Consider the following 144,179-nt stretch of genomic DNA (forward strand, 5'->3'; position numbering starts at 1 on the left):
GCACGACGGACAGATATCGAAAACAATGGATTTGTACAGTCTGCAACACATTCACACGAAGTGCTCGTACTATGAATCGGAAGTTGCTTGAACGTTGGCCACTACAGCACAAGAACAACAAATACTGCAACGAGAACAACATGCTGCTAACCTACAGTTTTGGTCTCAATGGCAGCAACAACGTCAATCAGTGTTATTGTTCGATATGTCTCCTTTTAGGCTTATACATTTCGCCCTCTTCAATGAGGCTTCAAAGAGCTGGGAAGTGCATTTTCATTTGTTAGAATTGTAGTAAAATTCCTTAGTCAAAATCGTTGTTACGTGATGTGGTTGCGCACCTAGCCCTCGAAGAGACGTTACAGCTAATGCAATAGCCACATCAGATCCTAGTCTTAATGAAGTTGTTAAGATTGGTAAATCTCACGAGACTACCACTGAAGCTCAGTATACTTTCATTTACGAAACTCAAGTGTCCAAAGTAGTTAGCCGCTGTAGCGAGCAACAGTCAGCTGATGATTCTGATTCAGCATTATCTTCTTATGTCGCAAAGGCTTATCTGGGTTCATGGTGGTCTGCATTTCTGGCATCACGTAAGAAACTTAAGTATGTCGCTCTTAGTGATTCCCCCTCAGTATCGAGTAAATCGCTTTCAGTACCAAATTGGAGGGGGGGGGGGGGGGGGTCAAACACACTTCTCCCATCTCCCCACCCACCCATCCACCCACCCAGTATTCAAACATTCACCACACAAGCTGATAGCACTCCTCTCACCTCTTACCATAGCAACAGACAGCAAAACGTCATTATTCACAATGTTGAGAATGGGTCTGAGTGGGGTATGGTCAAGTGAGGGGGTGCCCCAGGGATCTGAGTTGGGGCTACTCCTGTTCCTTATTCATGCCCTCTAGTATTACGGGCAACTCTAAAATATTTCTGTTTTCTGATGACACTAGCTTGGTAGTAATGGATATTGTGTGCAACACTAAAAAAAAATGACTCTGAGCACTATGGCACTTAACTTCTGAGGTCATCAGCCCCTAGAACTTAGAACTACTTAAACCTAACTAACCTAAGGACATCACACACATCCATGCCCGAGGCAGGATTCGAACCTGCGACCGTAATCGTCGCGCAGTTCCAGACTGTAGCGCCTAGAACCGCTCGGCCACTCCGGCCGGCTGTGCAATACTGGCTCGGTTTCAAATAGTGCAGTTCATGACCTAAGTTCATGGCTTGTAGAAAATAAACTAACGCAAAATTACAGTAAGACTAAGTTTTTAAAGTTTCTAGCACACAATTCAACAAAAGCTGATGTTTTAATTTCACAGAGTTGGCATATGATTAGTGAAACTGAACAGTTCAAATTTCTAAGTGTGCAGATAGATAGTAAGCTGTCGTGGAAAACCCACGTTCAGGATCTTGTTCAAAGGCTTAATACTGCCATTTTTACTATTTGAATGGTATCTGAAGCGAGTGATCGTTCCACACGAAAATTAATCTAATTTGATCATTTTCATTCACTTATGTCGTATGGTATTATATTTTGGGGTAACTATTCCCATTCTAAAAGGATATTTTTGGCTCAGAAATGGGCAGTTCGGGTAGTAAGTGGTGTAAGTTCACGAACCTCTTATCCACCCCTGTTCAAGAGTCTGGGTATTTTGACATTGGCCTCTCAATATATGTATTCCTTACTGTCATTTCTTGTTAACAATATTAGCTTATTCCCAAGAATAAGCACATTTCACTCAGTTAATACCCAGCAGAAATCAAACCTGCATTTGGATCTGACTTCCTTAACTCTTGTGCAGAAAGGCGTGCAGTATACTTCTGCATCTATTTTCTCAATAAGCTACCACTCGAATTCAAAAATCTTAGCAGCAATCCACGCGCTTTCAAATCGAAACTGAAGTGTTTCCTCATGGGTCACTCCTTATACAAGTATTCTGTCGAGGAGTTCCTTGAAAAATTAAGCTGATTCTTGTTGCATTGTTGATTGCGTTTACTTAAAATTATGGACTGACTTTTTCGGGTTCATAAACATTTATTTTTATCTGTTATTACTTTTATGTTGTAATTTCATGTACTGACACGTTCCATGACCTTGGAGATTTGCTCCTCAATTTGGTCCTACGGAACTTGACGTGTAAGTAAATAAATAAATATCTGTAGAATCATCAGCGAACTTCTGTAGAGATCAACCACTACTCTTTCCTGTTATAGATGCTGTTCAGGACAAGCTAATATGGCTTCAGGAAGTAGGCGTTATTTGACTGGTCTCAGTCATTTAATAGGTGACGCCTAGGTTGTCATTAAAAAACCTAAGGAGTGAGACCTGAGTTTCTCCCAGCATATACAATGTTCACGTAATTTACGATATAATGCAACCGACTGAAGTTGTCAAAAACCGTTGGTAGTTCAATAAATGTACACACTGCCATTTTCACCGAAAAACTGCAGCAAGTAAGCGCTGCGCAACGGAATTTAAAGCTTCGGTTTGTAAAGCAACTCCAGAAAGATAAAACACACGCACACAACCAGGAGTGATGGTTTGGGGCCATTTCTTTTCGAAGCGGGATTCCTTAGGTTTTCATCCACTGCACTCTTACAGCACAGTGGTCCATCGACGACATTCTACGCCCCACCCACCCCCCCTTTTTTTTTTTGCCTTGATAGCAAGCCATCCTATTTCAGCAAGATATGCCCGCACGTACACGGCGAGAGTTTCTACTGCTTGTCTTTGTGCTTTCCTCATGGTATCTTGGCCAACAAGGTCACTGAATCTCTCCCCAAGTGAGAACATTTGGAGCAGGGCCCTCCTACCAGGACTCTGGCGATCTAACGTGCCAGTGGGACAGAAGTTGGCATGACATCCTCCAGGAAGCATCCAACAACTATATCGATCTATGCCAGGCCGAATAACTGCTTCCATAAGGCCCGAAAGTGGTCCAACTCATAACTGAGTTGCTGAATTTGTGAAGCTCTCTCTCTTGAATAAATCATTTGTTTGTCTGTACATGTACATGAAATCTGCCAATTCCGTCCTTTTCGGATAATTCCTTCCTAGTGTGTCCATTTATTTGTCTTAGAGTGTATAATTGGGACACTTGAGTGGATGGGTTCACTCTGGAGCTGCAAGCCATAGGGAGAGATCACACCCAGACAGATATGTAAGTACTTTCATTCATCCACAGTTTTATGTATTTATCCATTTTTTTCGTATCTTCTCAAAGTTTGCGTATTTTTCGCCCATTTTCGTATTTTTCCATATATTCCACAATTCTTTTTTATAAGAGGGTCATTTGAGAGGACTGGGTTATATCTGAAGTTGGGCTGTATAGGGAGAGGTTGCAGACTGATCCTATTTGTTAAATTACTGTTGGAAAGGCCAAATTCTCTTAACCTGCTTGTTCTCGTTCATCCACAAAAATTCCTTGTATGAGACTTGAATTGAGTAGACTGTGAAAGTGCCTAACCCCCACTATTCACAGGTTCCTTTCTCTTTGCTTATGGTGCTACCACTTTCATCTTTTATTAGCTGCTTTTAGAGTTGAATGGTTTTCTTATATCTTCTCCTGAGTTTTCTTGCTTCATTTTGATTCAGTAGTAGCCCCATTAGTTCAACATTCATTTTCTCTTATTTGTGTGTGTGTGTTTTTTTTTTTATTCTTCTTCTCTCTTTATAATCTTGCTTTATTCTTCTCCTACAGTTTCCTTTATTCTTCTCAAACAGTTTCCTTGTAACATCCTCTTCTACACTTTCTTTTTGTTGCTGCCTCATCAACACTGAACAAACCATGGGTTCTATTCCCAGTCCTTCATTTGCTGCAGTTTCAAATGCAAGGCTAATCATTTTCCATATTTCTCCAACACTGTTGTGCTTCCCTGCTCCCTCTAATGTCTGTTAATATTTCTTGATACTGCCTTTTGATTTAAGGTGCCTCTAGGCCAGCTATGTTGTATTTTTGAAGGTCTATTCTACTTCCTTTTGAGGAACTACATATACTTTCCACAATTCCTGCCCATGACAGATAGTGATCTAATTCTGTGTTGGTACCCCCCAAGCCTTCTCACATTGCAGAGGTCCAATTTATATGTTGCATTTTTCAGTATGTGGTTTAGCACACTGTCTTTGGAGATTTCCATGTCCACTAGTGGATGTTTTTATGTAGGAGCTGAGACGATGCAACAACTATATTACAAGATGTTGGAAATAAGATTAATATAACTCAGTTATCAGAACTTCTCTCGTGTTCACTATGTGGTCTGACTGTTTTGAACACCTTTCTTTCCACACCTGCATCTTGAGGTCTCAAACAATTATTTTGATATCATGACTTGGATGAACATATATTCTTTTTGGTAGTTCATAGAATACATCTTTTTCTTTGTCCTCTGAGCATGAGCATTAACTATACTGTGATGAAAAGTCTCTGCTTAATCCTCAGTTGTGAGAGCCTTGAACCTTTGGACATAAGCCAAATCATTAGGTGTTTATACTTACTGTGTACAGAGAATTGTAATGTTACAAGTATGTGGGCAAGTTGCTCACCCACCTAGGCCTGGTATTGAGGAGATAGGAATTTGCTGCAGGGCTAAATACTAGCACACCCAGGGCACAGGACACACCACAGCCAGCTTGGTTAGTTGAGTGTTTCCATTCCACATGAGTTCAGTTGCAGAGACAATGACCACTTTGCTGGAAATGGATAAATCCCAGAGCTGGGAATTTGGATGGCTCATGTTACATTGCCATTGTACCGAATACCCTGCAGGAAATGGCGGCGTGTCAGACACTCTTAAAGATGGCCAAGTTACAGCTCTTTGAGAGCTGACAGGACCTCACATCAAATATTAACGGAAACCAGGATAAGTTGGCGACCCTCAGAAAAATGAGGCGTATCCAATGATCCAATAATATTTCAATGCCTTTAAAACTAAAGAAGTTAGTATTTCACAGTGAGCCTCTGAATTAATAACTTTTAATTGCTTCATATGATTTCAACACGATATCTCAGATGATAGCATTGCACTATAGCTATCATTGTTGAAAGCTACATATCAGTATCTATTTTATTTATTGATTTATGATGTGTTTTATATCTTTTCATTATGTAAATGTTTGGCAGACCATCATATTCTCCACATTTACACAGCAAATGAACACGGCCTGAATACCTCACATTTTGTCATACTTCGGTATTTATTGAACAAGCAGTTTAATACTTTGCCAATAATTTTATTTAAATGTTGACTGCAAGTGCTATTAAAACTGCAAAATTAAAAATGGTTAGTCTCATATGTTAGACACTGCAATTCAAAACAGGGCCAAAATTCTGCCAAGAAGGCATAAAGAATAGTTTAAATATTATTTAAGGACACTTGTCATTTAACACAAGTGCACTTGCACAAGAATACTGGCTTATTTATTTACGAACTTACAATTACTTATATTATTTGTAAACGATCTGAAGTTATTGAACTTTTATAACATTTCTTTTATGTAAATATTGTTATAATATATTTCAAGGTGAGTCAGATCATGTATGTGCAGTAGAACCTGACAATGATGTATTTTTGATGGGGACAACCTTCAGCCAATGAGAGTTGGACAGTAGCAGAACACTGCTGGAATAAAGTGGGGACTGGGACTTTCTGAGTGAAGAGCTCAAGGAAGCAATTCTGGACCTGACGTCAAGTTCTGGAAGCAGGCAGAACTGTCTGCACTTATTTGGTGGGATTCAATCATGAAGTGAATGGACACTATCATACTTTTGAGTGGGCTTTATAGTTCGAGATGTCTGAACATGCTCCAGAGTGGGATACCAATTTTTTCCACTTGATTTATGGAACTGAGAATAGTAAAAATATGAGTTACTCTTCTTCCTATCAAGTGTTAATTTGTGAATCATGCTGACCTCTAAACTATTTTGAGCTGGTTAATCTTGTGTATTGTGATCATGAAATTGACTTAAGTTTTCACGAGACCGATTACTATTTATATTGTTACCATCCTCATAACACTCTCAATTTAACTTTACTGCATTTCATACACGTATTTTCTGTCTGTACACTTACTTAATATCATAGGACCACTTTCCACTTATCTGAGGTGTTCTTTCTTGAATAAAGAGTATTCAACACAATTCTCTGTTGCCTACATCAAATACAGACATTACAACAGAAACCTTGTTATTCAGTTACTCATTTAACTTATTTTATATTTCTGTGTATTTTATTACATCACAATTCTAACTAATGCATAGAATATTTGACTGCAGGATCACAGCTAGAGATTATTATTTGCAGCAAGTTAGTTGCAGGGCATGAAAGGAGACGTGCATGACTTGACCCTATGACTACATTGAGCTATTCTGTTTAAACAGAGCCATGCATAGCCCAGGTATCTGAAGTATGAGTAATCACAAGTTAAGATGCAACTGGTTTACTCGTACGGAATGCTGTTTAGAGAACAACTACTAAGCAGTAACCGTCAGGCAATTCTGTGCCTAATTCACATCTTTCCTTGGAGCCACAATACAATCAGTTTGCTTCTTGTTTCTCCAGGATTCCACTTCCAGTTCAGTGTATTTCTTGGAGGGCTATGATACCAGACTAGAGAGAGAGAGAGAGAGAGAGAGAGAGAGAGAGAGAGAGAGAGAGAGAGAGAGAGTGTGTGTGTGTGTGTGTGTGTGTGTGTGTGTGTGTGTGTGTGTGTTCCATCAAATAATATTTTTTTTGGCAAGCAGACAATACAAAGACTGTATGTCATGTTCTTATATAACCAACTATTTTCCTTTGTTGCCTTTTGTTTTCCCATAATCCTGTCCTTCTCTGTGCTGAGTCTACTTTGTTTAATTGGTATGGTTTTTTCCATTGTAGTTTGACGAACTTTTTGTTTTTAGTGATGAGCTGTCAACTTGTCGACCAACTCCCTGTCAATTTGACTGGGATCTGTATTTCAGGTTAACCGCCCTTGGCATTTTGGCTTGATCATGCCAAAAGATGACCTCTTTCCCTATTATGCAGGACACATTTTGCCTGGCTTCTTGATTAAGGACTGTTTGGCACTGGTGGTCCTGCTACTGCCAGCACAGACTTCTGTTTCATTGGAGCATGCAAACCCTCCTGCCTGACAATGAAGGTGTCTTAGTTAATGTAATTTCCTATCAGAGGGCCCTAGTAGCTGTTTCTTCAGGGGTTTTATAACAGATACTGTGTACTGCAGTCAGTCTCTCTAATCATGGAGTGTTCTATTACGTACCTTTCTCTCCAGCGATTGGACAATTCCTCTTTCAAACTTGAGTCACAGTTCCTCTAGATGCTCCTGTCCAAAGCTAAATATTTCAATATCCTCCTCAAAATATGATGCTATGCCCTTTGTACTTTTGTCTGCCCCTGTAGGTCAGTGTTCAGCATGTCTGATGCTATGTGAAGGTCCTGGGTTTGATTCCAGGTTTTTCCTTGGATGGGAGGTCTGGAACAGGCTGCACTCAGATTTGTGATGGCAACTCAGGAGCTACTCAAGCAAGAAGTAGGGCTCCAAAGTCAAGAATGCCAACAATGGCTGGGACAGTGGTGTGCTTACACCACACCCCTCCATATCACATCCCAATGACACCACTGGCAGTTGATGACATGGCAGTCTGACAGTTCTGAATGGCCAGTCTGGTCTGCTTTGTACTTTGATAAACACTGTTGCTACAACTGTCTCATGGTCATTGACTCCAATTTCAATGTGAAAACCACCAAAGAGGTCAGGTCTACTTGTTGACCGAGTGAGCTTCATTGAGCCAAGAGTTTCATTGCACTGTGATACACAATATTCTACTGTCACACTCAAGAGTAGTTGCTGAGAGCAGTAGGGTCCATACATTCACATATCTGTAAGCAAGCATGGAGATCCAATAAGCAACAGTAAGCACAATGATACTCTATGCACTGATGGTAAGGGCTGTGACACACACACACACACACACACACACACACAGAATCCAGTACACTACAGCTGTATGTTTCAGACATGGGACCCATTTCACATGTACCACTAAAATGCACATGTCACAACAGGATACTATGCTGGCATTGGTTTGTGGCATGTGGTCAGTCTTCCCGTATTGTCGCTGGATGTTTCATCACTCCCACAATATTCTATACAACTATGAAATGGTACTACCAGAAACACAACTTTCTATCCACCTCTGCAACACATGGTCAACCTTCCCGTACTGTCACTGCATTTTTAATCACCCTTACGCTATTCTGAACAATTATGAAGGGACACTATTGGTCACACACAACTTCATATCCACCTTGCACTGACTGTGATTGTTTTCCACTCTGACAGTGATTTAGCTATGTTTAATGCCATCCAAACATATTCTGCGCCACCTTGCTTTGCTACAACTACATTATTGTAAACCAAACAAAAAAAATATTCTGTAAGAACCACTATACACAAGACCATTCCCATACATACTATAATAAGTATTCTAAGCCGTCTCTCAGTGTCATCCCATACAGGTCACTTGTTTATATGTTGGCGTCTCACTTTTTAGCCCACAGCGTCATCACAATAATTATTTCTATCCCTGAAATTACGAATGAGTGTGCACAATAAGATACCTATAAGTTCTTGTAAATGATATTTGTTAGAAAGAGGTTTATGAACTACACCAGGGAACCTTAAATTTCAATAAAGCCAAGAAATTAGCAAACCCATTTGCAAATCATCATTATCAAATTAAGACTGTAGCAATACTAAGTGGGTGGTGGAGCATGCAGTAATAAAGTGGTGTCTTGAGAGATTCAGTGAAGATTTTCAACTTACATAGTAGATTACTTAATAACCGAGTTACAAAATGTTGAAAATTAACTTGATATTTTTGTCTGATACTGGCAAGTTTAATGTTCGTAATACCAAGGACTGCTGTGCATGTCAATGAAAAATAAAGGTCCAGAGCAACTGCAGTCATAATTCGGTTCAAAACATGAACTGATTGCTATTGATTGCTATTTGTCAAAAATTGATAAAATATCAAGCATTTGTCCAAGTGTGAAGAAAAACAGATGGTCTATTTTCCAATGTAGAAAGCTAATAGTAGCTTCCTTTCAATATTAATAAGGTAACAATTTATCACTTTCAAAAGAGAGGATACTCATAATATAGTGTGTGCGTCAGACATCTGCAAGCAGCAATCTACTATATGAGGTATGCAGAAAAACTGTTTGGGTTTAAAAGGGTAGGATGACTGTGCTGGCAGATTTAAGTCTTTAACTAGTTTGTGAGGCTTGATTTGGTGATATGGTAGCCATAAAATGCAAAGCTTTTATTTCTGTTTCTGGTATCTCTCAATTTTAATGTTAGTAAGAGTTGGGTAGATATTCTAATTCTGTTTACATTTGAAAGTAATATTTTGATAAGAATCACCAACAGATTTTTTAATTAAAATAATCTGTTACATTATTTTCATCAGCCTATTACTGCTACTAATAAATATCCACAAGAAAACACAAAAACTGTAAAATCCGATAATATATTATCTGCAATTTGTTTACATTCATTATAATTCATGTTCCTCAAACAATACGAAGATTCACCTGACAAGTTCTCAACAAATCAATCTTTGTACTGATAATAGAACAATTCTCTCTCTTTATTGGAATGAAACAGTCTAACCAAAAGTACCTGGATGCCACCTGAAAAACAGTATGCATAGATAAAATCTGCTGCCAGTTACATGAATGTTATACTTTTAATAAGTCAGTGTAGAACATTTGTCACTGTTAAGAAGAAGAAGAAGAAGAAGAAGAAGAAGAAGATGGAGGAGAAGGAGGAGGAGGAGGAAGTAAACATGGACTGACTGAAGTCCAAAACTGAGTGTAACAATTTTTGATCTCCAGAGCCAGATGACAGTACAATGTATTAACCATACACCAACAATTGTCCACTGCTCTACCCCATGTACTCCATCACTGCAGTTTTTCACTATGGAGAGTGTTGTAAAGGTGAAGGAATGTCAAATGTGTTAGATGCCATCAAACCAATCCCCCTCCCACCCCAAAAAAGGTGCATGCGCCACACATGCAACTGATAGCAGTTTCAGGTGGTCGTCTGGGTATTTTTGCTTATATTGTTTCACATGTGTGTTAAATGATGTGCCATTTGTTGTAAATCACAAAAACCTAGCAGCAGCAGTTACATAAGTAAAAAAGGAGAGGGACAGTCATGTTTAATACTAAAGTGTTTGCAATCAGTTACATCCGATGGAACTCCAATAATGTTAATCACACAATTAACAAAAATTTGTAAGTAATTCACATGAATGGCTACAGTACTTAAAATCTGTAGGCAGATCAGAAAACTCAACTTATTTGTCACAACATTTTGCCCTGCACAGAAACTATAAAAAATTTAGAAACTTTTACACAGTTTAAGGAAATAAAACAAATGGTTGCCTCCTGCACACAGTGTGAAAGCAGTTCTTACAGGTTCAAATGGCAACAAACATATAAAATTTTGAAAGACAGCAGTAGAGATCAGTTCTCTCTATTTGAAACAAAAATACCTCTGCATATAAAAACAAAAGTGAAATTTATTTTTGTTATTCAACAGAAGAATTACTTCATTCTCACTACATCATCATACATATAATTTTTATATAGTTTGTAGACACTGGAGACACCCACATACAATGTCTTCTGTTACTCCCTAAGGTTGGCCATTGTCATCCACAGTTTCTTCTCTGCTTTCTTGGTAATTAATCCAAGACTGTTCTACTACAGCAGAAACTCTCTTCTCATATTCCCGTTTGTTCTCTTGATACAGTTGTGCAGCAACAGAATTTGCAGGAGAATTTGGATTGGGCTCATCTAAGAGAGACTAATAAAAAAAAAGTTCAATTTATTCATTTGTTACTTTCACGTCACATATACATGGGAATTTGTGGTAGTATATTGTGTTAAAGAAAGACTCGTGATAATTCAGACCGCTCACAGGTAATGATATACAACTGACTGACTTCACGCACACACACAATCATACTGCAGATCATGTCATGAAATTTTTTCAGTTTTCTTATCATTTCACCACATACAAACATTGTTTCAAGCACATTACAATATTATGGACTTACAAAAAACCAATGGGAATGAATTAGCTTATCCAATCAGATACAGATCTCTAAAGGTATTAGAAACAAGAGATTCTGCATACAACAGTTAAACAAACATGGCGTTTCTTTGTAAAGTTGACATCCGGTTGCACTTACCTGGTTTATTCATCATATTATTGCACAGTAACCCATTCTGCCACTGTCATTTCATTAATCCCAACCATTTGGTATTAGTTTCACATAAAACAGGCAGTCAGTTACACTGATGTGACAAAAGTCATAGGATACCACCTAATATCGTGTTGGACTTCCTTTTGCCATGCATAGTGCAGCAACTCGACATGACATCGACTCAACAGGTTGTTGAAAGTTGTCTGTGGAAATATTGAGCCATGCTGCCTCTACAGCCATCCACAAATTGCAAAAGTGCGCCAGTGCAGGATTTTGTGCATCAAATGATCTCTCTTGTTTCTCATCAATGTTTGATGGGACTCATGTCGGGTGAACTGGATGGCAAAATCATTCCCTCGAACTATTAACAACTGTGGCTCAGTGACGTGGGGCACTGTCATCCACAAAAATTCCACTGAAGTCCATGAATGGCTGCAAACAGTCTCAAAGTAGCCAAACATAGCCCTTTCCAGTCAATGACTGGTTCAGTTGGACCAGAGGACCCAGTCCATTCCATATGAATGCTGCTCACACCATTGTGGAGCCACCACCAGCTTGCACACTGCCTTGTTGACAACTTGGGACCATGGGCTCATAGGGTTGCACCACACTCAAACTCAACCATCAGCTTTTACCAACTGAAATCGGGACTCGCCTGACCAGACCATGGATTTTCATCTAGGGTCCAAACAATGTGGTCATGAGCCCAGGAGAGGTGCTGCAGGCGATGTCATGCTGTTAGAAAAGGCACATCAGTCGTCTGTTGCCATAGCTCATTGACACCAAATTTCACTGCACTGTAGTAGCAGGTATGTTTGTCCTATGTCCCAAATTGATTTCTGTGGTTATTTCACAAAGTGTTCTGTCTGTTAGCACTGACAACTCAACGCAAACACTGCAGCTCTCAGTTAAGTGAAGACCATGTGCCACTGCATTGTCTGTGGTGAGAGATAATGCCTGAAATTTGGTGTTCTTGGCACACACTAGACACTGCAGATATCTGAATACTGAATTCCTTAATGACTTCTGAAATGGAATGTCATATGAATTTATCTTCACCTACCATTCCATGTTCAAAGTCTTAATTCCTGTCATGCAATCATTAGCATGTCGGACACCTTATCACATGAATCATCTGAGTACAAATGACAGCTCCGCCAATGCAATGCCCTTTTATACCTTGTGTATGCGATACTATTGCCATCTGTATGTGTGCATATCACTACCCCATGACTTTTGTCATCTCAGTGTATTACATTTTACTTGCCAAAACCTGTCTGATTAAAAGGGATGCACCTCAAAGATGCAACACAGGACACAACAAATAATGAACACACATACATATTATTCCCTCCTTCTTCCTTCCGATCATTTAACATATATTTTTTGTTTGAGTCATGTTCTAGCATTTCTCTCTTCCCTCCCCCCCTCCTCCCCCACCACCACATGCATGCACATCCCTGAGCGAAGTGGCATAGGCAAGACATTGACTCTATATTTGGGAGGACAGTGGTTCGAATGCCCACACAGCTATCTAGATATGTGTGTTCTGCAATTTCCGTACATCAGTTTAGGTGAATGCCTCGATGGTTCCCTCATAGGACACAACTAATATATTTCCCTTACCTGAGCTTGTGTTCTGTCTCAAAATACCTAGATGATGAGACAAACTCTAGTATCCCCACATCGCCCTCTCTGCAGACGGATCAGATTCTTCCGTGACAACATGCTTTTCTAATACATCATTAACTCCAAAATAATGGTCTGTAACATCATTTACTTGTTTTATCACATTTAGCCTTGCAGCCTCATTCCAGAAATGGTAGTTGATATTGAGTACTTTTCATGATCCCACATGTTTGACATAGAAATGGTACCCAATCCAGCACTGACATTTTCGTATAGCAAATATACAAACACGTCACACAAATTAGAGAACACATCAGATCAAACCAGATTTTCACTTCCATAATGGCCTTCATATTACCAACAGAACCCTGAGAGATTTTATTACAAAAGTATATCAGCAGCAAAGCATTCTAATGAAAGCACTGCAATATTATTACAACACTGCCTTGTTATACAGTTATGTGCAACTAATATTACCTATGTAATGTAACTGGATAGATAAAAAAGTCTACTCACCAAGTGGAAGCAGGAGACCACACATTTAAAAAAATTTTTACTTATGCAAGCTTTCGAAGACAGTGACTACTCCTCCCAGCACAAGGGTTGAAGGGCAAGTAAAAGGGGTGAAGGAAAATGACTGGAGAGGTTTAGAAAATGGGACAGAGTTCAGAAAATTCACCCAGAACCCTTGGTCAGCGGAGACTTACTGGACAGGATGAGAAGGGAAGTCTTTCCTTCTCATCCCATCCACTAAGTCTCCCCTTACCTGGGATTCTGGGTGACTTTTCTGAACTCTAGTGCCTTTCCTGAACCTCTCCAGACCTTTTCCTTCACCCCTCTTCCCTCCCTTTCAACCCTTCTGCTGGAAACTTACATAAGTAAAACCTTTTTTTAATGTGTTTTTTTCGTTGCCACTTTGTGAGTAGATTTTTTATCTATCTAGTTACATTATACTGTCAAAATTGATTATGTTTGCTGTTATAATATTAGCTATGGACAATTACCAGAATGCTGTAAGTTTCAAACAACCAACAGAACCCAAATGTCTAATGAATTACCCTACTTTCAGCTTATAATACACACTCAAATTTGCTTTACAAATACCAAAGTTTCAACAGATGGCTTGGCATAACTGTCCAGGAGCTGTTGATTTAGAAGTACAAACCTAAGTGTCTTAAATTTATTAGCAAAAAGATTATTATTATGGGCTTTCTACAGAATTAATTTATTTTGTTAACCAGTTTTCAACTTGCAAGGCTATCATCGGACTTTTAACATACTATTGTTGTTGGAGATGATGGCCTCATAAGCCAAAAACTGGTTAACAAAATAAATTATTACTGCAGAACATACATAATATTGTGGTTTCCATTTGTAATTATGAAGTTTTTGTACTATGAAGTCACAGAAGAACCAGTCTACAGGTCTTAAATTTCTTTAATTTTTTATTGGAATTCCTGTGTGACAGCTAGCAGTGATAAGTGCATGTAAAAGAGCAGAACTTTACTAGTTTACTTGGTTTATAGTGTCCAACACAAAGACAATGAAATAGTATCACCTCCTAACAGCAGTGAATACACTAAGTTGATAGCACAAGTAATGGGGTGTATTCCATTAGAAGTGTTACTGAAGGAAACTGGAAATTGTTCTAATAGTGTAACACAGCAATGGACTCACAGAAAAGAATTTGTCAAGTTATCCAAGATTTTCTCTTCATCAGATACACTACGTAACGTAATCTGTAACAATTATTTGTCTTCTGCCTTAAACAAACCAAATTTTAACACAATTAATAGATAGAAGAAAGATGAGAAAAAAGGCATGCTTGGGTCTGCTGCAAGTCACTTCTGCACAGCTGTATCTGAAAGTGCCACCAGAGCTATAAACATGTAATCATTAGTTTACAATCTCAAATTGGGAAACTATGCTTTTTAGTGGGGTTAACAGATAATCTCAATATCTTACTGAAGATGGTAAGCACTGTGCAAGCTGGAAAATATGATATATCTGTTCAAATCACAACAACTCTGCCTAACGCATATATGGGTCTCAGTTCACAACCTGCATTTTATTTACAATTGAGGCAGGATTCACAAGAGATGGCATAATAAATTACCACAATCCGCACATGGGGGGAGATGCAAATCCTCAGGCAGCTGTGGAGGTGAGACATTAGGATCAAATATGGACAGGAGTTGTCAGTGACACTCTTAGAGCCATACACATTACCAAACAGATTAAAAGGTACTGTGTATCACAGATTTCAGTTAAATAACCAGTGCAAAATTTAGTACTTTACCCCTGCAGAAAGGCAGTGACTGGATTATGCACAACATGGCACCTCCACATTCTCTACACATCATGCGGCAGTACCTCACCTCAATGTTTCCTGGCCAACGGCTTGGTCCAGGTACTGTAGCATGGCCTTCCCAATCACCAGACGTGAATCCATTGGATTTATGGTTAAGGGAACATTTTAAAGGCATAAAGGACATTTGAAACCCTCAACAACATGCAGATGTTACAGGAGCATGTGACCAATGCATCCTATGCAATCTGTATGGAGCCAGGTGTATCTGAAAGAGTGCACAATTCACTTCAAAGATGGGCTGATGGCTGTGTCAGGTTGCATGGTGACCACATGCAGCACTGCCCATAGCACCTACTTCTACATTACAGACACATGGGAATGAGAGGACAGATTGGCCCATATCTCAACTGGTATTGGTTTACAGACATATCATTACAGGAATTTTATGTCCAATTTTGACAAATACTACCTCCTGCAGGAATATGTGACACGTTTTTTAAACATCCTGTGTGTGTTTGGGGGGGGGGGGGACACAATATAGTTAGTCAGCAATATGTAACATTATTTGTTCTCTATAAATCAAAGCAAGCATTTAGAAAGTAGTTAAGATGGAAATTGTAACACAAGATTAAAAAAATATGTTCACATTATACAATGACGTAATCTACATCATTCAAATAATGTTCACTTCTAAGGTGCACACCAGATGATTAGTTGGCTATATATTATCTACTTACCACCAGAAAGCAAGGGGCCTACATTCAGGCAGTAGAAAGAACATAGCGCGCATCCTCTATTATAGTACCACAGCAGACTCAGTGGTTTATGTTAAAGTTGTACCCAAAATATCAAAACTGTAGCTAACATAAGTGTTGTTACAGATGGCATAACTTCTCAGATTTCAAAAGGCTTATTAATGCAGAAAGTGCCCAATAACTATAACAAGATTTATTTGTTGAACCTACATACTGATCTGCAGCCAAAAATAACACTTATGTTGTCCTAGGTACCCAACCTATATTATACCAACATTTTGTAAGACAACACTAAATTCTATAAAATCTGTGGAATGCATGAAGTTTCCGCACAACAGATATTATTCAAAACACCAAATTAAGATGTTTAACTACACTGCAGGAATCCACAACATGAAATATACTCTCTCAGTGCCTCAATATGTTATCAGGTACACTTAAAAATGAGTCTGACTAAACCACCATGTACAGTCATAAGAACATATAAAATGTCTGACACCTAAAGGCACGTTCGCTATGATTATTCTGGCTTTATAGTTGTTTTTTTTATTTTTTTTTTTTTTAAAGGAAACTATAATGAAGGAAGCAGAAGTACACACTGAGTAGGGCAAGCCTATGTATCAAGTTTAAGAGCGAATTTCAAATCATTTTATCACACACTTTTTTTCTGATAATCGTACACATATCCTTAGCTTAAGCACGTTATCAGACAACAGCAATGTTTGTTTTCGATAGGCAAATACATTACCAAGATAATTTGTCAAGTCGTCATTGAACACAGAAGTTTATTCAACTAACATCCACAGATAAAATAATTCATGTTGAGTAAAAAATACCATTGTAGCTGTATGGTTGCTTTATTTAAAAAGCATGACCAAATTTGTAATGTTAGTTACATCATCAGGTGAGGGCCTCAACAAGAAGACACTGTGAAAAATACAGGAAGTGACAATCCTGGATAAAACGAATGTCAGATCATTGCAAAAGTGGCTGAACACAAGTGATATAAAATGTGACAACGACCAATACATACACTTACAACATAATACTGGAACACAAAGTATGTTAAACTTTTTGCTCTGATTCCTAGAATTTCACTCTATTTATAAAAAACATGTTGCAGCCCATAACAGATTAATGTAGGAGGGGGGCCAATAGCCATAACCTAAAAAGGAATATAAATAAATCATTAAAATACGGTGTGTTTAGGAGAACAGAAGTGAACAGAAAATATTGGAGAATGCTATACCACGTATTTAGTGGATTAGACGAGTGGAGTACAGGGCTGCGCCACTGCTGGCCGCAAACTAACATGGAAACGTATGGCGGACCACTAGACTTGTAGCGCATGCCCAGTGGATGCTGAGTGTGAGCAAAATATTAGAAATTGGTTGTACACGAGATCTCAAAGTCAAATACTTGCAATAGAAAATCTAAAATGAATACTACTGAAAGACATAAATGGTGTGACTATTACTAATGGAAAAAAAACACTAAAAGAGAAGGGCCCATAAAGTATCAAACTATAAAAAGAGCCAAAAATGGGGAGAGGGGGGGGGGGAGGAGTGGGAAGATAGAGAGGGAGGCAATGCACAAACAGGTAAACAGGCTGGATCATTCACCGAGATAGTCAAAATTAGCCAAGATCAATCTATGTTTCAATTCAACTTGGGTGTTGTGAGTATGACTATGAGATAGCTTTTAGGCACCGTTAAATCTATAATTTTTCTAGAACATTAGAAACATTGCTTTTACATTCTCTATGCAACACAGAAAGATTGGATGAATATTGGTAACAGAGTGAGCATCTAAACTGGTACCCAAAGCTGAGTTAAGAGTCCTGCGCAGATGAATATTCCCTAAACCTAACCTCAAATGTTCTACCTGTCTCGCCAATATATTTGTGGAGGCTGTCATTACAGAAATATATTTTTTTATGGTTTGATATTTTATGGGCCCCCTCCTCTTTCCTTTATTAATGTTTCCCACATTATGTCATTTATGTCTTTCAATAGTAGCCAGATAACATTTTTTATTGCTAGTGTTTGACTTTATAATCTCATGTGCACCCAATTCTTAGCAATTTTCTCACACAGTCTGCCTTAGCTCTTCCGGGTATGCACCACCTAGTAGCCCACCATATGTGTCCATGCTAGTTTGTGGTCAGTTGTGGCACAGCCATGTACTCCACACATCTGATCCACTAGTACAGGCAATGGGATTCTCTGATATTTTCTGCTGCCTTCTGTTCCCACAAAAAGCACCATATTTTAGTGTTTTATATATATATATTTTAAACAAAGATGATGTGACTTACCATACGAAAGTGCTGGCAGGTCGATAGAAACACAGACAGACACATACATACACACAAAATTCTAGCTTTCGCAACCAATGGTTGCTTCGTCAGGAAAGAGGGAAGGAGAGGGAAAGACGAAAGGATGTGGGTTTTAAGGGAGAGGGTAAGGAGTCATTCCAATCCCGGGAGTGGAAAGACTTACCTTAGGGGGGAAAAAAGGACAGGTATACACTCGCGCGCGCGCGCGCACACGCACACGCACACGCACACACGCACACGCACACACGCACACACACACACACACACACACACACACACACACACACACACACACACAAGATCATTGCCAAAAGTGGCTTGTGTCTGTGTATGTGCGGATGGACATGTGTGTGTGCGCGCGCGAGCGCGCGCGCGAGTGTATGCCTGTCCTTTTTTCCCCCTAAGGTAAGTCTTTCCGCTCCCGGGATTGGAATGACTCCTTACCCTCTCCCTTAAAACCCACATCCTTTCGTCTTTCCCTCTCCTTCCCTCTTTCCTGACGAAGCAACCATTGGTTGCAAAAGCTAGAATTTTGTGTGTATGTATGTGTCTGTTTGTGTTTCTATCGACCTGCCAGCGCTTTCGTATGGCAAGTCACATCATCTTTGTTTTTAAATATATTTTTCCCGCGTGGAATGTTTCCCTATTATATGGTTCCGGCTATTAACTCCATCGTGGGCTGTGACACGATTTTTAAAATGGAGTGAAATTCTAGGAATCAGGGAAAATGTTTAATATCATTTGTACTTCAGTATCATGTTCTAACTGTAAGTACTTGTCATTGTCACATTTTATATTACTTACATTCCGCAACTTTTGGCAATGATCCAACATTCTTTTTATCCAATGTTCTCACTTCCAAGTATTTTTCATGGTTATTTTCTATTCAGGACATCACCTGATGATGTAGCTAACTTTATGAAACCAGCTGTGCTTTTTAAATAAAGTAACCATACAGCCGCAGCGGTTGTTTTAACTCAACACAAGTCATTATTAAGATGTGCACACTACCTGTCCACTCATCAATTTATCAAGCAAATGTCAAAAACTAAGTCTACACTGGACAGATTGATATTTCCCTAAAAAATAAACAATCATTCCTTGTTGTTACTGAATTCTCCTGTAAGAATAATGGGTCAAATATCTATTCTTCCATTAAATAACAACCACTCATATAAGGTACAGTTATACACACAACACTTTCAAGATATTGCTTAAAACAAGTATTTCCTTGACCATAAAAACACCACGGGATCAAGTTCTTTTCAGTATCTGACGCACTGCATCACATTAACATTGCACAAATACAAAGTATTTTATGCTTCAGTGCCAGATAGCAGCCAGGTACAGTCCTTAATGGACATGAATAATATTTAGTGTGGTCTTAATTGTGGTCCCAGAAACTGCAGTTTTAGAATGTAGGTTACCTTTCACACCCACGTCCGTACCCCCCCCCCCCCCCCCCTCCCTTTCTCTCTCCCTGTAAGTATTAAACTTTCAGCTGTGGGAACAAATTTAAGCTGCTGTAATATTTTCAGTCCAACTTTGTGCAATGTTGAACATATCTCCTGACAAAAACTTGAGTCTACAAGAGCGTAACATGCCAAATATATTGCTACAGGGTCACCTATGTATACACACACAGTAAATTCACCAATCTACATTTTAAAGGTATGTTTAGAAAACCTGTGACTGTCTAGCAGCTCTCATATACAGCAACTTCATTACATTATTATTGTTGTTGTTGAGAGTTTTAACTCTGGATTGTGAATGTACAAGTATCCTCCAGAACACTTCTACTGAGATATAAGGAAAACGATAAGACTGAAGAACTACAACAACATGGCCCTTCAACTGTGTGTCACAATTAACCACAATACAATGTGGCAACTAGTATCTTGTAATTGCTTCAGTTCATGGAATAGCCAATTCTGTGTATGAAAGAAAACTCAGAACTTTGGAAGACGAATATGAATGCACATTGTCACAAAGTTTACTGCTGAATAAGTGATTTAGCACCATGACAACTATAAGAATATATAAAATCAGTGTAAATTTAAATGACAAGTGAAGTATCAGCACTTTATTACCATGTTTTTTAACTTCACATGATTTGGATTTCAGTTGCATCCGAAGAAGGTATTCAGCACTACAACAGAGCCACAGCTGAACTGTATTCTGATCTGGTCGTCAGCACAATCTAGTAATCTAGGTCATTCAGATCAATGAGGGCTCAACAAAGTGACAATTCGCAGCATTTTTTATATCATTAGGTTTATATTAATAAACTTTAGATAAAAAGGTACATCTAATACAGATTATGTGATCAAACAATGAAGTAAATTTTACTTCATTTTCTAATAAACTGCTAATTCATTTGATACTAATAAATCAAAGCAATCTTTGATAAAGCAGTCAAATTGGAAATTGTAACAAAAGATTAAAAACATATGTTCATGTTACAAAATGATGTAATCTACATTTTTCAAATAATGTTCACTTTTCAGGCACACATATGTGAATTTAATGTTAAAATATTACATTAACATTGACACATACACGATCACAAAACCATTAACGAGTTTCACGTAAAAGATCACAAAAATAATTACAGTATTAGTAAATACATGTAAAGTAAAATAAAATAATAAATCAACAATGAATCAAAACCTAACTCAACATTCAGTTAAATTATTTGACTATTTCAATAAAACTGGAGACAATAAATACGTCTGAACGAGTCAGTTATAAAATTCAAGCACTTTGCAGTTTATATAAACGTTTTAAGCCACTATTAATGTCTTAAGTGGTGTCAAAAGGAGAGAGCACTAATCTAAAAAACTCTGTTCCACACTTGCTTTGACCCTCTTCTCATATTCTCTTCTGTTCTCTTTATAAAGTTGGGCTGCCATAGAATTTGCAGGAGAGTTTGGATTTGGATCACTTAATAGTGACTGAAATTAGAAAGAATAAATTAGTCTGTACAAAAACAAACAGCATACTATTATTACCCTGTGTGTGTGTGTGAACCTTGAAACAATGATTTTAGCTACAGCATGTGATCACATGTAGCAGAAGCTCACATTTCACCACCTTAGGAATATACTGACCCGAACACAGCAATATGTCTACCATGCCTAAAATACTTAAATTTATCTGAAATTATGTCACTATCCTGAGGATGTCAATATATATTTGCTGCCTACAAAAAACAAACAATAAACTTCAAAGTAAATGTATACTCCCCAAACAATTTCTTTCTCTGACAAATATGTATCTCAAGCTTCTAATGTTTCCTCTAGTTAACAAAGAGATATACACTTGGCTACATATGATTATGGTAATAGCGTATTAGCAGCAGTTCTTGTCCAGTGGTTATTTGAGGAAATGTACCTTGGGCGGAATCCATACAGCATCCTGAAGACAGAAATCACTGTTTCTGTGGCACACCGACTCCATTTTCATGTTAGTTTGAACTGAGGTAATATTTGAGAGTTACAATTATATTTGCTTATCATCTAATTTTATGGACGACAGTTCTGACAGTTGCGAACCTCTGACTAAAATCACTTTTCATACCTATTTTAGCAACTTAGTTACTCATCAGAAAATACCTTTCAAATGTATTTGTTGTAAAGCGTCCATGTTGATTAAGTATGTCTTGTCAAGATATACTTGAAACAGCTGCTCATGAACCACAACACTGCAATTTGACTATTTGCATTTTTTCCCCCCTCTGTGATTGTATGTGGTATTTAAAATAATGAAATTGTTATACACACTGAATATGCCAAAATGGGTCTACAGGAGGAGGAGATATGTAACCACAGAAAGAAGAAGTACCAAGGATGAGAATTCTCCCTCCCAATCTCCCTTTCCCTTCCCCTCCCTCTCCTCCCCACCACAATGAAGCAATGTTGGCATGACAAAAAGTCAAAGACCTCTGAAAGATCCACAATTCCAAACTAATCTAAACAGAAGAAAGAAAGCTATGGTAGAATAAATGCCATCCTTAAATGAAACTTTAACTTTGACTCTGGCCAAAGCTTGGCAGCTCAAATTTATAATTAACAAAACAATAGTGACTATAATGTGACCATTAACTATAATGTGACCATTAACTATAATGTGACCATTAACTATAATGTGACATTTAACTATTACATCTATGTTGGGTGTTACTGTATTGGAAGATCTTGAGTTTTGGACAGTTTAATGTTAAGAATGCATCTGTAACTGGCATATAGAATAAAAGAGTTAATGTAGTCATCTGAGAATTATCAAGATTCCACTTCATATCTATTCAGGTGCCACAAAAGCATGTACAGACAAACAGACTCCAAGATGCTGAAACAAGAGTTTCAAGAGAGCTTTATTCAGGTAGGGATTGTATGAAATTAAGATCAACTCATCCACAATGCATCAAACTACGTATATAAAAAATCTGATATAGACAATATCAAAGGGTTATCAACTACTGCTCTGTTACCTCTCAGCATTGAGACTTGCTTCCATACACCACTAAGGTTGTAGTCATGGTCCCAGTTATAGTAGCTGTTACACACATTCTGATCTCAACAGCCTCGTTTTATTATAGAATCCTGAGAGTCAGTAAGTGGAACAAGATTGCTGTGATTTTTTTTTTGTCAAACAGTTATTTGTGAGGCTGTGTTCAGTAGATGCCAGTTTAGCCAAATATCAGTATTTAATACCTTGCAGTTTAGTACATTCCAAGAATGTGTATGGACCAAACAATATGGTTGCTACCAAACCTAATAGTAGTGTTACTAATTCCAGGAACCTCAAGGACAAGTCTATCTCTTACAGAGTGTAGCATCTCATCATGGGTGGGAAAAAAACAAGTCTAATACCTCACCTGTGCAGGACCCAACCATTTTACTAGAAGTAACCCCACAGACAGGAAAGAGCTCTATATGTGGGTCATCTATATGTGGGTCATATCTCAACATTTTCATATTTTAAATAGTATTACGTTAATGTCTATTCAGCATACCCATTCCCATTATTTCAAAACATGTACAGTGGAAGTATTCTGAATCCAGGTGGCCTGTTTCAAAAATAGTTGTAGCTTTATGAACCAACATATTTAAAACTGATCATTCTGGGCAAGCTGGTGAAAGTTCTGTGCACCAAGTCAGCATGTGTTTACTTGTAGTACACAAAACATTTAACTGACTGTCAACTTTCTTTCTCAAACCATCTATTACTATGTTCAGTCAGTTTTTACAGTGAGGTCCACAGTTTCTAACTATGGGTACCAATAACAGGGTTAGACATTTGGCTTGTGTGTAGGTGGGAGAACCAAGAACACTAACTATAGGTTTCAACAAAACATTTTCATGAAATACAGATCTCATCTATGTCAGGATAATTTTAAAAGAGAATGAAACTGATTTTGTGTGTCAATTTGTCACTTTTGAGAAGATATCGTTTTACTTTACACCAAAAGAGCTAAACAAACCAGCAGCCGGAAGTCAGTAAAACTGCACAAAAAATACCAAGTTTATTTCATATGGTGTAAAATTTAGAGCCACCATTTGCTGGGACACAATTAACTGGTAAATACCACTTTATCTTCTGGAACTCCAGCATGAAAGAAAGTTAGAGAAGAGGACTGGACAGCAAATTGGGGGAAAAATCTTTGATAATATGAAATCACAAGTATGAACTGTTAGGACATGCACACACTGCTGCTATTCACCACATATAACTGTAGTTCCACCTGTAATCTCACATAGGAAACTCAGGTTTGTTTCTTGACGTTTAAAAGGGGTATTTATAACAAGAAAATGATACAAAAATTTAGTTGGCGTACTGTGGTGGTAAGTAACTGACACCTTAAAAAGTTTTGTGGAAAAAGCATAATTTCAATGTTATTAACTTGAGTGTGTGCTCAAACTTTAGGCTGGTCAAGTATGGCATTCCTGGAAGTGGGATGTGCTTTCGGCACTATATGACAGTACAGTACTGTGTGTAGACCACACTTCAGTCATAGGACTCTACAAAAGAAATGGATCAATAGATTCACTAAAAATGAAAGAGACTACATTTCAGTAAGAATAATGTGTCTGTAAATTAAACAACTCAGCACACATTCAAACAAAGCCAGGTACGAACACACTTGGAGCAAATATGTGCAACTGTAGGTTGTGAGGTCAGATAGGTAGAGTAGGGCGGCTCTTATAAGACAAGTTCATAATTGTAATATCCCATCTATTACCTAACAACGTGAGTATCCAACCTTGCCCGGATACGTTATTTATTTCAATCTTCTTTTAGTCCACCTCCTCCTCCTCCTCCTACCCTTCCCCCCCCCCCACCCCCCCGTCTGCAAACTTCCTCCTCCCCCCTCCATATGCCCACCTCCTCCTTCCCCCTTCCCCCCCCCCTCCGTCTGCCCACCTCCTCCATCCCCCTTCCCCCCCCCTCCGTCTGCCCACCTCCTCCTCCTCCCCCCCCCTTCCCCCCCTCCGTCTGCCCACCTCCTCCTCCCCCCTTCCCCCCTCCATCTGCCCACCTCCTCCTCCTCCTCCTCCCCCCCTTCCCCCCCGTATGCCCACCTCCTCCTCCTCCTCCTCCCCCCCTTCCCCCCCGTGTGCCCACCTCCTCCTTCCCCCTCTGTCTACCCACCACCTCCTTCCCCCCCCCCTCCGTCTACCCACCACCTCCTTCCCCCCCCCCTCCGTCTACCCACCTCCTCCTTCCCCCCCCCCCTCTGTCTACCCACCTCCTCCTCCTCCCCCCTCTGTCTACACAGCTCCTCCTCCCCCCCCCCCTCAGTCTATCCACCTCCTCCTTCCCCCCCCCCCCTCAGTCTATCCACCACCTCCTTCCCCCCCCCCCCCTGTCTATCCACCTCCTCCTTCCCCCTCCAGTAAGTAATGTGTATTAAGTTTGGCTGAATCCGATACAGGGGTTTAAGGAAGAACTTTTTAAACATATTTCACACATATTTCACCTGTATCTATTGAAAATTCTGCCCTGCAGTTTTGTTTTCAAGCTGCTCAATGTTTATGATATCATAGCTCCTGAACTGTGTGTTGTACAATGATATAATTTCGCAGGTACAGCAAGTGATATATGTGGATACCATCTCCGAAACGTGTTGCTCATAAAAATAGTAATAAAGAAGTAATAAATTAAAAGGTTATTCCTGATGCACCAGTTTCACTGCATGAACAGCGAAATGTAGTAAGTGGCAAACTTTATTTCTTTCATCTATCTGTGAAGAGTGTTAGTGAAAAAAACTCTCAAAAACGTTTGAAATTGTGTGTAAAGTTGGTTTCAAATCACTGAGTGCTCTCATTCTCAACATTTACAGAAAAAAAAATATTTGCTCTGATGTTAGTGGCACAAAATAACTGGACACAAACTGTCTTCAGTGTTAACGGTTTCCTTTTACAACCTAAGAGTACGTACAGTACCTGTGCGAGAAAATGCCGCACTAGTTGCACTGGAAACGATGGTATTGTGAGAAAAAACATGAATTCTGATACATGAGCTGAGAACAAAGCACTTTTGAGGAAAATATGAGCTGTACGCATACAGATATGAGTACTCTATACTTGAAAAATTACAGAACACTTGGTCTGGAACCAAAGTCGATATATTCCAAAATGGCATTTTGCATGAAATGGTCATGGAACACTTTAATGAACTCGACATGCCTCCAAATCCTTTATTTTGTTTGAGACACTTTGAGATAACAGCAGCTTATAGAGAATTACAGAGAGTTTTTAGATTTAACTTCAACCTTTCATAATGAAGCAACATGTCAGAGTACCTTACCATGTTCCAGTATCTACACCTTCATGAAAAGTGGATAGTAACAGCAATTTATTCACTCAAAATGCCTAAATCAAACAATGGAAAATCTGAGATAGAATAACAACAATATGAATTAGAATAAATTGTTACTCACCACACAGAGGAGGCACTGAGTGGCTGACAACCACATTTAAAAGAAAACTAATCTATTGGACACAGTCTTCCTTCAGATATACAAAACGAACTCCCACTCCCACTCCCACTCCCACTCCCACTCCCACTCCCACTCCCACTCCCACTCCCACTCCCACTCCCACTCCCACTCCCACTCCCACTCCCACTCCCACTCCCACTCCCACTCCCACTCCCACTCCCACTCCCACTCCCACTCCCACTCCCACTCCCACTCCCACTCCCACTCCCACTCCCACTCCCACTCCCACTCCCACTCCCACTCCCACTCCCACTCCCACTCCCACTCCCACTCCCACTCCCACTCCCACTCCCACTCCCACTCCCACTCCCACTCCCACTCCCACTCCCACTCCCACTCCCACTCCCACTCCCACTCCCACTCCCACTCCGTGATGAATTTGAAATAGCATATGGAGAAACTGCAATTTGTCATAATTGTATTCTCCAGACCTGTGTTTGTGAGACGAGGCCTGTACCGTTTTTGCAGCCAAAGCACCATTTCCGACGCACAAAAGAGAAACTTTAACACAGAATACACAATTTTAAAAGAACACAGTTTTCTCATCTTTTGTCACACAAACACTGTACATAGTCGTTTTATAGAGTATCATACAATGAATGCTTTCACGACCAGCTGTCTTCATTGCTGGTGAATCTTCCGGGTTGTATGGTCATAGTCCATGAAACTTTATCCACCCCGATATTTCCATCTATAGACGTGATGGACATCTTTCGAGGTGCTCCTAGGTCTGCTCAATTTTGCAGACCAACAGATCAGATATTGGAGAGTGACATGAATATAGCTTATTCACTCTAAAAAAGAGTTATGGCACAGCAACTTACAGGAGTAGATGTTTTGATAGAAGATGTACATCTTCAGACCAATATTCATTTGTTTCCTGACACAACCTACCTCAGGTTTCAATAATGTGGGCAAAGATGATCTTTGTTGAACATATGAACAAATTATATTTCTGTGACCTATAACTGTGTGTGTTATGCCAGCTTTTGTTTACGAGTATGTAGACACATTGCAAACTTCGTCACCTGCTAACTGTGGTTGATTAGGTCAGCTGCACCAAAAAAAGTGTCAGCACCAAATGAGACCACTCGAAACAGCTACTCTCATCAGCCATCATACTGTAACTTCTTAGACTGAACGAGTAATACCATGAAAAGGAGGCATGATAGAAGTTTATATGTGATCGGCAGAGATAATCATTGTCAAAGATCCAACTTGGATACTAATTATTTAGAGCTAGTGTCCACACATCACTAATTTCCATGGCTAAATCAAACAATGGAAATCTGAGATGGAATACAACAATATGAATTAGAATAAATTACTACTCACCACACAGAGGAGGCACTGAATGGCTAACAAGCATATTTAAAAGAAAACTAATCTATCAGACACAGTCTTCCTTCAGATAAATAAAAAGAAAACACTCACTCACTCACTCACTCACTCACAGAGAGAATGAAAAATAATGAGAAATCTGTGATTTTTAGCAAGATAACCCAAACTCAACAGTTTTTACAAAATGTGAAATTTGGCATTTTCCCTATTCCCTGATACAAAATTTAAATCCGAGGCCAGCAGTTTACTAATATTTGTAACTTGATGGTTAGTGAATCAAAAATTGAATTCGGACTCCCTTTATCAATGTGGAAAACTGTATAATCAACAATGAAAATCGTGTATAGTAACTGTTGATTTCCCACGTATTTAACTTTGGCTCTAGATGTGACCTCAAACTAAGATACCCTACTTCCAACACTCTCCCTTTCGTGCCGTTAGACTTTTCCGATGTAGTAATTGTTTCATTGGTTCACGGGCATCACATCGGATAATGTTGTGGAAGTTGCACAATATTTCAACACGACATCTGCTCATCATCTTCAAATGCTTATTGACGTGTTGCTGCAATGGCTCGCCAATATATACACTAACTAGCTTATCAGCAGAGCTCAGCCATCTTCACTCTGTGTTTGTACAAAAGGGTACTCTGATAAACAGATCCATAAACATTTAAACCTGTACGCACTAAAGCTCAAGAACAGCCATAAGAAACAGAGAACTCCACGAGAATGGTTTTTCTACCAAATATTGGTGGCGTGTCCTTTAAGATTGGCAGGCTGTTCAAAAAACATCAAATAAAATGTGTCTTCCGACCTTCAGCGTGAGTGCAAACTATGCTGGGTTCTGTTAAAGACGACCTAAGTCTAAGGAGACTAGGGATATATAAAATCCCGTGCCAGTGTAGGAAATCACACACTGGCCAGACATGTTGCATTGTTAAGGATAGATGTGCTGAACACAGACATCACACCAGACTGGGTAAGACAGAAAAGTCTGCTGTGGCTGAATACTGTCTTGACACTGGACACAGCATGAACTACAGAGACAAAGATCCTTTTGTCTGCTTCCACATACTGGGACTCCGCGATTACAGAAGCAGTCGAAATTCATATGAGTAACGACATGATTAATAGAGAGACGGAATTTCAACTGAGCAATGCATGGGAACCAGCAATGGCAGTACTAAGGCATCACCAGCCACAGACTGATGAATCCGAGTCAACACAGATGAAGAATCAAAGTCCACACACTTACACTCGGCATCGACACACTGCCCGCAAGCGAACTAGGCCGCTATTTGTGGCCACGCTTTTCCGGTGTTGCGAATGATTAGCCTATGGCCCGTTTGTCCGGCAGGAGGCACTAGATGTCGCCGTGCTCTATGATTTGTCTACGATGACATTATAGCCTCAACCCTTGACACCTATGCTTTTCTAACGAGTCTGCACATATATTGGCGAGCCATTGCAACAACATGTCAGTAAGCACCTGAAGATGATGAGCAGCTGTCTCGTCTAAATACTGTGAACCTTCTACAACCTTATCTGAAGTGAAACCCGTGAAACAATGAAGCTATCTCCATTCCAATTACAGTTTCAGCCATGCTTTTGCATAACCTATCGTAAAAAAAAAAAAGACTCATTTTTGAGAAATCTTTAATGTGGAGCATCAAACAACAGAAAAGCTTGCTTGCTTGGTTTCTTATTTGTTTCTTCTGGAGACTATTGTTCAAAGTTTTCCGTAAAAAAATTAGTAATCCCATGACTCAGTAGATTTTGGGGTACTTTGCTACTCTTTTCAGACACTACCTTACTTCTAGTCAGTTTCAGTGAGATGATGAATTCTACGAGCAAGTCAATGGTGTCTCAATGGATAATCTATCGAGTCCTGCAATCACTAATTTTTATACACAAAAATTTCTAAGCCAGAATTTTATCTATTAAAATGACAAACTATTATCCATACAATATATAAACATGGGACCAATTTTAACCGAAAACAAGCCATGACAATTAGTGATACATGAACAACAGCTCTAAAGATTCGATAGACACGTTTTACCTCTGAAAGATGACAGTTTGATATTTAAGTTTTATCTCTGATAAGTATTCTCTCTGTCAATAAAGTGTAAATTCTACCTAGGCTCCCTTTCACAGTCTTAATGTTTTACTCTCTGACTCCCAACCTGTCAGTCAGCAAACCTCAGCAGAACGAAGAGCACATCAAACGAGATCCAATGTAGTTACTGATGAAATGTCAGGAAACAAAATTTCAAGAACTATAATATTACAACCCACAAAATTGAATTGTAAAAGCTTATGCAGCAATATTAATAATTAAGTTGAAAAGCGAGGGTGGGGGTTTGTAGGTGAAGGGTATCACAAGGAAAAAAAAAAATCAAACAAGAAAAAACAGGAACCATCCTAAGGTACAGTAAAATTGTCTGTGCATGGTGTAACAGATTTTTTTCCCTATTTCTTTCAGATGAGGAAACCAAAAACTGATGAGTGTCCTTAGTCTTAGATACAAAATGCACTTTTTTTTCCTTTTTTGCAAATGATAAAAAAAATCAAATACTTTTTACTGATGATGATCTTGAAGCATTCTTCTCTACAAAGAGCTAACTGTTCTTAGCAAATCTGATGATAGTAGTGCAATGCATGACATTTCCTCTACTGACCACACACACTGCACGGCTTTGTTAGTCATGCATTATCGGCGGCGGGTATGGTCTCTAAATAATGAAAGCTGCCTTCTGTTTTTATCTCCTTCATGGTGATTAGCACCTTGCCCTTAACAATTCCTGACTACATTTTTCTTTAAAAGAGATACCTGACACACTTTCAAGTTATGTGAATGTAAAACACATTAGCATTGTGAAAACATATTGTCACAGAAGAAGCTGAGTGGCACCATGGTGTAGTGGTTATGATACTAAACTGTTGCATGGAGGGTCATGAGTTCAAAACTTACCTGGACTCTACAATTTTAATCTCTATATTCAGTTTGAGTACATTCTAAAAGCATCCACAAATGTCAAGAATCATTGTAGTGGAATGTTCTGTAGCTGTATATATACTGTGTGTGTTCTGGTCGGCGGCAGTTCGCTCCGCGCTCTTGTACATGCAAGTGCTGAATAAACCTTCGTCAAGTGAAGTCAGTGTTCATCATTCATCTATTTACACCTTCTTCTACGTGACATTATTCTGGTGGAGACGCTAGGTATTGGAACCTGTGATAGTGCACATTATCGATGACACAGTGGCTCCCATCATGCCACGACAGAGCCGCCATTTACTTGGCGAGAAACCCAAGTTCGGGCCATATTCAACAGATTGCAATCTATCAGAGACAGAAGAAGAGGATGTTACGATGACAGCAACTGTGTGCCACCACATGAGACATCCTTCTGGGTTCTCTGGTGATGATGGCCAAGATCCAAACAAGTGGCTGAAGGTACATGAGCGTATAGCCAAATTCAACAAATGGGATGACACCGTGTGTTTGGCTAACGTATTTTTCTACTTGGAGGGCACTGCCAAGCAATGGTATGAGAACAACAACGAGAAGTTCACAAGCTGGGAAGTATTCCAGTCGGAACAGCACAAGTATTTTGGTGACAGACAATGACAGAAGTGCAAAGTTGAAGATAAATTAAAGTAGGGCACAGCGTCCAGGAGAAACTACAGCATCCTACATTCAAGACATCTTGGAGCTGTGTAAAATAGTGGATCCTAGAATGAAGGAGGAAGATAAGGTTGCACATTTCATGAAGGGTGTTGCTGAGGACATGTATCAAGCCCTACTCCTGAAGATTGTTTCCACAGCAGATTACTTCATAAAATGGTGCCATTATATAGAGACAATGCATCAAAAAAGAATTACACACAAGAAGTTTGAATGGCTTCCAAACATCATATCGATTTCTGCGATGGAGGAAGCAACTGATTTCACAAGTGTTCTTCATCAGATAGTGAGAATGAAGTTCAGAAGGCACTTGGATTGCATGGCGAGCAAAAAACTGAGACGCTTCAAGAGGTCATAAGGGAGGAAGTGGAACAGACATTGAACCCAATCTCTTGTCTTTCATTTCCCTTTAAAGCATTTAAAGAGTCAAGACCGAGGTGGAGTTACATTCCTACAATGCCACATGAGGAAACTGTTTGGCCACCAAGGAAGACTGACGTCTGGAGGACCCAGGATAACCAACCAGTATGTTTCCACTGTAGACGACCGGGACATGTGGTGTGCTATTGTCGAGAAAGGCGGCGGATATTTGATGACGCCCACGCCAGAAGACAGCAGACTGATCTTAGCTGACGCTAACTCCGGGACGACTAAGATGAACAAGAAGATGTGGGTGCAGGAAGACGTAGGTCACCATCACCGCAAGCTAGGCACTGGAGAGGACACTCCCCAACACACCGATCAAGGTCTCCATCGCTGTTTAGAAGCTCCAGCCAATCACCTAGCCACTGCAACCTGGAAAACTAAAGGGCGCAACCTCCCTTGGAAGTGAGGCCACTACAGAAATGATAGGAAACTACATTGATATCCTCATGGATGACCAACTACCCCAAGCTCTTGTGGACTCTGGAGCATCATATTCTGTCACTTCGGAGAAGTACCATCGCCAGTTGCAGAAAACCGTATTCATCGACAACGAAACATCTCTGCTGAAGGTGGCTAATGGGAAATATGTAAAACCTACAGGAAGATGTACCATTTGTGTGGGTATAAATGGCCATACACAGTCCTTAGAATTCATCATCTTACAAGAGCATAGTTATGACATCATTCTTGGATGGGACTTTTTGAAAGCCTCTCAGGCAATTATAGATTGTGGTCGCTAGGCGATTATGCTAGACGAATGGATGGGAAGATGCGCATCCCAGTGTGTGGAGAATGTGTGTGCTGGATGAAGTGATCATTCCTAGAGTCAGCACTAGAAAGGTAACTGTCACGTGTCATGCCATACATCTACCCATGGATCTTTCAGTGGAATGTAAGAGAAGTATACCACTGAAGAATAACTTTGTCATCCCAGTCTCTGCCACCTCATTTAAGAATGGCATCGGTAAATTGTGGATTGTTAACTGTCGCCGAGAACCGCATATCCTTTCAAGATGCATGTGTGCAGCAAACGCTGAGTCGTTAATTGAAGAACAGCTGAGCGTCACAGGAACCTCCCATGCCGAGTCTGTGAGGGAAATTAGCGCTACCACTACAACACATGATCTTCTAGCTTGACTATCACCAGATCTCACTAAGGAACAACAGAAGAAGCTACCTGCCATTCTTCAAGCCAGAGAGCATACCGTGTGTCAGCGACAGAATGTCGAATAATTCGCGACGAGGTAGAGAAAATGATGAAGAATAACATCATTCACCATTCACAGAGCCCATGGTCGTCACCAGTGGGCCTCGTCAGGAAAAAGAATGGCAGTTGGCGCTTTTGTGTTGATTGCAGGATGCTTAACAAGATAACTAAAAAGGACGTTTACCCTCTTCCACGAATTGACAATACACTAGATTATCTGAAGGGGGCTAAGTTTTTCTCAACCATGGACATGAACTGGAGATACTGGGAAATTGAAGTAGATGAGCCTGATCGTGAGAAAACTGCATTCATCACCCCCTGAGGGCCTGTATGAGTTTAAGGTAATGCTGTTTGGTTTGTGTAATGCACCAGCAACTTTTGAACGGATGGTGGATAATCTTCTAAGGCACGTGAAGTGGATGATGTGTCTTTGTTATTTAGATGAAATTATAGTATTCTCAGAGACATCTGATGAACATATAAAAAGACTGAGGGCCGTTCTCAAGTGTCTCCAACAAGGCGGACTGAAACTTAATCCAAGAAAGTGTCTCTTTGGAGCAAAACAAATCAAAATACTTGGACACCTTGTGTCAAATGAAGGTTTGAGGCCAGACCCAGAAAAAGTGAGATCTACAACAGAGTTTCCTATTCCTAAAAGTATTTGAGATGTGAGAAGCTTCCTCGAATTATGTTCTTATTACCGTTGATTTATCAAAGAGTTTTGTACAAAAGCCAGGCCACTCCAAGAGTTGCTAAAAGCTGATGCTAATTTTATCTGGGGTGGTGCTCAACAAGATTCTTTCTATGTGCTGCAAAAAGCTCTGACAACTGACCCTGTACTTGGTCTGTATGATGAGAGAGCACCTACGGAACTACACACAGATGCCAGCGGGTATGCGATCAGTGCTGTTTTGGTCCAAATTTCCAATGGAAAAGAGAAGGTTATAGCCTATGCTTCTAGCACACTTACTAAAGCTGAGAGAAACTACTCAACTACAGAAAGAGAATGTCTTGCTGTGATCTAGGCCATGTGCAAATTTCGACAGTATCTCTACGGAAGGCCATTCACAGTTGTTACAGACCATCATTTACTTTGCTGGTTGACAGGTCTGACGGATCCAACCGAACGACTCACCAGGTGGGAATTACGCCTTTGAGAGTATGACATTACCTTAGTGTACAAAAGTGGAAGAAAACTCCAAGATGCCAACTGTCTCTCAAGAAACCCTGTACAAGACCATCAATACTTTGATGAAGATAGTGACTGTCTTGCTGCACTCCAGGACTTCTCTGCCGAATAGGAGGAGGATGCCAAAATATCTCAAATTATGTTTGCCTTAAATTGGTCAGAGGATGTGAAGGGACAATTTAAGATAGTTAATGGATTACTTTGCAAGAAAAACTTTGATCTGTTTGGAAAGAGGTGGTTACCAGCGATTTCTAAACATATGCACTTAGATGTTCTACAGAAATTCCATCACACACATGAGGCTGGACATTTATGATTTATTAAGACATGCGACAGAATCCGCACGAGATTTTTCTGGTCAGGTTTATTTAGGAGTGTCCATCACTATGTGTCACACTGTGGAGCGCGTCAGAGGAGAAAAGCAGTTCCTCAGAAACCACCTGGCCGACTCACACCAATTCCACTAGTCTAAATGCTTGTCCAGCATGTTGGGATTGACCTCCTCGGACGATTTCCAATGTCTGCTAGTGGCAATAGATGGGTTATTGCTTGCACTGATTATCTGACATGCTATGCCATTACAAAAGCCGTGAAAACAGTCTAAGCCGCCAAGGTAGCCAAATTCATCTTGGAAGACATTTTATTAAAACACAGTGCCCCAAGGTCGTTAATTATGGATTGAGGGAAAGTTTTTCGATCGCATCTTGTAACAGAGAGAAACTGTCAGTGGAACATTACTTATCACATGGCGAGTGCCTACCATCCGCAAACTAACAGGCTTACTGAACGCCTTAATAAGACCTTGGCCGACATGCTATCAATGTTCATCAATGTTGAGCAACTGGGATAAGGTGCTACCTTTCGTGACGTTTGCCTACAACACTGCCGAACAAGACGCCACAGGTTTTACGTCGTTTTTCCTGGTGCATGGGAGTGAGGCGACTACGACAATTGACACTGTGTTTCTGTTACATCCTGATGACGTGGATGACGACTACGTCAGCCAGTTGTGAACCAGAGCTGAGGAAGCGTGGCAGTTAGCTGAAGGTATGACGCAAGCCACCGCCCTGTTGTCTACCAGCCTGGTGACCTCGTCTGGATGTTCACTCCTGTTCAGAAGGCTGGCCTCTCTGAGAAGCTCCTCAGGCACTACTTTGGACCTTATAAGGTTGTAAGACAGTTATCTGATGTTACTTATGAAGTTGAAGATTTCGACCCCGACACAAGATGACGAAAGATCAGAGATACGGTCCACATCCTTCGAATGAAGCCCTTTAAGGATCCTGCAACCCAGGGTAAATTTGAAGTTCCAGTGACAGGCAACAAGTGGAAAGGTGATGAAGAGCGTAGCGGCAAAAGAAGTATCAGGGACGGACTTATCAACTGAGGTTGCAGCTACAATCTCAGTAGGGCATGGGAACCAGTATCGAGTCCAATTAAAAAGATGCTCAGCAAAGGAAACGAACAGGTGACTAGGTGGACGAGGCAATTACACAAACGCCACCACATACGCTGACAACAGTGTCTCACCAACCACTGACACGCAGACACGGAGAGAACGCCTCGCAAGGGGAGGGGATTTAAGACGGCCGCCCGCACTCAGGAGCTCAGTTCGTCAGCGTACCTGACGATGGCGACATGTCTGATCACCGAAATATTGTGCCCGTTGGACACTATGGGCCGGCAGTACACCCGTGGACTGTTCGAGCATGGAGTATGCAGGACTGATGACTCATTCCCAGACTAGGGTGACATAACACCGAGACGCTGTTCTCTTAAGGAGGGAGCAATGTCACAGAAGAAGCTGAGTAGCACTGTGGTTTAGTGGTTATGATACTAAACTGTTGCATGGAGGGTCGCGAGATCAAAACTTACCTGGACTGTACAATTTTAATTTCTATATTCAGTTTGAGTACATTCCAGAAGCATCCACAAAAGTCAAGAATCATTGTACTGGAATGTTCTGTAGCTGTATATATACTGTATGTGTTCGGGCCGTAGGCAGTTCGCTCTGCACTCTTTTACATGCAAGTGCTGTATAAACCTTCGCTAAGTGAAGTTAGTGTTCTTCATTCATCTAATTACACCTTCTTCCATAATATGCAGACCAATATTTTTCACCCATCTAATAGTTCTTTGCAGAGCTGAATAACAGAGTATTTGATGGACTGAGTAACACTAGACATACCATTAATTTAGATTCAAAAAACAAGCTCACTAGACAAAATACAAGTCATCCCCTTGAAAAAGCAGCCTGATTGCTTGGAAAGCTGTATATGGTGCAGAACTGGTGTCAGGAAGTTATGTGACTTCCACTGCTGATGTAAGTGATGGCAGTAATTCATCATGCAAGCATGCATGTGCCAGTTGGTTGTATGGAATCAGCACTGTAAGATGGATCCTTGTGGAAACACGACAGAATTGCAGAAATGAGCTAACATGTCTAGCTGTGAGTGAAGTTTCCCCGATTTATTGGTTTATCCACTCACATCGTTCAACATATCTACAGGGAATCATGCACCACTCACAGCCGTGTAACACAACATTGGGAAAGCTATCATAAGAAGTTCCTAACTGACAGGGATTGGAAACAAGTGTCATGCCTTGGCAATGAGAATCAGTTTCCAACCCAACGGTACTTACAGCTGTCATCAGATGCAGGTCTATCTAAATGAGTTTCCAAGCAAACAATGTCAATGGAACTGCATGCAATGGACATTTGGAGTCCAAAACTTCACAAAAGGCATGTCTTCACACGGCCAAACAACAGAGAGAAACTAGAGAGTAGATGACTGAAGATATGTAATTTAGTCTAATGAGTCAATTTTTTTGCATCTTTTCAAATAAGAATAGAAGGCCTCAAGATCACGAACAACTCAATGTAGCATTTAACCCACAGCATGTGGAGGGTGTAGTTCACGACAGTGGTGGTTCTGTGCTGTTTTGGGGAAGTTTCTTGTATCACAATTTTGGCCCATCTTATTCAAGTTATTGCAAACATGAATCAGGAAATTTACTTCAACATTCTTGATGACATTTTCTACATCTTCATGAGAAGTGTGCTGTGAACATTCCTGTCTTCCAAGATGATAACAGTAGTGCCGCACACATACATTTCTAACCTGAGCAACACTGACACCCTTTTGCATTTTGACTGGCCCGTCAAATCGCCCAATCTTAATCCCATAGAAAGGTGTGGCACTATCTGGAACAGTGGGTGAAATTTAGCAATCAACATCCCCGCAATTACGTAGCTCTACAAGATCCAATCATCAATGAGTGGCTTCTGCTGGGTATCATACATAAAGAAAAATGTGGACTGTCTTTCCCACTAAGCTGCTGCCACTACCAAAGCTAAAGGTGGTGTTCCATGGCATTAGCTCGATACCTCTTTGAAGTAATCAATATTTTGTCCATTGTACTTATTAGGTGTGAAGTAAACTTTACCATCTTTGTTATGAACTTCAACAGTCTCAGAATGGTGAATATTAAATTGGCAAATACTACCATTTTCTCTCTCTACCTGCAAGCAACTACAGAGAAACCTCTCTTTTACACTTTATAGGGGATGAAAGTGGTGTAAGCTGTGAGAAAATGTAAATGGAGGGAAATTACTTTTTAAGCACATATATAAGTTGTACATTTCGTAAACACATGGGTAGTTCAGACTTTTTGACAAAACATCTAGAATTCTAGTTTGATTCAATTTCTTTGAGAGAAAATTTGTATATCTGGTTTTCTAGTTCATAAATACATTCAAAAGTTTTGATATCAACATGAAAAGTTTAATAAAAAGTCCAGAAGTTATTACAAGACCTGGACATATTTTCCATACATGTGTATGAAAGCAAACTGTAGTGATGTTGGCTGATTACATAAGGTAACAGACCCAATCAGATAATTACATTCTTTAACCTTCGAGTGGACGCTCAGTACCCCACTGCAGAATTTCTAGTGCTGTAGTGTAACAGACTCCTGCAATGTGGCAGTTCCTCAGAGCCCTCAATATTGCACTGATTCATAAGGAAAATGCTAGTGGAGCACTCCGTACCCTGCACCCTCGCTCGTGTTGTAATTATTCCTTTCTCACAATTTTGAATGTGTGCGCCATTTTCAGTTTATCTACGCAAAAGACTGAACTGTAGAAGTACCTTTTCACAACAGTATTTATTACAAGGATCAAAAAATAGGCAAGTAATTTCTCTTCCCTTTGTTATGTATTTCTATCATGAATACCTTCATTCAGGTGCTGATTAATGCTTTTGAAACAAAAGCACATTACTATCACTGCAACACGTAAGTATTTAACTGATTCCTACAGAAATAATAACTTATCACAGAAGGTGGGGTACTGAACACTCCACGTACCTACTCATGCAAAATGTCGGCATGCCTGCTCAAAGATTAAACATCATCACAAAGTTAAATGTATGTAGACGCAAGGCTGTGTAACGAAATATGATTCTGTATGACATAACATAAAGCAGAATGTGCAGTTAAATTCTAGCTGTACTTACAGGTCCCATCCTAACCAACACCATGGAAATCAGAATGTATTTTGAAAGGGGCAAAAGTCTGACAGTTTTGACTGTATTTAAATTGTTTGGGCTTTGCTGTTAGCTCCCTGCCTAACCATATCTTCAAAAGTCACTACATATTCCAAAAATCTGAATACCACACTGCACTTATTATGTCTCCCTGCAAATCAAAGGTAATGCATTTAATTTTTTATGACCTAATATGCCACCAACTCCAACATATGAGGGTGGTTTGAAAAGTTCTCAGAATCACCACGAGAGGTCAGCGCTAGCGCAACGAGTTGTCCACGTGATATTCATTGGACTGTTGCCTGCAAACATGCGTATTCCCGCGAAGTGATTTGGGAAGATGGGGTGGGGTGTGCGCGTTTGTGTGTGTGTGTGTGTGTGTGTGTGTGTGGGGGGGGGGGGGGGGGGGGGGGAGAGAAAATCGAGATTCGAGCAGTGATTAAGTACTTCGTAAAGAAAGGTATGAAAGCAAAGGACCATTCACACTGATTTCCAGAACACACTGGCGGACTCTGCTCCTTCATATTCAACTGTCGCCAAGTGGACAAATGAATTTAAATTTGGTCGGGAGAGTTTAGATGATCTGCACAATGGTCGGCCAAGATGTGTCACTACTCCAGAAATCATTGCAAAAGTGCCTGAAATTGGTCACACTTTGCCAGATGTCATCTGAAAGGGTATATTTTAACTGAATAATGAGATATGAAAAAATTGTTTACAAGATGGGTGCCGCGACTCGCGACATGTGCTCGCACACATGCCGTCATCATGCAAAAATTACACAAACTAAGGTATGAACTGTTGCCACACCCACCTTATTCACCTGATATGGCTCTGTCAGACTTCCACCTCCTCCCAAAACTGAAAATTTTTCTAGGTGGGCAGAGATTCACTTCAAACAAAGAATTGCTAGCTGGAGTTGACAACTATTTTGCAGGCCTGGAGGAAACTCATTTTCGAAATGGGAGCACGGCACTGGAACATTGTTGGATCAAGTTCATTAATCTACAAGGAGACTACATTGAAAAATAAAAGAAGATTCAATGATGCAAGTGCTTTTTTTTCCTATTCCATTCCGAGAACTTTTCAAACCACCCTCGTAGTGCAATGTTTTTTGCAAGAGGCACCACATCTTTGACAGTTCTAAGGTAGTTCGTATTTTATCCGGAAGAGCTCTTGTTTGCAGTTGCCAACATTCCTTCCGTTCAGAATAATATCAAAGTTTTAGCCCAACCAAACACTTCTTTCAATAACGCAGCTATGAACAATACCGCACACAGTATAGTTATTGTTAGGTTGGCAGTGTTTGGAGACTACACACTAGCAGCACAAACACTCCGAACTTTTAAAATCTTCTGTCTATTCAGAACTAAAAAGACGAGCTCAAAAAAGATTACTGCACAATGTTTCTCAACACAACAATTGAAAACCAATGCATTTCCAGCATCATCATATCTCAGTTACTTTTTTTTCATTGTTTCATCAACTGTAAAGAAACTATAATTATGATAACGCAAAGTGGGCCTGAATTAACATTCAGGACATACAGAATTTGATGGTACAGGCATAAAATGTCTTAAACAGTGGGAAAACTAATTCTGAGACCATGTCAGAGTTACAGATTCATAAAAATTGTTCGTTCACAGCACAGACCGTTTATCGAAGTAGGCTACCACTAAGTGTAAAACAACTCAAGATGCATGACTCATCACTACCTTTTCCTTTGTCTTACTGAAGCATATTTATATTTTGAGAACCGCACTATTGCACTCAGAGTTCATAAATTTTCACACTGTACTTGTGTTTCTTGTTTCGCAGTACAGCCTGCAAAACAAGGGACTATATCTTAAGACCCTTGATTCCTCTATACAGAGCTTCTAGTCTGGAAAGTAATTATATCACTCATATTATTTAAATGGTCCACAACTAGTCTAATTTTGTGAAGTCATCTGTGGATTGCAATGAGCTGTCTGTCATGACACTGCCAGAGTGTTACAGTGTAAAAAAGACTTTTGCTACAGCATATGTATCCCTCCAACTGGTGAGCCAGGTTGATCTACTGCCACTTTTCTGCTTCTTGGCTTTCATATATATTTATTTGTTCAATCAATAACATAAGGAACTCTTCCGGAGGACGGGGGAGGGGGGGTATCAATAAGTGCACTGCACCAAAAATTTTGCAAGTGTAGTTTCAAACTTGCCTTCCCATTGAACACAAATACCAATGCATCTTGAAGAATTTCACTTCCCCTGGTATTTGTGGCACTTGCTATTTGACTAACCTAATCATCCTCTTCATTGCATTCACTACCATCTGTGTCTCAGTCCTTACTACAATGCTTACTTTAAGATGGTTCTTAGACACATCATCTGAGCATTCAATCATAAGATCACCCCATTCCGATTCATTCATGTTACACCCCATTCCGATTCATTCATGTTAGCTTTGTTTTCATATCAGCTTCTGATTATTACTACACAACTTAGAAGGAAAACTGACCATAGGTAATGACAAACATCCGTGAACCACTTAGAGCGAATACTGGAATAGCTACTTATACAATTATTAGGAAGACATGAACTGTGTGTCAAATATGCAAGCTGGGGACTGTTTGTTGACACTGACTTATCTTGTTCTTGGCATCTGAGCAGAACTTTTTACTCTGTACACCAATGACAAAAAAACTCACATCCCATTTTACCACATTTTTTCCCTTTTCTTTTTAGATTTTGATGATGGAGACCAATTACAAAACAGATAACAAATCAAACTGGATGAACCATTTAGCATGGGGTCTGGGAGCAGTCTATTCATTTTGACTGATGCAGTCAACTTTTTAAAGTTTGGAGACAATATTATAAAAGTAGGTAAGTTTACACTCCCAGTTATTACAATTAATGGTCAAAAGACATGGGAAAAACATATCAATAAAATTTGTTCCAAAGTCAGTGCATTTCTCTACCACAATAGTAGAGTACTCGGCATTGCCTGAATATGTATTTATTCTGGTCTTCTATTAGTCCACTTCCTCCAGGCCCCCAATCTCTGTCCACCTCCTCCTACCCCTCTCTCTACCCATCTGCTCCCCATCTCTCTGTTCATCTTTTCCCCTCTCACGCTGTTCATCTCCTCCCCTTTCCTTTCTGTATACATCTCCTCCTCTCCCCTCTCTCTGTCAATCTCTTCCCCTTCCCTTTCCCTTTCCCTTTCTCTGTCTACTTCCTCCTCCCTATCTCTCTGCCTGTCTCTTTCTCCTCTTCTCCCCTCTTTCTGTCCATTTTCACCTCTCCTTACTCTGTCCTCCTCCTATCTGTGCCTATCTTCTCTTTCCCCCTAACTGTCTGCCCACCTTTCCATCCTCCCTTCTCTTTCCACATTATCACACTCACCCTAACAGGGGGCTGGTGATTCTTGCTCCTAAGGTATTTCTTTCCAGACTGCAACATGTGTACCTAATTTGATTGAAATCGTTCCAGAGGTTTAGGATGAGCGTTTTACTCACGCCTTTGAAACATTTGGTGTGTGCGCATGGAAGCACACATATTTAACATATTTCACTTGTATTTGTACACATATTTCATCTGTCTCTCCAGTGAATTTCTCCCTGCAGTTTCATTTTCACACAGCTTCATGTTTATGACGTATCTCCTGAAGTACGTGCGTCATACGTAAAATCGCTAAGCGGGTCTAAGGCTTCCATTCAGTCCCTTGTTCTCCTGTCTGGTGTGGCAGTAGAAGATAGCAAAATGAAAGACAAATTATTAAATTTCACATTCATGAAATTGTTCACGCAGGAGACCCATACAAACATACCATCATTTGATCATCAGGCAGACTCCCCTATGGACGACACAAAAATTAGCATACCAGCTGTAGAGAAGTTAACTTAAAGATTTGAAAACAAATAAATCACCAGGTCCAGATGCAATCCTGGTTCAATTTTACAGAGTACTCTATGGAATTCGTACCTTATCTAGCTCGCATTTATTGTGACCCTCCCACCCAGCACAAAGTCCCAAGTGACTGGAAAAAAGCGCAGATGACTAGTATATAAGAAAGGTAAAATAACAGACCCGTAAAATTACAGACCAATATCTTTGACTTCTGTTTGTTGCAGAATCCTTTAACACATTCTCAGTTTGAATATAATAAACTTTCTTAAGGCTAAACAGCTTATGTCCACATATCAGCATGGTTTCAGAAAGCACCGCTCTTGCGAAACTCTGCTTGTCCTTTTTTCACATGATATACCGACAACTATGGATGAAGGGCAACAGGTAGATTCCATATTTCTAGACTTCCAGAATGCACTTGACATGCTGACCCAATGTAGGCTGTTAACGAAGGTACAAGCATATGGAATAAGTTCACTGATATGCGAGTGGCTCGAAACTTCTTAAATAATAGAACCCAGTATGTTGTCCTCGACAGCGGATGTTCAGCTGAGACAAGAGTATCATCAGGGGTGCACAAGGGAAGTGTGATAGGGCCGCTCTTGTTCTCTATATACATAAATGATTTGGTGGACAGGTTGGGCAGCAGTCTGTGGTTATTTGCTGATGATGCCATGGTGTATGGTAAGGTGCTGAAGTTGAGTGATTGTAGGAAGATACAAGATGACTTAGACAAAATTTGTAGTTGGTGTGATGAATGGCAGCTAGCCCTAAATGTGGAAATATGCAAGTTAATGTGGATGAATAGGAAGAACAAACCTGTAATGTTCAGATATAGTATTACTAGTGTCCAGCTTGACACAGTCGTGTCATTTAAATATCTGGGCGTAACGCTGGAAAGCAATGAGGTGGAGCGAACATGTGAAACCTGCCGTAGGGAAGGCAAATGGCTGACTTCGATTTATTGGGAGAACTTTAGGAAAGAGTGGTTCATCTGTTAAGGAGACCACATGTAGGACACTGGTTTGACCTATTCTTGATTACTGCTCAAGTGTTTGGGATATCTCAGACTGAAGGAAGACATTGAAGCAATTCGGAGGAGGGCTGCTAGATTTGTTACTGGTAGGTTCGAACAAAATGTAAGTGTTACAGAGATGTTTCGAGAACTCAAATGAGGATCCCTGGAAGGAAGGTGCATTCGTTTCAGGGAACACTTATTATGAAAATTTAGAGAACCGGCATTTGAAGTTGACTGCCGAACGATTCAGTCCTCCTTAAAAAAAGGCCAAAGATTTGTTACACACAGTTACAGTACATGAAATAGGTGGTGAATACCACTATGGAAAAACTGAAAAGATACCATAACATAGGTGCTTTATATAAAAACACACAGCACACAAGAAACTACATGACAAATAAAAATTATTGTACTGTAGCCTATATGTATAGCATAAAAGAATATTCAGAAACAAGTAATTTGGAAAGAACATACCACAAGTAAGAAAAATTTAGAGTAGCCTGGGGTGATTTGCAGACAAAAATTTAACTTACGCTATAATTATGAAAATTTTGGTCTCTCTAACATTTCCTTTCTGTGATAACCTCGCATGACTAACCAATATTTGGAGAAATTTTCACTATTGTCTCAAGATACTAAATAAAAAATGAAAAGGTATTTGGAAATTCCCCACTAAATGGGGAAAACTCAGATGTGGTTATTATCAAACAGCTGCTTCCTAAATTGTTTAAAGGACTGTTATGAGTATCAACTGGGGCAATTGCAAGACAAAATGTATAGTGGCTGAATAATCTATTGGGATCTACATCTACATCTACATTTATACTCCGCAAGCCACCCAACGGTGTGTGGCGGTGGGCACTTTACGTGCCACTGTCATTATCTCGCTTTTCTGTTCCAGTCGCGTATGGTTCGCGGGAAGAACGGCTGTCTGAAAGCCTCCGTGCGCGCTCTAATCTCTCTAATTATACATTCTTGATCTCCTCGGGAGGTATAAGCAGGGGGAAGCAATATATTCGATACCTCATCCAGAAACGCACCCTCTCGAAACCTAACGAGCAAGCTACACCACGATGCAGAGCGCCTCTCTCGCAGGGTCTGCCACTTGAGTTTGCTAAACATCTCCGTAACGCTATCACGGTTACCAAATAACCCCGTGATGAAACGCGCCGCTCTTCTTTGGATCTTCTCTATCTCCTCCGTCAAACCGATCTGGTACGGATCCCACACTGATGAGCAATACTGAAGTGTAGGTCGAACGAGTGTTTTGTAAGCCACCTCCTTTGTTGATGGACTACATTTTCTAAGGACTCTCCCAATGAATCTCAACCTGGTACCCGCCTTACCAACAATTAATTTTATATGATCATTCCACTTCAAATCGTTCCGCACGCATACTCCCAGACATTTTACAGAAGTAACTGCTACCAGTGTTTGTTCCGCTATCATATAATCATACAATAAAGGATCCTTCTTTCTATGTATTTGCAATACATTACATTTGTCTATGTTAAGGGTCAGTTGCCACTCTCTGCACCAAGTGCCTATCCGCTGCAGATCTTCCTGCATTTCGCTACAATTTTCTAATGCTGCAACTTCTCTGTATACTACACCATCATCCGCGAAAAGCCGCATGGAACTTCCGACACTATCTACTAGGTCATTTATGTATATTGTGAAATGCAATGGTCCCATAACACTCCCCTGTGGCACGCCAGAGGTTACTTTAACGTCTGTAGACGTCTCTCCATTGATAACAACATGTTGTGTTCTGTTTGCTAAAAACTCTTCAATCCAGCCACACAGCTGATTTGATATTCCGTAGGCTCTTACTTTGTTTATCAGGCGACAGTGCGGAACTGTATTGAATGCCTTCCAGAAGTCAAGGAAAATAGCATCTACCTGGGAGCCTGTATCTAATATTTTCTGGGTCTCATGAACAAATAAAGCGAGTTGGGTCTCACACGATCGCTGTTTCCGGAATCCATGTTGATTCCTACAGAGTAGATTCTGGGTTTCCAGAAACGACATGATACTCGAGCAAAAAACATTGTACAAGAATCGACGTCAGAGATATAGGTCTACAGTTTTGCGCATCTGCTCAAGGACCCTTCTTGAAGACTAGGACTACCTGTGCTCTTTTCCAATCGTTTGGAACCTTCCATTCCTCTAGAGACTTGCGGTACACGGCTGTTAGAAGGGGGCAAGTTCTTTCGCGTACTCTGTGTAGAATCGAATTGGTATCCCGTCAGGTCCAGTGGACTTTCCTCTGTTGAGTGATCCCAGTTGCTTTTCTATTACTTGGACACTTATGTCGATGTCAGCCATTTTTTCGTTTGTGCGAGGATTTAGAGAAGGAACTGCAGTGCGGTCTTCCTCTGTGAAACAGCTTTGGAAAAAGGTGTTTAGTATTTCAGCTTTACACGTGTCATCCTCTGCTTCAATGCCATCATCATCCCGGAGTGTCTGGATATGCTGTTTCGAGCCACTTACTGATTTAACATAAGACCAGAACTTCCTAGGATTTTCTGTCAAGTCCACACATAGAATTTTACTTTCGAATTCACTGAACGCTTCACGCATAGCCCTCCTTACGCTAACTTTGACATCGTTTAGCTTCTGTTTGTCTGAGAGGGTTTGGCTGCATTTAAACTTGGAGTGAAGCTCTCTTTGCTTTTGCAGTAGTTTCCTAACTTTGTTGTTGAACCATGGTGGGTCTTTCCTGTCCCTAACAGTTTTACTCGGCACGTACCTGTCTAAAATGCATTTTACAATTGCCTTAAACTTTTTCCATAAACACTCAACATTGTCAGTGTCGGAACAGAAATTTTCGTTTTGATCTGTTACTCTTGCTAAACAGATAGACCTTCCTCCCTTTTTTTATATTCCTATTAACTTCTGCATTCAGGGATGCTGCAACGGCCTTATGATCACTGATTCCCTGTTCTGCACTTACAGAGTCGAAAAGTTCGGGTCTGTTTGTTATCGGTAGGTCCAAGATGTTATCTCCACGAGTCAGTTCTCTGTTTAATTGCTCGAGGTAATTTTCGGATAGTGCACTCAGTATAATGTCACTCGATGCTCTGTCCCTACCACCCGACCTGAACATCTGAGTGTCCCAGTCTATATCTGGTAAATTGAAATCTCCACTTAAGACCATAACACACAAAGAAATTAAGAATTAAACTATGTAACAAATAAGTGAGCTAGGAGTATACGAGTTTCTGCTGGCAGCTGCTTATCCAACGGCGGCAGGGAGCACACAATAGTTATGAAAAAATGAGCATCAAAAACCATAATCCTCTAAAACAGAAATAGTATTTCAGAACCAGAATTTAATGTTTGTAAATTTTAAAAAGCTCTATGTGACACTTTTTCACATTACCATAGCTTTGATTTTCATCAGCAATGGCTTTAATATTAAAGGGGTCAATCGTAATGTTCGCTCAAACTTTTTTCGTATTAGTTTTGATCTGGCACACACTTTGTGGTAAATCTTTCTTACTGAACTGCATAAGCTCTTTTCCTGTAGGCTCAATTACATGTTACTATCTGAAGTATCTGCAAGAACCAACTCTCCATCTTCAGAAGATGAAATAGAAAAGTCTCTTTCAAATAACTGTTTTGACTTCTTTGTAACACCTTTGGTTGTCTCCTCGGGCTTTTTTGCTTTATCAGGTAGCTTTTATTTTCTGAGCATACCCATCTGAAGTAATCACTACTGCAGTTACATCAACATGACTTCTTTTGTCGTCAGGCTGTGGAGAGTCTGATGATACTTTCTCAAGGAGCAGTTCTTTGAAACTTTTGGGACTGTTCCTTCGGCTTCTTCATGGAAGAGTCAGACTGATGATTTGATACAACAGTATGCACAACAGCAGGCATGCGTTTTGTAGAAGGCCCAGATTCTACTGTAGCAGGTCCTTGTCCAACAGAATAATTGTCTTCTGAAATGTGTGTGTGTGGGTGAGGGGGGGGGGGGGGGTGATGGGGGGGGGGGGGGAGGAGGAGGAGGAGCAGACAGAAATTCTGAACAACAATTCAGCCTTTATCTCCATCCATATCTGCAGATGATACAGAAGCTACATTCAAATCATGACCTTTCTTCTAGCTCAATGAAGGGGTTTGTGTTTCTTCAATGTCAAACCATGGCTTTTCTTGCAGTTTTGGAACCAGTCTTCTGCTGATCTATTATTGGTAAAAGGACTATGAATACTGCACTCAGTCAATACATTTTAGAGTGTCTTTCACTTCCCATTTGTTGATCCAAATCCCCATTTGGTCATACATTTTGGTGAGCTTGCTAGTTCCACTTCATCTACAGGAATAATTGGCTTACTTCCAGCTGTGCCATTGCTTATTCTTTGAGATGAGAAAATCACAAATCCTCCTTCAGTCCACATTTCCTGGCAGCACTTCTGGTGCTTACACTGGGATTTTCATTCACTTCAGTAGTCACTCTTGGTAGCTGGTCCTCTGGGTAGGATTTACCTTTCTTGCCGTATGTTTGAAGCATTTTCTACAACTGATGCTTTTTGCTTGAAATAAATCAAATTTACCTTGTAGAAGCACTCAATATGGCATATGAAAATTACCCCAAAACATATGAAAACACTTCAGTTTCTTTCAAAATTTCCATCTCTGCCACACTATTGTCCGGAAATTTTATTTCTAGCTTGAAGAGTGTTTGATGTAGACTGAAAACGCTGCAAAAAATTTAACTATTGTTGATGCACTGCAAAAATCAAAATTTAAATTTGAAAATAATGAAATGAAAACTTGAATACTAATTTTTTGCAAAATATTCTATCTAAACCAATGCTGCTGCAAACATAATAGGAAAATAATTTTATTCAAAGTACATACTGCTGCATGAGAACGACTGCTCAGACAGAAAAGTTATTTGGCAAAAATTTATTTTTCTGTGGGAGTGATGAAGTTGTCTGTTAATTACCTCAAATTTACCTGTCTGAAAATTACATCAGGCTACTCTAACAAAGCACATATGCAAACTGTAACAGCCATCTTTTATGTATGAATGTTTCAGCTAATGTTTTTCTCCTTCTTTCAGTGGTGTGTGTGTGTGTTTTTTAGCATACAACAGATGAGGAGGCTGATGATATATCTTTCCAGACCTGATATACCATAATCTATTAGTTCAGCATCCAGTGCCTTGCGATATAAATTTTTTTCTAACCATTTTTGGTTACTCTTCCACTTAATTTGTATTTCCATCACACAGTGGCATTTAATATGCACTAAAGTCATTTCCATGTATTTTTTAAATTTAACTTATTTCTAACCATTCTCTCTCATTTCCCACTGATTTTAGACCCACTAATTTTGCTACCTGCATTCAGCTCTCATCTGTCCAAAATGAAATCATTTTATTTTCACTTCTACACTCCTGGAAATGGAAAAAAGAACACATTGACACCGGTGTGTCAGACCCACCATACTTGCTCCGGACACTGCGAGAGGGCTGTACAAGCAATGATCACACGCACGGCACAGCGGACACACCAGGAACCGCGGTGTTGGCCGTCGAATGGCGCTAGCTGCGCAGCATTTGTGCACCGCCGCCGTCAGTGTCAGCCAGTTTGCCGTGGCATACGGAGCTCCATCGCAGTCTTTAACACTGGTAGCATGCCGCGACAGCGTGGACGTGAACCGTATGTGCAGTTGACGGACTTTGAGCGAGGGCGTATAGTGGGCATGCGGGAGGCCGGGTGGACGTACCGCCGAATTGCTCAACACGTGGGGCGTGAGGTCTCCACAGTACATCGATGTTGTCGCCAGTGGTCGGCGGAAGGTGCACGTGCCCGTCGACCTGGGACCGGACCGCAGCGACGCACGGATGCACGCCAAGACCGTAGGATCCTACGCAGTGCCGTAGGGGACCGCACCGCCACTTCCCAGCAAATTAGGGACACTGTTGCTCCTGGGGTATCGGCGAGGACCATTCACAACCGTCTCCATGAAGCTGGGCTACGGTCCCGCACACCGTTAGGCCGTCTTCCGCTCACGCCCCAACATCGTGCAGCCCGCCTCCAGTGGTCGCGACAGGCGTGAATGGAGGGACGAATGGAGACGTGTCGTCTTCAGCGATGAGAGTCGCTTCTGCCTTGGTGCCAATGATGGTCGTATGCGTGTTTGGCGCCGTGCAGGTGAGCGCCACAATCAGGACTGCATACGACCGAGGCACACAGGGCCAACACCCGGCATCATGGTGTGGGGAGCGATGTCCTACACTGGCCGTACACCACTGGTGATCGTCGAGGGGACACTGAATAGTGCACGGTACATCCAAACCGTCATCGAACCCATCGTTCTACCATTCCTAGACCGGCAAGGGAACTTGCTGTTTCAACAGGACAATGCACGTCCGCATGTATCCCGTGCCACCCAACGTGCTCTAGAAGGTGTAAGTCAACTACCCTGGCCAGCAAGATCTCCGGATCTGTCCCCCATTGAGCATGTTTGGGACTGGATGAAGCGTCGTCTCACGCGGTCTGCACGTCCAGCACGAACGCTGGTCCAACTGAGGCGCCAGGTGGAAATGGCATGGCAAGCCGTTCCACAGGACTACATCCAGCATCTCTACGATCGTCTCCATGGGAGAATAGCAGCCTGCATTGCTGCGAAAGGTGGATATACACTGTACTAGTGCCGACATTGTGCATGCTCTGTTGCCTGTGTCTATGTGCCTGTGGTTCTGTCAGTGTGATCATGTGATGTATCTGACCCCAGGAATGTGTCAATAAAGTTTCCCCTTCCTGGGACAATGAATTCACGGTGTTCTTATTTCAATTTCCAGGAGTGTATTACATTGGTACTACTTATATACACAAAGTACAGAAAGTTGTACGTTTCCTGCTTGTGTTTTTCACAGTATATTACACAAAGGCTGGTGCAACTGTATCTCACCCAGAGTAGCAATAATTTTCTGTGTATTATCACCTGACAAAATGGGTTGCACTACTCATATCCTACTTTCAATCAACAACCTTTCCCATTTCAAGTCACTCCAACTATAAGCTTCACAACACATTCAAATATTCCAACCATTGTCTCAATTTGAAACTTCCTAGTATATTAAAACTGTGTGCCAGACTGGGACCTTTGCTTTTGCAAGCAAGTGCTATACAGATTGAGGCATTCAAGCATGACTCTTGAGATACCTTTCTCCTGCATACTTTTGGGACTAGCACTTTTGGAGGAAATGATACTGCAGAGAAATGGCTCAGCCACAGGTTATGCGATTGTTTCAGAATAAGAGTTTCACTGTGCACTGAAATGGAACTTCCTGGCAGATTAGAACTATGAGAGACACTGGGAGTGGAACTTCCTGGGTAGCCAGAACTTCTGTGAAATTTGGAAAGGTAGGAGGAGGACAGGCAGAAGTAAAAGCTGTGGTGGCAGGTTCTAAGTCATGCTTGGATAGCTCAGTCAGCAGAGCACTCACCACAAAAGGCAAAGGTCTCACCTTCAAGTCCCGGTCCAGCAGACAGTTTCAAACTGCCAAAAAGTATCAACTCAGTGCAGACTCCACTGCAGAGTGAAAGTTCATTCTGAAACCACCTTAATTCAATACAATTCCCACTTATTTACCCACTTTTTTCTCCTTTTCCTATTGTCTTATTCTTATATCCAATATTTTGCAACTTCTGCAACTTTAAACTTAGTAATCCTTGTCTCATTGTTTTAGTGTTTACACCACCACCTTACTAGTATCTTTTTATTAACAATTCAATTTTTACAATATTCTGGGTTATTATGCCATGATCAAATGAATTTATTGGAGAAACCCAGTATTTCGTTCATATCTATGGAGAAAAACTTCAAGGGTGGTTGTAGCTTCTATGAAGATCCAATTCACAACTTAACTCCTATTAGAATTACTCTTGCATTTAATAATCTCTAATGTCTCTCCGTATAGCCTATCTTAGTACTCGCACATGGCTACCAGGACCTGAAGCTTATCAAATCGAATCTGATGGTCTCCTGGCTGCAAAGCATATCCTGCAACAGCAGATCTGTTTCTCCCCTTCCAAATTTGCTTTCTTTTCTTGTAGTCATTATTCCACTGTTCTTTTTGTAGTATACACTTACACATCCCCACAACTCCATGGATTCTTTCTTCTACTCACTCTCTTCACCCATTTTCATAATCTTAAAAGGTCTTTTGCAACAAGCACACAGTTCCACTTTTCATTGGCTTCCAAATATTGTCATTATTATCAAATAACTTCCTCACACTCATAAAATTATAGATTCCTCTTTTTCTGGACGAGCATTTGTTCTAGTCTTAACATATCATCTTATCTTTACTTTCATATTTTCATTTATTTCAGCCCTCCTTTTTTAAAAATCAAATAAAAACACTATGTGCCTTTTCCTTACTCTCTTCAAAATAGCTTCCACATCGCTTCTTTATTCCTGTTTCCCCTATTGTGGTTACATTTACTCAATCAGCATATACGAGGTAGGCTAATCAAAAGATACTTTGGTATTTGTACTCTTCCCCTAGCTTCCACCTTATTTATTTCCCTTTACCCAGTATATTCTATATCACCTAACAAGAATTTATTTTTGTGATGGTTAATAATTTTCTGTCATTTGCTTTAGTTCCCTTCCTTCATTTACTTGAGTTTGAAGGCAACAAAAGAAGTTTCAGACAATTTTAGAAATGTAGAAATAACTTACCTGGATGGAAGTAAGTATGGCTGAAACGTCATATGTGGGACTCCAACGATTCTGGAGTATGTCCAAACATATGCCACCATCTGCATACACATTCGGATGAAACATTTTGGACACAAATTTTACTGTTGGCGGTTTATTGGGATATTCTTCAGTAAATTCTATAGTTAACTTAAATGTGCCATCCTCAAATGGTGTGTCGTGTGGCCTGAAAAAGATTTTTGAGTTGTAAACAACAATTATTCAACAAATTACAGAGTTACTCTTGGCTGCCAAATGGTTCAAAACTTGTAAGCTAGTAATGAATAAGACCAGTATTTGAGAATGACAGCTCTTAGTCACTTGTAACAAACTTTACACATGATTTCAAATCTTTACGAAAATTTTTCTCGCTACTGGCAGTCTTCATGTCCTGTGCCACAGATAACAGAAAATTTTGCCACATTGTTCATTAACTTTTCTTCATCAGAGCCTCAAAATCTCATGAACTCACTGATGAAGATAGTATGTTTTGCCATTGGAAGCAGTCTCCTGTCACTATACAATACAGCAGAACTATTGGTCCTGAGTGGAGAGCAGTCTATTGCCAGAGGAGGTATACGGCAGCAGGTGATGCTGCCGCCACATTCCGCACGCCTCACACTGGAAACAATGGGAACCAGTGGTGCTGTCTGTGGATGGTCAGTGCAGTCTGCAGTCTGTAGTCTTGTTTGGAATCACATTTATTCTGACAGATATGGACTTACAGTGTGAGTGGCTTTTCGATTGTGAGGTTCTGTTGCTAACATAAGGGTGTATACACAGACAAGGAAAAAAATTTCCACATTTCCCGGTTAAGAAAGCACTTTTTCCCCACGTGAAAATACATTTCTTCCAAGGTTAAAAATACACTTCTTCCTTGATAAGTGACAGTATACTTTCCCTTCAAGCTGCAAAAATATCAATCCTTTGAATGGTAAATTTTTTATACACAAGCGTAGAACTTCCCGGCACTTCAGAGAATGAATAACATCGGGGGGAAAAAGAAAAAGTTTTTGAAAGATCTTTGATGTGCAGCCACATTAACGTTGCATATTTTCGTATTCATATTATGAAAGTTTAGAATCGAATTTCACCAAACACAGCACATCAGTTTCCTAAGCACTGAAATCAAGAATGAAATGCACATCTGTAAGCCAATCACAGCTCATGTCATCTGATCTCACCAGCCAATGACAGCAGGTATTCAGAGCATAGGACACGTGATGTAGTCAGCTAATAGCTACATCGCTTATGTAGCATGAACACACAAATATGGAAAGTTAATGGTTTTAATTAATGTACACTGTGTAGCTACAAGAAAAGCTAAGCTTTCACATATAATATTGGTCCTTTTGCATGTGTTACTCTTCCAGATACATCACACAAATGTACCAGTAAAATTTTATATGACATTAATACCTGGTCTTCTGGGCTCGAAATTCCTGTAAGTGGCTGGTCCTCAATGTGTTAAGTTTTAAATGAGAGTCAAACGTAAAATAATTCACCTTGTGTAAAAGGAAATTTACTTTGACAGTAATGCTTTTCAAAGCACCATTCACAATATTTTCCCAAGACCTGTTAGAAATAGGTTCACATTTCTGCAGTTGCTAGAGTGTGCCAGAAAAAAGGCATTACTGCGCTTGGGCAGCTACGATGACGTAGAAAGCCTGTATGTTCATATATACAGGGTTGAGAAAAGTTGTGTCACGAAATTTTAACCCTGTATAGCTGATGCCAGTAGGAACCAAAATTACTACATTGTATAGGTCAACAATTCACAATTTTTAAACTACAGAACCTTGGCGCCATGCACTTTGATTGGCCGAGGGATTGCCCTGTTGCCGGATGCTCTGGACAACACATGAACGCGAATGCTTTGCCTGCCGGAGATCACAATGCATCCAAGGCGGCCCAGACACTCTTGGTAGCGCGCCAGCCTTCCACTCTGGGGGCAAATCCGCCAGGGTCCTGACACATCCATTGTAGTTTCATGATAAGATGTACCAGGAACAAACCCATCAACAGCTGTTAGTTCGTGTACAGGAAGTCTTTTACAAATTGTGTCAACCCTGGAAAGGTACTTTTTTTTTTAGCTTGGACATTGTTTACTTAAGGCAGGTACTCAAACTGATACCCTCTGGCATGACACAAGCTTGGTAATGTCTAACGGTGTTTTGCCGAACACTCTGAAAGATTCTTGGCAGAGCCCTGATGTGATTGGTGGCATCTTGAATGCAATCCATTAATTCCTATTCCTCTTCGTTTCTAGGTGGTTCACATCTGGGTAGGTGAACTAGAACCTTGAAGGATCCCCACAGGAGAAAGTCCGGTGGCGTGAGGTCTGGCGATTGCGGTTGCCATGTCCTACAAGCACCTCTGCCAATTAGCCAACTACCCGGCCACCTAAGAGTTCATTTAAATATCCACACACAGCACGATTGTTATGTGCAGGTGCTCCATCATGCTGCAACCTCATGCATAGCCGTTTGTCCAGGGGAACAACTTCCAACGGGCTGGGTAGAGTTTCTTGCAAAAAGTGAAGGTAATTTGCCCTGATAAGTCAAGGAGGTATATGGACCAGCCCAATCAGAAGGTCACCCACAATGCCTGCCCAAGTGTTGAGCGAAAATCGTGCCTGGTGTCCGTGGACATACGTGATGTGAGGATTTACGATTTACCCTTGCCCAGTAATGAACGTTTCGAGTGTTGAAAAGGCCATCCCGATGTAAGGTGCATTCGTCGATAAACAACACAATGGTGGGGAAGTCGGAATCTCGGGCAACACATTGCAGAAACCACTGGCAAAACTCTAGCCTGTGTTCATAGTCCGCCACAGGATTTAGGTCTTTGACAGGGTGGAAACTAAATGGATTCAGGCTGTCATTCCTCAAAACCTCCCGACTAACTGACGAGTGACCCCTATGTCATGCCCAACCGCTCGAGTACTTGTAGGTGCTTCCTTGAAGCACTCGAGAACAGTCCCCTCAAATGCATCATCCCGTCGTGTTCGATGTCTTCTAGCATCACCACGATATCCCACTAACGAGCCTGTTTTGCCAAGTCGCCGGTGAATTGCTGTTAACATTTGCAGGTGTGGGTGGCGTCTTGCTGGGTACCATTCCTCATACAACCGTCGAGCTTCATGCGCATTATCATCAGCTAGTTCATAAACAAAAACCGTATCTTGTTGTTTTTCAAATGAATACTTTGCCGCCATGCTTACTGTATGACTAAATCCAGGTGACGTGTGTGCTCCAAAGCAAAGCTTGTGTGGGAATGCCTCTGAGAAGAGGAGGAAACAAACAGCAAGACCTATCTGACACGTGTGCATATCACGGTGGGGCAGTGACGGGGCGAGGGACATTTGTATGTGTGAACCAACAACCATAGTGCTGCACTTCAACAAACGAATGGCAACAGGGCAACCCCACAGTCAATCTGAGCGCATGGCACCAAGTTTCTGTGGTTTAAAAATGGTGTGTTGCCAACCTACACAACATCAGTAATTTTGGTTCCTACTGGCATCAGCTATCCAAGGTTAAAATTTTGTAACACAGTTTTTACATGATGTCATAAAAGAAATAGAACATCAGCGGATACTGGAGCATCAAAATTCTGTAAACCATACTAAAATGCATGACTCAGCTTAAAATGCACAATCGTATGTCCAGATTCACAATGAAGTAGGCTCAACTTGACATTAAGCTTTTCAGTGTGGTTTTTGGGACGCAAATTTTCTTGGTGTACCAGTACTGTATTGTCTCATGTTTGGTTCTTTATTATGGCATAGCGCCAGAAGTGCCAGAATAGCCAGAAGATGAAAATGTGCACTCTAAATTCAGTGAGCAGTTGAAATTACGCAATAGTGTGGAATGAAACACTTTGTTTCCAATAAATTGACTGCCTCTGTGGAAAAGATTAATAAAATCCACATTTATTTAGCAAACCGACAAAAATAACTTCATTATTCTGCAAGGCGATTAATGCTTGACTGCCAAAAACATGGAAATAAAACAAAATCAGGAAACTGAAACTAATAACATATTTTGAATGTATTTTAATTCACTTGACAGCACCCGCCCACAGAAATCCATTTTGTTTTCATTTGACATGAGAAGTGTAAATGAAGAGGAAGCAGCAAAATCACTATACGTGAACATGGCTTACGTGGAAACTAACCCCCTCCCCACTACAACCCCAGATTGCTCTGTGCTTGTGCAAATCTAGCAGCTTGGGTCCACCAGGAAATTTTTTCCAGATAGCATCTGGCTGCTTGTTACTACTGCTGATACAGCTAACAGCCACACTTCAAGTAGCCAGAAGCAGGAAAACGTACTACCCATATGCACCTCAACTGTGCATTCGCATGAGCCCGCTGGCAACTGCTTAAATGAACTTCGTAAACAGTTGTGGCATCACCCTCGTCAGCAGCAATTTAATGATATTAAGTATTCCATAGTCTTCGTCCTAAAGCCTTTGAAAAATTTTGCTTTTTATCAGTTCTTCAAATCAAAATTACAAAAATTTAACTGATGGCTAAAACAACCAAAAATTCCCAGAATTATAAAACATTCTCGGGTTTCTTCCAGTTTCCTCCCAGATGAAAAGATTCCTGGGTTTTTCTCGAACTTCCCAGTTGTCCCGGAACGCATACACCCTGTAACAGTTCTGGTGATGGACAATGAGAAGCAAATACAACGAATTATGAGCTAGATCTGAGCAGCTAATGACACTACTCATTCGTAATTTTTCTCTGCTTTGTAAATTAAGTTAACCAGTATTTTGTTTCACTCGCAACAGTTTAAACTGAGCTATCAGGTATTCAACATTTGGTTCTGAAGTTCTAGCAGGAGCCATGTTTATAGAATTTTTTTTTTTACTCCAGGTCCACCTAATAAAGAAACATTTTTGGATTTACATAAAAAAATAGAGTTGTTGCATATCAGGTAGACCTGAAATCCAGTATGTTTTGGGCTGTCACATCCCATTTCAACCACCATCTCATAAAAACAGGGAGGAGCAGGGAGGGGGGCATGAACAGCAGCACCCGATCAAATATTCATGGCAATCAAGATTGTAAGATTGACCGATTCTCACTGGCTACTGTTTACTATCACCCAACTGACTATGAACAATGATAATGAACTGCCAACAGTAGCACACAACTGAAGAGCCACAGACACCATAATTGCACTTTACATTTAATTCTTAATTTTGTGTAGACTTGAGGATCTCCTGCGTGACAGTATGTAGTGAGATTAACTGGTACAGATTGGTATGTTTTGTGGACGTATACTGCTGCTCTACCCTCCTCATTCATATCACCCTTCTTGTGGTTGATGTAGCCTTTAAACACATTGTTGTCTGTATGTAATTTGTCAGTTGTATACATAGGTACATGGTTCCATCCTGTGTCGGAATCTTCAATACTTCCATATATATCCTTAAATCATTCACATTCTATCGCAGTACACAAGCCATTTATCTGAAGAAATTTTCTTTCACCATTTTTCTTCTTCTTCACGTTGGACACGTCGTCAGCATCTGTATGCAGTTATATTTCAGAGAAATCTTTGTTGGTTAATACTGACCACCTATTTAATGGTCTTGTACTAGGTTCATTTGGACTTTGCTTTTGGGCATGGATTTTGCCTTTTCTTGTTGTGATACAGGCTATTTGGATAAAGTTGAACAGGTTTGTGTAAATAGCTTTGTGGTTCGGAGTTTTCTCCTTAGTTTGGTAGTTACCTTTGCTGGAACTGGATTAGAAGCAGCTGTAAGCTTAGTAGCATGGGTATTATTACACATACATGCCTTTGTGCCAATATCTACTGCTTATGTTTACATGGCACTACGACTTTAACAGTTTTTCTCTGTGTGGCAGCAGTGGGAAGTTGCAGGGTTTATATTATTTTTTTGTCTTAATATATGTAATTCTCCCAGTTACATCAATTTCTTGAATTTTCTTTTCTTCTGAAAACATTGGGCAATTCCTACTCCAAGCAAGGTGATCACCTGAGCAGTTATACAGAAGTCTGCTGTTGAGCATGATGGTCCTGCTTTGTGGACATCTTTCCCACATTTGCCATTACACCCTACTGTGGTGTGACCAAATATGTATCATTTATAGCACAGCATTAGAATAGGTACATAGGGGCTTATCTTCAATCAAACAAATCCAGCCTTAATGTGCTCTGGAAGGACAGGGGAAATGAAAGTTAAGTTTTTTGTCAGAATTTAATATTGTTAATATTGCAAAACCTGGACAAAGCATTTGGGGATGGGCATCTTCCGTCTCTTTAAGCATGACATGCCAAAATAGTGGGGAGAGCTTCACTCTAACCAACAACAAACACCCCATTGGTGGAGACATTGGGAGACAGTTTTAAAAGACAAACCTTTTACATTCTTAATAACTGTATAAACATACATAAAATTAAACACAAAAGACAAAAATATAGAAAGTATTATTATGCTACATTTTGATATTTGCACAAACTACACGAGTGTTAAAAGTACTTAAGAAAATGAGCACCTCAGAACCACCTACTAGAAGAGTATCCTGGGACTGAGGAATGGTGGAAACACAAACAGGAAGCTGCCATTTGTCAGAATGCAGGGAGAAGCTGAGAGAGTGACACAGTAAAGAGGCAGGCTCGGCAGTGCACGTGTATACGGAGATGGAAGAACTAAGCTGGGATGGTGTCATCACTGTGACACCTGCAGTGACCAATCCAGACAACATATTTGGAAACTTCATTTAGCTGAGTTACAAATAATTAATACTCATTCTGGATGGGAGGTGGTTGTGCCTAAAGGTGTTTGTACCAAAGTCAAAGGCGGATGTATGTCACCCGCATAACAATGTAGGAACCTTCCACAACTTCACAGTTGAAATTGTAGTAATTCAGCATGGGAGATAATTTAACAGCTGCTAATAGTCATGTATGCAAAGGTTTGTGGTTTAATAGAAGTAAGCTTCACAGATTGCTGAATACATTCACATTTCATAAAAATAAATAAAAATTATCAGTGGATTTCCTTTAGAACTGTTCTGATGTTATAACAAATTACTTGACATTGAGAAGAGTTATACTAGGATTTTAGCTGCCCTTGATGTGATGAGAATGGTATAAGAACATATTACTTGTGAGAGAATACAAACTACGATAAGTGGCAAGCACCACTGACTTAATTCACTACATTTAAATGTCTTTTCTTGTGCTGCAAGAAAGTAGCTATGTCATGATAAATGTCCACTACATATCACTTGCCTTGTTTGACAGACTAATTCTGCCATAGCAAAAATCTAAAATATTTGTCAAAACAAAACTTAAAAATGGTAGTTCACATTTAATAAATGTAAGAGCTTATTTAATGTGTAGAGAGATCTTGCAGTTTTAGAGGATTTTGATTATCAGCGTTGGTATATATACCAATACATGTATTGTGTTCATTGGTTGCATCATCAGTCTGCAGTAAATTCATGACTGCAACTGGGAATGTTTAACCACAGTACATAGAGAGAAAACATTTAACAACTGTTGTTAATCAATAAACCAAGATTACTTAAGCAATATTACACCAATATGGTGCCCAGGTGATGGGACATGTGTGTACTGGGCTGTGATAGGCAGATAGAAATAGTGAATGGCAAGTAAACCCACAGTTCTTTAAAGAATCAAACTCACATGGAGATAAAACAACTTAAAGCATCTTATTAATTTACAAATTAGTTAATGTGTTAAATACTTGACTTTAAGCACATAAGTGAGAAAAAGTTTAGTAAAAGGTTTGAAATTATGCTTAAAGTTAGTTTGAATTTACTAAGGCTCTCATTATGAAGCACTGGATGAATACAGTTGGGGTAACTTGCACACCATGTAAAAACTAAAAATAAAAAATAAGTCAAATTTAAAAAAGCTAGATTTTCATGCATCTCAATTTTTATGGCATCATGTCTCCTGAACTATATATTGTACAATAATATAATTTTGAAGGTACAGTCAGTGGTATATGTGGATAAAGTCTACAAACAACGTTGCAAATAATTAGTAGTAAAGAAGTAATAAAACAAAACATTGTGTCTGATACTGACGTTTGACTGTATGAACAGTGAAAACATAGTACATGATAAACATTTTCCTTCCATCATTTTGTTGAGGGTGTCAGCAAGAAAATATTTTGTGAAGGTTTGAAATTATGTGAAGTTTCTTGGAAGTCACTGGAAGTCATTTTCAAATACTATATGAATGTAGTCTGGATACATGCACACTGTCAGTTACACTGCCTCACAACAAACACAAAGTTTCTAACTGGAATACTTGCCTTATTGTGTTAAGCATTTAATGTAAGACTATACCTCCTATTAATGACAGCATTTCAAATTTTTAAATTAAGTCAATGACTACATGAAATATTGAAAATCAAATTTTGTTCCTCTTGGAAGGCATTATATAGGCAACCTGCAACTGATACCAGGTGCCAGGATAATGGTTTAGTAATATAGATACCTAGATACCTGCACGGGCAAGAAGATGTTTTCTTTTGTGACCTCTGCGTAACTGCAACCATTCAAGAGGTAGCCGGGGATCGCTCGGTCATTTAAATCAAAAAGTTAGCCTTCCCATGTGCTCAGCAGTTACACACCTACTGGAATAACAACAACGACGTGTGTGTGCGCGCGCGTGTGTGTGTGTGTGTGTGTGTGTGTGTGTGTGTGTGTGTGTGTGTGTGTGTGTGTGTGAGTGAGAGAGAGAGAGAGAGAGAGAGAGAGAGAGAGAGAGAGAGAGAGATCATGTAAACACACAAGAGTCGCATCAATTCAAGGGAACCTTTTACAAATTAGTTTTCCAGTGACAGAATATGTTTGTAACAGAAAGAATGGCAGTAGAGAGAGCAATTTTTTTACCTTGTACTCGGGCAAGTGCAGTAAAGTGTTACAAGCTCACCCTTCACTATCTTTATAATATTTCAGAGCTCCATTACACATTCCACATCCTATTATTTTTTCAGGTCAGTCATGTCTATGTCCATGATATCTCACCAATTTATGACACCACTGCTGACAAAGAGAGTATTGTTTTTCTACAGCTACAGCTTACAGAGTCTGGTGCCTGGTTTCTCGGGAGACATAGTAGTTTCAACCAAAAACATCCCACAGTGGAGTCATTTGACTGACTTTTCAGTTCAGCAATACTTTCCAACAGTTTGTTAATTCAGAAGGAGGATACTTTCTAAAAAAAATCGTCTTCAATTAATCACAATAAAGACATTATGAAACTGTTGTGCCATGTTGTAATTGGCATAGTTTGCATTTAGAGATTTGTTTTTGTGTTTGTGAGATCCCATGATGATGTCAATTACAATTGGGGATCTATATAGCCCAGCCAAGCAGAGCCTGCATGCTTGGGTAAAGTTATATGTCTAAGGTATGGCAAGTTTCCCAGAGTTTGCCTGATAACGACTGCTTTGCCTCAAAAGCCACCCATTCCATTGGCGCACAGCATACCTTGCGACTGACAGTTTTGTTTTGAGCTTCATACCTTTTCCGCCATAGAGAAAGTTAAGCCAACACCACATGCTCTCCAAAACATCATACAATGGTCCACTGTTGTGCTCCATGGTAGTTGTTGAAGCATGGTCAGAGCACACAGTAACAGAAGACTGGCAGTGTTTATGAGCCCAACAGTTCAGGGGGGCTCCACGTTAAGTATGCCTGTGCCCAGTGTACTGGCAGACCCCAGGAGGGAGTGTGGGGAAATCAGCTCTTCCTCTCCCCCCCAACCCCAGCCAATTTAGGGAAACAATGGAGAACCTTAATCCGATTGGCCAGGCAGTATTTTGAACTGCCATCCTCTCAAATGGAAGTCCTGTATCTTACAACTGTGTCATTTCGCTCAGTAATTTATCTCAATGATCAGAAAGTCTCGTTTATTTTTATTTTTTTAAATTTTTTTTACAAAATCAGATCAGAAATCGTCATGTTTCTTGTCGCAAAAACAAACTTATGGCAATACACTGTTTACGAAGAGGAATTGCACCTTGAAATCTTCTAAGTAACAGCTTTTCTCTGTTAACAAATGCTTCCGTTTATTCTCCAAGGTATTTAAATTAGCTATTCTGAGATCAGGCAGTAGTCTTAATTGTTACTTACACGTATGGACTAAGGTCTGCAGCTTCCTTCCTTCCTTCCTTCCTTTTTTACTTATAATTCTGTGAGAGTTTTCCCTTCCCCATGTGTTTTAGTTATGTACATTACTGTTTGTTAAATTATGTTCTGGCTTTAGTTTCACAAACATGATTGCTTGCAGGATGCACATAGAGTAGATGGTAATTATTTTATATTTGAGAATTTCTTTACAAAGCACTCTCTTGTTTACCTTAGCTACCACTCCGGCTGGCTCATTTGGTAGTCTAAAAAGCCTGTGTGTCTGTATAGACTGCTGGTGCCCCACCCCGTGTCTCAGTACCATCATACTGAAGATGCAGCTGTATCAGCACAAAAAATATATTTACATACAGGTACTGTGGATGAGGAACGCTAAGATCCATTCCAGTACACACACACACACACACACACACACACACACACACACACACACACACACACACACTTGGACTGATTTTCTTACAGATATGATGTATGGGCTCATGGAAAGAGTTTGGTGTTCCTCAACAATAATACCCAAAAATTTATGTTTTTTGTATACACATGTGCCAATGGAGGTGTAAATGGAGTAGGGAAGGTTGAGGTTAACTGAACCCAGTTAACTGGAACATCACATTAATTAACAATTGAAGAGGTAAAACTATTTTTTGGTACCATAAAGCTGTTGTCTTAGGTTGAATGTACCACTTGACCATATGTGGCTACTGTATGTTAGCTAAATATGCAGATAAATATAAAAATGTCGAAACCACCAGTAAGATTAATTTTTTCTCATATCAAACAAATTCTCCTACGATTTTAATTACTAATACTACACAATTTTGTTTGTTCAAGTTAAATTAAGTGTTTATTGCTTTATGATACTCCATGAAATAAAAGTTCTGAATGGAGCCATTTTCCTGCTATTTTGAAGATTTCTGATAAAATGAAGGTGGGAGAAAGTTGCTCATGAATGAATATAAATGAGGAATTCTAGAGGAACACCTGCCAGTGCCCCCAGAATTACCATATAAGACATCATAGCCTTTAAGGTATAGCATATCATTTGGCTTTTACTGTCTCCACCATCTTGAAAGACTTCAATGTCTATGGTATTGAAATCCAACATAGTTACCGACCAAGATTTTTTTTGTCGTCATATGTAACAGACATATCTCTAAGAAGTTCAGCAACAAACAGCAGATCACTCAATGGCAGAAGATACAAGCAAACTTGCACATGACAATGTGTACTATCCTTGGACATCAGACAAGGTCAGCAAACAGAAATTACAAATCATGCAGAAGTTTGGTCATAATCTAAGACTGGTGTAAGAAAAACAAGAGATAGAAAGAAAGGAAAATCCACGGTTCCTTACCATTGGACTAAATAAACAACAGTTAGATGCAGCAGCAGAAGACAAAAAATCAGAGCAGAGGCCAAAAAAGCATATATTCAAGGAAGTGAAGCCGTCTGTCAAATGCCAAATATTCAAAGAGAGCAGCAGCAGCCCTGAAGATGCTGGTCATGTCCAGTACATTGATTACTCTGATAGTGATTTGCACACAAGCAGTGATGAAAATATCAAAACAATGAAGAAGGGGACTTCACTGTAGTCAAAGAAGAAGGGAGAACTGCCATGAGTGCTCACTACTATGTTGCTCAAGTTACTGAAATGTACAATGACACATAGGAAGTAATTTTTTTAGAAGAATTGTTTCAACTACAAAATTTGGAGCTGCAGAAGATGATTCCTTTGCTGCTTCAAATGAAATAATTGGCAAACTACCCAGTCCAACAAATGGCACTAGAGCTTGGTTCTCGATTGATGTCACTGGATTCATTGTGAAATAGTTTTGTTATTTCAACAATTTTTTCATTAATATAATCATAAAGGTGTGTTTAGCATTGTTACTAATGTTGCTGCAATGAATTTTTTATATTTTGAGTCCTGCAATTAATTTAATTAACCGAGAGATCCTGTCAATCCTGTCATATGGTTCAGTTAACCCAGCCACTGGGGTTAAATGATCCAAAAAGTAGGGTCAAAGTTATTTTCCACTTCTGTAAAATGTGAGACACTGCACAAATGAAAGCACCCATAGTTTTCATAGACGGTCTATGTTTTACTCCAGTTCGCAAATAAAAATTTAAAAGAAAACCATTCTTTAAGTAAAATTTCAAGAAAAAAAAAAAAAAAAAAAAAAAAGGTACAGTTAACCATAGCTTCCCCTACAATTTATGTTCAGATTATAGCTAACCATTAACTGTATCGTCATTATCTTCTTTTTATTTACTTATTTGAAGTATGGTAAGTTACAGAATACTGTAACTGATTTCACTACTGTTGGCAGTAGTTTGCATATCACAGCCCCAGCTGACAAAGGATGGGTTGTCAACATAGCTCATGACCTTGCAATTTTGTGGTTCAGTTAAATCATTATCACATACAAGGAGCAAATAAGACCCTAATATACTTCCTTGACATACACCAAATTGGAGTATCCTGCAAGTTGATTTAGATGTTCGCTACTGTTCATTCTAAAAATAAGTTAACTTGACACACTGTTTCCTGTCTTTCAAACAGGAGGTAAGCAGTTGTAAGGCTACTCCTCTCACACCGTATTCTTCTAATTTATATAATATAATGGTATGATTCACGGTATCTAAAGCATTACACATATAAAGAAAGTGTATACTACTACCTTTTCTCCTTTATCCAGTCTGTTTAATATTTCATGAATAAAAGTTTCTACTACTGTTACAGTAGATCCTCTTTTTCTAAAACGATATTGTAGATTGTTGAGTGGCTTATGTTTGATTAAATATTCCTCAAATTGATTTAATATTACTTTCTCTACAATTGGACAAGTTCTGAAGCTAACAATATTGGCCTGTTGGGTCTTTTTTTGTTTTTTGTCAGTTTTTATTCCCTTCTTATACACTGGTAGAGTTTCAGTGACTTTCAAGAGACCAGGGAATTCCCCATGTCAGAGGGATGTATTTATTAGGAGCATCAGAAGCTTCTTTTAGCAGCTTAGTGATTTTAGTTTGAAGTTTGAAATGATTTCTAGGTCCCCTTCAGTAATACCATGGTTGAAAAAAAAATTGCTAATATTTATAACTTTAAAATTTGGTTCCCCATCATGTATTTCAATTGTATTAAACTTCAGTATGAATTTCTCACACACTTCTTTCATGTCATTTATTATTTCATCATTTTCTTTTAACGTTAGGCTGTTGTGTTCACGATTTCGCTCTTTCCAAACTACTTATACATTATTTTCCTGGTTGTTTTACGAACACAACTGGAGTTGTGTATTTGACAGTCTTATTTCTGAGCTTTAAGGTGGTCAAGGAATGTTCAGTGATTTTGCAAGGGATGATTTACAGCTTTGTTTATGTCTTTTATTAATGGACATGTTTCATTTAAAATTCTACTGAATAGCTTACATAAATTTTCCCATTAACCCTTTGCCGTCCGGTAACACCACAGTGGTATCGCGCGCAAAATAGCGGTCATCGGCCGGCGACACCACAGTGGTGTCATGATCATAGTATCACACAGTGGCCGGTGACAGCATTTTAGTATCTTTTTCATCGTGTTGGTGTTTTGCTTGCGTAACAGTAAGTTACACACGTCAACAAGGTTTTTTTTTGTTTTTATAAGTAATTTTGCACTTTCATCATGGCAGATGAAAGAGACGATATGATTATTTACGATGAATGCATGAACGTCTTGTCTGACATTCTGCAAGACTTGGCCGATTGGGAAGAAGACATTGGATGTGTGTCAATCCATGTGAAGTTGCCCAGTGATGGTTGCTTGACCATTTTTAAATATTTTAATTTTTTTGTATGTGATTGCCCTATATTTGAGAAGTTCAAAACAGTTTTTTTAATTTACCTTTCACCTTTACTGAATAGCAGCCATTTTCATTTGTAAGCGCGCAATGATGATCCAGTTTAGAGACATTAGCAAAAATATGAATATCTCTGCACTGGGTTAAGTTACAACATTGCTATTGACATGTCTTTTTAGGAAAGTGTCCTCTACAACATTGTCTATTACACAAAATACCCTAAATTCAAAAATTAACCAGTCAAAATAATTTCCAAAAGTTTGGTATCCAAATTTTCAAAAATCCACTTTTTAGACCCAAAAATAACAAACAAGGAGTGATTTATGAGAGTCTTTTTTTCCTATAGTTAGATATCATACACTACTAGCCTCATATAGAGCAAGAACACTTACAAATGTTTGCTTAATTTTTTATGAATTTTTGTAATTCTGAGTGGTTATTTCTGAATTTAGGGTATTTTGTATAATAGACAATGTTGTAGAGGACACTTTCCTAAAAACAGTCACGTCAATTGCAATGTTGTAACTTAACCCAGTGCAGAGATATTCATATTTTTGCTAATGTCTCTAAACTGGATCATCATCGCGCGCTTACAAATGAAAATGGCTGCTATTCAGTAAAGGTGAAAGGTAAATTTTTTAAAAAACTGTTTTGAACTTCTCAATTATATGGTAATCACATATAAAAAATTTAAAATATTTAAAAACGGTCAAGCAACCAACTTAATTTTTACTGGACCACTTCATTTGGATTGACCCATATCAAAAAATTGAAAGTGAAGAATCGTTGGAAGATAGTAAAATACATCCAAGAAGAATTCAGCGAACGCCATGATTGCCAACTGATTCGGATGAATCAGACGAAGAGGGCAGATTACAATTTACTGAGGACCAATAATAAATTTGAACGATCTCTGGGTCAACACATATTTCCTAAAGATACACAGAGCATCGTGGATATCGTAGAATTATATACTGCGTTCAAACTATTTGAATATATTAGCAACGAAACCAAGAAGTATTACGGTCAAAGTTGCAATAGGAGGAACCTGGATTAAAAAAATGCCAAATTTGTCGACGTTACGGGACCCGAACTTAGAAAATGGTTTGGGCTTGCTATCCTTATGGAAACTGTATAAAAGCAAGGATTGAGGATAATTGGTCAACGATTCCATTGATAGACACACCGATATTTCACAAAATGATGTCCCGCAACCGATTCAGACAAATATCATTTTTATATTTTTCTGACAACAATAAACTGGAAAACGCCAACCGGTTTTTGAAAGTGCAATTCATAATTGATTATTTTTTCAAAAAGTTTAAAGAAACATTTAATCTAAGTCAAAACATCTCAATTGATGAAGGAATGATTCCGTGACGTGGACAGTTAAATTTTAAAGTTTACAACCCATTGAAAATTGCAGAATATGGCATACTCATTCAGATGCTGTGCTATTCGAGTACAGGATACATTTCCTCATTCAATATATATTCCGGCCCTGGACAACCTTTAGCAAAAGCTGTGATGGAACTATTGACACCTCCTTATGGAAAGAGGCATCACCTCTACATGGATATTTATTATAACAGTGTAGGACTTGCAGAGAAGTTACTTGAAAAGAAAATTCGAGTTTGTGGAACGATACGGCAAAATAGAGGATTTCCAGAAAAATTAAAGCGCGCAAAAGTCAATGTGTTTGAAGCTTGTCTTCAACGGAAAGGTGAAAAGCGGCCGGCGACAAGCCAAGTAACCTGAATTAGCGCTGCAGCTGCCAAGCAAATAAATTTGTATGAGACGTGCGGACAGCAAAATGTTAATCATTCACATCAGTTGCTTTGTGTACTGATCCACATTTATCATTCCTTAATGCCATCTTAAGTTTATTGTAATCAAATTTTCTTTTGTATGCACTTCTGTGAATTGAATTGAGCCCGTGAACACTTAGAGACTGCTGGTGTTCGACAACCAGCAAGAGATGATTTACTACGCTTAACCGCAAGTCATCCACCCTGATGCCACCCACTCCGACCAAGAGCCTGACAGGCATCTACTCCTTGGCATATGTGGGCAGTTAATAGCACAGGCATCAGCAGAACGATTCCTGTGTGGTCAGGGGGCTACAACCAACAGGGTACATGGCAGCTCCACCAGAACAGACTGGCTACTGTGCTGGATATCAGGTGCAAACGAGCTAATAAGTCCCTCATCATCGACAGCACAGAAAGAGATACTGCTCAAAGGATGAAGGAAAATGCACCCAGGAGGGTCACCTCGCCCAACAGCTAGAGAATGAGTGGAAGTGCAGATCTACGTCGACGAAGGGCGTGGGAGGTCTCAGCACATGATGGACACTATGCATCATGTACAGGGCCCTTCCCCAATAGGCTCACTCTTCGGGAAAATTTTGAAAAATGGAGGTCAAACCCTACAGGGGACCATCTAACCCCCAGACCCGCTGGGCGGGAGGGGGGGGGGGAGGAGGGTCATTACTGAAGTGGGTTTCCTGGAGGGCAATAAAGACTGCAAAATAAGGGGAAACAAGTTGCTGCAGTTCTAGCACATGATGGCAGTATCCATTATACTTTTGTTACAGTGCCATTGTTCTGATTAGGTATGAAAGGATCAGGAAGACCAGCCATATCCCAGTACCACTGTATGTCACTAGAGCAGACAAGGCAACATAAATGAACATTGGCTCAGAATCTGTGTGGGGAGATTTGGCGCCTCCAGGATCCCTGGAGTAACCTTCTCCCAATTCATCTTCCTGTTGTTCTCCTATTTCAGCCTTGGCAGCAGCGTCAGTGGCCTCACTTCCTGTCAGACCAACGTGACCAGGGACCCACATAAACATCACATTGGTCCATGAAGAGTGAGCAAGCGACAGCTTTCCTGCACCCATTGCACTAAGGGATGGATGGTGTACAGTACACAGAGGCTTTGAAGGGCACTAAGAGAATCTCAGCAGATGACGCAACTGAGAAGCCTGTGTCGCCAGATGTACTGCACAGCCTGATACAGGCTGAAGAGCTCTGCTATAAACTGAGCAGTGTTCCAGAAGCAACAAACAAGAAACATTGGCGCCAATGACAAAGGCACACCTGACACCACAGTCAGTCCAAGAGCCATCAGTGTACGCAAAGGTACTAATGTGAAGGATGTGAAACTGAAGGCGATGGACAGCTGCACGAAGCCAAGGTAGTGAAGGGTTCACACACACTGGGAAAGTGGCAGGTAGATTGAAGTTAATCTGCTGGAGAAAGAGCCAAAAGTGAACTCCAGGAGGTAACAGAGAAGAGGTACACACCCCATACTGGCTATCAAAGGAGTCATCGAAGAAGGAAGCATAGGATGAATGGCCATGCATGGCAGACAAATGGCTTGCGTATCTGCCGAGCAGAAAGTCGCAGGGGTAGCTCGGCAGCTTAGGCGTACACACACTCAATCGGGCTTGTGTAAAAGGTGCCAGTGGCCAAACAGATGCCACAATGGTGCACAGTATTGAGAGGGCATAAGAGGGACGGATGTATACATGCACAAACAAAGCACCCATAGTCTAGTTTTGAATGGACAAGGGTCTGGTACAAATGGAGGAGGGTGGTTTGACCAGCTCTCCAGGAAGTACTACTGAGTACACATAGGGCATTGAGGGACTGCATACAGCGGGCTGCCAGGTAAGATACGTGGGAGGACAAAGGAAGTTTCCTATCAAGCGAGAGCATCAGGAATATTGTAGTTTCAATGAATGAAAGAGTGGGTGTTCACGTAGGTGGGATAGGTGTCAGCAAACAGATAGCACACAGGAAATGGTCACTCACTCAAGTATGTGTCAGAACAGACCACTTGAGATGATGGGCAAGCTGGGCAGTGCAGAGGATAGGTCCAAATGGCAATAGGCATGTGTGGAGTCTGAAAGGAACCTGGCTGCTCCTGTGTTAAGGCAGAAGAGGTTAACGTGAGAAGATTAGCCAAGAGGGCACCTCTCTTGACAGGTTCTGGGAGAACCCCAAAGGGGATGGCACACATTAAAGTCACCAAGCAGAAGGAAGGGATTAGGTAGCTGCCCAATAAGCTGGAGTAAATCTGCCCTGGTGACAATGGGAAAAGGTCAAGTGAGGAAGGAAAAGGCAAACTGCAACAGCTTGGAGGTGGGTAGTCAGGGAGATGGGTTGACTATGATCATCATCTCGTATGAGCAGCATGACTCCCACATGAGATGGAATGCCATCCTCAGAGGGAAGGTAAAAACAGGCCGTGAAAAATGCGGGAGCTCAAAGCCGCCGTGAGGATGTGATTTTATTTCCTGAAGGTAAAGAACAAGTGGACGCTGCAAATCTAAGAGCAGCCGTAAATTCTCTTTGTTGGATTAAAGATTGTGAATGTTCCATTGGAAGAGAATCGTGACAAGGAAAAAAATGAAGGGGAGGCTGCCGAATGCCAGCCTTTGAAGACTCGCTGCTACAGGGCACAGAGGCAGGAGGATCCTGCTCCATAAGGTCTACAGAAGTGCCGGCATTCTTCTGTCGGTGCCTGTGGAGTCCAGGGCAGAAAAACGGTTAGTGGTGCGCACCAGTGACATGGAGATCAGGTGGGCGAGGGTATCACGTGGCGACACCATCAAAGGGGATCTGCAAGTCAGCGAGGGGAAGACTGCATTTTTTGGCTTCTTAGAGCCTTTCTGGTTGGCAGAGGAAGACTCAGATGTTGGGTGGCTCGAGAGGCATAGGAAGTCTTCACGGGAGCATTACTTCTGTCCTTTCTGGGCTGCCAGTTGTGCAGCAGGTGACTTTGCCCCATGAGGCCAAAGTCTGGTGGCGCGTTCCACAACTGGAGGAGGAGATGGGGACACTACCATGATGCTCGGCAATTTCACAAGTGTGATGCTAAATTTGAGGTTGCATATCTGCGTAGTCATGTCATCCGTGGAGTGAGGCGTAGCAAGAACAGTATGGTAGGTGCCAGATGGTAGAACGCAGGGCTTCCAACTAGCCAACAACTTGCGAGCGACCAAATAAGGCACTTTTTCCTTCACCCAGATCTCCTGTACAGCCCACTCATGGGACAATCGCGGGAGGCGGCAGCATGGTTGCCATTTCAGGTCATGCAGCAGGGCAGAGGAGGCAGATAATTGCCCTTGTGAGCATCCCTATGACAGGTTACAAATTTGGCTGGGTGTAGGCAGGATTCTCGAGTGTGGCTGTAACAATGACACTGGTAGCAGCGCATTGAGTTTGGAATATACAGTCTCACTGTGATAATTTCATAACCTACTTTGATCTTTGATGGAAGAAGCACTCTATATCAAAAGTAAGAAAAAGAATGCATGTGGACACTAAGGAGCCATCAACTTTTTTCATCACCCGATGAACTGCAATGACACCCTCATCAGAAAATTACATTTGAATTTCTGCCTCGGTCAGACTATCGAGCAGCCTAGTGTAAATAACATCACAGGAAGACTTCAGCATTCAATGGGCCTCGACACAAACAGGATAGCCACGGAGGAGTGAAGCTACAAGCAGTAGTTTTGCTTGAGAATCAAAATTATAGTGCGCGTTCATTTATGTTGGCGGCCGAGTTTACGTTCGTTCTGCGCATCTGATGTCACAAAACACAGTCAGCCAATGAACAGAGAACAACGTTGCCAGATCTGGACTGCAGTTCAGAGCATGGACGAGTGTCTTCAGTTTTAGAAACGTTCAGTCATAAATAAAGTAATAGAACAAAAGCAATGTCTTGATAGCAGACTTACTTTTATAGAAAGTTTGGAAAAAGCATTATTTATACCAACTGCTTCATATTCTCTTAATTAATTAAATCAAACAAGCAATAAGACTCCTAATTCAGGCGATAGCAAGGAAAGGTGTTTGTATCAATCTCACGAACCGCTTTTTCGCAATAAAGATCAGCGGTAATTGTTTATTTCCTATTGTACTTCAACGAGGCGTGAGTAATTCATAGTCAAACCAACAGTGTTTGTCAGTATTTTGCGTGACGTGTTAGAGTCCTCATGGCGTTCTGTAGTTAGGCGAGCTGCGTTAGCGTAACGGTTAAGGTGTTGAGCTTCTACACGAAAGGTTATGAGTTCAAACCTTGTGCGGTGCTTAATATTTTCATTATTTAAAAACAATATTGAAGTGCCTTACTTCACGAATTATATTCGTTTGAATGCACTTTCTTGAAATTTCTAGTGCTTTCTCTCTTCATTAACCCTTTCTCTGCTGCAGACACATGCTACTCGCATTCCGCGCTGTGCGCGATTTTGTCATCACTGCACTGCTCACCTGTGCAGACACATGCTGTTCCCACTGCTTTGACACACTTATCATTCAATTTCACAAAAACTATTTGGCCCAAAAACTTTATTTCTACACGTCTTCTTGACTGATACCTTCCTCCCATAAATGACTTAATTTTGTTTTGACGTTCAACGCAGTTATTACGCAGCATTAAATGTAGTAAACCATTGCACGAAATTTTGAAGAATTTGCAGAGGTAAAAGTCCATAGCGTATACTTTCCATATGGTCGATTTTAGTTGCCACAGTGTTGAGAATGAAATGTGGACTAGATACCTAAATTTCGTATAAAATTTACTGTATAACAATATCTCGTTTAAGTACCACATCGGTGTCGTGTGTAATATTGAAAAATATTCCTTCTTTCGCGACTGTAATACAAGTTTTATTTACACCGGACGCCTTTGGATTTATTTTAAAGCACTTCAATCAATGAAAGGTATGGCACATACACAATGGTACTCATGTTCTCTTTCTTGTTTTTGTTCCACAGTCGCAGTTTTACCAATGGTATTAAAATATATTCCTCTTCTGCAACTGTAATAAGCGACTTATTTAGACCAGACACGTTTCTCTCTTTTGAAGCATCTTCAGTGGACAGTATTTTGTCTCCTCCACTGCCAAGTCACCTTTCATAGTTTTGTGCTGCGGTAAAACAATATTCAACGTTTGTGTTGCCTAATCAGTGTTTTAGCAAATAAATGTTGTTTGTGTGCGCCACACACAAAAATTCTATTTGACATGGCTCAGAGCACTTCACTGATAGACGATATATTCAAGTCCTAATGTTTTTGTAAGTCCACAGTTTTGTTTAATGTATTTTGTCTACTTCCTTTTGATTGATTGAAGTGCTTTAAAATAAAGCCAAAAGTGCCCAGTGTAAATAAAACTTTTGTTACAGTCGCGAAAGATGGAATATTTCTCAATATTACATACGACACATATGTGGTACTAAAATTAAATGAGATATTGTTATAAAGTAAATTTTATATGAAATTTCGGTATCTTGCCCACATTTCATTCTCAACATTGTGGCAACTAAAATCGACCATACGGAAAGTATACTCTATGGACTTTTACCTCTGCAAACTCTTCAAAATTTTGTGCAATGGTTTACTATATTTCATGCTGCATAATAACTGCGTTGAACATCGAAACAAAATTAAGTCATTTATGGGGGGAAGGTATCAGTCAAGAAGATGTGTAAAAATCTAATTTTTGGGCCAAATAGTTTTTGTGGAATCGAATGATAAGAGTGTCAAAGCAGTGGGAACTAGAGATGGGCAAAACTGTTCTTTTCAGAGATCGGATCACAACTGTTCACTCCCTGAAATGAACTAGCTCTTTTTCATGACTCACCACTCATTCACAAAAGAAAATAAATGGAAGGCACAGTGCCCTTTAAACTTGGTTTATTCCAGTACTACAACTCTATTTTGATCTTATTTGATCCTATTTTGAAGTAACACAGATAATGAGTAAGAATTTTGTTTTGTTTATTGAAATTTCCATGATATGACAAAGTTTTTGATTGTTGATTTATTTTGCACTGTCGTGGTCTTTTGGGTGATCGGAAAATGTTGTGACTTGAGATTTACATTAACAATATATTTGGCTATAATGTATTAAAATTTCATTAACCTCGTACAAATACATCGCAAGCCATATATTTTTAAAGTGAACATTTCCTTCCGAAGACGCCTAAAATCGCAAAATCCGTACTACAATAAGAAAAAAATATATAAATTTGACTGTAAGACCAAAGTGCTGCATATAGCCTTCCGCAGAATAAAACAAGGAAAATATTGGTGTATCACTTTTGCTATACGTTTATCCGTTCGCTCGTAATTAATGTGTAAATTCGAGTGACCATAATAAAAAATCCTATAGTAAGAGGAGCCGTCAGGAACCTAATCTGATCAGTTTAAACAAATAAAAATAAAATAAAAACAAATGATGTATACATAACATAATTATGTAATATACATAATGGTGTTACTACGAAGAACAATATCCAGTAGAGACGAACTCCGATGCAGAGGCGCTAAGTCAAGCAGGTCGAGCCGCGAACTGTATTACTGCGTGAGCTAAGACCGCAGAGACCAGAGTGACACCTGAGTTGCTTTGCTCAACGCTCTGGCTAGAGTCGAGAACAGTGGGGTGAGCGTTGAGCGGGCGAGTTCCGAGGGTGGGGGGAGCAGTGAATGGCCACCACTCACCCGCTCGGAGACAAATCGTCCGTTCTCTTGCGAGCAGGTTGTTGCAAGTAGTTCTTATGTTCTCCGCTAGGAGGCTCTCTGTCCTGTTGCTCGCATCAACTGCCCAGAGGGCAGGACATGCGACTGAAACGATCGCCGACGGAGTGCTATGCTAAGTTAAGGTGCGCCAGACACTGCACGCGGCAGAGGAAGCACAGAGAGGGCACGGCGTATGTGAAACACAAAATCCAATGGGGCACTGCACAATGCAGGCAACCAAGGCAGAAGCAGGGTAGAGGCCGGCGCTGGCTGTGTTGTGTGGCGTGCAGTGTGCTCTGACCAGCAGAGGCCCCACTGGCCTGCTCCGACACTCTCTCTCTCTCTCTCTCTCTCTCTCTCTCTCTCTCTCTCTCTCTCTCTCTCTGCTGTGGGAAACGTTTGGAGCTACCGTTCTTTTTTTCTGAATCACTGATTGTTCACTCCTTTGAAAGATTCAACTCTATGAATTAGTTCAGGAGCGGATCCCCCATCTCTAGTGGGAACACCATCTGTCTGCACAGGCGAGCAGTGCAGTGACAAAATCGCGCACAGCGCGGAATGCAGGGAGCACGTCTTTGTAGCAGCGAAAGGGTTAATGCGGCCGTGGTGGCTTTACTTCATGAACTGCGCGCTCCCCCCTAAACATAAGCTTGCGAACTATGCTATACTATGGCGCTGCTTCTCTTGGCGCGTGCGTCGTGTGCAACTGGCAACGCAGCAATCTCCTGCGTCTGGGCGGGTGTGCGCGAGCCGCCAAGATATAAAAGAATTGAGCTATAGTCTATAAAAGCAAAGTGCCACTGCATAAACGAGTGCAAGATTTCACACTGCCAGCAACTGCATCAACACCCTTCTGAATAATAAATGGATTTACCGTAGCGAAAGACTGACAGTCTTCAGTACATGAAACCACGAGGAACTGTTGTGCAGCTGGAAGGGTCTTTCAATCATTACCCTTCCCATTTATATTTACATTTTGTAGCCGGTGACTGAAGATCATTGGCTCGTTGCAAGAAAATCCCCATATTTGCCAGCATCTCCAGTGGTGCACTCCTTCCAACTGGTGGCCGCCTTCAGAAGGGGGGCACACCCACCTTAGGTGATTGTTCACACCTCAGGTCACACATCCCGAACACCAGACAGAGGGACCAATCGGCAATTTGGGAAGATAGCAGCTCAGGTAATCACCCCTCCCTGGCCTGGCCTGTACCAGGGGGTACACACAAACCCTATCTGCCAACCCGGGGCTGGGAATTACACATTACTCAGTCACATGTTATGTGCCACATGGGCGAGTTGGCCTTCAGGAGCACACAGAGAGGAGGAAGAAGAAAAAGAGGGACCTCAAACACCTAAGTGGAAGGAGGAAAGAAGAAGATGAATGAAGAAAGAAAAAAGGAATGAAAAACAATGGACAGTATTCCGATATTGACTACTGAAACTGCAGAATACATTTCCAAAAACAGTCCAGCCATGTTCCCCAAGGGAGAGGAAAAGAACAGCAAAAGGATAGACATGCAGCACGGAAGGAAAAAGATGCTTTTCTTTTTTTTTTTTTTTGTGGGGTTTAAGGGCGCTCAACTACTGAGGTCATTAGCACCCAGTCACTGTTGTTAGAGCACATGGAGTAAAACTCAAGGGGAGGGGGGGACACCAGAAAGACCTGACAAAGATGCAGATAAAATAAGTAAAAAGGTTAGACGTCTTTGGACAAGCCAGTCAAAGTTATAAAACACAGAACACGAGCAGCTGCTCGAGCGTCATCAGCTAAAATATCCGGTAAAGTAGATGGCAGGGACAGGACAACACGAGATTGACTAAAGCGGGGACACGACAATAAAACATGGCGCACTGTTAATGCCTGACCACAAGGGCACTGCGGGGCTGGGTCACCGGACAGCAGGTAGCGGTGGCTAAACCTGCAATTCCCAATCCGCAACCTGGTCAGAAGGACCTCCTCTCGCCGAGATGGTCGGGAGGAGGTTGTCCAAGCAGTTGGGAGCGGTTTTACTGCCCGAAACTTGTTTCCTTGGAGGGATGACCAAGCATCCCACCACAATGACACAAGCCTCTTACAAGCATCCCCACGAACGTCAGATGACGGGACACAACGAGAGGCTGGCCGAGGCAGGAGGACTGCAGCCTTGGCTGCAGCATCCGCAGCCTCAATCCCAGGCACTCCTACATGTCCGGCAACCCACAGAAAGCTGACAGGAGAACCATTATCAGCGAAAGAATGGAGGGACTGCTGTATCCGTTGAATCAAGGGATGGACCGGATAGGGAGCTCCAAGGCTCTGAAGAGCACTGAGTGAGTCACAGCAGAGTACATACGATGAATGGCAGTGGAGGCGGGCATACTTAACGGCCTGATGGAGAGCAAAAAGCTCGGCCGTAAAGCTCGAACATTGGTCGAGGAGCCAGTATTTAAAGGTGGCGGCCCCGACGACAAAGGCACAGCCGACACCATCGTCAGTTTTGGAGCCATCGGGGTAAATAAAGGTGTGACCGGCAAGTCGAGCGCGAAGTTCGACAAACCGTGAGCAATACACTGCAGCCGGAGTACCCTCCTTCGGGAGTGAGCTGAGGTCGAGATAAATATGAACCGGAGCCTGGAGCCAAGGTGGTGTCGGGCTCTCACCCTCTCTGAAGGTGGTAGGGAGGGCAAAATCCAATTGTCGAAGCAGGCGACGGAAGCGGACTCTGGGGGGCAGCAGGGCAGACACATACAACCCGTACTGACGGTCGAGAGAATCGGTGAAGACGGACTGGTAAGAGGGGTGGTCGGGCATAGACAACAGCCGGCAGGCATACCGACACAGCAGTACGTCGCGCCGGTAGGTCAATGGTAATTCGGCGGCTTCAGCATAAAGACTCAACAGGACTACTGTAGAAGGCTCCGGTCGCAAGACGTAACCCCCGATGGTGGATGGAGTTGAGATGGCGTAAGAGGGATGGCCGAGCAGACGAATAGACGAAGCTCCTATAATCCAGCTTCGATCGGACTATGGACCGATACAAGCGAAGCAGGACAGTGCGATCCGCTCCCCAAGATGAACCACTAAGAACTCTGAGGACATTAAGGGAAACTGTACAACGGGCCACCAAATAAGAGACATGCGGAGACCAACACAGTTTCCTGTCCAACGTGAGCCCTAGAAACTTAGTTGTTTCCACGAATGGGAGAACAACGGGACCGAGATGTAAGGATGGCGGAAGGAACGCTTTATATCGCCAAAAGTTGATACAAACCGTCTTCTCTTCAGAGAACCGGAAGCCATCTGCCACGCTCCATGAGTATAGGCTGTCTAGACAACGCTGAAGGCAGCGCTCCAGGAGGCATGTTCTCTGGGCAGTGCAGTAGATCGCGAAGTCATCGACAAAGAGAGAGCCTGAGACATTAGGTGGAATGCAATCCATAATTGGATTGATCGCGATGGCAAAAAGGGCTACGCTCAAGACGGAGCCCTGAGGCACTCCGTTCTCCTGGAGGAAGACGTCGGACAATACGGAGCCCACACGTACCCTAAACTTTCGATCCGTTAAAAAGGAATCAATAAAAAGGGGCAGGCGACGGCGTAGGCCCCACCTGTGCATAGTGCGGAGGATACCTCCTCTCCAACAGGTATCATAAGCCTTCTCCAAATCGAAGAACACGGCTACCGTTTGGCGCCTTCGCAAAAAGTTGTTCATGATGAATGTCGACAAGGTCACAAGGTGGTCAACAGCGGAGCGGCGGCGACGAAAGCCGCATTGGACATTGGTAAGTAGCCGCTGAGATTCAAGAATCCAAACTAACCGAGCATGAACCATGCGCTCCATCACCTTACAGACACAGCTTGTAAGAGAAATGGGGCGGTAACTAGAAGGAAGGTGTCTATCCTTCCCGGGTTTGGGTATAGGAACAACGACGGCGTCACGCCAACGCCTGGGGACCTGACCTTCGGTCTAGACGCGATTGTAGGTACGAAGAAGGAAGCTTTTGCCCGCCGGAGAAAGGTGTGCCAGCATCTGAACGTGAATGGCATCTGGCCCCGGAGCAGAGGACCGGGACAGTGCAAGCGCACGTTCGAGTTCCCACATAGTAAAGGGGGCATTATAAGTTTCCAGATTCAGCGAGTGGAAGGAAGGTCGCCGAGCCTCTTCTACCTCTTTCCTGGGAAGGAAGGCAGGGTGGTAATGGGCGGAGCTTGAAACCTCCGCGAAAAACCGGCCGAAGGCGTTGGAGACAGCCACAGGATCAACGAGGACCTCATTACCTGAGGTCAGGCCAGGTACCGAGGAGTGGGCCTTAATGCCCGACAGCCGGCGCAGGCCACCCCATACGACAGAAGAGGGAGTAAAACTGTTAAAGGAGCTGGTGAAAGAGGCCCAACAAGCTTTTTTGCTGTCTTTGATGACTCTACGGCATTGCACTCGGAGCCGTTTGTATCCAATACAATTCGCCAACGTAGGATGGCGGCGAAAGGTGCGTAAAGCACGTCGTCGAGCACGGATAGCGTCTCTACAAGCCTCGTTCCACCAGGGGACGGAAAAGCGACGGGAAGAAGAGGTAGTACGAGGAATGGAACGTTCGGCAGCATTGATGATAACAGCCGTGAGGTATTCGACCTGACTGTCACAACTGAGAAAATCGTGGTCCAGAAAGGTCGCCAGGGAGGAGTAAAGCCCCCAGTCAGCTTTCGGTATGTTCCAGCTCGAAGGACATGGGGATGGGGTGTGGTGCAGGAGACGAACGACACAGGGGAAGTGGTCACTCGAATAGGTGTCAGAAAGGACATACCACTCGAACCGATGGGCAAGAGTGGTAGAACAGAGCGAGAGGTCCAAGTGGGCGTAGGTATGAGTAGAGTCCGAGAGGAAAGTCGAGGCGCCAGTATTGAGGCAGACACGATTGAGATGGTTGAAGACATCCGCCAAGAGTGAGCCTCTTTGACAGGATGCAGGAGAGCCCCAAACGGGATGATGGGCACTGAAGTCGCCAAACAATAAAAACGGCGGGGGAAGCTGAACTATCTGGTGCATCATGTCAGCCCGACTAACAGCGGATGACGATGGAGTGTAGATGGTACGAACTGAAAAAGTAAAAGCAGAAAGAGTAATGCAGACAGCTATTGCTTGGAGTGGGGTGGTCAATGGGATGGGATGGTAATAGACATCGTCCCGAACGAGCAACATGACCCCACCATGAGCTGGGATACCGTCCACAGGGGTGAGGTCATACTGCTCCGAGGTATAGTGGGTAAAGGCAATACGGTCAGTCGGGCGCAACTTGGTTTCCTGGAGACCAAGGACGAGCGGACAGTGCAGGCGGAGGAGCAGTTGTAATTAATCCCGATTAGATTGAATACCTCTTATGTTCCAATGTAACAAGGCCATCGCTAGTCAAAAAAGAAGGGGAACGAGACGGGGGAAGAGCTGGTCACCTCGACGGCCGCGGAGGACCAGGTTTCGAGGGAACAACGCTACAACCGGTGGCAGGCGGATCCTGTTCCATCGAGTTGTCGCCAGCTGCGGCCGCTGTCCCTGGTGGTGTAGGAGGGGCATCATCATTTGCCGACGAGAGGCCAGCTGAGCGCCTGGCAGCAGAGCGTCCCGGCGAAACTGAGGACGGCTGGGAGCAGCGACTCACAGATGGAGCGTCAGACGAAACGCGCCGGGGTGGAGAGGGGGATAGAGACTACTTCTTGGGGGCCTTCTTGGAAGTCCGAGGAGGCACAGGGGTGGTGGGCTGGACCCGAAGAAGGTCCTCACGCGCGGGGTCCGTTTTGGAACGCCGGACCTCGGAAGCTGGGGTCCGGAACGTTGCCCCGATGGACGCCTGTGAAGAGGATCGCTTCTCAGGCGGCGGGGGGAGGGGCGGAGGGGGGGGGGGGAGGAGGAGGAGGAGGAGGAGGAGGAGGAGGAGGAGGAGGAGGAGGAAGGGTGGCCCCTGGGGCAGAGGGGGCGGGGGCCACAGGGGAGGAGGATTTGGAAGGGAGGGATTTGGGAGGCAGAGGCAGAGACCCCGGATGGGGGGAGGAGGTGGAGGGGGGACAGGATAGGGGTGAGGATACCGCGGAATGAGTGGACACAACTGAGGCAAACGAAATGGTCAACGGCACAGGATGGAGGCGGTCATACTTCTTCCTGGCCTCAGAATAAGAGAGACGATCCAAAGTTTTGAGTTCTTGCATCTTCTTCTCCTTCTGATATGCGGGGCAGTCTGAGGATCTAGGCGAGTGGATGCCAGGACAATTAACGCACCGAGGTGGTGGGGTGCATGTATGTTCCTCACGAAGAGGACGTCCACAATCGCCACAAAGGGGCTCAGCCTCACACTGTGACGACATGTGCCCAAAGCGCAAACACCGAAAACAGCACATAGGAGGCGGGACGTAAGGTCGCACGACGCACCAGTAGCACATCACCTTTACCTTCTCCGGGAGAACGTCCCCCTCGAAGGCGAGGATAAAGGCCCCGGTGTCGATGCGACGGACTTTGGGGCCACGCTGGACTCGCCGGACGAAATGCACGCCTCGGCGCTCCAGGTTGGCCCTGAGCTCCTCATCAGATTGCAGCAGGAAGTCCAGATGAAAAATAACCCCCTACATCCTATTTAGTGCCAGATGCGGGACAATGGACACTGGGATATCCCCTAGGCAGTTGCACGCCTGGAGCACCGCCGACTGTGTGGCGGAGGTGGTCTTTATAAGAACGGACCCCGAACGCATCTTACTGAGAGCCTCGATTTCCCCGAAGATGTCCTCAATGTGCTGAATAAAGAACATGGGCTTGGAGGTGGCGAACGTCCCCCCATCGGTTCGAGAACAGACCAAATAGCGGGGGAAGTACTTCGCCCCAAGCCGGCGGGCCTGTCCCTCCTCCCAGGGAGTGGCCAAGGGGGAAAGGGCAGGAGAACCAGAACTAGAGACAGTACCTTTCCGTTTGAAAGACTCGGCCACAGAGCGACCTGATACGTGTTGACGTTTCATCTGCGAAACGTCCGCCCCGATACCACCCACTCCGACCAGGGGCTCTCCCCACGAGCGCCACCCAGCCTCAGCAAGGGCCACCTGGCAGGATGACCGTTGCCGGGAGTCCTGATGCCCCAAGGAGACGGGCATCTACTCCTTGGCCGACGTGGGGAGGGTGCAGCTCAGGTATCGGCAGTACGATCCCTGTGTTGTCAGGGGGCTACAACCTAGAGGGTACATGATGACCCCACCACAACGGGCTGGCTACTGTGCTGGATTTCTGGTGCCATGGAAAGTCCATCATGATCATAGGTGCAGATGGGGACGCACTATGGGCGTAACTTGTACAACCCATCAGGCGTTTAGGCCCAATTTGAGGAATAGTGGGTATGGTTACAACGCCGGTACAATGCTGAGTGCCAAGGACTTAGTGCACTGAGGACCAGTGGTACACCATGTAAGGCGTCCTTCCCCAAAAGGCTCGTACTACTGTAGAATTTTGAAAAATGGAGGTCAAACCCCAAGGGGGACCATCACATGAAAGGCCGAAACGGTTGAAACTCCTTTTAGTCGCCTCTTACGACAGGCAGGAATACCTCTGGCCTATTCTTAACCCGGACCCGAAGGGGAAGGAAAAAGATGCTGAAGCCTCATTGGGGGTGGGGGTAGGGGTGGGATGTCACAGGGTGACACATCTACACCTTGGCAAGCATAGGGACCTAGCAGTTCAAGCGTCAGAAGTGTGATACTTGTGTTGTCAAGGAGCTCTAAAGCAAAGGTACAAAATGACCCCACCATGTCGGATTGGCTACTGCATTGTCTTTTAAGCACATATATGAGTCTGTGCAGTTATTGTGTGCAGAGTGTCAACAACATTGTAGGCAGTAAGCGCTAATTAGTGTTCTTAGCCAGTTGGTCCAAACTACAGAAAAAATTTTCAAAATGGTTGTCAAACCCAGAAAAGAGACCAAAATTACTTAGCCAAAAAATGATGCAAAGAAAATAAATGAAGATGTCAACAAAGGAAAGCAGAACCTATGGAAATAGCCAGGTCAACATCAAAGGCTGCCACCAGCAGAGAGAAAAAGAAGAAAGGATAGTCAGAGATGGGATATTGTAGCATAAGAAATGAATTAGGTGCTGCAATAGCTTTGGGCCCCATGCTCGCAATGTATGTATTAACGAAATAGTTGTGAGCCTCCTAAAGGGATCAAAGAAAGTAAACAAAGGTAATGGAGTGTAGCCTAAGTCATGCAGTGGTGAGGGGATTAGAAAAGGCAATGGGAGACTAAAAATAGCAGACAAGTTTTGCTATTTAGGCCCACATGTTCCCAAATTTGTTTTGATTATGTTGCAGAAGTTTCACTGGGACACCCTTACAAATCCTCCATTACGCCCCCATGCGATTTCCATATTTTTGGGGCCCTGAAGAAAGACATTCGCAGTTGTCTATTTGCTTTGGACAAAGAGGCACATTCTTGGGTACACTCATGGTTCCATACATAGCTGTAAACATTTTTTGTGAAGGTACTGAACAACTTGTCTTACACCGAGATAAATTTATCAACAGATAAATTTCATTTTAGTCTGTTTTATCTTGAAAATATTGGTTTCAATCATGAACAAGTATGAAAATTTTAAATTTTAATGAAAATATGCCCGTGTATGAAACAACATTAATGTCCAAGCCAGAGAATGAAAAACTGTCACAAATTTGAAGAATATCAGACGGTGCCCCAGCAGTATTGTCAGCTTCAAAAGCACATTTACTGTCTACAGTGTTGTTTCTAAAGGAGGTCACTTCTTGTTCATTAACACACAGCATTAAAAGTCTTCCTACATACTGCTTAATTGACTTTTTGGTTGCAAATTAACCAACAACAAAAGAAACCATATGAAGTTCTTTCTTTTATTCACCTATTTGACCCCTGACTTCATAATTTACAGTGTGATCAGGAATCACTGTTGTAATTTTCCTTAAAACAAAGTTGAACACAAAATAATTTTTGGCAATGGAATGCTCTTTCTAAATTATTGTGTAATTAGATACTGTATGAATATCATGAAAATCTGCATCAAATAAGGAGTGAAGTTCAAGCTTATCCTTAAAACTAAATGTTGCCGAACTTGATTCTCTTTCTCTATTTTAGACAACCTCATAAAAGGACACTGTGTTTACAGCCTGATATTTTCCACTCAAAACTGTATGCCATACCATTCATGTGAATACACCACCAGCTCCTTCAGCAATGCCTTTCCCCACAAACTCACTACCATGATATATAACTTTATTATAATACTGAATGTTATCACTTTAACCACACTAGGGTTTATTCTTCATTGAAGAACTATTTTAAAAATGACACAACCTAACAAATATCAAACATTTATTAAGAGACAGAATTTTTTTAACTTCTTTCGTTTATAAAAGTTTTTAAATTTATGAAAATAGTAACTTGAAGCTGATTAAAATTAGGGAATAATTAACCTTTCTCAGAGTTCCTTCAAACAATCTTTTAAGCTGTGATGGGACAAGTTACAAAAAATTGATTTGAAAGTTAAAGTTCTGGATCACTGATTATTTAGTTAGTATACCATTTTCCCCATTTGTTTTGTACTTGCAAATCATTTGCATCAACAATGTCTTTAATATTTTCCATTAATACGAACTTATTTGTTTTATTGTGACAGGATGGGACAGTAAAATTTACATTTTTGGTTGCGTTAAAATGCATGTTTTCATTAGAGCTCAACAATGAAATTTTACCTGTTAGTAATAAAAGCACTACAGAATTTTTACAAACAAAAATGCACAAAATTGACTAGAACATACTGTAGAAAACTTTCCTTCTGAAACTGTTATTCAAGAGCTTGCCTTCATATCAGCGGATACCTGGATTTTCATCACCAATTACAAAGAAATTACGGTGTTTTCATGTGTATTTTATACAGAGTAGACAACTTCGAACTCTTTTGGAACAACTTTACCTGCAGTAGTTAAGGATTAAAAGTTTTTTTTACAAGTCTAGTTTCACTTTTGGTGGAATGGCCCAAAAAGTGTCCATTGATAGGATAAGAATATGATTTGATTCTTATCTATTGCCAGAAGATCATACCTTGCACTAATCCCCAATGGTCTCCTTGGTTATGGAATTTTGTTCAACTGAGAAAAAACAACAATATTAGTATTTCTGTGATGTGGTAAAGACAATAAAAGCTCACTGCGCAACATAAAAAAGGATGTTAATATGGGTCCAAGATCATAATGTATTTATGATTGTAATCTGTAATCCTTTGAAATTTTCAGGCATACTTCCTAATGACTAAGTGGTCAGTATCAGTTAAAATTGGAACTAAAAGGAACCATCCCAGCATTATCCTTCACTGATGCAGGAAAATCCACAGTAAACCTGAATGTGGATAGCTGGAATGAGATTTCGACATCACTCCTCCCAACTGTGAGACTCGCGTTTAACCACATCCCCAGCTCATTTGTTACAGTAAGATTATATGACATACTGGTCTTGCTGAAACAGCCACCCACGGGTAAGCCAGGAGCAGAAGGCCTTGGACCAGACAATAGGCTCACAAACATTACCAGTGTATTAAAAGTTAGACTGGTATGATTAAAGTACAATAAGTTGAAACTGGCAGCAGTCTCCACTTTATCATCATCCGCTGTATGTGACAAGTTTTGTTATTAAGACTGGAAGAAGAACAAGACACTGCAAAATCGTGCACAAATAAGAAGAATTCTACAAGACATTTCATGCTACTGATTGCAAACAACAAAAAGTTACTATCACACACAAAAGTGAGAACTGAGCAATCTATTCCTATTGCTAAAAACTGACTGACAATATGTCACCTACACAATATTAAAACAAAAAGAAATCATGTGGAAAATAGTGAGACACTGCCTCTCAAGATTTTGGGAGGGCTGTCGGTTGGCCATCTTAGTAATTTTCTCGATATGATTGGAAATATGTTAGCCATATCCTGGATGGTGTCTCTTGTTCAAACACAGCCAACTGACTGAACATGCGCTAAAAACCCATATGGAAGGCTGTCTTATGGAGGCTATTCTATCTAGTAAATACATTCAGACTGGGAACTGGAAACCATAGCACATACATGTGGCCTCCTCCTCCTCCTCCTCCTCCTCCTCACCAGTATCAAGAACAGTGTAACATCAAAATGACAGATTTTAATCAAACACACTGCCTAGCTGAAGTGCACAACATCTCAGTGTTTAAAACTGAGACACATACGCATTATGGTTCCCTAGCCCTTGGACAGGTTTAAATTTAACTTGATAGCATACTGAGTGCACTAAAATTTCCATGTTCATCAGTTTATCCTTAGAAACACATTCTAATTTTAAAAAAGGAAAAGTTTACGGTGATTGGTCTTCATTAACTGAACAAACTTACCCAAATATAACAGCATTCCAGATCAATATATTATTGTCAGTTGGAGCTCCACTTACACCAGTGGGAGGATCTTCCTGTAATCTGAAATACAAGAACAACGAGCGTTAAGAGCTTTATTGAACATAGTAAGTAGCCCCCCCTACCCAACCCAGAGTCAGAATGACACAGCTGCTGCATTGTTAACTCTCCATTTAATCTTTATTACTCCAAAGAATATGCATATTAACCATTTTGATTGTACGCAATCTTAAAGGATATGATGGATTTATCAAGGAACAGACTGAATTTGGAATAAAATATGTTGCACGGCAGAGATAAACTTAAATTTGGTATGGGCTGACGTGACAGGCATTTTTACAGCTAACACAACGCAAGTTTCATCTATATGTGTCTGTTTTCACCACACACCACTGCATATCCCTGACCTTCAAATTACATCTATACTGCTAATAGACTATCCTAAAACCCAGTACCATTTGCCAATTGCATACGTAACAGCTTCCTGGGGCAACAAATATCCGACTTCCAGTTTTTCAAATAATTATTGATCTAATTTAAGAATTTAAAATGCTATCATAATCAACTCATAAAAGGAATACTCTTATGTTAAAAGTTCAACACAATAAGTGTTACAGTTAGAAACAGTGCAATTGCTTTGAGGAAAATTCAGACTTTATTCATCCAGTATTTGAGAATGAGAGCATTTAACGACTTCCAACAGACTTCACAGATAATTCCAAACCATTTCTAAGTTTTTTCTCATTTACATGCTTAACATCAAACATTTAACGCATTAACTCATTTGTAAAGTAATCAGATGTTTGAACCTGTTTTACATGTGGTACCTCAATTCTGTACAGAATATGGGATTTATTAGTATCATTCTTATGCAGAGAAACAGCAACGACTCTATTATCACTTCCATCATAAGTCACAAACACGCATTTGATTTATGTTGCTTACTCTTTTATGCAACTTCACCTTCTCAACCTTGTTTGTAAACTGAATGAGTACCTAATAGACTACAGTCAATGGTAGTATAAAGAGAAAAACAAATACACAAGATACTTTTTGCTTACAATCACCAAACTTCATGTGCTCACTACAGATGAATTAGTATAATAAATCTACTATCTTTTGTAATAAATTTTGCTAAAGAAATCTCATTAAATTTCCACACAGAAATGCCACAAGGCCAGTAACCACAAAATCTTTGTGTATTACAATCCTTTATCAAGGATTAAGTAATTGTTGAATTAGCCCAATTACAGAACATTCTTCTAGCTTGCCACTTTCCTGAAGGACAGTACCTTTATCTGGCATCTTTGCATCTGCATGTAAAATGCTAGATCATTGGTCCCTCGTTCCGATTAAAATAATTCCACAAGGATGGGAGTAAAATAATCGAGACATACAAAAAACAGCTGGAAGAAAGGAGAAAACCACAAGAATGACAGGACAACAAACACTAAAATGAACAAAATCGGACAAGTAAACCACAGAGACATACAAGAAACATGTAGAAGAGCTCAAAACAGGAGAGCAGATTACCATGGCTGGCTGACTGTGAGAATAAAATTGAGAAGCCAGCCACTCCGCAACGCATTAAAACCTCCAACCTAAAATCACTAGGGTGGAGGATACAGAGAAACAAAGGACATGCTCTACAACTTAGATCAAATGATAAAACCCACCCCCACAAATAAAACATAAAACTAAAGCTGCTGTTGAGGCATTGTCGCCAAACACCGAAGGTATGGTGCTGGGAAAGTTAAAAGTCCGCCGCAGAGTGGCTAAAAGTGGGCAGTCCAGCAAGAGGTGGACGACCGTCTTGGTGAGCCACACGCACACCAAGGTGGGCCCTCGCAATGGAGGAGGTAACCGTGCGTTAGCCATGTATGGCCAATGTGAAGCCGACAGAGGACAACTGATTCCCTGTGAGAGGATCGCGTGGAAGACTTCCACACATTTGTAGTCTCCTTACCACGTAACTTGGTACACCTGGGTCCTAGGGACCTGAGAGAAATGTACGTTTTTTAGCACTGCAATGTGTGCAGCAGCACTGACTTACACTCCTATGTACTCTTCCAGCATTCAGTTGGCTACCAGCCTACAGCAATGTCACAGGTGTGTCTTGGCTAGTTTTGCATCTATAAAAGCACATGGATCCCAAGGACCCAGTTGTACCTGCAGTGAAAGTTTTTTTCCTTAACAGTACTTGCAATATTTCAGATTTATTGTACCAGATTTCATAAAAATGAGTGAGGAAGATATCATCAATACTTGGAACGAACCAGTGGACAGTGATATTGATGATATAAGTGGAAGTGACAGTGACTGTGAAACTATTGAACATGCACCTGAAAGTGATGTTAAGTGCTGATGACAGCAATGAAGGGCAATCTACAGGTAATTATATCTATGGGAGGAATAGATTCAAATGGTCAACAATGCCCAGCATACGTGGAAGAACGCCACAAAGCAATATCATCTCTCCAATCCATCTTTCTGGTATATGTTTGCCCAGCTAGACACGTAAACAAAAAGACCCCTCTAGCATTTTGGGAATTACTTTTCACTGATGAAATGATTGCAGAGAGATTGCTCAGAACCAATGAAAAAATTATATCATTGCCATTGGAGTCTAAAAGAAATTCTTCTTCAAAAGTAACAGATAAAGTGGAAATAAGGCCCTTATGGGTCTTTGTTATCTCTGGGGAGCCTTCAAATCAAACAATGAAGATCTGGATGATTTATATGCTACAAATGGCATGGGTAGACCAATCTGTAGAGCAACTATGTCTTCGAAACATCTATTATTTTTATTGTGTTGTCTTCGTTTTGATGATTCAACAACCCGTGATGCCAGAAAACCCAGAGATAAACTGTACTACATCTCTTGGCTATTCAATTCATTTGTAAAAGCTACCAAGAACACTATTCAGTCTGGAAATATGTCACCATGGACAAAATGCTTGTTGGATTCCATTGCAGATGTGCATTCAGGATGTACATTCCTTCCAAGCCACGTAAATATGGAATAAAAATATACATCCTGGCTGATGCCAAAATGCATTACTGTTTGAATGCTGAAATTTATACTGGAATATTAGTTGTAAACACACCGCAGTGTATGCTCATTCCAACAGCAGTTGTCATGTGGCTGGTTGAACTAATTAGAGAAAGCAACAGAAATGTGACTGGAGACAACTGGTTCTCAAGTGTAGAACTGGTTAATGAGTTGTCCAAATGCCATTTGACTTATATCAGCACTATAAGAAAGAATAAGGCTGAGCTACCATCAAACTTTTCAACAGCAAAAGACAGAAATGTGTCTTCCTCAATCTATGGATACTCTGGATGTATAACGCTACTTTCACACATCCCAAAAAAGAACAATGTAGTGAACATATCAACAATGCACCATGGTGAATGTGAGGTGAAACATAAGCCTCAAATTATATAAGACTACAATAGAACAAAAGGGGGTGTTGAAGCTCTTGATGAAAAGACTCAATTACACAGCTTCCAGAAGAACAAGGCGGTGGCCTATGGCAATCTTCTATACCATATTGGATATAGCTGGTGTAAATGCTTTTGTTTTACTCCATCACAAAGAAGATGATAATGATGTGACTTGATGAGAATCCCTCATTCAACTAGGAATAGAACTTTTAAGTGATCATATGAAAAGAAGACTGGATTCTCAATTTCTAGAAAAGATGCCAGAAATTCGATTTATGATATTTTAGGAATGAATCCTAACAAGGCACCAGGAACATCCCAAGCCCACCAAGAGGCCTCTGCTACTAAATCTAAGATAAAACGGTGCTCAATGTGTCCATCTAAGAAAGATAGGAAAGCATCACAAGAGTGTGCCAGGTGTCGAGCACCATTATGCTTGGAATGTTCCAGTCTTTTGCTCAAACTGTTTAGGTGGTTTGGACGAGTAAAAATGCTTAATTTAACTGGTAAAAACAATAAATTATATAAAACCTGAGATTTTTAAGCAATTGCTATTTTTTACCATTTTCATAAATGAGGTACGTATGTCATTCGACTGAAAATGTTACCATTGAATCTTCCCAGAAGCTACGCCTGCAGAAATCTTTATACTGTATTTGAACTTTTCTATTGGGTTACAGCTTTGAAGAACAGTCCATTTGATTGTAGATGTGTAATTTCATTTATATAGGTTAATGTTTGTAGCTCACGAGTAGGACTTGACAAATGTATGTTTTTCACTTTTTGTGCTCTCACTATTTCACTGTCTTTTTGTACAGTTTCTGAAAGAGATGACTAGAAATGATGAAAATAGTTTTTTTTTATTAGCATTAATACTACCATATTAAATAGTTAATATTTGAATTATATCAACTTTATTATTTTCTTCTAAAATCTGTTCAAAGTTTATCTCGGTCCCATGGACCCAGGTGTGCCTTGTGCGTTAACATTTTTGGATGTACCAGTTAGGGATTAATGACACACAGTTTGTTGTGCGTACTGTTATGGCATTCTGTCTCCCAAAGCTGAAAAACCCTGCAGCATAAGACAGAACGCAGGTCATTTTCAGAGATGCCCATCTCCAGAAGCGGTTTCCGCATAGCCTGTTTGGCCAGGCTGTCAGCAAGTTCATTGCCTGGGATTCCGAGATGTCCTGGGGTACACACAAACACCACTGAATACCAAAGGATGGCGAGGATAGCACTGGTTGATAGCTTGTAGGCTGCTCAAGGAGTAAGTACACAGGAGAAATGACTCACCAGGGCATGAGCGGATGTGCTCAAGAGCACAAAATATGGCCGCCAGCTCTGCAGTGAAAATCCTGCAGCCATATGGCAAGTAGTGCTGTTGAATATGTCGTCCATGAACATACACAAAGCCTACGTTACCATCAGCCATCGAGCCGTTGGTGTAAACCAGTTCATGGCCCCTGTACATGTCGAGAATCAGGAGGAAGTGATAGCGGAGAGCCGCAGGGTTAAAGGAGTCCTTAGGGCCATGCAAAAGGTCCAGAATAATATGCAGCCTAGATGTACACCATGGAGGTGTACATGAATGGACCTCAAGGAGAGGTGGTAATGGGAAGGACTCCAGTTCAGACAGAAGGGACCGGACACGAACCACAATCCTAATTCCTGCGGGAGATGAACCGCTGTGGTTGGGAAAATGAGACAGTAATTTGGACGCACATGAGAACTATGAATGTGTGCAATGAAATTCATGAGCAGGTGTGCCCACCTTACCTTCAATGGAGGGTCTCCGGCCTCCACCGGGGCACTGGTCACCGGACTCGTTCTAAAAGCTCCCGTCACTGGGCAAACGCCACAGTGGTGCACTGGGTCAAGTAAACGCCATGCTGAGGGCGCCATTGAACCCTAAACCAGACTCCCATAGTCAACGCGGGATTGAACAAGGGCTCTGTAGAGCTGCAGCAGCTTAGAGCAATCTGTACTCCACTTGGTGTGGGTCAGGCAGAGGAGGGCATTGAGGTGCTGGCAGCACTTCCGCTTAAGTTGATGAGGGTGAGGCAGCCAAGTCAACTGGATGTCGAAAACCAGTCCTAAGAATCGATATGTCCCCACTACAGTGAGGGGATCATCATTAAGGTAAAGTTCTGGTTCTGAATGAACGGTGTGATGTCAACAGAAATGCACGACACATGACTTCGTGGCTGAAAACTGGAAGCTGTGGGCTAGAGCACATGACTGCACCTTATGACTGGCTCCCTGTAGGTGCCACTCGGCAACACCAGTACTGGAGGAGCAGTACAAAATGCAGAAGTCATCCGCATACAGAGAAGGTGAGACTGACAGCCCTACAGCTGCTGCTAGACCATTAATAGCCACTAAAAATAGAGATACATTCAATACGGAGCCCTGCGGAACGCCATTCTCCTGAATACATGGGGAACTATGGGAGCCACCAACTTGGACACGAAGAGTATGGAGCGATAGGAAGTGCTATCCCTGCGTTATCAGGGGGTTGCCACCAAATGGGTACATGATGGCCCCATCACAACGGACTGGCAACCATGCTGGATATTGGGCGCAGAGAAATGCAATACTGTCATGGGGGTGAAAGAGGACAGGAGACAACAGAAGAAGATGACATAACCCGGAAAGTCTCCCCACCCAAACAGCTGAATTGCAGGTGGAGATGCAAAGCTGTGACAAGAGGTTCAGGAGATCGAATCTAAGGGCACTACGGATAACGCATGCACCACGTAAGGCATCCTTCCCCATATTGCCTGCACTTCTGTAGAATTTGGAAAGTGGCAGGTCAAACCATAAAATGGGACCTGAACTTATAGGGCCGAAAAGTGTGAGACTCCTTTCAATTGCCTCTTACGAGAGGCAGGAATACCTCAGGCCTATTCTAACCCCTGGACCTACAGGAGGACAGGAAAGAAAAACGAAGTTTGTGGATAACATTCTAATGCTGTCAGAGATGGCAAAGGACCTGGAAGAGCAGCTGAAAAGAGAAAAGAAGTTTTAAGGTGAATAACAAAAGTAAAAAGAGGGTAATGGAATGTAGGTGAACTAAATCAGACAATGGTGAAGGAATTATATTAGGAAGTATGATATTAAATGTAGTAGATGAGGTTTACTATTTGGGCAGTAAAATGCTGACAATGGCCACAATAGAGAGAACATAAAATGAAAACTGGCCCAGGTAACAGTACCATGTACAGGTCACTTGCCAGGGTTACAACAAAATCGTCAACGGTAAGGAAAGCAGAGACAAAGACCAATAGTATGGTAGAACTGATGGGAGAGGCAGCCCTGCTCTTAGTGACATGCAAGTTCGAAATTAAAATCCAAACATCTCTGTTGCCAGATTGGGCAGTGTTTGATCAGTGTCTGTACCCCACGTTAGTCACTGCGGGAAATAACACTCAGACTTCGAATCATCTTTTAACCTCTCACAGACAAATATTTAAAAATTGCTAAAATACGATAAGTATGAAGTGTGATGAGAACACCAATATTACTCCCGGTGGCCAATCCATCACTCCTGATAGGAGAGCAAGCAGACATTGAGTTTCTGGGCTACCATAATGTAAATACCAGCTGGGGAATCCAGAAATCCTTTGTAATGTGAAATTCAAATTTAAAAGGAAATATAAATTTGCAGTATGAACTCATTCTGCAAAGTGGGAAAATCAAGCAAATGGCAAAACTTTCTGAACAGCAATAACATCCTGCAAGCAGCCATCAAAGACACAAGCTACACTTATCACCTAACAATGGATCACAAACACTATCTATTTTGAATGCAAGCTGGCAGTTAGACTTTCCAACACAAATCTCAGAATTTGACATTCCTTTCAGAGGTGACATGCTGAGGCTATGGATAAGTAAATAAAGTTTCTGCAAATGTGATTTCAATGAAAGGAATTATTCTTCTTATCACTATTTCCCGATGATCAAGTTGTGACTGCTGATAGCAAGAACACACTCCAAAGGAGCTGTTCAAATTTTATCTGCAACAGCTAATTACATACTATATTAGCATCTTCAAAGAAAACAAAAGTTATGTCTTTCAGGGGTCAGGAGCCAATTCCCAACAAAATAATAATAAATGATCAGAAAACAGAAAGTATGAAGTTGAAAAGTCCTTAGGAAATACTATCTCATTCAAGTCAGAAATGGACAAACGAAAGAAAGTAAAAATATTTAATTACATTGGTGGAACAATCTATAAAACCCTCAGAACTAAAGTAAGGAAAGAACTCTACTTATGTTCTACAAGAGGATGACAGTACCGAGGGTGAAACCAGTCATATACTGCAACAAAAATAAATGAACAAAGAATACAAGAATCGGAAATGTGATACCTAAGAAGAAGAGTAGCTGGGTACACACTAACTGACAGGACAAGGAATGCTGACATCAGAGAAGAACTGGGAGTGGAAAGCTTAAATGGGCAGTTATGGAATACAGGAGCGACTAGAAGGACCATGCCACAAGAATAGATGATGACAGAATACCGAAATTAATGATGAATTTTTACCCAGTCTGTAGAAAATCTTTGGGTAGGCTTAGGCAAAGCCTAAGACATGCAGAAAGAAGAAGAGGATTCCAGAGTTTTAGGAACAACCTGTTCAGTTCACAAAGGTATAACCCAAAATGGTGTTGATTCGCAATACTTTAATGAAACACCCTTTTGTTTTTAACATTTAAATGCAAGAATAAATAATATACAATATTCAACTGCCATGCACCAACAAATGACAAGAAGAAGAAACAAGAAAAAGTACAAAACTTATGGGAAGTTACAGAAAACAGGCTGTCAAAAGTTCATAGAAACAATATAATAATCATAAGGGACTTCAATGCCCAACTGGGTACAGAGAAATCATTCTGAAAAGCTATTGGAAACCATCCTGCTCACATGACAACTAATACAAATGGCTCAAGATTAGTAGAGATATGCAAGTCAGTCAATCTTATAATCAAAACAACACGCTTCTAAAAACCACCTACAAAGCAAAAACATCAGTATCACCAAAGCCCAAATTGGCAGAGTTCCAACCACCTCCATGTATAATTTTCATTAAATCAAGAGTCAAGAGAGGAATGGAAGCTGATTTAAGTTCACTATCCAACTAAGATCAACATGAGACTTAATCCAAAACGAAGTCATAAAACAAACTAGCTGGCATGTTCCAAAGCCATGAGAATCATCTCATTTTTTGGATCTACAGAACAAAAACTGAATCTAATCTAATCTAAGAATAAGAATCTCTATTAGCCGTTCAGTATTTTCTTATACAACGGGCTTCGTCAATGAATTCAATTGCAGTATAAAGATGGTTAGAGACTTAATAATGAAACTTTGAAGGAAAAGGAATGTGATTTTTCAAAAGATGGTGAAAGAAGTGGATACTAATGCTAACAGCTTTACAGAAACAAAGATAATGCATTAGAAATAGCTCCAGGGCACAAGCAAAGCAAGATAATATTATTTTGGCACAAAAGACATGCTTTGAAGAGGAGTAACTTATAACTATAAAAGAACACTTTAAGAACTATAATACAACAGATTATTAGAAAACATTCAACAAACAGCCTACAAAAAATGTTAGGTCCAATCAAGAATGAAGATGTCAACGAGTTGGGAGATCAAATAATGAAATATACTCCTTCTACCCAACAATAACACATTAGATCACGAAAATGTGTGTTACACTCTGTGGACATCTACAGAGAACAAAGGAAGACAGATTAATAAAGCAGATACAAACACACACCACCTAAACAGGAAAACAGACAAAGGAAATGGGTGAGAAGACAACAAAAAGTCTTACACTTGGATCAGAACAACAAAGTGACTGACACCTAGTTTTTTACAGGACAGCTGCCACTGAACAAGTATGCAGTGTGCGAGTTTTGTCCCACCTTTTTTCTTGTACACAGCTGTCATATAGCTCTACTCTCAAAGCTGCTGGCTACCAGTCAGCTACAGGTGACAGCTGTGGTCTGTAATATAACTGTTATATGTTCTGATACATCTTGTTTCTTGTGGAGTACTTTTCTTTTACAGAATGTGTGAAGTTAACTGTGAAATTGCTAAGGAGAATGATAACACTATAATGATCCTACAAAACAAGCTCAACACTCCATGTTAACGGGCAATGTGTGAATGTATCAGTATGGAACTGCACACGTGCTGCTACCACAGCATTACTCCATTTGCATGAAATGGTGAACTCACAAATCCCTCCATTCCATACTCAACTGTCCATCACTATCTTATGCTTATCCAAGTACAGATGACATACAGACTCATCAGGGGACGTCGCTCAACAAAGAAAAGTTAAGACTAGAAGTCAAGAAATTCCAAGTTTTTCAGGAGGCTAAAACAAACAGAATAACAACTGGTGGGTCATTCCACACCAAGTGGTCCAGGGAAAAAATATTGGTAGCTTGACCATCTCAGAAAAAAAACTGATATTTGCTGGGTGAATTCCCTAATGTTTAGTGGACTCAAAAGTATTTTTAAAAGTTTTTTCTTGTAAATAAAAAGCATTTAGTTCAGCACACACTGCTCTACAAATTAAAACCATTATCACTGAGCTGAATGCATCCCTTAACATAATAGCCCAAATTTACGGTCACACATTTAAAAAAATCCATTTTTGAACACCACTTTCCACAGAAGGAGTAATTTCTAAGCCTTAATATCTTTTGTGCTATTACACTATAAGTATGGTTGCTTTTTTATGGAGTATCAAATGTGAGAAGCTTACACATAAAAATACACTATTTTAAAAAACAGATTTTTTAATTTTTTGGCCTGCAACATCTTTGTTTGAGACCAGATAAAAATCTGAAATTACATACTTCAGTATAAATTTCAACTTTGAGATTCAGTTGGAAATTATGAAAAAAAAATTACAAACATAAGTCAAAAACACATTTTTTAACCTCTGCAATAAAGTACACCAATTATATAATTTAAACACATATATTGATATTTTTTTATTGAAAATAACCCATCTAAATATATCATCTTGTTTGTTTTTACTACATTATTCATTGAATATCTGAGAAATTTCTTCATTAGGTCTGGGCATTTGGTTAAAAGTTTGCTCCTCACGGTTGTAAATTCCAGGGGAGACAACTTGTTCACATCATTTTAAACTGGCATCCAAACTTCATCCTTCTCAAATTTTTTTATGAGGTCGTTGGTTCTGGTGGATGGCAAAATGTGACATGCACATCTTGGCTTTGACAATCGATATCATCAACTTTGGCAATCCACAACTGCTCATTGTAAACACAAGTCACTATGTCTTTATTGTGAAGGGTCAGTGACACTAGTTTTCCACACTGACGAAGATCACTATCAGGAGATGCTGATGTGATCTTACACTTTAGCAAGCTGTGTGATGGGGGTAAAAAACAATGAAAAGATCGCACACCTTTACTCTTCTGACAGACGTTGAGCTTTCCTTCAAGACACTGGTATGGAATTCTTGTATTTCCTCATGTTTTACAAAAATGTAAGTAATCCCTTTTTCATGTTCTTTCCAGAATTTAAAGATTTCTTGAAATGGCAAGCTCTGTTTCTGCTATGTCTGTTGCACATTAGTTTATATAACAGCTCACTTTGTTGCACCTCCAACACCGTCTTGTTTTCTTCTCACGACGTGATGTGAAATTCTTCTCACGACGTGATGTGAAATAGTGCTGTTCCACATCAAGTCCAAAGTCTTCTTTGTGAAAGGAAGTGCTAATAATTTCTTTTGTTTATATTGGCCTGCAGCAACAACAGAGAAGTAATTCAGTTTGTGAATTGCTGATGAAAAGCATGCACTTCCGTAGTGTTGTGTTCCAGGTGGTGACTTATGACACAAAAACTGTGGTTCTTTAGTTTATCTTTACAACAGAACACAAATGGATGAACTGTGGCCTGTTTGTTTACCCAGTGGTGCCCTTGTACTTTGTCTTGAACAACAAAGGAATAGTTTTCCAGAAAGTAAGCAAGAACTAGGCATTCATAAACCGCCAAGGTTGGTTTTTGTCTTTGACGAACTTACCTTGTTCTTTGGCAATAAAATGTTGCATTTCTAGATTTTAAAGGTTGGTTTCTGATGCTTCAAAAATTCTTCTTGTGGTTTTATGATTGTCACCACTTCCATTTTGTCTTGTGTCACTCACTGTTTGTATTCTATACTGCCAGGCATCAAATCATCTTTTTCTGATGATTCAAATATTTCAAGTAAAGCTTGTTTACCTGGACAGTTTAGATATCATCCCATGATCATTGTATCTGACAATATCACATGCCAGAACGTCCTAAGGTTTTTACAGCCAATCAGTTAAGTTAGTTACATGTTCCATGGATCATTTTGCATAATAGAATGTAATGATCTGGAGCAAGCCATTTTACCTACAAATCACAAATTAATTTGTTACATTCTGAACATTCCTACATTTTTTTCCAAAACAAAAAATATATATATAGATGTGAGTGACTAAGTACTGTGTACCACCTTTTACACATTACAGCAATAGAAATTCTTATATGGAATAGGAGGAGATGCCAAGGAGAAACTTCCTCAGTTTGTTTTCCTACTTTACTTTGCTGTCTTGCTAGACATTTTATATCATAGAGTAAGTAATCAAAACTTTCTGTTGCAGCATTATGCACCCATTTTTGTGACAAAGACAACCTTAATGTGGATTAGTGAATGTCATTTTTCATTATGTACACCATTGTTCCTTTTGAACTACAGTGGATTACTTACAACTTCACAAGGGAATAAACATACTGTCTAGGAAAGAAGATTGGGTTTGACGTCCTGTTAACAAGGTCATTATAAATGAGAGCACAAGCTAGGATTGCATCAAGGGTGGGGAAGGAAATTGGTTGTGCCCTTTCAAAGGACCCATCCCAGCATTTACCTGGAGTGATATAGGGAAATAATGGAAAACAAATCTGGATGGTCGGACACAGGTTTGAACCATCATCCTTCAGAATCAGAGTCCAGTGTGCTAACCACTGCAACACCTTGCTCAGTAAATATACTGTGAAACAATACTCGGAATGCCCAACTCCTTAAACAGATGTCTACAAGATAATCATGGGTGAGCAACACATATTATTCTTACAGCACATTTTTGAGCAATGAAGACTTACTTTCTTAAAGATGATTTACTTCAGGAAACAATTCCATATAACTGAATGAAAATATGCAAAATGTAAATTTACTGATTTGTCCCTCCCCAAGATTTGCAATGATTCTAAGTGGAAATGTGGCTGAACTAATACTGGTTGAATTATTAACTACAACTTTCTGCATTCTTTTGGTTAGGCATGACATTTTCCATTGATTGGCTATGCCATCAATCCCACAAAACTTCAATTTATCCAGGAGAACACTGTGGCTCACACAATCAAATGCCTTAGACAGGTCACTGATAATAGCAACTGGCACTTATTTAATGCTTGTAAAATCTGGTGAACGAACATGTAAATAGCATCCTCAGTACAGCAACCCTCCTGAAACATATAAACTGTGACTTGCTAAGGATAAATTGTTGCCAAGGAGAGATACTATTCTACAATACATCACCTTCTCAAAAATTTTGGAAATGATGTGAAACATGTCGGTAGTTATTGATATGTCAATTATCAGGTTTCTTAGAGGGAGGTTTAACAACGGCGCACTTCAATCTTTCTGGAAAAGTGCCTTGAGTTAGCGTTGCATTACATATTTTGGATAAGACTGGGCTTATTATATGGGAACAAACCTGTAGTACTCTATTGGAAACACCACCAAAACCACATGAGCTTTTATTTCTGAGAGAATGTATTATTTTCTTAATTTCAGAAGAAGTTGGTGAAACATTCATATGACTGAATTTTATGAAAGTTACTTTTTCAACATACTGCTGTGATTTTTCTCTTGAACTGTTTGTCCTTATGCTTTCTATTACATTTAAGAAATGATAATTAAATATGTCTGCCATTAATGTCATCATTTATAGCCCTTCCATTCAGTTCAATAGTGATGTTATCCTGTTCTGTGGCTGGTTGTCCCATCTATCATTTCACAACATTCCATGTAGCCTTAAGTCTGTTGTCAGAATTACTGATTTCTGACATAATGTGCATGTTCCTCAATTCTTAATAACCTTCCTTAGTAATTTTGATTGGTTTTTGTAGTATGCACCTACTTGTTCTTGCCAAAAGATACGTTTCTCTTTTCATTCCACAAGATACTTTATACCCTCTAGTAATTCCATGGTTTTTTACATGGATGTATCATGTCCTTTCTGATTAGCTTACGGGGAAAGCTATTTTCAAATAATGATATAAAATTATCATGGAATAATTTCACTTCTATGATAGCATTTGGCTTGTAATAAATTTCATCCAATTTTATCTCCTGAGATTCTTAAAAGCATTTGCCCTGGAGTCATTAATCATTCTGACTGACTTCCACTGAGGAGTATCCATACTGTAAGGCACTATTATTTATCATTAACTGTGCATCATGATCAGAGAGAGCATTTGTTACTAGGTAAAGAGTTATTTTCTTGCTTTGAAATTCACCAAAGAAAACATTATCAATTAGGGTCCTACTGTCTTTATCCACCCGTGTTGGAAAGTTAATTACCGTGATCAAACTGTAGGATCCAAATAAGGTTTCCAGATCATTTTTCCTATCAGAATCCTTTAGAAAATTTACTCTGAAATCACCAGACTATTAACTGCTTGCTGCTGTCCAACAGATAGCAAACTCCAAGATAAGCTGCATCTATCATCAAATTTACACTCTAGTACTACAAACACAAATGTTATTGGTGCCAGACACTCCTGCAAGAACACACCGTTTTGGTCTCAACTAAAAAAAATTTGATCTTCCAATTTTAATGTCAGGCTCTTCATTTTTGAATTCAGTGAATAGGTCATTTAAATTACACGATAGTAACCTTTGTCTTTGAATTTTTAGTACTGTTTTCTTTCACAGTAACATGATCTTTCTTGCCAGGCATCGAACGGCTGTTACTGCCATCTTCATAAAAGCTAATAACATTTAGAAACATTTTCACATACCAAATTACACATTTTTTCTTTTTTAATGCAGGTAAAGTTGCATGTTCTATTACTGAATGCCTTGCCAATTTAATGAACCATTCAGACACATTAAATTCATCACTAGCTTTTGCTCGATTCCAAGAATTTGGCAGTAAACTGATAACTTTATCCTCTTTGTTTGAAATAAGGCATTTAGTTTTTAGCACTCCTATCAAATTATCATATTTGGTTGGTGAATTTCTATCTGGTTTAGTACAAAATTGATTTTGAAATGAAACTTCCAAATTATTTTTTACCGCAGTTTCCATTTTCTCAGTTTTTGCATTCAAGGCAAAAAGGTCTTTTTTCTTTCATTTATTTTTGCAATTTTAAGAGCAGGCAATACACCTATTTCAAAAGCTGAATCTACTTTTTTCACAGTTTCTGATAATTTGCAAAATTCTTTATACGGACCTTCACTGGATGGAAGGATTTTCCTAGTAGTGAATCAATAAAAGGGCTGTCATTTTTACAATAATGATCAACCATTACTTCTCTCAGACCTTTTGTTATGAGCTTCTTATGTTTCTCAAAAGGGTCCAAACAACACTGGCCAAAAGGTGACAAATTATTATTATTTTACATATTTCATTTCATGGTGCTTTAAAGTTGATTTACGCTTTGAGCAAACTCTCAAGTACAACAGTTTTTCTTCTTCACTGTAATCTTCAATTAAATTAATATCTAAAGGAAACATATGCTTCACTAATAAGAACACCAATAGAAAATTTCATGGTGCTTTAAAGTTGATTTACGCTTTGAGCAAACTCTCAAGTACAACAGTTTTTCTTCTTCACTGTAATCTTCAATTAAATTAATATCTAAAGGAAACATATGCTTCACTAATAAGAACACCAATAGAACACACAGACTCCCCATACTTCAAGAGCTCATAGTTAACAGAGTGTGAGTGGACAGATGACAACACACAGACTTTGTACAGGCTCAAAGACAAGCCTGTAAGACTTACAGATGCTGTCTGCTGGAACTTTCAGAAGAGGATTGTCTCAAGAAATAACTATCAGTTACTTTAATATGCTGTATTGAAATTATACAATTGATATACTTTATCCCATTAGCCTAGATATCATAGACATCGAACAATGTATTTTGAGACATATTTGCAATTTTTTTTCATAGCTTCCAACTGAAACTCAAAGTTGAAGTTGATACTGAAATCTGATGGCATAAAAGTCTATTAAATGTGTAATTTTCAGATTTCTATGTAATCTCCCACCAAAGATAGTGCAGGCTAAAAAATGAAAAATCCAAAAACTCTTTCTTAAAAAAGAGTTCCTTTTTAAGTGTATGCTTCTCACCATTGGTACTCTATAGAAAGTAACTATACTATACAATGTTACAGCAGAATCAGTATTACTCTACGTGGAAAACTAATGTTTAAAAATTGATTTTTTTAAATATGTAACCAATAACTATGAGCTTCTAAAAATGTATTAAGAAATACTGTCACCTAGGTGATAAAACTTTTAATATGTAGGTCAGAGTTTGCTGAGCTAAATGCTTTTTTTAATGGCCACCATTTTTAAATGACGAACAATAAAAAAATTTAAGTTCGCTAAACCCTAGAGAATTCACTCAGCAAATATTAATTTTTTTTTTTCTGATATGGTCAAGCAACCTGTGCTGGACCATTTGGACACTGGTGTGAAATGGTCAAATGAGAGGAAAAGAGCTCACACTGGGAAAATAGAAGAGTTTTGGAGGAGGATGAAGGAAACAAGAAATACATATTTATCTTGGCATTATTGTTAGTTAGCCCATAACAAAATAAAAAAAAAAAAAAAATACGGAAGGAAAATAGCCTAAGTGTTAGGCAGTCTTAATAAAGAGTTCAGACAAGAGAATACAAGCTTTTGAAATGCACATTAATGAACAATATTGATGATTAGATTGGTAAATCAAATAACTAATTAGGTATCGCATCAAATTCAGGAAAGAAGAAATTTGTGGCATACCTTAACTACAAGCAGGGATTGGCTGACAGGACACATCCTGGAGAATCAAGTAATAGTCAATTAGGTGAAGTACGGAAGTATGGACAGTAGGTAACAATTGCAGTGTGATATCAAGGGTTGTATACATTTAGAATGTTCAAATGGATGTGGGTTTCAGTAGTTACACAGATATGGTGAGCCCTGCATAGGACAGAACTGGTACATCTCTATCTATCTGTGAATTCTTTATGTTCATCAATAATGTCCACTTAATTGAAAACGTGTACACTCCTGTTAGTATAGCATTTCATTAGTTTTCCCCTTCTGTTGCAATTCTGTACATTTGAGTGTTTCAGCTACAAGTAAAACAAACCTTAAAGTAAGAAATATATAGAACACATGCAGCAATTTTACAGCTCCTGCCAAAGAAAAAACTCCATTTAAAAATAAAAAAGTGTAAGTACAGATAAGGTAATTTGCAACACCAAACCATTGCAACTTTTGTTAAAATAGACCATATGAATGTTTATGGCACATATCTCAGTTTTTTTTGCTACTGTTAAGTGAGTATGTTGTGTATCTCCATTTTTAGAGAAACAATACAGTGTGAATAGTACCTCACAAGCAAAACTAAAATGCAAACTTCACCACTGTACTTTATTTGCATGTGCAGACACAATGCCTACACAATCTTCGATTTTACTTCCGTATTTCTACTTTCAGAACAGGTGGGCAATAATTTTGTCAGTGAGACAATTATTCTAATAAAAATAATGAAAGTGAATGTGAAATCTAAACACAACAATGGCTACTTGTCTACGAGCCACCGAGCAATTGCTACATGGGAAACCTTCTAGTCAGTCTCATGTTCCATGGTTCATGTGGATGATAAATAGCAATGATGGGGAATGAGTCACTTTACATTCATATCACAAATTATTTTGTAAATATTGTTACATGCTGATCAATGCCAAGTTTCTTATTCATTTATTATAAGAAAGTGGGCCCTCAGATGTTGGTTAGCAAATTTCAGCCTACCATCTTTTACACATTACAATAATTGAAATTCTTCAATGGAATAAAGGGAGTTGTCAAGATGAACCTTTTCCAATTTGTTTTCAAATTTTACACTGCTGTCCATCAGACATTTTATAAAACTGGGTAAGTGATCAAAAATTTTGGTTGCAGGATTGTGCAACCCTTTTTGTGCTAAAGACAAGCTTAATGTGGCGCAACGAATATAACTTCTTTTTGGTATTGTAATTACGTAAACCATTGTTCCTTTTGAACGTTAATGTATTATTTACAATAAACATCGTGAGGTAATACGCATACTATGAAACAAGTCAAAACTCTCAACTCCTTTTTGAGCAATAAAGACGCTCTTTCTTATACATGAGTAACCCCAGAACACTGGTAGTTGCTGAAAATACCTCCGACTCAACATTTGTTAATATCAAATTACATCGATATTCCATACAATAATAAGCTAGCGCAGAAACTATTTGCAAAGCGTTCACCATACGTGCATGTATTGTTAGTCTGATAGAATTAATAGATGGAACTCCTAGATTATTTTTTTTTACCTTTTAAAATCCCTCATCAACCTCCGCCTTGCTGGTGTAGACATGTCTAGCACTTACAACAGAAGTCTATCAATTATAAACACTTCCTACACCGTTTCCCCACAACGTGAACTCATAAACTGACAGTATTTCATGTCATTTGTTTACGGGTTCACAACAACCACACTACTCTGTCGCCATGGTTCGCTATAATAACAACAGTACTGCCAACACCTTGTAGCGAATTTACGTAATGTTACCGTTCCGTCTATCTCCACCGTTTGATGGCGACGTCGCTTGACGTTGATTAATTAAATTTCCGTTAATGTCTAGTGTGAATTGCGATGAGTTCGAGGCGTGTGTGTATGTATGTGTGAGAGTGCGATGAATCTCTGGGTTATCAATGCTGTTACAAAAAGAGTTTTAGAGACAATGCGGTTAAAATGTCTAAAACTCTACATACAGTGTATGTGAAATCGCGTTCACTTTCTCCTACTCCCACTCACGTCCACACGCACATAAACACTGTCACTCAAAAAGTAAAAGACAATAATTTTGGTCATTGTTTTCATACTTTTTAATGTAGATGATATAATGACACATCATCTGGCTATTAACTTACATAGTACATTGATGATCTACCCACCGACATAATAAATTAAAAACTGCTCGCTAGTATTTTAGAGAACAAGTCGGATATTTCATAGAAACTAAAATTCGTATCACATTCGCCACATTGTTACCTAAAACAAAGGGTAGATCTCCAAGGAAATTACTCTCTGCCTGTTCTCTGATGCAGACATCAAAGGGTCCTTTGACTGGAGTAATGAGCCACAGCTGAAGAGCAGACTATGGTCTTATTGTACCCCGTTCGTAGATGAATGAGAAAGATGTCATCTTGTCTTTGAGGCCGATGCCGATGAGCTACAGCCAAGTTCTTGACTTTACTTGTAACCACTCATTATTCTTCAACACTATCCCTTCTTCTTTCCATCTAAACATGACTCAACATCCTGGTGATAGCACGCAGAGTTTGCGATAGCAAATTCAACCACTAGGTTATTAGCACATATCTCCCTGGCTGATACATCTGCTGATTTGTTGTCCCACATTCCCATGTGCTACAGTAGCCAGAAGGACAAAACTACTGCCTGTATCATTATTAAATGGAGAAAGTAGTCTTGTAAATTCCAGATTATGTTATTTGCTGGATAAATGTGTTGTATAAATTGAAGAACACTTAAAGATTTGGAGCAGATGACAAATTAATCAGCACAAATTCACCGATGAAGTTCCAGTGAGACTGAATATAAATGGCATTAAATTTTGTAAATTCATTTGATAAGTCGGTGTTGACGACACACACCAGGAAAGCCATAGAGCAGCCAGTGTGGCTCTCCTTGCTTAGACCCATCTGTGAGCGCTGTTATTTAGTTGCAGTACTCATTCGAAATTTCATAAAACATCTAAATAAAAACATATGTAGTAGTGCACACTTTCTGTACCTTACTACATCTAAAACTACTCTGGACCTCTTCACTAACCAGACTGGCAGTCGACTGCAACTCTAGGTTTGGACAGATACTTATCCTAAGAAAAATGCTAGGTAATACCTTAAGCAGATCAGATAGTACTTTGATGAACATGAAATGTTTGTGAATATTGGTCCTGCAGTACGATGAGCAATGGTTTGGTATGCTGGTGATTCTGGGAAAGTGAAAATCTTTATACTCTTAATGCACCATCATGGAATTCCACCAGGTGATGACAGGGCCCTACCCTCAGCCCAGATGGTTAGTGTGGGGTTCATCCTGTGGGTACCTGTTACCAGACTGGACCCATCAAGTCAGATAGCTTCACCTATCTTGGGACAAGTAGGTCTCACTAATAGACACACTTCGCATCTATAATACAGCTAAGATCACACAAAAGCATTATAAAACTGGAGTGATTTTGCTTTGTCTGCTCCCAAAGACCTGTGGCTAAAACACATCAAGACGTTTAGTACTTTCAAGGTCCTTATTTTCATACTCTTGAGGTTCATTAACATGACAGCCTAGAATAAAATGTGAAAACCACCAACATAACCAAAATTTTGAAATGTTGAAGATTGTCCCACTTTCGCATGTCCAGTTGACTGAAACTCTGACAAGTTTAGCTAAAGACAACAAATAAACATTTACACTGATAAACTGAAACTTTATGATCCTGCCCACCATCATGTTGGATACCACCTGGTGGCGTTTTGGGTACATGATGAGGTAACAAAAGTATGTAAGTGGACCAGACATGGTCGGGGAATCACTCTAGCGAAGATATGTACTGGAAATGGGGAAATCCATTGAGATAAGTAACTTTGACAAAGAGCAGATCATTATTAAGCAAATTCAACCACTAGGTTATTAGCACATATCTCCCTGGCTGATACATCTGCTGATTTGTTGTCCCACATTCCCATGTGCTACAGTAGCCAGAAGGACAAAACTACTGCCTGTATCATTATTAAATGGAGAAAGTAGTCTTGTAAATTCCAGATTATGTTATTTGCTGGATAAATGTGTTGTATAAATTGAAGAACACTTAAAGATTTGGAGCAGATGACAAATTAATCAGCACAAATTCACCGATGAAGTTCCAGTGAGACTGAATATAAATGGCATTAAATTTTGTAAATTCATTTGATAAGTCGGTGTTGACGACACACACCAGGAAAGCCATAGAGCAGCCAGTGTGGCTCTCCTTGCTTAGACCCATCTGTGAGCGCTGTTATTTAGTTGCAGTACTCATTCGAAATTTCATAAAACATCTAAATAAAAACATATGTAGTAGTGCACACTTTCTGTACCTTACTACATCTAAAACTACTCTGGACCTCTTCACTAACCAGACTGGCAGTCGACTGCAACTCTAGGTTTGGACAGATACTTATCCTAAGAAAAATGCTAGGTAATACCTTAAGCAGATCAGATAGTACTTTGATGAACATGAAATGTTTGTGAATATTGGTCCTGCAGTACGATGAGCAATGGTTTGGTATGCTGGTGATTCTGGGAAAGTGAAAATCTTTATACTCTTAATGCACCATCATGGAATTCCACCAGGTGATGACAGGGCCCTACCCTCAGCCCAGATGGTTAGTGTGGGGTTCATCCTGTGGGTACCTGTTACCAGACTGGACCCATCAAGTCAGATAGCTTCACCTATCTTGGGACAAGTAGGTCTCACTAATAGACACACTTCGCATCTATAATATAGCTAAGATCACACAAAAGCATTATAAAACTGGAGTGATTTTGCTTTGTCTGCTCCCAAAGACCTGTGGCTAAAACACATCAAGACGTTTAGTACTTTCAAGGTCCTTATTTTCATACTCTTGAGGTTCATTAACATGACAGCCTAGAATAAAATGTGAAAACCACCAACATAACCAAAATTTTGAAATGTTGAAGATTGTCCCACTTTCGCATGTCCAGTTGACTGAAACTCTGACAAGTTTAGCTAAAGACAACAAATAAACATTTACACTGATAAACTGAAACTTTATGATCCTGCCCACCATCATGTTGGATACCACCTGGTGGCGTTTTGGGTACATGATGAGGTAACAAAAGTATGTAAGTGGACCAGACATGGTCGGGGAATCACTCTAGCGAAGATATGTACTGGAAATGGGGAAATCCATTGAGATAAGTAACTTTGACAAAGAGCAGATCATTATTAAGCAGAGCCTTTGAATGAGTATCTTGATAACGGCGTAGCTGGTCGAGTGTTCGCGTGCTTCTGTCATGAGTATCTACAAAAAGAGGTAGAAGGACAGTGAAACTACCACAGGCACTAAATGGTTAGACGTCCATGAGACTTGTGTGATCTTCAAACTAGGAGAGATGGTCATCTGTGCCACCTCTACAAAAGAGCAAAATGTTGGTGCACCCACAAGTGTTTCAGAGCACACTGTTCATCATACATTGCCGAACATGAAGTTCCACAGCATACTGTTCCTATGCGTTCACATGTTGACGCAACGACATCGTCAATTACGATTGCAGTGAGTACGAAACCATCGGGATTCGACCGTCGATCAATGGAAATATATTGGCTCTTTGTGTGAAACGCATTTTTGCTACACTAGGTCGTTGGTCGTCTCCACAAACGCCGTCATCGAGGTGAACGGCGGGTCGAAAAGAGCAGCGGGCCACGTACGCGGGCTAGTGGGAGCAGCATTATGCTATTGGAGACATTCTCATGTGCTTCCATGGGACCGACGGTAGTAATAGAAGACACGCTGACAGCTGCGAACCACCTACATCCCCTCATGCTCAGAGCCAGCACCGTTCTACAGTTGTTTGAGGAGCACTGTAGTGAACTCACGGTAAGGTCTCGGCGACCAAATTTGCCTCATGTAAATCGTATGGAATCCATCTGGGTTGCTGTTGGGCGCCATCACAGCGCTTGCAAATCAGCGGCCTGTCATTTAAGCGAATCAAGTGACCTGTGCATAGACATTTAATACAACATACCCCCATAGACATACCAGCAAACTGTCATATCCCAGATACGCAGACTGAGTGATATATTTCGTTTCGAAGACTGACAATCAAGCTATTGAGCAGGTGGTCATAATTTTTTCGGTCATCAGTGTATTTGTAGAAAATTTTAAATATGTCTCTGTAGCCCACTACTCCAATCTCCTAACTGTTAGTTGTAACCAACTACCTGCTGTTGCAGAGTTTGAGGAGATGCTTCTTGCTATGTACATTATAAACTATTTAAAAAAACGTTTTGCACTGCTGGAATATCTACAAATGGATATGGTCGTAGAAACAAGGGCAATAGAAAGTAAAAGAACAGTCCTCATAAAACAAAAAAGGACTTTATTGTGAAATAAAAACACAAAGTGACCAATATAGTAGCCAACTGTTCGAAAATACACGTCTTTGAAGCAGTAATGTGCTGTTATCTAAGGTCCTACGCTGCATTATTCCACTATATGCATTGCAAAGTGCTTGAGTCTTCCTTGGCATGCTTTGCACAAGGTGTTTGTGACATTGCTGCTCAGGCACTCTTCGACAGTGTCCCTTCTAAAGTCAATGTGTGAGGATGGTTCTTGTAACGATACACTGCAAGTGCAACTAGTCTCAAGCATGTTCATTCAGGTTCATGGTAGCAGTTACTTCAGGCCATTCGATTCAGCTGTTTCCCAATTCCTGGAGGAAAGTGTTCATGAAGTGGGCATGGTGCACTCATGCATTATCGTCTCGAAAGACGAACCTATTACTAAATAGTTGTCTTAGGGCTGGATGACAGGTTGAAGGATCCTGCCCTGATATTGCTCAGGCCTCAAATAACTCTTGATTACGACAAGGTGTCTGACATCTGTACAAGATATTGGTGCAAGACATGACTGACCCACCTCCCTGCTGAACCCATGTGACTGCATGTCTGCAATGTACATTGGTGCCTGACCACCACTACATAGTAATAGGACAAGTGACTGTTTTTACCAACGATTGTCCAGTCGATTATTTTTTTCGTTCATTCAGTTTTTTCAGTCGAATGAAACTAGTCTTTGTGACCATGTCAGCTACATGAATGTTTTTCACTCAGTCTGTGGGCTTGAGTGATTTTAGTTATACATAAACCATGACTAGTGTTGAAATTCTTCTAGAAACAAATAATGCATCTTATCTCAAGAAAAAGTGAATAAAATCCTTATTCCTAAAAAAGGAGTATTTTCCAAATTTATGTATTTATTTACTTAAATACGAATTTTTCGTACTTCTGGCATTAAATAAGTATTTTCTGTTGGTTTGAGAATGTCAATAACAGGTGCTACATTGTAAATTTATGTTTAAATAATTTAACAGTTACTTTTTTATTTACACTTATGAAGCTCAGTCTCTCTGTTCCTACTGGTTTGCACACATCACCAATAATCCTCTTTCAGTAAATGTTAATGTGATGTGAACAGAAAGTACATGACACAAATTTTATGTTTGGTAACGTAATAACTATCTTATTAAACACATACTGTCACTTGTCTATTGTACATGTTTCACAAGAAATATGTATCACCATTTGTTAATTATCTATGAATATCTTTAATTAATATAGTTTCAGAATATGAATGATATTCGTAGGCACTGTACATCACATTGAGTTGTATCTTGAGGATCGTTTTTATCTAGTCGTATGATTTCTTCCATTCCAAAGTCACTGAGAGTTTTGGCATCTTGATCCAGATACAAAATTGACTACTGAGTAAAGGCCTTTTCATAGACATGGATGAAAAGTAAAAGGTACTTATTGTCACTCAATAAAAAGTAAATATCGGAACGACAACAACAGTGACGACATGCGATAACACAGTTCAGTCAGCAATAATGTTGCAATAATGCTAAAATTATTGAATGTTTCCGCTCAGAACTGAATGTGCCAGGGATCAGACGATTTCAGTTGCCACTCTGGCGGTTCATAGGGGCGCAAACATGGTTGCAGACTGTTTAAAATGAAGACTAGAGATATGGTTGACCGTGAAATTCAAGTATCAATGTATGAATTTGAATAGCTCTTCTTCATGCCCGCAAAATACTGTATTACTCGGAAAACCAAACTGGTAACATGGGCACAGTGGCAGCATTGTTGTATTTACACTGACATGAAGGGAGGGGAGGTAGCAACAACGTATATTCCAGTACTCTTACAATTGGAGCTTTATGACACACTACATATCTTTAAGTGCTACTGAATGTAGTGCACATTTAGAACAAGAACAGAAACATGATGTACTGTATTTCTCACATAAGCTGCTCATGACACTTGCTGGCAGTATCTACAAAACTACCTTCTCCAGTGATGACGCTACTTTCCATAGTGGTGTTGCTGATTTGTCGTCTGTTGTTTCAGTCAAGGATGATAACGCCAACTCTTTGTTCAAATCCATGCTTACTAATTTTACTACATTTTCAGTCTCCTCGTCCATCACAGTGTCACACCTCCAGTAGACATCACATAGTTTTTTGGTGTGATACACAGACATTCAAGTCTTCTGATGTCACAGTAGTAAAAGCTAATATACCAACTGTGAAAGCAAATTAACCACATAGGCTAGTAGATAACGCTTTTGGGTAGTAACGATGAGGTCCCAGGTTAAATTTTCACTGACCACTTGCGAATTTGTTGTATCAGGATGGTCTGCGAGGATGTCCACACAGTCTTGTGAGGCCAAGTGAAACGCAGCTTGAATATAAAAGCAGCGACACTTATGCACAAGTCACCAAAATAGTGTTATGCTGAAAGACTTGCATTTGAGGTTACCATTCGAAAGCCATTTCCTTTCAGCTACTAATAGAGTTGTTTTGCAGAATCAGCTGTCATTATAGGTCCCTACTTTACACCCACTGTTGCGAATGGACATTGCACCACCACACAGACACAAATTTGAACGAAGTGAACAGTGAAAGAAAACAGGCACAAGGGAGGTTTGAACAAAACTCGCCCATGGGGAAATTCAGTACCATAACCGCTTATCCACTACGCCGTTTCTCTTCCCAGCTGCTCTATATTGCACTTCTCGTCCTTGGACCGTTCATTGTTTCTACTTTTCTTTTTTTCCACAGTCCAGAACACTTTCTTCCTATTTTCATGATTGAGTTGTGTTCAGTTTTTGATGGGCTGTCTGCTGGACTCTCTTACCACTAAAGCTGAGAGTGGTGCGATGGAGAGTTTCTCTTGTAAGAAGTTTGCATATCATGTCAGAAATGTTGAATGTAAAAAATAAGAAGTTTTAAAAAGGTGATAGTGAAGAATAAGATCATATAGACTACCACCAAGCATGATTACTCAATAATAGTGAAATATTTAGATGGATAAATTTAATTAGAAATTGTAAACATCAAATATAAACGGCAAAATTAAATAAAATAGCATTAAGTAAACTGTGGTGTCACCGCCAGACGCCACACTTGCTAGGTGGTAGCCTTTAAATCGGCCGCGGTCCGTTAGTATACGTCGGACCTGCGTGTCGCCACTATCAGTGATTGCAGACCGAGCGCCGCCACATGGCAGGTCTTGAGAGACTTCCCAGCACTCGCCCAGTTGTAGAACCAACTTTGCTAGCGATGGTTCACTGACAAAATACGCTCTCATTTGCCGAGACAATAGTTAGCATAGCCTTCAGCTATGTCATTTGCTACGACCTAGCAAGGCGCCATTACGAGTTACTATTGATATTATGAATAATGTACCGTCAAGAGCGACGCTCATCATTAATGGATTAAAGTTAAGTATTCCACCAGCTACGTCCGTTTTTCTAAAGTCTAATTTCCTTGTCCTGTTCCAGACCTCACGCCAGCCTGCGTGAGCTAAAACGCGTGCCTTTCGGCTTCCTCTAGTAAACCGGTGTTGGCTCTCCTGCCAACCCACAACATAAACGTGATGATGAAAGGGACATTATGAGTTATGGAAGACATACACTTCCATTAGGGGCTTATAGCTTACTGTAGATGTATTGTAAATAACATATCCATCACTAGTTTTATATATTTCATTAATCATTATAATTATTTGTACATATTTCATTTATTATTATCATTATTTGTATATATTTCATTTATCATTATCATCAGTATGTATATATTTCATTTATCATCATCAGTTCTTGCATTATATTTAATTCATTGTCAGTGTGCGTATATTTCATTTATGATTAGATGTATTTATTTAATTTATTATCATCACAAGTTGTATGTATTTCATTTGTCATCACTTGCGTTGTATTTCATGATGGATACCTGGATTAATTTTATTATCGTCAATATGTTATGTCTATTCAGAAATATAAGTTGATTTTGTGTAAAAATGCGGTGCACCGACTGTGTCAGGCGGTTTGTGGACTTATTCAATAGAATTTGTAAATTTCGATGAAAAATGTCTAAGAATGAACTATAGTCATATAAAAATTTGTCATTTTGGAGATTGGGGTCGAACGTACATGTCACACCTACTGCTAGATTTAAATTACTTTTTATTAATGGACATTACCACACGTTTTCAGTAAAACAGAATGCAAGTAGTCGGTAAAATTTAGCAATGTTCCTGTCTTCTTCACTAGCCCCTAAGGGAACTTTTATACTAGACTTTGTACTCTCAATGATACTTCAGTTCAATTAGTTACATGTTAATTGCATCTGGAATAATTTAACCCACAGTAATATGTTAATCAGGTTTCAATAATGAAAACAAGAATCTGTGATTTTAATTAGTTGCAACTGTGGGTTCCTGCTGAAACATTGTGTATTGTATCAATTAAACGAAATACCTTTTAGACTTGTTTCTCAAACTTTATTATTACTTTATCGACTGAACTCAACGTGACTCGTGTCTCCCTTATCTTCATAGAAGAAACATTTACATCAGCCACCATGAGTTGCTCCTAGAGTGCGCTCATCAGACGTTACCAGGTAGCGTCACCAGAGAACACCAAATTCGCATCAATTTACACCTGCAGTTGCGATTGGTCCTTGCGTCTTTCTAAGCTGCCGTACTCAGGGCTGTGAGTCATGGTGCCCTCAGATTATCCTTAGACTACTCTGCATTCACACCAAGGTTATGCCAGACAGGGCAGTGAGATCTTAGGAACATAGCATGAATCCAATGATGACTTCATGAACCTAACATGACACAAGTGCTACGATGACTGCTAGTGAATGTTGATAACCAGTACTAGTGGAACAGAAAGAGAGGCTGCAGAGAGACAGGATACAAAGTTATATATGCTTTATATCGAATATATTCTAAATAAATATATTTATGTTTTAATCATTATATAGTGTTTTAGAGTGTTTACCCACCTTGTTACACAAGCACACAGCAGTTATTTACTTATGAATGAAGGCACCAATGTTCGTATCCTCTGTAGTAGTTGTACTAGTGTTTAAAAGGGGTGATTAATTGAACAGAGTTTGCTCATTCAGAGTTAGATATGGTGATACATACAACTGTTTCTTAATTTCGAATATATCTAACTGACTGAACTTTGTACCCTTTCCCTCTCTGTGTGGTATTTCGACATATGTTATCTATTTGTGGTTTTCGTTTAAGCAATGTTTGGTAAAAGATGAATGTGGCTTCTTTTGTCTCTGGCTTATATGGTGTTCTATTTCAGATGACCAAATAAACCTCACTTTTCAGGATGGCTGGTTGTTTACCATTTTAACTGAGTAAGCATCCACCTACTGTCTGTGGGACATAGAAAAACATAGACAGTTGCCTTTAAAATGTCACTAATCCCACTTGAAATTTTACCTATGAAAGATACACTTCACCGTTTCCATTCCCATCTACTTACATTGTTCACTGCGTGCAGTAAGTATCTGGCTTGCATCTTCTGTTTCTTTCATTGATAATTTTGTCGACAATATTTTATTCAGATTCACTATTTGTGGCTATCGTCTTTGTTGCACTAAGTCCCTGGTCATAGTCTTCTTGGGGCCTGGGGAAAGAAAGGGATCAGAGGATTATCTGGTGAAATGGTGCATGTTTGGAAGTTGTTGGATGTTGAGAGGAAGCTAGGATGGATGTGTCATTAAAGAAGTCTTTCCAGTAATTTTTAAAGTTTTAGTTGCTATTTTCTGTATGTAAGTTGATATCTAGGAAATTAATGGTGGAACCCCCCAACTCCACCCTTAATGATAGTATGTCACTGATTCATATTTTCCAAGAACTTCTGGAGTTATCTAGTGGAACCATTCAACATACAAAGAATATCATCGAAATAGCTATACCGAAACACAACATGATTTGCCAGTGGTTCATTCTAAAGAAAATCTGTCTCCCATTAATCCATGAACATTTCTGCTGACGTGGGGGATAAGGGTGAGCCCATTGCCAGACTATATGCTTTCTTATAATAGCGCCCTTGAAAGTAGAAATAATTTTGATTTAAACAACATTCTACCCCAACAATTAAGCTTAGATGTTCTTATGGATTAATGTTGCGTACATATAATGATTGTGAGACAATATCTACACAACGTTTCATAACAATCCTCGAGAATGAGCTGTGTACATCAAAAGAGACTAATTTCGAATTTGTTGGAATGCAAACATCTGTTAACTTGATAATAAATCTAAACTGTTCTTAATGCTATGTTTTCCTTTGAAGTCCACTTTTTTCATCAAGATGGTGTTACCCTTCCTTGCAATATGGTGGAATGATGCTTGTATTGCAGATACGTCTGGTTGTACTGGCATTTCTGATTTGTGGAGTTCTGGTAGGCTATGCAGCTGTGGAGCCCTAGGATTCATTTGAAGATTACTCTTACAAACTTATTCACAAAAAAAGGTTGGAGCACATGTTTACTAACTGCTTAGTCTGATCACTATATTTAGCTGTTAGATGTTTCTGTAGTTTTAATAGTTGCAGTGACTGGATAGATTGTTCCACTTTGCTTGTGTAATCTGTTTTCTTCAAGTTCAATACAGTCCCTCCTTTATCAACTGTAGTCACAATCAGATTACTGCTTTCAGTCATAGCTTTTAATTTGGAAATTTGTGGTAAGGTCTTATGGGGCCAAACTGCTGAGGTCATTGGTCCCTATTTTTACACACTACTTAATGTAACTTAAACTACTTTACGCCAAGGACGACATGCCTGAGGGATGACTCGAACCTCCGCTGGGGGGAGCCACGCAGACTGTGACAAGACGCCTCAGACTGCACAGTTACCCCGTGTGGCCATAGTTTTAACTTTCTCCATAATAAGAACTCTATGTCCTTCATGTACTGAAGCTGTTGTTGTGTCTGTGCCTGTTTAATATCTTCTGCACACTGTACTTTTGTAGCTATATCTTTCCACAGAACTAATTCTAGATGTATTCTTGGATAGTCTAACACTTGGAGTTTCGGTATCTTGGATGAGATGTACTTGTGGCCTTTTCAAAATAAGTTTTCTTCAGATTCTGTTGATAAGTTCTTAATTCTGGCTGGCTCTTTTGAGGTTATACCTCTCGCCTTCACAGACAATAACATTTCTAACTTCTTCTTTTGACAGGAAAATGCATTATAAATTATGTTCGAAACTGTTTCTATAACTGTATTGTTCAGCCTGATGAATTCACACGGCTGTAGCTTGTGAGTAAGCTGCACATATACGAATTTCAAGTGCATACTCGTATTATCACATACCTGATACCAATTTGACATTTCTTGTCTTATCCATAGTTTTTCTGCTGACTTCTTCACATATCTCATGGAAGCTTCATTCCATTTGATTCTGATGGTAACATACTCTGGTGTTATTTTGTAATCCAGGCACAGCTTTTTAAACCAAATACATTAGGACGCTTTTGTCTTCTTAGGAAAGAATCACAGTTAATATTGGTTGATTTGCATTCTTAATCTTTTTAATTGATTCAACTGTGGGTACTTTGTGAAAAATGATATACTGTATTAACTCAACGAAACACTTTTTCAACCTTGTCTCACAATATCATTACTGTATGACCTTGGTTTCGGGTTGTAACCCCATTTTCTAATATGTAACCGATCTCTAAGATGGGAAACAAGCAAATATAAACATATCAACTTCTTAATCTGTCGTTTCTTGCCTTAAAGTATAAAAGTTATACATGTTGACAATTTTGACACAGTTGCATATGAATTTTAGAAAATTCATAAAGACAGCATTTGCAATAACTATGAGCACACATACATTGATGTAAAGTTATGTGTACATGAATGGGAATTTGAGTCACTATCTATTTATGAATGAAGGCACCAATGTTCTTCTCCTGTGAATAGGTTGTAACATTAGCCAAAAGGTGTGAATAATTTACCTGAGTTAGCTCACTCAATAGTAAATGTAGGGGTACACATATGTATTTATTAATTTCTGATATTTCTAACTGACTGAGCTTTGCACTCTTTCCCTTTAATGTAGGACTTTAAACATTGATCATGAATTTGTTGTTTTTGTTTAAGCAATGTTCAAGAATACTGAGATACATTGTCCTGTCAAAGAAGTAAGTTACAACAGTTATTGTCATAGAACGAAATAACTCTAACCCCAAAACAGCCAATCCAGTTTTCAGATGTAATTGTGGACTTACTAACATTAACTGTACCAGGACCATAAGAAAAGTTAATATCAAAATGCCACAAATACGTCCCAGGCATGACAACAAAACACCAAGTTTTAGACCAAGTAAGAGTAGATCTAGACTGAACCCTACAGAAAAATGTAGTACAGTGTATAGAAGAAATGAAGAAGGCACAGCCATAACAGCAGGTTCAATATAAGAAGAGCAATGAGTTTTCGATCATGGAGAAACTTAAAACTAGCGAAGGGTAGAAAGATGAGTCAGTTCGTAATATTAGAAATTAAGAAACACATGTATGTAGTCCCACATTTGCTATAGAATGAGCAAACTGAGCTCAGAACTTAGATAATGTCACAATTTCTACATAGGAGAAGAGCCTTGGTGCCTTCGTTAATAAATAATGATACAAATTCTCATTCCACAGCAAGTACCTCTACCCAATGGATGTTTCTTCACAGTCCTATTGTATTCTGTAAAATACATATACAACTGTGTCAAAATTGTCAACAGAGGTAACTTTTATAGTTTAAGTTACGAATCGATAGATTACAAAGTTGACTTGTTTATACCTTCTTGGTTCTCAACTTCAGAACCAGTTATGTACTAGAAAATGGACTTATAACCCAGAACCTAGATCATACAGTAATAGCAAAGCTTGTAAAATAAAGTTAAAAAAGTGATTCATTTAGTTAATATGAAGAATTAGTCAACTCAGTACATAATTAAATGTGATAATGGACTCACAGAAAACTTCACTGATTCCCACTGTAGGATAATGGCAAAATTTTATTCACTAAATGGATACAAAAACTTGATACATAAAGCACAAAATATTAAAAGAAAATTGTGGTCCCTGTACCACTGAAATTGTTGTTTAAGTCCCAGATAGCAGCACCATATATGCAAATGAAAAAGTGCACCAACTACAAATGTGAAAGTATAACACTGTTTTGAAATATCAGAGAAACAAATGAAACACTATTATCTGATTATCTCAACATTCCCACATCAGTTACTAAATGTTTAACACTTTCACAGATTTTTGTCTTTGAGTTCTTCAGTGCTTCTATTGAGAGGCTTGGTCAGAATACCTGTTTTCTGTTGTTGACAAGGCCACCACCTTCTGTCTCTGGGAGTTCCAAGCTATGGTGGCTACATTGTTTAACAACAAAGCTTGTGGTTGATTTTAGAATAAGAGTAGGGTACCATATTCCGAAAACCCAAAAAGAGGACACTCCCAATGGGATTGATCAACATGTTTTTAGGATGGTTCTTGACTGTATCTCAATAAGAGTTTAGAGTAAGATAAACATTGCTGATGACATATCGTGTATAGTGGTGCTACAATGATTTTTAATAAAAAAGTAGGGTTGCTGTTCCTCTTACCTGTGGCACAGGTAAGTTGGGACGCTTTTCGGGCTTAAACAATAAAGTGCAATTGCTGTAAAACAATGACTGTCATGTTCCTTTAGAGATCCCTACTAATAAAACAATGTTTCTGTGCTATAGGTTATATTTTGAAAGCCGTGAAACTTTTGTTTCAGCTTAACAAATATGTTGATTTAATGAGTGAGGAATGTGTAATTTAAAGAAAATGTAGGTGGATGAATAAACTAGTTCGCTAAAATACGTGTACTGCACAAGATTAAACTTTTAAGTAAGAATTGGCGCCAAGGAATGCAATCATTAGAGCTATGTCTGAGCATAAAATGATCGAAACATCGAATGTAAGCAAATAACAAATGTAATTCGATAACATCAGTAAAAGATATATAAACTGTGTATGATACAAGGTGAAAATAAAAATGAAAAGATTTAATTACTGAAAATAAAAAATGTGGACATTAGCAGAAATTGTAAAAAGGTTTGCAGACGCTATATTAAAAGGCGAAAGTTCAGACATGTCTGCATAAATAAGGATATGTTGTAATACTAAGTAAAAGATTCTCTTGCATCTTCTGAATCACTAAAAACAGGAAAACGGATATCCCTGCTCCTTGGATAATATAAGCCAGACAGATTGTTCCAGTTTAGTACTTCAAAATTCTCTCCACCTCATTCCAGTGTGTCTTTTAGGTTTTTCGAGGTACGGACAAGCATTATGCACTGCATACATGATATTCAGTTCTGCTTGCCACTTAAAGGTAGAGCAAGCTTCCAACAGCTTCACGGTATGGAGTATTCATAATTTTTGAGCTGAGTTCCAGCTGAGAGTACATGTGACCACAATCAGTGGGTACTGCCATGGCATTGACATTACCCATATAATACCATTCCAACCAAGATCTTACCTGTGTCTCTTGATTTAAGAAGACAGAGAGACTGCTCTATTTGCAAACCAAGATAGTCGCTAGCACCACCTCTTGTTACATTAGATTCCAGCTCCAAATCATCCCACAACAGACTGATTATTTCTCAAGACTCCAATGCAATTGGTCCATCATCAATGTGAGACTACCATTTCTGTTCGCAAAAACGCTGGGATCTGCTTCTGTTGTTATCAGGCCGAATTTTTTTAACACATGGATGAATAGCTGGTTCCATAGTGCAGATGTTTGTTTGATTCCATACACAGTTTTCTTCTACTTGCATACCCTTTTGGTATCATCCAGGGGCCGAGCGGTTCTAGGCGCTACAGTCTGGAACCGCGCGACCGCTACGGTCGCAGGTTCGAATCCTGCCTCGGGTATGTATGTGTGTGATGTCCTTAGGTTAGTTAGGTTTAAGTAGTTCTAAGTTCTAGGGGACTGATGACCTCAGAAGTTAAGTATCATAGTGCTCAGAGCTATTTGCTATCATCCTCAGAGTCTTTGGGTTGTTGATATATCTCTTGGTACTGATTTCACAGTATAAAAATGCACTTGCGTTTATCAAACTGCCTCATGCCATAGCTTTGGATGCTATGGAACATAAAATTATTCCTATTACCATTGGACTGAAGGTTTCTGTATAGTCCATGCCTCTATCGAAATACTCTACCAACAAGACGAACTTTGAATCTGTACACAGTTCCATTTGTTTTCCTCTTCACTTTGAATACCCATCTATTGTCAAATGTTTCTTGGTTTTCTTGGGGTTGAATCATGATTTAAGTTTCATTAAAGGGGCATAGATTTCCTCTTGCATGGTCCACTTGCCAGTTTTCTGAGATGTCACAGTCCACTGCGTCTGGGTATAAGGCAGGTTCATGACAGTGTGTTCTTTACATTACGATTGGCATATCTAATAGGCTTATTGATTTTTGCTCTGTCTCGTGGAAAACTTCCTATTTGGTTCATAGATTCTATGCAGTCTTCGTTGACATTCTATTTAGTACAATTTCAGAATTTGGTTTTTCAGGTAATTGGATTTCTTCTTCTTCTGGCTGATTCAGGCTTTCCTCTTGAGTGGGCTGTTCATCTTCAATGTTCTCAGATATTAGGAAACATTCATCTTCTTTCTCTACAATTTTGTCAAATTGACAATCCTTGTATAATTTTCCCGTGAAAGCACCAAGATAACTTGACCTTGGCGAGGAAACCAAACATGATATCTTTTTGCTTCTGTGTCATAACCAATCAGATAACCTTTCTCAGCTCTGGAATCCCTTTTCTGCCATATCTCCTTTGGGATCTGTGTAAACCATCTCTACAAATATCCTGAATTTGGACACATCACAGTCCAATGCAGTTCATAATTTGTGAGGTGATTTCCCATCAACATTGGTTGTATATGTTCTGTTCAAAGTATAAACTGTCATGTTTATGGATTCAACCCGTTATTATATTGGTAGCCCATTTGAGTGAAGCATTGTCCTTGTAGTCACGACCACAGTTCTGTTCTCACATTCAGCTGTGCTGCACCATACTGTTTGGGACTGTGGAATACTGAAATTTGATCTATTATCCCATGACTCTATATTATTTTATGTAACTCTTGACTGATGAATTCTAGTCCACTGTCAGTTCTGATCACATTAATTTCATGTTCAATTTGTTTATCACTGTTGTTATGAAATAATCCAGGTGTCTGATCACTTCAGATTTATTTTCGCCCTGGATATAGTCATCTTTTGACAAAATAAAGTACCACAAACCACCAGCTGAATTAACATGCACAGGGCCACACAAATCACTGTGAATCAGGTCACCTGTCTTTGTTGACTTCGAATCACTTTTGAGGAAGGGCAACTTGTGAATTTTACCCACAATGCAAACCTCACATACGTTCTTATCTTCTTCATTGCACTGACTTTGTCTATCTATTAAAATTTTTATTACATGGGGAAAGATTTGGTGTGTAAGTCTTTTGTTTCACATTTTGTGATCTGCCTTAGGAGCTATATTTGCCCGACTAATGTCATTTTCTCTCGATAAAAGCTTCAACATGTACAATTTGTCTTCACAAACGCCCACTGCAACAACATTATCTCTCTTGAACAATCTGCATGTTGTCTTATCCTCAAGCGAGGGAAAGATCTTCTGTCTGTGAAATAATAAGTAGTCATGTCGCTTGAAACATCATTTTTCAGTTGCACTATTGCTGCTAGAGTAAATTTACGTTTACTTTGTTTTTCTGTCTGTAAATTGAATGTAGTTTGTTCCATATGCAGCTGAAGATTCGAAATTAAAAATGTGTAGCTTTGGCTTCTCTTCAATTGCTGCTCCATCAATTTTCTGAGCTGCATTGTGCATCTTTTTCCATGTTGTAAGATACTTTTCATATGCCTGTAAGTGTTGAAGTGTTTAGGCCGTCGTTATGTGTTAGTGTGACTGTTTGGTGTATGTCAGTAGACAAGATCCAAAGCTCCTACGACACTTGAGGTTATACGTAGTTGAAATCTGCAGGCCAGTCATTGCTTTGTATTTCTTCCAATGTTCCTTTCCATTATCTTAAGGTTACATTTTCACTTGCACCTGGTAGAAATAACCTCAAAGCTTCTTTCTCACCCTCGTTTTTGGTGCTGTTCCCAGTATTCTGTTTTATTTACATCACAAAAAACTCCTCGCTCAGTGACCTCATATACGAGCTGCTGTAAAACAGCACTGATTCTCACTGTAGGATAATGACAAAATTTCATTCAATAAACAGATACAAAAACATGATTCGTAATGCACACACATTATAAGAAGAAGGCAGTCTCTGTACCACTGAGTTCACTACAGAAGTCCCAGATAACAGGACAGTATTAGCAACTGGAAAGTGTCCAAAATACAGATGTGAAAGTACAGAACTGTTTAGGCCTATGAATATCAGAGAGACAAAAAAACACAACATTTTTAATTGATTATCACAACAAAATGAATATTTATATAGCTTATTTTAACTTTGGTGCACTCCGTGAGATGTCCTCATCTACCCTTCAGAGTAGGACTACACTACTGTCCAAGAATCAAGAATTAAGAATTTTATTCAGCATAGATCATTTTACAATGATATTGGCTTCGTCATACAGGATGTACTAGTACATAAAGAATAAAAAATAAACAAGTGTCAGTACATTATAGAATACACTTCAAGCATGGCAGTGTACCAAATTACACCAGGATAGCTTCTAAAAGTTAATGCAATAAGCTATACTATAATCTAATGTAATACACTATTGAATTGTTTATTGTATACACTATGTAATAATACACGATTAACAACAGCACACAATAATATGTTTAACTACAGACAACTATTAAATTCCAATATCCTCCTCAGACATCTCAAAGAATTCTGTAATGTCATAGAATGCATGAACTGACAGCCATCTATACCACTTAATTTTAAAAAAAATTATACCTGTAGACTGAACATGAATTGGCAGTTTATTGAACATTCTGAGTGGGTTAACTTTGTGGGAATTTCCTGTTCTTTCTAATCTGTGGCGCTGTATGTCTAAATTACCCATAGCCCTGGTGTTGTGTTCATGTATTTCCCCTCTGGCAATAAATTCTGAAATATTATTTTTAATATAGAGTACAGACACATAGATGTATAAATTTATAATTGTGAGTATTCTGAGCCTGGAAAAAAAGAGGACGACAGAGCTCCCTATGACCTCTTTTATATATTATGTGTAAGACTTTTTTTTGTAATTTCAAGATGTTCTTGATGTGAGGGGAGTGCCCCCATATAATCAGACCATATGAAATATGTGACTGGAATAGCCCAATGTATGTCTCCCTAAGGTATTTTAAGCTCGCTACCTCCCTTAGTTTCAAGACAAGGCGTGCCACCCGAGATATTTATTCAATTAGAGTCAATGTGAATACCTAAGAGTTTTACTGATTTACTGCCTACTTCATTTGATGTTCCCATTAAAAGTTGTTGGGTTTTATCAGGATTGCACAGGTGATTATTGGCTGCAAACCAGTACAGGGCCTTATCATGTGTTTCTTTTGTTAGTTTATTCAGATCTGAAATGTTCTGATGTGTGATGAGTAGTGCTGTATCGTCAGCATAACACATGACACGGTGGGCTATGTTTTTAGGTAAATCATTAATAGCTACAATGAAGAAGAAGGGTCCAAGGATAGACCCTTGTGGTACACCTGTGCTGATTTCCATTATGCAAGAATTTTTCTGACTGAAACGAATTGTTTTCGGTTACTGAAATAAGAATTTATCATAGCTAAAGTGCTCCCTCTCACGCCATAAAACTCTAGTTTCCCCAGTAGTAAGTCAACAGGAATGCAATTGAAAGCTTTGCTTACATCACATAATACCAGTGATACTATGTTATTGTTTTCAAAAGGTGTTAAGGTTTGGTCCACGATTTCCAAGATGGCCCCTGTTGTGTTTTTCCTTTGCAAAAACCAAACTGATTGCTACATAGGATATTGTGTTTTTCAAAGAAGCTGCTTATTTGTGTGTATCAGTGCCTCAAATATATTTGAGAATATTGGAACAATGGAGACTGTTCTGTAGCTTTGGGGAAGATGTTTGTCCCCTTTCTTAAAAACTGGGACAACTTTTTATACCTTTAGTGCATCTGGAAAAACTCCAAATTCTACACATTTATAAAAAATAAAAACTACTGGTTTGGTGATTGAGTGTATTGTCTTTTCAATTATGTTATTTGATAACCAATAACAGTCCATACTTTTAAAACCTGAAAATTTGTATAGGACTTTTATAACATCAGCAGGTGTGACAGCCCTCCATTGAAATACCAAGTTAACAGGCAGTGGTGTTCCAACAAGGTCCATTGCAGATGAATTTGTTGCTTTAATACGTTATTTATTTCTTTAACTGAGTTCAAAAAGTATTGATTTAATTCCTCAGGTTCAATCAGGGCAGTTACTATGCATTTTGGTGTATTCTCTTGTTTTATTATTTGCCATACTGCCTTGCATTTATTGGGAGCCCTTTCTATATAGTTTTACACTGTTTGCTTTTTGCCAGAAGAAGTTCAGATTTGTAGTATTTTTTGCATTTCAGATATGACCTATGAACGTTCACATTCTGTTCTGCTCCTTGGTTAGCGGCTTACTTATGCATCTGGCACAGCATATGCATGTTTCCTCTAATTTCTGCTAGCTCTTCTGTAAACCAGTTAGTCATTTCTCTTGGATATCTATTTTTTTTACTGGTGAGCAAGAATACCATAAAACTGTATGCTTTTTGAAGAAGTTATCAAAGGTAATTTCAGCTTCCCTTTTTCCAGACTGATTAAGTCCCAATCTGCACTTTCTAATCTATCAACAACCATACTTACGTATTCTTCCTTTTGTCCTCGTACCATTACTACTTTAGGTTCTTCAGGTTTAACAGGCTGCCTCTTACAGAGTGTAAGGAGTAGTGGCTCATGATCTGGAAGTCCACTTCCTGCAAGTCTGACTGTAAAATCTTCCCTATGGAAATTCACAACAATATTGTCTATGCAGACATTCTTACGTGTGGCACAGTTATTTGTACAATAGAGGTCTAATGATCTTAGGATATTCAAAAATGTCCTAGCAACTGGCCTGTGTGTGTTTACTATTTCTGTGTTGAAATCACCACATATAGCAATTCTTGTTTTACTCTTCAATATCTTTTTAACTATTAATTCAGATTTTTCAATAAACAAATTTACATCACCATCTGGCGACCTATATAGACTAACTACCACTATATTTTCATTCATTAGTTTTACACCACTAAACTCCCCATCTAGTTGTGAGGAGTACATAGATACATCAATTCTGGAAAACTTTATTCCTTCTTTGGCAAAAATTCCAGCACCAGCATTCTTTCTCTGTTTTCTACATATCATGTCTCCCACAACATACCCTTGGGGAACAAACATATTTAGTTGTTCTTGGGTTAACCAGTGCTCAGATACACATATAACATCCACATGCTCAGTGTTACATAAATGTTGTAATTCAAAAATCTTATTTCTAGTACAACATATATTAACTTGTAGAAAAGTAAGTAGTTTGTCTCTATGTGTATTCCTCTGAGAGCAATTTGACTCTATATTTGAATTTGTAGGTTCGGTTTATCTCTTTAATCTTGATGCACTGTCACCATCTGTGTTATGATAGTCACATATCTGTTCATCCACTTGATGACTCACTTTGTTAACAGTTTTCTTTTGTGAAACCATTGCTAATCCCACCAAAAATCCTCGTCCCTGGGTTGTGGTTTCTTTCTTTGGGTTGACTGGCATATTCCACCTGTTGATATTCTCATTCCTTGAGCTTCAGTTGCTCTTCTTCTTTTTGCAAGTAGTTCTCTCTTCTTATATGGCGTCTTCTTTCCTGCAACATCATTAACTGCTTCTTCTAACTTCTGCACTGATCTCTTGGGTATATCTATTTCTTGAGTAATTGTCCTCTCCGCACATACAGAATTCTCTTTTAAGGATTGTGCTGTTATTTGTGCTGGGGGTGTGTTAGTAACACCCTTAGATGGCTTTCCTTTTTGAACTGCATTCTGTGTTGTGGTATGCACACTGTGTTGTCAATCGTGTTTTATGTCGGATGCCTCAAATCTGCAGTTTTTACTCATTTCTTTCTCGGCTGATTCTCGCTTCTGTAGTTCGTTTGTTGGTACATGTATAATTGTTTTCTAATACGTAAGTTCCCAGACGGCCGCGGTGGCTGTACGGTTCTAGGCGCTGCAGTCCGGAACTGCGGGACTGCTATGGTCGCAGGTTCGAATCCTGCCTTGGGCATGGATGTGCGTGATGTCCTTAGGTTAGTTATGTTTAAGTAGTTCTAAGTTCTAGGGGACTGATGACCTAAGATGTTAAGTCCCATAGTGCTCAGAGTCATTTGAACCATTTGATCCAACTTAAGTTCCATTTTTACTATTGTGAGTTCATTCTTTAACTTTTCGCACACACACGTTTTTAACAGGTCTGTTTTGATTTCGTCCCTATGGTCACCTTCAGAACGAAAACAACCACTATGTTTCCAGCTTTCCACTCTATTCGTTGCATGTACACACGAGTAATGGAATTTCCTCTTACACTTTGCACAACTCACCCCTTTTCTTGTTGTTTTGTTACAGGAACACGGTTTATTCCACGCTTCCTTACCTATTTCGTGAATAGTATTCAAATTTTACGAACTGGTTGCGGCCATTGTGCACGAGTTAGTAACAAAACACAATATGTCACTGCTCTTTCAACAGATCGCCGTATTTTAAGTTACTTTTAGAGAACAAAAACTAATCCAGATGTACACTGTGTACCTCAAATGTATACCATTGCTTTCGTTCAACTTTGAAAGTACTACAGCCTAGATTCACTCAGAGGAGTGACTGGATAGCTCAGTCAACTAAAACACTGAAGGGTGATTTCAGTTTACAGAATGAATACATTGTTCACTTGAGAGGAGAGCTATAGATTGATCCATTAAATTTCGGGTATGCGGCCGCGCAAATATTAATTCTTCCACTGATATTTCCACTCGATGAACTACAGTAACATCAAGTATTTAGCATCCACCTGTTCCTTTTGGGATTCTATTTTCAAGGAAGCTACAGAAATTAGATTAACCAATAACTTAATAAACAGAGATAACGGTTTTAATTTCGATAAGGCAAGGAATCCGGCTCTTGGTGTAATGAAATTGCAGAGAACTTGTCAAGGTGTTACCGCTGCCAAACATACATCAATAAGCGGATCGAATGTCTGAACGCTTTTACATCAAGTGGCGCGTGTGTGAGTGTAGGCTACCTCTCTGCTGTCTACCAGCAACTGTGACCCGTATGCACAGTACCGCCGCAGTGGAGTATATAAGGCCTCACATGCCACTTTGCCGTCAGTCTTGCGACTCACTCTGAGTATGGGTGGACGGTACGTAGCCGAAATATTAGTGGAGGAAGTAATATTTGCGCGGCTGCTTGTCAGAAATTTAATGGATCACTCATTACGCGGCGAGAAGTTAAAAATATACAACTATAGACTGGTTTCACTTGAAAACAAAGATTGAATAATTCAGTCTATATGCTAAACCACAATGAATTGTGTCGACTGTTTTCATTCAGTTGCTCCCACAGAGTGGTTTCACTTGAAAGGAATGACTGAATAATAATCCAACCAATACACAGTACTACAACTGACTAACTTGATTATTTTCATTTGGTTGCTCCAATGGATTTTGTTTCACTCAAAAGAATGAATCAACAATACATGAAGCTAAAAGCAACTGAATCGACTATTTGCATTTGGTTACTTCCATAGGCTTTCTCGCCAACAGTCTTGCTGCAGTGGTAACACTGGCTCCCATCAGTTTACTGAAGTTCAGTGCTGTTGGGTTTGGATAGCAGTTGGCTAGGTGACCGTCTGGGTCTGTCGGGTGCTGTTAGTAAGTGTGGTGCACTCAGTTATTGTTTGGCTAACTGAGGAGCTACTTGACTGAAAAGTAGCCGCTCCGATTGCGAAAAGTGACAATGGCCGGGAGAGCAGTATGCTGACCACATGCCCCTCTATATCCGCATCCATTGACGCCTATAATCTGAGGATGACACGACGGTCCGTCGGTACCATAGGGCCTTCCGAGTTTTTAGACTGATTTCACTCGAAAAAAAATAGATGAATAATAATCTAACTTATACGTAAAACTGCAACCATCTGAATCGATTGTTTTCATTCAGTTGTTCCCATAACCTGCTGTTACTCACAAGAATGAAAGAATAGTCTAACAAATACGTGATGCTACAACCGACTGAATTAAGTTTTTAATTCAGTTGCTTCCATAGACTCGTTTCACTCGAGGGGCTGAATTAATAATTTAACTGATATGTAAAACCGCAACTGAATGAGTCGATTCTTTACAAGCAACCGACTTTACCAATTGTTCCCGTAAGTACCTCTACACCCTTCAACATTGGTCACAAGGAGTCGGATAAATTCTGCACTTCTCATTATCTCACTGAGGACAGTTGCACGCCACTGACCCAATTTCCATTCCTAGTGATGATAATGATGATGTTTGGTTTGGCTCTGAGCCTCAAATGGCTGGCTCTGAGCACTACGCGATTTAATTTCTGAGGTCATCAGTCGCCTAGAACTTAGAACTAATTAAACCTAACTAACCTAAGGACATCACACACATCCATGCCCGAGGCAGGATTCGAGCCTGCAACTGTAGCGCCTATAACCGCACAGCCTCTCTGGCCGACGATGTTTGGTTTCTGGGGCATTCAACTGCACAGTCATCAGCGCCCGTGCAAAGTCCCAATGTTTACACAGTCCAATCTAGCCACTTTCACGAATGATGATGAAAACACAAACACCCAAACCCTGGGCAGAGAAAATCCCCAACCTGGCCGGGAATCGAACCCAGGACCCTGTGATCCAGAGGCTGCAACGCTAGCCACTAGACCAGGAGTTGCGGACTCCATTTCTGGTGTTCCCTTGGCCTCGTCCTTTGTGCATTGACGAGGGCTGGCCCTGGACCATCCTATGGACAGACGAAGCTCATTTTTCTCTGACTGGTGAAATGAACACACAGAAATGCCGATTGGGGGATCTGTACCTCTACTAATTGAGCATGAAGTTCCTCTGTATGGTAAACGTGTCACCGTACGGTGTGGCATCATGGCTACATTCATCATTGGCCCATACTTTTTTGAACAGTTTGGCGCTCAAGGACCAAAAACGTGCAGTGTGACTGGCCAGCGTTACTGCAATATGCTTCGCCAGCATATCATACCCATCCTATAGGAGAGAGACGCATTGAACTCAACAGTTTTCATGGAAGATGGCGTCCTGTCGCACATCCCTCGTGATCGAATTATCAGCCGATCGTTTCCAAATGCTTGGCCAGCACTATCACCTGATCTCACACTCTGTGATTTCTGGTTGTGGGGCTACCTGGACAGGATTTACCAGGGGAACGTTCACACATGCTGATCTGAAGCGCAGCATATCAAGAGAGGTAACCAGCATACCTACATACATGCTTCTTTCTGCTGTGCAGAATGCAGCCCTGTGATTTCAGACTCTTCTGTACACTGATGGGTGCATCATATTGAATCCCTTTTGTAGCACTAATGGTACCCATATGTAATGATTTACCATAGTAGTACATTAGAAGTGTTTCAGTTGCATCCAGTCTGCATTATTTCTCTTCCCCATTATTGTTACAAAGTTTGGTACTCGTACAGTAATTAGTTTCTGTGTTATAACGTGTTGAATACGGATAGTTTAATTATAACCACACATTATATATCTCTTGGAGACACCAGAGCGAGCAGCGATGCATGATGTCAGGAGGCAAAGTCATACCATACTAATGAAAGTGGCTAATGGAGACTTCTGTCTCTAGAAGACGTACCCACATTACAGACGTGAGGACGGTTGCCATACACGCCAGTAGAATTGGATGTTAAATGGGTAAATCTTACATAAGGCTGAAATAAATGCTTGAGTGTAATCTGCAACACTCAAATCCATTTGTGCAGCGCACGGCACGAGTTTCAGGCATTCTGAAACATCCTATTCGAAACACTCTCGAGCTTTCAAACAGCTGCTTGAAGGTGATTGATGACCTTTACTTTTAAACTCATCTTGCACAGTGACATGGCAGCAGAAGTCTAGCTGTTGCATTTCGATTGATTCCACATATTTCAGTCACGTATAAGATCTCTGTTTTGGTGCAGGTCATCCCCAGAAGGTGCTGCTCCCACCAACACTCCTTCTCCATATCAAACAAGTGATGTCAGGCAATCATTATGTGGTAATCAACAGTGTACCAGTGGATGAATAGCATGGAAAAGAACGTCGATGAGGGATAATGTACTGTAATAAGCACCACAGTTGATAATGTGATCAATTTTCCGTAATTCCAATGCCAACTAACGACACGACAGCATGCTTCCCAATTTCTATGTCATCACTATACTAGCCCTCCATTACTTTGCGGGTACCATATATTAGATTGCGAATGTAGGTACATGACTGTGCAGTACATTCATTCAAGGCTAATTCTCGAACACATACACCAAAGTATACCTGACAGAATCCCATACCGACCTACACATTTCTAGCACTTCGATCATAGTGTGTAATTTACAATTACGGTTGCCACTCTTTCGTTAAGCGAATGGGAGTCACAGAACATTCTAGCGTTCTTAGGATAAAATTGTAGATTGAAATATCTCCCTGCATTGTCTTTGAACAAAAATCTCTACAACATTATCCTGGATATAATTTGCAGGTGATTGGAAGTAGGACAGTACTATACCTACACCAGTCCTACTCATGATCTCTCCAAGATCTCTCCATATGCTGTTAACGATCGCAAGTAGATAGTCTTCTAAGTCACACACAGAACGTGCTATTGTATACGAGTCATGCTGTGTCAGCCAACAAATATCTCACAAACAGTTGCTGTATAGTCTTTTAATAACATTCTACTGTATGTCTATTGAGGTAATAGTGATATATGCAAGTTGACTGCACCTGCAACCACTTAATCTACAGTTGGAGTGTGTTTGATCTGTTTTCTATGTGTTGCAGACGGCTCCCATGACCCAGTCCTTTAGCTGGTGGATCCAGCTTCGAACAGAGAACGCATCTCTGGATGTAACACGTCATGTATCCACCTTCGAATCCATACCCATCTGTGACGTGCTGTATTGTGGATCTGTCTCTGAACATTGCTCTGGATATAACGCATGGTGCATCCACCTGCAAAACATATCCTGCACATGGCATATTGTGGATCCACATCCCAACATCAGTCCAGATATAACACATGGCGGATGCATGCTTGAACACTAACTTGTGTCTACTCTGGGTAGAGCAGAGCCATCTGCCTCTAAAGTGACAAGGGTCTGAGCTAAGGGATGATAGAAAGTAGATGGACTGGCGTTTTGAGAGTGGTTGCAACGAGGTATGATTTGATGGTAGACTGAAAATACAATCTAGAGAGAGGGAGATGTTGCTGCAGGTCACTTATCATGCATTTAACCATTTTTTCCTCTTGGGGCGTATCAGTTGTGTGGTATAACCAGTGTTCGACTCATACACAACGACCGTTCAATAAGTAAATCACACCTTTTTTTCTCAGAACATATTTATTGTTAAGAGTCAGATTTGGTGAAAATATACATCAGCATGTCTTGTCCATGTCCTATTTTTCTACATAGTCTCCATCACCTTCTACGGCTGTACACCAACGTTGTGGAAGAGAATGTATTCCCTGCTGGTAAAAGCTCTTGTCATATAGGCGTAGCCATGTTTTCACTGCATGACTGACACTCTCGTCATCTTCAAAGTGTGTTCCCCATAGAGAATCTATGCACTGTAGGGTGGATGAGGCAATGTCTGGAGCAGTGGCTGTGACAGGACGTCCCGAGCGTGGCTGATCATGGAGCTCTGTTTCTGTATTGCCTGAGGCTGTAACTATCTTTACACATCGCCCAACTGAACTCTTATCAACTGCAGCAACTCCATACACTGTACACAGACGTCTATGGATGTTCACCATGGTATCTTTTTATGCACACAAGAATTCACTAACAGCACATTGCTTGTAACGTGAGTCATATGTAGACGTCATTTTGGCGCTGTACTACGGCTCTGCCATCTGCCAGAACGGTTCTAAATCTCACTGGCGCACACAACAAACATCAGATGTGAAGCACCAACAAGGGCGTTTGTCTATGGATGTTAATGACTTTTTTTAAAAAAAAAATGTACGATAGCGGGTTCTGTGTATGACTTAGAGCACTATCTAGCTGTGATTGTTAACAGGAAACCTCCCCATACCACAGTCAATCGAGGACTTCCAACTCACGTGTGATGAAACATGTCTGTCGATGGCAGACCTGTTTCGGTACCCTCCTCTAGCCGAATGAAGATGGATGTGAAGCACTCCATTTCCCTGTCACATCTTGCACATAAATCGAGTCTTCAGTTTCATATAGGTACGAAACGACTGTTACTATACTTTTTATGTTAGTCCTATCCTAAATGCCAGCATGTGGATCATCGAGAGAAGTCAAGTCCTAGGATTTGTGTACCGTTTTCTGCTGCTGCCTGCATCATGGTGAAAGGGTAATTTATTGCTGCACCAACGTAGGTATGTTAAATGATATTCACAGCTCTCTGTTCTCTGTGAACACTAATTTGTAGTGCACTTGGTCGCAATTGATTCCATTTGAATAGATTTGGGTCTCACAGTGGATTCATGTAAACAAAGTCAGATTGCGTTGTAAGAGGGTTTAATTCTGGGGAGAATTTGTACAGTTTCCACACCAATAAATGCTTTGCCAATCAAACACTATCCCTTTTCTGATCTATATATCTCTTTTGTTTGTAAGATTTATCAGCTTGTGTGTAGTTATAAATGGAGGAATAAAAACTTGTCATTATTTTTAAAAATTTAAATACGCCACCATTCTCATTCACACTTCTCCAACCGTTCACTGTGATTATTTTATTGAGGTGATGCATGGATACACCAACAATTTAAAATTGAACCACATCAAATTAGTCAATTTGATGATTAATTTGAGTTCTGAATGTGACAGGAGACATAGGCAAGAAATGTGCCATACTCATGAATTGATGACTCTTGAGAAGAGCATCACTTGTTCACCTATTAATGATTAAAGGAAGTGGCCTCTTGCAACAGGTTTGTGTATCAGAGATGGAAAGTATGAACATAAGTAGGGAAGCTCGTGTGGTAAGCAATAAGACGATACTCTTATGGTAATTATCATAGCAGCAACAGAAATCAGCTCTGTACACATGTCAGTTCCCTGTTACAGAACCTTTCACGATAGAGTGGAAGTCAAATGAATATGTAGAACTGTTTCCAGACTAAGTTTCCATCAAGTGCATCACCACACGTGTCTGCAACTTAGTTCTCTGATGTGTTGTAGCAGTACACAGAACTGTTTCGAGACTTCAAGTTTCCAATGTATCCATCATCTGCACCACATGTTGAGCTTGATCTATGTACAAGGTGAGTGTTCTATACTTCTCATGATCGTTCTACCCATAATGTATGCATGTATATTATTGGGAAGAGAGGAATTCTTAGGATGTCTAGTAAGCTGGAGTACAAGGCACATAAATGTATTCATGTAAAAGCAGACAACGTTTGGGTATGTAAGATATACGATCACATACATATGGAAAACTATCAAAAAATTATAAAAAATGACATAAAATCAGTAAAAATGGTGGAAAATCTGGTACAATTCGTAAAATTGAAGGAAATACGACGAAATATATAAAATCGCAAAACCCTATCAAACTTACGTAAATTGACTGAGTATAAATAAAATAAGAGAAAAAATACCAGAATTGAGGGAGGTTGGGGTACCCAGACACTTGAGACCGAGAAAAGCTTAAGAATTATGCTCAGTTTGCATTCAGTTTTAATCTTACCCCCCTTGCTACTGTAAACTACGTGGGATTTCATAACACATACTTCAGCAAAGGCAATATAAGTTTTACACAGCTGCACTACATAAAGAAGCAGGCAAAACATATTATATCCCAACCTAGCACAGTGTTCTCACACATGCAGTCAAATACAGATATTAACGAATTACGGTTGGTTCTCACAAGCAACGTTATTCCATAAATATTAAGGAGAACAATCAATGTGTTTAGCAAACTTAAGCCATTTCCTATCATATTCTGTAGGTGAATAGACTGATGCCACATGTATCTGCCTTAATAGTGTGAGGAGGGAGTACTCTAGAGATGTGGTGTTGAGGTTAAATCGCTATACTATGCTACACATGAGGGAAACTGCCTAACATCTGACTGTGACTTCTGTGTGCAAGAGGAAGGTCATTAGGACTGTGGTGATGTTACTGTAAACAGCAACGAGACTGTTAAATCCGCATAGGCTACTGATTGTAGAGCTTACTCCTTCATGTGAATTTGCTATTTCTTCATGTGCATTTTCATGCAGAATGGCGTGGGTGGTAACACAATGTATCAACTAAAGAAAATAATCATGTAGTTTTCAGTGACAGAGCTGGGTGTTCACAAATTTTTAGATTCAGATAAATGTGAGAGTGTGAGAATTAATAACATCTGCTGTATAACAGTTATGCTTATCAACAAGTTTATACACTACAACCGCTGCCAATAATATTAACAGTAGTAAAAATAATAATGATATGCATAACTTATCTGAGAAAAGAAAGAATTACATTTGGGGTTTTTATTGTTTTGTACATAATTAAGTACAGTTTAGGGCAATAACAAAATAATCTGTAAGCTTTTGCAGCTCTCCATTTCACATTTTTGTGTAAATAGCAATTTTTGTACTTTTCCAGTTTTTTGAACTAATGTACAAGATCTCTAACAGATTTACTTCTGGACTGAAAATCAGATATTCTTACGTTCAGCCTCACAATAATTTGTGCTAACTGTATACTTCCTTGTTAAATGTTCACTTGCAGTCACGCTTGTTTGATTTTGTCCCTCTCTCCATTGAAGGATATGTTCTCAGAGGCCCTAGTTCCTTTGCGGCTAACTTTTCCTGGTTACTTACTTTTCTGTTCCCAGCATGAGATTCTCACTCCGCAGCAGAGTGTGGGCTGATATGAAACTTGCTGGCAGAATAAAACATTGTGCTAGACCGAGATTCATACTCGGGACCTTTACCTTTTGCGGGCAGGTGCTCTACCGACAGCCACTCAAGCACGACACGTGACCCATCCTCACAGATTTCGTTTTCTGTTAGCATTTAAAATAGATACAATGTAGTTCATGTTTACACACGAAAGCTAATTCCCGCACAGTAAACAACCAACTCCAACAACAAAATGCCATTTGTGAAAATGATTAAATTCAAGGAGTAATGCCTATCATCATGGTCACTTGCCTAAAATACTAATGAGGCACTGAGTTCTAAAAGAACCTAAAGTGCACATTAAAGTGAATATCAGTGAAACCAGCGACACAGCTTTTCGTGAATTTTCGTATGTACCGTGTGGGCCTACAGCATAGATGAACCTGACTCACCATAAGATTAACAGATTTCAGAAGCATGAATAAATTCTACAATCTCACAATTGACAGTGATGTGCATTAGGCCTTTGTGATTCTCAGCTCCTCATATGGATTACTGAATGATAAAATTCATAACTTAATATACTATAACCCACTCAGAAACCCATGAAACAGGTTTACTGTCAGCACTAATTTAACATATACAGACGTCCGATCTGATTCTACTACAGTATACAGTGAGTGAATTACCATAAATCCTGCAATCATTTAGCAAAATTTACGCCGAGCAAACAGGGATAAAAGTCTGCCACAGTGTACTACCACCTAGTGTCACTGATATCAACTTCTAGCTGAGAGGCAGGGCTAGCTGAGCACACCATGAACCATGCACGTTTTTTTATCAAATCCGTATGTGTTTGACCCATAAGGCAATTACGTCACGCGAGTTGGGCATGCGCTAAAGCACCTTAAAGACGTGCACAACCGAAGGTGTGCTCCTGAACCTGTTGCCAGTTTCACAGAGTCTAGAGGAGCAGTAGCGCAGTATATTCTGTATTCTGTGATGTTATTTTATGGGTCTGAAATGTTTCTGATACACACGTGCATAAAAATTTATTTGTGGACACTGATTTGAATGCCAGTGACCCTCTCCAACCATGTAATTTTGTCCATCAAACTGAAAGAGATCGTTATGCGATGTTCTGTTAGACTGTATGTCTCTTTCTTTGGAGTTTAAATTGTCACTTTTTCTTTGCTGTGGTGGAAGTTTCCAAATAATGACGACATACCAGTGGTTGGTAATTTTCTCAAAAAAAGTGGAAGATTTTTAAATTTTTCGGAGAATGGACATGTATAGGAGATGTGAGATAAGTTAATACATCTGTCCGAACTCTGAAGTTTTCTCATCTGTGATCAGTAGCGCTGCTGTAATTTTTTGCGTGTCATTCGATGTCACAGAATACGTGATGCAGGGAGAGAGAGAAATGTGAACCGCAGCCAGCAGCCGAATGCAAAAAAGTTACCTAGAACCTATAAAAGACTACGATTATACTCCAATTTTTAGATCTTCTTGTAACTGATTACAAACAGACAGCATCAAGAGGACATTTTGACTGTTATGTATAAAGTATTTAACCACAATGGTCATCTATTGTAATTTAATATGAAAAGGTACGTAGCATTAAAAAAAAAAGTGTGTGTTAAAGATAAGTGTGCTTATTTTCGTAAATTAACCTTGATGAGTCCATCTCCTTATTTACTTAACTGTTAATTATTTTGTGTTACTTCATCATCAGAAATTACGATCACGCTGATGGGCCGAACGCAGCATGAGGCAGAAGGAACATTATCATTTTCCTATTATTTCTGAACCAACTTTTTTTTAATTGTGTAGTGTTGCTTTTCTTTTAAAGTCTATAAATCTTCTGGTCCCTTAGTGTTGATCTGGGTATGACTGCATCGCAACTATAAAAATGCACAGAAATGATAATGTTTCTTCCGAGCGATCTCAAATATATATTTCAACATGGTGCTCTTATTCAGGTATTTAATGGTCAACGTATGTTATTATAATAGCGTAATAAATCCCTGATTCTGTTGCCAAGTGGCCCACCAAAATATTCACTTTTTCGACATTTAAAAAAAAAAGTAACAATTCTTTTTATTTTCGTCCCCCAAGAGCAACGCTACACTTGGCGCCCGAACAGGGACTTGATCAAAAATCATTTCATGTATGTGTTTATTAATTTTTCAGTGCTTGTTCTAGTAATTGTTTCATTTTTTCATGTGGATGCAATTCAACCGAGAAAGACAAGTGGGAAAACCTTTTAATTAATTCAGAAGAACGATTGATGAAATTACCAAAAAACGCGAGTATCCAGCTGTATCATTATCAAGACAGCCATAGTAAGTCAAATTTTTATACGCAGTAGCAAAGCTTTCGTAGTGACGTAGCATCTTTCGAGTTGATCAGAACGTAAACCTGTCTTTCCTTGCCTTGAAACAGCTTTATTTCAATTTGTCCATAGTCCATTCTTATGTAGTTAAATTCAGTGAAAGTGTACCATTGTTGTCAGTGCATAAAAGAAAATTACGATATGGCGGATAACTACGCTCAAAACTGGTAAAACGTGTGATATTTCATTTGTTTGTAATTAGTAGGAACCATCTTGTCTTCTTGGCGTAAATGAACGTCAGTTGTTACCCAGAGTCAAAATTTTATCTTAGGTCCCAGTAAGCCATAGCACTACGTCACAGACAAACGACTGATGGCAGTGACAAACAATATCTGTAGCATTTTGACGTTTGAAAAAAATTCATGAACATGGCTGACGGTAAACAGCGGACACAAACAAAACCAGACGACAGCGGTGATGCGAATGGACCTCACTATCCATTACGATCACGCGCGATAGGTACACGAGCGGAGGCAGAAGCAATTTCGACCGAAGTTTTAGAAGCTGGTCCTAGTGTGCAAACTATTCCCGCTTTTGAAAAAAATGACTTGGCTGCAATGATCGAAGCAATAATGGAACGCAAGTTCGAAAGTCAAAGACAGAGAGAGGCGCAAAGACAGGAACGTGAAAAGCAGGAAAAATTAGATGAAAAGGCCCGCGAAGAAAAAGAGAAGGCCGAAAGACGGCATAATAAAAATCAGGTCCTTACAAATCTGTGCAACTCAGTAAAAGCAGGCATAAATTCAGTAAAAACAGATCCGCAAACGGAGATAAATGACCTAAATACACGGTTAAATTCGGTAAAGGCCGAACTAAAGGCAGACATAACAGCTGATTTAAATACCCTGTTGGGTAATGTTCAAAGCCAAATCAGTAGTCAGATCACGATCATGAGGCTAGAAATTGACACACAAGTAGAGTCAAAAATAGTGGATATTTCAAAACGGTTAGATGAAAAACTCGAAGCAGCCAAGGGAGAGATAAATTCGAAAGTGATGGAATATCAAAAACAAGCTGCGACCTTAAAAGAAGATTATACTGCAATCTCTGATGAGGTCAAAGGAGTTAAAACCGCAGTAGACACGATCGAGAATGTTGTTGATGACCTTTCTGTACGGGATGGCGGGTATGGGCAGGCGGTGGGCGTTATGGAATAATAGTGTAATTTTTAGAGAAAGGCCATTTATTGGCTAAAGCATGATGAAAGGGGCTACATAGGCCTAGGGAGGTGAGAGTGAGCCAGAGCTTGCAATTTGGCGAACATTGTTCGCGAAGCTACCGAAAGTGGTTGTCTGCCAAAACTAAGTCCACAGTGCCGCAGCACCGGGAGAAGCGGGAGATGTTCAGTGCTACAGGGCGCGCATCCGACTCGCGGGTGAACAAGAATACAAGAGAGCGGGCCCGGCGACGGGCGGCCGGGTATGTTCGACGCACCACGCGGCTTCCTCCAGCGTGATTGGTCAGGACCGAGCAAACCGTGCGGGCGGCATGGAACTTTCCAGAGCGTTGCCTGCTAAGCGACGCTTGGGGCGGCGTTACCTCGTCAGCACATGAGAGAGGCGCGTGAACAAGGTGCCCTTCATCGGTGCTGACTTCCTGTTACTAAACCGTGGGACGAAAGAATTTACAGGCAGCTAACGCTGCCAGCCGTGGCTTGGCCGCAATGGAAAAATGAAGTTACCGGTTGGAGGCTCATATAATAAAGTAAAATCTCCTATTGTCTGGCTCATCCTTTACATTTCCAAACAGATTGAGACTCTTAATGTAGAGGATCAAATAAAGAATACTGTTAAGGCACAAGCTGAAGCATTGTCCGACCACTACCAAGAGTGGATTAAAAACAAAAACGGATTCATAGAAAACAAGGTCAAGAACGAACTCAGGGAAACGGTCAAAAACGTGGCCTTTGAAATATTGGCAGCCCCTGGAAAAACAGGAGACACGGTGATGTCAGAATTAGGCCAGATAAGACGAACGTTAGCTCAAGATTTACCTGAATGGCGTCAACAGATAGTTGATGAAGTTCGTACACTAAAATGTCAAGTTGAAAATTCCCCACCTCCCGTGTCAGGAGACTGGAATAATTCACCACGAAGTAATGAACAACAGAGGGTACATTACCGTTCACCATTTGATAACGCTCAAACTCATAGTTCTATAGAAGCACAAATTAACCAGGGTACCAGCCCACCCACTTTTGTCAGTTTGATGCAGGAGGAAAGCGTGATCAAACATCGTATTTTTCCGACCTTTCACCCACAGAAAAGAGAAATTCATCCTATAGTGTTCCTCCGAAATTTTTCAGGAATTTTCCCGAATAGCTGGAGTGACCGCCAGCAAATTCAACTCGTTAGTGGATTTATCGTAGGCGATGCTGCCTTATGGGGAACCGAAATGGTCGACTCTTGTAAAAGTTACAAAGAGTTTGAACAGATGTTTTTAGCTAAATTCTGGAGTTCTGGTGTGCAGCAGCACCTGAGAAAAGAGGTTTACAACGCCGAAGTGTTTAACAGTAAGCGCGGTAGTTTGAGAAGATATTTTGAAAAGTATTTAGCGAAAATCAAGTTCTGGGATTCGCCGATCACCGCCAAAGACGTTATTATGATTCTAAAAACTAAGCTACCGATTGCGGTCAGAGAAAAGTTAGTAAACGTGTCTGAGGACGATACGGACACTTTCCTATCTGTGTTAGACTCGTTAGATCTGATTTACGAGGACGCTAGAGTTGATGTTGGCAACGCCCACTTCAGTACAGGCGGCCAGCACAATACAGAATACGCAGGCAACAATGGTGGCCGAGCGAAAGCGCGTCACAGCGACAGCCAGTACCAACCCCACAACGGTTTCAAAAATAAACACACTACGTACTCCAACAGCAGATACAAAAATAAGTACAATAACGGCCAGAGATACAATCCAATATATAATTCGTCACCACCTCAGTACGAAAATGCACATTATAACACACAGCCCCAGCAATATGGAAACACGCAACCGATCAACGGTAATCATCAATACGATCAGTCTTACGATTCAAATAGTCAGTGGAAAAGAAATAAATGGCATAATCAAGGTGGAGACCAATGTACACCTTTAAGTAACGGTTACAATCAACACAAGCCACAGCAAAATACCTTTCAGCCACAAAATATACATTTCACGCAACAAGCGAACGGACCTTCGGGAACTCTGAAGCCTAAACGCCCGCATAATACGAAAATTTATTATGCGCAAGCGAATACGCCAGGACAACAAGATCCGTTTCCAACCGAGTTCGTACCACAAAACCAACACCAGTTCCAGACGGAAGAAACATTAAGAAATTTAAATCAGCAGGAAAGTAAGCGTCGAGCGGAAAATTAAAAGCAGCACCTTTGAGCCTCCTAGAGGATGCTGCAAGTTTGAATGGGGGCACCCTGTCCCTTAGTCCACACGAAATTAAAGCAATTAGGTATGACAAAGAGACAAACTTACGGGATGATCTACACTCCTGGAAATTGAAATAAGAACACCGTGAATTCATTGTCCCAGGAAGGGGAAACTTTATTGACACATTCCTGGGGTCAGATACATCACATGATCACACTGACAGAACCACAGGCACATAGACACAGGCAACAGAGCATGCACAATGTCGGCACTAGTACAGTGTATATCCACCTTTCGCAGCAATGCAGGCTGCTATTCTCCCATGGAGACGATCGTAGAGATGCTGGATGTAGTCCTGTGGAACGGCTTGCCATGCCATTTCCACCTGGCGCCTCAGTTGGACCAGCGTTCGTGCTGGACGTGCAGACCGCGTGAGACGACGCTTCATCCAGTCCCAAACATGCTCAATGGGGGACAGATCCGGAGATCTTGCTGGCCAGGGTAGTTGACTTACACCTTCTAGAGCACGTTGGGTGGCACGGGATACATGCGGACGTGCATTGTCCTGTTGGAACAGCAAGTTCCCTTGCCGGTCTAGGAATGGTAGAACGATGGGTTCGATGACGGTTTGGATGTACCGTGCACTATTCAGTGTCCCCTCGACGTTCACCAGTGGTGTACGGCCATTGTAGGAGATCGCTCCCCACACCATGATGCCGGGTGTTGGCCCTGTGTGCCTCGGTCGTATGCAGTCCTGATTGTGGCGCTCACCTGCACGGCGCCAAACACGCATACGATCATCATTGGCACCAAGGCAGAAGCGACTCTCATCGCTGAAGACGACACGTCTCCATTCGTCCCTCCATTCACGCCTGTCGCGACACCACTGGAGGCGGGCTGCACGAAGTTGGGGTGTGAGCGGAAGACGGCCTAACGGTGTGCGGGATCGTAGCCCAGCTTCATGGAGACGGTTGCGAATGGTCCTCGCCGATACCCCAGGAGCAACAGTGTCCCTAATTTGCTGGGAAGTGGCGGTGCGGTCCCCTACGGCACTGCGTAGGATCCTACGGTCTTGGCGTGCATCCGTGCGTCGCTGCGGTCCGGTCCCAGGTCGACGGGCACGTGCACCTTCCGCCGACCACTGGCGACAACATCGATGTACTGTGGAGACCTCACGCCCCACGTGTTGAGCAATTCGGCGGTACGTCCACCCGGCCTCCCGCATGCCCACTATATGCCCTCGCTCAAAGTCCGTCAACTGCCCATACGGTTCACGTCCACGCTGTCGCGGCATGCTACCAGTGTTAAAGACTGCGATGGAGCTCCGTATGCCACGGCAAACTGGCTGACACTGACGGCGGCGGTGCACAAATGCTGCGCAGCTAGCGCCATTCGACGGCCAACACCGCGGTTCCTGGTGTGTTCGCTGTGCCGTGCGTGTGATCATTGCTTGTACAGCCCTCTCGCAGTGTCCGGAGCAAGTATGGTGGGTCTGACACACCGGTGTCAATGTGTTCTTTTTTCCATTTCCAGGAGTGTAGTTATAGGTGTTATTGACGTCAAGAAATAGTTTCTATAAATTTTTAAAATTTAGTGGTTTATAATGTGTTAACAAATGCATTACAATCAGATTATCTCTAACTGTTCTTCCCTCTCTAAGTTCTCAAATAAATCAGTATAAAAATAAAATAATGTTTCATCATTTGTTCCAGTTTTTTGTTTTACAAACACATTAGTACAAAAAGGAAATATTACTTTCAATGGTATAGTTTCATTATTTTGACAAATTTCAGCATCACTTAAAATTTTAAAATAAAGTAATTGTTTCCAAATACAACCACATTGCTTTAGATGAAGTCTACTAATAAATATAATCAGATCAACTTTGTTTAATTTACTGTAGCCTCTTACATTATTTCTTTTATAATAATCACAAAGTTGAACATCTGTGAATTTCTCCATTTGGCCTTCTTACATATTGAAAATATAATTTAAAAGATTTGTAAAAAAAATTTCAAATTTCGACCAGGTGGAATACTTGTTTAATAGATATTTAAACATTAAGTGCAAGATATTTCTCCTTCCTTATTTTTCATATATTCCTAAGTACATTTTTGACATTTATTACAACATTTATCTTTATATGATGGCTTAATGTAGAAACAATCTAAATTTTTAGTCTCTTGTTAAGCTTTACATTTTTTTCAATTTGTATCAGTTTCTTGTTTTTATTATTATTCATCAGTAACAATACATTCAAATGATCTACACTTGGAATTTGTTGTAAATGATTTTTATAATAACATTTAGTAATAATTTTCCACAAATGCAAGGAAATCGTTACCTTTTGTGATTTTTTCATGATATTCGTATATAGCTTGTCTACACATTGTTTTTTAACCTGCTTTAGTGTATTTCTGTAAAGTACAATTGTCAATTGATTCATCCCTGCTACAATATTTTAAAAATTTTCATTTGATGAGAGACTGCTCTAATTGTTCTTGAACATTCTCCATTCATATATAAAAAATTTTATTAGGAAAATTAAAAATGTAACAAAAAGTTATGTATTAAATGGAGTCGATTGTAGACCTGACCAGAGCAAAATTATGTATAATAATAGGCAAGACTTTAAGATACTTCATGTAAAATTTAATCCATGGTTTTATGGAAATCAAATTGATGATCTTTTGTGCTTCCTAAGAAAGCAGTTAAAGACCCTGTTTAAAAAAATTATAAAACATATGTAAATATCAGTAGCACTGAAATGGTGCTACCTAAATATATACGAAATTCAACAAAATTTGTAAATGAATCTGGTTTATATGATTCAGTTATGAGATACAGAATGCCTTTTGCAGAGAATTTTCAAGACTGGACTTTTCTAGAAATTTTCAATCAATCTGAAAACATGGACAATAATAGATGTAAAAAGAGAAAAAGGAATGTATAAAGGT

General features: G+C 40.1%; 1 protein-coding gene across 2 annotated transcripts; it reads right to left on the reverse strand.

The window, feature by feature from the left end:
* Nucleotides 1-10,577: 10,577 nt before the first annotated feature.
* On the reverse strand, nucleotides 10,578-104,657 carry LOC124555554 (ubiquitin-conjugating enzyme E2-17 kDa). Of its 2 annotated transcripts, none has more exons than XM_047129509.1 (4): nucleotides 104,429-104,657; nucleotides 86,293-86,373; nucleotides 52,339-52,543; nucleotides 10,578-10,882 (listed from the first exon to the last, which is right to left on the reverse strand). In XM_047129509.1, the coding sequence occupies exons 1-4, from the start codon at nucleotides 104,470-104,472 to the stop codon at nucleotides 10,712-10,714; spliced, it is 501 nt and encodes a 166-aa protein (XP_046985465.1). In that variant the 5' UTR covers nucleotides 104,473-104,657; the 3' UTR covers nucleotides 10,578-10,711. The 2 variants fall into 2 exon arrangements, with proteins under 2 accessions (XP_046985465.1, XP_046985466.1); XM_047129510.1 differs by lacking the exon at nucleotides 10,578-10,882 and adding an exon at nucleotides 20,387-21,272 and having other exon boundaries at nucleotides 104,429-104,652.
* Between the last annotated feature and the right edge of the window lie 39,522 nt (nucleotides 104,658-144,179).

The sequence above is a fragment of the Schistocerca americana genome, chromosome X (genome assembly GCF_021461395.2).
Source record: "Schistocerca americana isolate TAMUIC-IGC-003095 chromosome X, iqSchAmer2.1, whole genome shotgun sequence".
NCBI classification, from domain to species: domain Eukaryota; kingdom Metazoa; phylum Arthropoda; class Insecta; order Orthoptera; family Acrididae; genus Schistocerca; species Schistocerca americana.

Coding starts and splice junctions, on each gene's coding strand:
- LOC124555554 (XM_047129509.1), bottom strand. CDS start 104,472: ATGTCTACACCAGCAAGGCGGAGGTTGATGAGGGATTTTAAAAG. Junction 86,374..104,428: donor TTGATGAGGGATTTTAAAAG/GTAAAAAAAAAT, acceptor CTTGTATTTCAG/ATTACAGGAAGATCCTCCCA. Junction 10,883..52,338: donor CCATACTTACTTCCATCCAG/GTAAGTTATTTC, acceptor TTTTTTTATTAG/TCTCTCTTAGATGAGCCCAA.